Source organism: Pongo pygmaeus, chromosome 4 (assembly GCF_028885625.2).
Source record: "Pongo pygmaeus isolate AG05252 chromosome 4, NHGRI_mPonPyg2-v2.0_pri, whole genome shotgun sequence".
NCBI lineage: Eukaryota > Metazoa > Chordata > Mammalia > Primates > Hominidae > Pongo > Pongo pygmaeus.
Window position 1 is genome coordinate 60,910,744 of NC_072377.2, and position 102,065 is coordinate 61,012,808.

Genomic DNA, 102,065 nt, shown 5'->3' on the forward strand with positions numbered 1-102,065 from the left:
TCAGAAAAAAAAATCACCATGTTGTATCCTGACCCGGACACAGAGGCTGTATTACTTGGAAAACATGAATGTGGATTCTAGTTTAGCTTTTAGTTCATAAGAAAAAAGGGAAGAGTGTCAATTCCAAGGATCCAGATTCCTTACTCTTTTTCTCAGATTTAAGGATTTTTTCTTACAGGGTTTTAACTCTGTACTGTCAGAGGCATGTGAACCAGAGCAACTCCTGTCTTGAATAGCAGCTGGGTAAAATGAGGCTGAGACCTGCCAGACTGCATTCTCAGATGGTTAAGGCATTCTAGGTCACAGGATAAGACAGGAGGTCAGCACAAGATTCAGGTCATAAAGATCTTGCTGATAAAACAGGTTGCAGTAAAGAAGCCGACTAAAACCCACCAAAACCAAGATGGCAATGAGAGTGACCTCTGGTCTTCTCACTGCTACACCCCCACCAGCGCCATGACAAGTTTACAAATGCCGTGGCAATGTCAGGATGTTAGCTTATATGGTCTAAAAGGGGGAGGCATAAATAATCCACCCCTTGATTAGCATATCACCAAGAAATAACCATAAAAATGGGCAGCCAGCAGCCCTCGGGGCTGCTTTGTCTATGGAGTAGCCATTCTTTTATTCCTTTACTTTCCTAATAAACTTGCTTTCACTTTATGGACTTGCCTGGAATTCTTTCTTGTGCAAGATCCAAGAACTTTCTCTCACGGTCTGGATCAGGACTCCTTTCCTGTAACAGTACTGCCAGTTACAGAAGTAAGCAAATGGAGGTCTCTTTCTGAAGGTCATACCTCAAACAAAATCAATCCTTTTTTGTGGTGCAGAAACCAGTTCACCCCCAGAGGACACAAAATATGCTGGGCTGAGGCCTCTTCCTTCCTGGCCCCTTCTCTGTTCGCCTTCTCCCCTATGGGCCTCTCAGGCTCCTCTCTGCCATGCTTTCCCCACTGGGTCTGTCATGACAGCCTACGCTGGGATCTCAGGGATCCAAAAAGCAAAAGCACCCCCTGGGTCTATGGGGACAATCATTCTTGTTCCTGTGCAAAGTCTGGCTTGGGGAACTGTAATTTCGATCTAAGTCACTGGTACTGGATTAGAAATAAAAGAGGAGTTGGCAACAAACTCTCCTACTTTATTTATTTTGTATACATTTCATGATCCTGGGGATTACATTGACATTACTCTTGTCTCTACTTTTTCTTCGAATAGAGATTAAGACTCAGTTAAAAATGTACTTTATTAACACTGATGCCATGAAAACTTCTTTTTAAAAATGAGGTATTTGGCTTACTGTCCCAAACAGTAGAGGTTTGGGCAAACTGCAGAAATGGTCTAATAAGTAAGAAAATGAAAGTGAATACACTGAAACATAAAACAGAAGCAGGATTTGGCAATATGCTGCTCTGACACCTGAGAATCTACTGCAGGCAAAATAAATCCACCACTTTTTATCTCTAAAAGCAAAACCCAGCATGATTTCTTCCTAGGGCATACATTTCTATTCAGAAAAGACCACAGAATAAAGAGGCGAGTTAATATGAGAAAGGTAAAGACACTAAGATCATTCTTTTTGCCCCTTTCCCCACCCCAATAAAAAAATACTTATTAAGGGGCTACTATTTCCCTTGCTTTAAAATTATCTTAGAAAATATTTAGAATTACACAACAGCAGCATTTACAAGTGAATTTATATAGAACTGTTGTCAAGGCTCAAAATATCATGAGAGCTCTTGAAAAAAACAGTTGAGGTATTTCACATAAAAAACTGAACAATCAGGTTAGCCATGCCCAAAATGATGATGAAAACGTGGAAGATTAATTTAGGCCATGTCAGACGCTCTTCCTGGTGGAGGGAAATTATATAGATGAGAGATGGGTATATGAATACAAAGGCCAGGCCACATGCTGCTCCTGAATATCTGCAAAATAAAAGCTTTGGAGGTTAATATTCATCTTGCACTTTGCTTTTTTCTGATTTACAATTAAGGTAAACATAGTACAATTTAAATCCTCCTCAGTCTGATAGCTCAACAAAAATTATTTTTGATTCATTTGTTGTTGACTTAAAACATCTGGGTTTAAAACTTACTTTACTTGCTAAGTTAATATAAAATATGATTTCCTGCTCATCTTTATAGCATCTGCTTAACAAAGACTTTTTATTCATCCCTCAAATCTCTGTAGTTCCTCTGTATTTGGGTGATTGTGGCTACTTCCTCAGAAACATCTGGAGCTAGGCCTCCTATCTTTGATCTTTTATAAACTAATTACTCATTCTCAGTTTTTGAGGGACCGTTAGCATCCCGGTTTAAGTATAAGAACAGATAAATGCTACCATGGCATTCAGCATGATTATGAAAGATAATAACAAAAATACTTAAACATGAGACTGTGACAGAGAAATATGCACTTTATTCTCCTTTTCTCTATACTTGGGTTTTCTTGAGGAACAGTTCAATAGGAACTTGTAAGCCCTTTATATTCAATAAGCATCAGGCTAACAATCTCCCCTTCTTGTTCCTTGTTACTTTCTTAGGTAAGAGTGTTCCAAAAAAAATGACTCATTCCTGCTGTCTATAGTAAGAGAAATCAGATCATTCTAAATCCCAATTTCCCACGAGAATTTGAGGTACAACTTTATTCCTACTCTCTTCATCCTGTCATGTTTTTAGGAAAAGAATATTAAAGAAAGCCATCTAGGGTCTAAACTCTTACTTAAACTCTTACTTTTTGACTACAATTGACATTGAAAAATACTTTTGAGTAGAAATGGATTAAGGAACTTAGAATGGATTAAGGAAGCTCTGACAAATAAAGGACCTCCCAGGTAATCCCAAAAAGTTATACATATATTAAAAATAACTTTTTATTTTGGATATAGAGAGGAAATAAAGTGGAAGATGATGAGACAAAGAAAAAGAAAATGATGCCTGAGGCTAAGGGATAATGGGGCTTCCAGAGTGAGTTCTCCACCAGAACAAACAGAAAGGGAAGATAATGAGCATCTTAACTGATACCAAGGGGCTGCATTTGAATATTACTAGTTTTAAATACTCATAGGAATTTCCTACAATTAAATTAAAACAACAACAACAACAACAACAGGAAAAGCCTAAAAATAAAGACCAATATATGTAAGGGCACCATTCCCTTACAAGGCAGTACCTTATGATCCCTCCTATGTTTGGGTAGAAACAGGCCATGATCACTCCAGCTCCCACAATAATTAGATTAAGAATCAGCACGTGGAAAATGCTAGAAGTTGAGAAGAGAGTTTGGAGGAAAGAAAAAATATAAAAATAGGCAAATTATAACCACTAATATGAGACTACAGTTCATTCTTAACATCGTTAAAATCAAAATGTCTTAAGCTTGATAAAATCGCAGCAAAAATAGAAGGTAACAGTAGTCCTCAATTGTGGTAACGAGAAAGTGAAATTAGCTCTTTTGTGCAATTATACTGGTTAAATTTTGTAGAAGTACACTGGTAGTGTGTATCAGAATTCACATTCTTTGATATATTATTCCATTTGGAATATCTTGAGAAAATAATCCAAACAATGAAAATGCTATGAATATCAAGATATTTGTGAAAAAACAGAAGAATCCTGGACATAGCAAAACAATAATTTACTTGACAGAATATGTTAAAAATTATTTAAAATAACTTATCACTATTACCTTGTCAGGTAAAATACTGCCTAGGCAATTCAGAAAAAAAGCCAGCTAGGTTTTCACTACACAAGAAAACCCCAAAAACATTTGGGAAAAAAAATCAGAAGGATATACACTGAGAAGGCAGTAGTGATTTTGTTACAATTTGGGGTTTTGGATAACATTCCCTCTTTTCTATATTTAACAAACTTTTCATAAAGTGTTCAAATTACTTTTATATTAAACACATTATATTAAGGGAAAGACAAAATGGGCAGGTTTTTATCTTCTAGATTTAACCACTTAAAGAAAGCAGTCATACTTCATACTTAGACCATAAAGAAAGAACTTAAAGCTACTCACTACCATGAAGAGAATATTTACTAAATACTTTAACTAGATATTAACAATTCAAGGTTTGGGAATCAATTTTGGACACAAACAAAAATAATGTAGATGAAAATTTGTTGCTGAAGAAATAACTCCATTTCCCCTGAAAATGATTCTCAAAAGCCAAATGTACACATCAAAGCAACCCTTTGGGCCCAAGTTATCAGAGGTTAATTAATCCCAGATAAAGATTACAGAGAGAATTAAAAACAAAGAAAATTATTTATATAAATAAGTGGTTAGTCATATACCCTGATGAATTAGAAAGATATTAGGCTTACAGATCTTACTGTTTACCCAGAAACTCTAACCTTAAAATTGCTTCAGAGCTTTGAGGTATTGGCTGGGCCTTTGTTATTTCTGCATTATAAAAGGAAACAACTTTGTATACACAGAGGGAGGCAGTTGCACCCATCTGTATTCCTTTTCTAAAATTTTAATTAATTATTATTATTTTTTTAAGAGACAGGGTCTTGCTCTGTCATCCAGGCTGCAGTGCAGTGGGGCAATAATGGATTACTGAAGCCTTGAACTTCTGGGCTCAAACCAACCTCTTGAATAGCTGGGATTACAGGCATGTGTCACCATGCCCGGCTAACATTCATGCTTTCCATACTGTATTCTTTAATGCCAAACACTCTCCAAAGAATAAAAAAGGTCCTTGATAAAGGAGTAGAACATTAATTTTGCTAAATCTCATGTCTGAATATATATCTTTTAAATATTCTATGTGATCAAATAGGAAGGTCATAATAAAGCACATCTGCGCATACTGCAGTACAGTACGCTGGAAGTCTTGAGGAAACGTACTTGTGTAGCTGAGCTGAGGGGGACCTAGCTGTTTTGCCTATCAAATGCTACTTTTACTTGAATTGCAGTCAAACTATGGTCATTCAAACTCAGGTGTCTGACAGATATTTTCCAGAAAAATGAATTATATAAGCTTGTCACTTCAAGGAAAACAACTGGTAGTATTTGTTGCCAAAGATAAAATTAAAGTTTTCAAATAAAAACTAGAATTTTAGAAAACTTGTATTTGCCACCCTGAGCTTGACAGTTTCCCAATGTTTAAAGGCTCTTATGATGAAATTAGTGATAGTATTAATGAAAGTGGGTTTTGATATTGTAAAATGAAGTGTGTCAACATTTGGAAGATCCACAGAACTCAGTGAACCAATATTTTCCAAATGATCAAACAGATGTTACAAAATCATGCATGCATAAAAGATCCAAAGTGCATGATAGACCAATTGGTTTTAATGTAAACAAGTTTCAGATTCCACATTGCAACTCCTAAGAAGCTACCACTTGTCAGGTTTTGGCACAGTATCAAAGAAGAATATCCACAATTATATGAAAAGGCTATTAAAAGTACTCTTTCTTTTTCCAACTATCTATGTGAGGCTGGATTTTCTTCACAAATCTAAACGAAAACAGGATATTATAACATGGAATGCAGAAGTAGAGAGGAGAATCCAATTGTCTACTAGTAAAACAAACATCAGAGTTTTGCAAATGTAAATTAAAGGGTTTTTTTTGTTGGTTTTTTTGTTTTTTTTTGAGATGGAGTCTCGCTCTGTCGCCCAGGCTGGAGTGCAGTGGTGCCATCTTGGCTCATTGCAACCTCTGCCTCCCGGGTTCAAGCAATTCTCCTACCTCAGCCTCCCGAGTACCTGGGATTACAGGTGCCTGCCACTACGCCAGGCTAATTTCTGTATTTTTAGTAGAGACGGGGTTTCACCATGGTGGCCAGGATGGTCTCAATCTCCTGACCTCATGATCCACCCGCCTCGGCCTCCCACAGTGCTGGGATTACAGGTGTGAGCCACCACGCATGGCCAAATTAAAAATTTTTTGAAAGCAGTTTTTTTTTTTAAATTTTAATTTTGGTGGGTACATAGTAGGTGTATATATTTATGGGGCACATAAGATGTTTTCATACAGGCATGTAATACATAATAATCACATCGTGGAGACTGGGGTATCCATCCCCTGAAAGTGTTTTTTTACAAAAGTGTTACTTATGTTAACAAGTAATGGTTTTATTATTGATTTAAAGAAATTAAAAATACTTTGCTGGGCACGGTGGCTCATGCCTGTAATACCAGCACTTTGGGAGGCTGAGGCGGGCAGATCACCTGAGGTCAAGAGTTCAAGATAAGCCTGCCCAACATGGCGAAACACCATCTTTACTAAAAACACAAAAAATTAGCCAGACATGGTGGTGGGTGCCTGTAATCCCAGCTACTCGGGAGGCTGAGGTAGGAGAATTGCTTGAACCCAGGAGGCAGGGGTTGCAGTGAGCCAAGATCATGCCACTGCACTCCAGCCTGGGTGACAAGAGTGAAACTCCGTCTCAAAAAAACAAAAAACAAAAAACCTGAATTCTGTTTTTTAATATTTAAATACTGATAGCTATACCTGCATAAACTAAAGCTCCTGGAGTCTTCAATACATTTTTAAGAGCATAAAGGGTCCTGAGACCAAATATTATGCTCCAAAGTATGCACACTCTATAGAGTGCTTATAACCGTCAGATAAATGAAAATGACAATGTGTTCTTGGTGGTAGAGGAAGAACTGTAATGTGAAAACAAAAGGGAAATCTCTGACTTTTTCCAAGAAGAAAAAACATTCTTGTAAAGATAGCCACAATTCTGCAAAATAATGGTAGAAAACAGGAATAATGTATTTGCTTAGCATTTTTTCATCTATGACTTCACTGTATTTATTTTCTTTGATGAATATAAATATAGCAGAGTAGAAACACAATCAGAGGCTTACACTTATTGAGCTCCAATCTTCTGGATAATAACACTAGAACCATAGCTGCTGCTATACTTATCAGTGCTTGAGACCTGGTAACTCCTGACTTTTGCTTTGTTTTGAAATCAACATATTTATGGCAAAAATTATTTATTGAAGAAGCAGACTACATCAGTTCATTTTAAACAAGAACTGATTAAGACCACTTGTTTAGTTGGTTACTGTAAATGCAATTTTTTTCAAATTTTATTTAAAAGTTATCTTTCTTTAAAAGAACTTATTCCTAATAAAAGTGGACTAGGTTCATTTCACTAGGATGAACCTATAAAAAGACTTAATGTAAGAGGAGGAGTTAACCGAGGGTCCACAAGAAGGCTGCTGGGAAACTCTGAAATGACATATAAAAATTTCTCTTGGGAAAAAAAAAAAAAAAGAAAGAAAAAAAAAAGAAATTTCTCTTGGATGAGGGTAACCAGCTTTGAAAAGATTTTCAAAAGAACTTACAACTCCTTCATCCCCAATAAGAGGTTAACAATTATAGCAGTAATTTAAACTTGTTATATATCAAATAAAAATTAATTATATATCTGACCTTCAATTCTAAACAATTGATCATTTATGTAAAACTGCATAAATGTAGGCTGGGTGCAGTGGCTCACGCCGGTAATCCCAGCACTTTGGAAGGCCGAGGCAGGTGGATTACAAGGTCAGAGACTGAGACCATCCTGGCTAACAAAGTGAAACCCCAACCACTACTAAAAATACAAAAAATTAGCCGGGCGTGGTGGTGGGTGCCTGCAGTCCCAGCTACTCAGAAGGCTGAGGCAGGAGAATGGCGTGAACCTGGGAGGTGGAGCTTGCAGTGAGCAGAGATCGCGCCACTGCACTCCAGCCTGGGCGGCAGAGTGAGACTCAGTCTCAAAAAACAAAAACAAAAACAAAAAACAAACAAAAAAAACCTGCATAAATGTTAATGAATATAAAAGTAAGGACTGTTGGACTCAGAAAACCATACCCCAAAATGAAAGCCTCAGAAACAAAAGTTTTTCTCTGACCTTCTGAATCTCAGTCCCATTCTCCCGAAGCTAGCTTAGAAACTAGAATCCCTCTTCCCCAAAGTGGAACATGGAAACCTTTTCCCTCCAGCTGGCCATAAAACCTAAAAATACCACTCCAATTTCCCTCTATTTCTGTGTAAAAACTGGCCATAAAGAAATGATCTGACCTGTCCTGTTTGACTGCAGGTCATAAGACTCCCATTCCAGAGAGGGTCCTGCCCCAGACGCAGATGAAAAAAACACATGCTCAGAGAGGCTAAGAATCTAGACAGAGGGGCCTTGCTGGATTTCCCCACTCAGTCTATTAGCATTAGACATGGCTGTTCACATAAACGTAACCATAAAAATGGACAATTTCCCCTGTATCTTTGGGTCTTCTTTCTAAAGGCTCCCATGTAACATAAAACCACATTCAAATACATTTATATGCCTTTTCTCCTTTTTTTTTTTTTTCTTTTGGAGTCAGGGTCTCACTGTATCACCCAGAGCAGCGGTGTGATCTCAGCTCACTGCAGCCTCGATCTCCTGGGCTCAAACGATCCTCCTCCTCCCACCTCAGCCTCCTGAGTAACTGGGACTACAAGCATGCCCACCATGCTCAGCTAATTTTTTAAAATTTTGTAGAGATGGAGTTTCACTATGTTGCCCAGGCTGGTCTTGAACTCCTGGGCTCAAGCGATGCACACACCTTGGCCTCCAAAAGCGCTAGGATTACAGGCAAGAGCCACTGAGCCGGGCCCTTTTTGCCTATTAATCTGCCTTTTGTCAGTCATTTTCAACAAACCTTCAGAGGGCAAAGGGGAAGTTTTCCCTTGGCCCTGATAGTTTCAATGACCAATAATTAAAATAAAAGTGTTGCTTCTCATTAGCTACACATTGCCAACATAGGTACTATACACTATAAACTTCTTGACAATGTGTAAATCAACAGCAATTAAATAGTAAGATAAATATAAATGGTATCGGAGCTAATTAACTATACTGGAAGGAATGAACTTTAAATCATTCTAGACAAGGGAGTGGCTTCTATTTTTAAAGCTCTTCAGGGAAGAGGACACCAATGATCTATCTTTAGTCACCACTTGCATTAGGCATTTTTATAGCAAAAGGATCAGTCACACTTTAAACTGACCTGCTTGCACAGTCATTTGTTGCTTGGCACATCTTGCTGGTCAAGAGAAGAGCCCTTACCTAGGATAAATGTCACCGAAGATATGGCCCAAAAGCTGGACACGAGCCAGGTAGCCTAAGAGTGGGTATACAGTCATCATCTGGAACAGCAGGAATATCCTTGCAATGAAGGACAGGGTGTCACTGCTAGGGAAGTTGTCTAAAAAATTCTAATCCAAGAAAGATAATGAGGTCATGTTAAAAATCAAATTCAGTACACACATTCATAAAATGGAATGTCTTCTGCTTATTTTGAACACAGGTGCTACTCCAATTGTGGTTTGTGGACTAGTGCCCATCCACAGCTACTTGTTACGTATTTTTTCAATGAGGTAAGTATAGAAATCGAAAGTGTTCAGAAACTTTTACAGAAATCTGACATTGCCACAATTTTATTCTGTTTTACAAAAGTATCAGCCTGCAATTTATTTAACATTAAAGCAACAGCAAAGACAATTTTGCCCTTCACCACAGATAGATCGAGAAAGCATTGCTTTATGTGGTTCAAGGAAAATACCAGTCCGCTTTAAAGATTTAAAGAGCTAATTTAATTCAGTGTTATTTTACCCTCTCTGGCTCTCTTGCTTTCCTCCTCTGAAGCACTGTAAGCACTTTTGAAGTAAAGATGACAGAATAAGGTGAGAGTATGTCTATCACCTACTACATCATTGTTTAGTCTACCACTAAATTGAAAAGAATTTATCTCTACTTCCTTTCATGACCCTTTTCTCCATTTTGGTTTGGTATCTTAAAAAAAAGTTAATTACTCAGAATTTTTATCTTTTCTTTCAAATACAAATACCACAAATATTCCTATTCCCAAGGGAGTAGGCTTTGTATGAGTTTGTTCCTATCAGGGAGATTTCCAGCAAACATTTGGCTGCCAAAGAACTTCTGGAGTCAAGGAAATCAAGAAAATAAGAACATTTCCAAGCTGCTATAATAGCAGTAATTCAAACTTATTTCTCTTATAAAGATGAGAACACTATTAACATTATTTTGCTGAAATAACCGTTATAATTCAGCTGTAATAAATCACATTGTATATTCCATTGCACTCTATAAGAGGAATTTCTTCTGACCAGAAAGTCACTTGTGAAATGTTGTTTTTTGTGAGAAACTCTTCAGTCACTTATAAGTAAAGACTATACTATTGCTAAGTTTTTGATGAGTTAAATCAAAGAAAATATTAGTTATGGCAATCTTTTATTAAAATATTTTTTTCTTTTACTCTGTCTCTCCTTTTTTTTTTTTTTTTTTTAACCCTCTGGTGACTCATAGGACATCTCTCTCTCTTTTTTTAACAGTCAAATACTCTTTTTTTGTTTTGCTGCCTGTCACTCAATATAAGAATGAGAGTCTGATTAATCATTAGGGTCTGATAAACTAAGACCCTAGTTTATCCAGGGCATTCCTGATATAGGCTTTTAAAAATAGGGAGTTCCTTCAATGTATTCTCTGTGAGGTTTTATAACCACATAAGAACTACTTGTACCAGTTCCCCACAAAAAGAGAAATATATGTACATAATAGTAGACATTTATTTGAGTACCACAAGGTGCCTGGCATGTAGTACATTATCTCAGAGTCCATCTAAAAATCAAATGGGGGTACTTATTATACTATTTAATGGAAAAGAAAAATAAAGCTCAGAAAGAAAAGGGAAGGTGCCTAAATTCCCATACTTGGAGTAGATAGCAGAGATGGTATTAAAACCCAGGCCTATCTGATGTTATATCTTGCCACTGTATCACCCTACCTACTATAAATACATGAAAGTGTACACAATCACACAGAGAGGGTATACAGTGCCTTACCTGCTCAATACAATCTTTGGATAATGGTGGTGAAGGAAATGAAGCAAAAACCAGGACTCCAATATAGAGATAAGTTAATGTCACCAGCATATAAGCAATGCACAAGTCCCTCACCTGTAAATACAGAACACAAGTCCCATAATACTGAAGAACCTTGCAGTAAGTCTACCTGAATAGGCTAAGAAGACTAACAAATAAATATAAAATTTGTCTTTTTACCTTGTACGTGTGTATATACTTCTAGATATTCAATTTGTTCACAGAAAGTAGTTAAAACAAAATCCACGCACTTTACAATTAGTCTGCCAATTTTTTTTAAAAAAGTACTCTGAAGTATGTAGACTAAGCTACCTGTTGGCAGACTTAGAAGTTAACACAATGGTTTAACATGACTGAAATTCTGACTTAATTTCAAAAGATAATTTAGTTGCCAAATTACAAAATATTTAACTACAATAATAAAGCTAAGGGACAACAAGAAAGTAAGCATAGCCACTTCAGTATGGTCTGCAACATTTTAAAAATTCGTCCTTTGGTAAATTAACTTATATTATTAAAACATGCCTAGACCACAGCAGAGCAGAACATACTAAAATATATTTAATAACGAAAGAAAGCTAGTTAAAGAACAGACAACAAGCAGTATTAAAGACAAGCTTAATAAATCTAAACAGTAAACAAAAGGAAACCAAAAGGCAGCTGTTCAAACAGCTGCACAATGTTACTGGAATCAGCAAACAAATGCAGAACATTAAATAAAGCGGACTGCTTTCTTCTACTGCGGTTCCCACCCTCCCAATCTCCCATCTCCATGCAAAGTAAAAAGCTCCAAGATATTTAATGTAGCCAGCTGTCAGATCCAAACAGAACAGATTCCCCAGCTCAAAAATCTGGTCTTCATCACCACTAAAGTTATGGCCAAACAATTCAGCACAATTAAATTATGGCAACAAGCCTATTCATTTTTCATTTTAAACAAAAATTACTTTGAAAGCTAAGGAAACAAATTAGAAAAAAAAAACTTAAAAACATTTGATAGCACAATAAAAAAACTGGACATTTGGTATTAGGGAACATTTCTGACTTTTTGGATTACTTTCTTCCTTAAATGGGCTAGCTAACGTAGTAGAGTTTTATAAACTTGAATGTTGACAAATTCAGTTAAAAAGCAAGTAACAAGTTACGAGAAATCTTAAGGTCAGGTCTAAATTGACAATCAGCTTGAAAGTAATCAAGGGTTTTAAACCCTAAATTAGATGGTGGATAAGCTCATGGAGCTAAAGGCTTATGCAGATTGGTTCCAGCCCTCTCAAAATGCTTCTAATTGCTTAGGAATGAGGAAGAGGATGACCGGGCGCAGTTTCAAAATCATTCCTCTTTAGTTCATGAAGCTCTAGGTCCGACGGGAGGCCAGAGTTCAGTCACCCCTAGGGTTGCCTCATGATCTTGTGTGGGATGAACAGCAATGAACCAGGCCAAATCTACTTTTTTGTCATAGAGTAGTAGTTTCCCATTATGATGGTTGAAAGTCATTCTACACTCAACCTACTCAATGCCACTCAAGAACAGAGGTAGCCTTGTAAAAAAATCTTGGGAGGCAAAGCAGCTGGGCCTGAGACAGCTCTCTGTAAAGTGGGACAGTCACCATTCCATAGACAGTTTTCAGCTTATCTACTAACTGATCACCACGTTATTTTGGTCTGACTTCTTGCAAAGAAGTGTACCATAGCATACTTAGGGGGAAATCTGATTAAGATGCAAAGGCTATGGTGCACAGCCTCCAATAAGACTTTTCCCCACCGCTTCTCTGTTCTCACGGCACTATATACATATCTCAAATACAGCAACTATTCCACTGTATTGTGACAGTCATTAATTTTTATTATAAAAGTAAACCATGTGCATGATATAAAGAATTTCAAGTGGAGATAAAATGTCCCTTGATATCCCTAAAATAGCAAGGTTAATAGTTCTTGCATCATGCTGGTATTTTAATTTTTCTCTAAATGTGTCTGTACCACAAGACTCTGGGATTCTGAGGAGAGAGACCACGTCTTTTTCTTCTTTGTATCCCCAATACCCAGGACCACACCTGGTACATAGGAGGAACTTGGTAAATGTAGATAAAGAATAATAGCCACACTGGCTTTATTAAGTGCTTGTAGGTGCCAGGCTCTATTGCTAAGCACGTTACAAGTGTCATCTCATTTAATCCTCATTGCAACCTTTTAATGTAGATACTGTCATTTTCTTCATTTTACAGATGTAAACTAAGTGCAGCAAGGTTACAAAACTCGTTTGTGGCTGCAAAGTGAGTATCTGGTGAAACCAATATTCAAATCAAGATCTTTTGAGTTCCAAATTGCAGGTCCTTAGCTACTATGATGGAGAGCTGACCAGTCTCCAATGCAATTGTGTCATAGTTAATAAACAATAATAATAAAAAAAAAGAGAGGTAACAAGTTATGAGTAACAACTATACAACAGAACACATACAGGGATGCTTCCATTTTGAGATACTAAAATCAGAAAAGTTTTATTTCACAGTACTCCAACATACCTTAAGTAAAAGTGGCTCAGGAGCTGCATATGTGTTTTCATCTGAATACTCCAATGAAGAGAAATTATGCTTTTATTATAAAAGCAGCTGAGGTTTAGCATGACGCTGGGAAACATGTCACTTATGAACAGTATACACATATGTGGGCTTTGCTATTCTCTGGCTCAAACACAAGCCATTACTGTATTAGGCCTAAAGATATAGCCTATTTAATGCAACAGCCCAGAAAGCCCATTTAATGGAACAGGATAGAAAAAAGCTATTATTTAGAAAATGAGGCTCAAAGTAAAAAATATATTTAAAAAGAGACACAAGTGACAATATAAACTGGTAATTATGTCAAGAAGCCTATACATTAATAAGGTAACTGATTCTGTCTTGTGAATAAGAAATGGCTGGCAGGGTTGACGGTAGAAAACTAAAGACAGGTAGAATGCCAAGTCAGAATTAAAACTGGATCTACAACAGGCCCAGAAGTGGGTTTGGGAACACATTCTGTTTGTCAGACATGGTTTATTATTTGTTCCACGTACCGTTCAAAGTGAAAATACTATCCAGTGGAGCATTTACTAACAAAAATGACAGAAACTGACCACACAGACTGACCCCAAACATTTACATAACTTCTCCTGGTATATAGCCAAGTAAACCACAGATTCATATGAAGAAGGAAAAAGTAAATAACAAATCACGATACGAGGCATTTCAAATCGTTTTAAAGAACAAAGCAGGGTAATACAACTAAATACAGACAAAACAAAACTAAACAAAAGAAGCACTTAGAGGTTCTGATTCAAATACAATGAGGAAATATCAAGAGGTCAATCCACACAACCAGGAGGGTTATAGGGACTACATATTCTGGTGATAAACTAGTTGGATGGTCTTCAGCTCCCTAATCCCCCTTTTTTGGTAAGATACAACAAAAGAATAGAAATGATGGCCGGGTGTGGTGGTTCATGCCTGTTATCCCAACACTTTGGGAGGCCGAGGCGGGCGGATCACCTGAGGTTGGGAATTCAAGACTAGGCTGACCAACATGGAAAAACCCCATTTCTACTAAAAATAGAAAAGTAGCCGGACGTGGTGGCACATGCCTGTTATCCCAGCTACTTGGGAGGCTGAGGCAGGAGAACTGCTTGAACCGGGAAGGCGGAGGTTGCAGTGAGCCAAGATGGTGCCACTGCACTCCAGCCTGAGCAACAAGAACGAAACTCTGTCTAAAAAAAAAAAAAAAAAAAAAAAAGGAATAGAAATGATATCCCATTTACACATATAACAAATTATATTTCATGGAAAAAAAACTGTATGAAATGAAGTTGAACTTGGAAAACCTGGAAAATTTGATCACTACACCTATTTAGGAGTTTGTTTCTTTCTTTGCAAATGTCTTTAGTTCCAAGTCCAGCTATAGTTTATACAGAAGAGGAGGCCTTTTCTATTCTTTTGTCTTTTCTATTTTCGAACTTTTGTTTACTGAGCTTGGAATGATCCAGTATCCACATTATGAATTCACAGTCCCTGGCAAGCTTTACATTTTCTGACTTTAACCTCAAGAAAATATTATGCCACGATATTAACAGGACTTCTTTCAAAGTACTTACTGAAACTTGCTGAAAGGTATAATCATTAAATAAATGAAATGACAAAAAGTTTTTCTCAAAATATAGTACCCATTTAGGTTGATTTTTGCTATTTCAGTATAATCAAAAAGAGAGTATATATATTTACATATAGTCAAAGTGTTTAGAATGTTGCTGGCACATAGTGCTTCATAAATGTTAGCTTTATCGTTAGTAATTATTAATATTTTAAGAAGTTAACATGAAGTACAACTAGTTTTTTGAAAGGTAGACCATCACTTTATAACCCAATTTCAATTAAGACAGTAAAAAAAAAAAAATCAAAAAAAAAAAAAACATCCATTTAAACCTTTGCTTTTTTTTTTTTTTTTTGAGATGGAGTCTCGCTCTGTCGCCCAAGCTGGAGGGCAGTGGTGTGATCTCAGCTCACTGCAACCTCTGCCTCCTGGGTTCAAGTGATTCTCCTGTCTCAGCCTCCCAAGTAGCTGGGATTGCAGAGGCCCACCACCACGCTCAGCTAATTTTTATATTTTTAGTAGAGACGGGGTTTTGCCATGTGGGCCAGGCTGGTCTCAAACTCCTGACTTCAGGTGATCCAACCACCTCAGCCTCCCAAAGTGCTGGAATTACAGGTGTGAGCTACCATGCCCAGCCATTTAAACCTTTGCTTTTCAGCCTTTGTTTTAAAAATAGTTTCCACAAGTGACAAAAGGTGAATCAAATTGTATTAGCTGAACCTAACATAATAGTTCTACAAAGCCCTAGTCCTAATACTAAGTGGAAAGAACTCATTTTATGGTACTTACATATGAAATACGGATTTCAAGGCCCACTGAGTGTCCTACTAAGAAAGGCAAAGACATGTCCTCAGTCTTTGGGAGACCATGAACTAAGAATGCCCATCTCAATCCAGTCCTGAGCTTCTCACAATGGGGCCTATACACCTCCAGATAAACTGGTGTGACTTTCCAGAAAAGCAATTCAACTTGAGAATTTTGGCGAGTGAAAAGTTAAGCACAGACAGTCCTCACTTTGTAGGGTAGTATGAGATTATAAAAATTACTATGTGACCTGAAACTGTGCAAAGTGATCACAATAATCAATGGGAAAAATTATAATTGTTCTAAGATCTTTAACAATTGTCAAAATATTAAATACTCTGTCAATTATAAATGTATAGGGAAATGAAGAAGAAGTAAAATATGTATATATATTTTTGAGACAGAGTTTCACTCTTGTTGCCCAGGCTGGAGTGCAACAGCGCGATCTCGGCTCACCGCAACCTCTGCCTCCCAGTTTCAAGCGATTCTCCTGCCTCAGCCTCCCTAGTAGCTGGGATTACAGGCATGTGCCACCATGCCCAGCTAATTTTTTTTGTATTTTTAGTAGAGATGGGGTTTCTCCATGTTGGTCAGGCTGGTCTCGAACTCCCAACCTCAGGTGATACACCCACCTCGGCCTCCCAAAGTGCTGGGATTACAGGCATGAGCCACCGCACCCAGCCAACATTTTTTAAAGTACATTTCAATGTCAAAAATATTGAGCTTAAAATATTTTATTTTTTGGTAAAAACGTACCAAGAGTAGTCTGAACTATGTTTGCCTCCTTCTTCTCATTGTATAACTTAACAATATGGAGTAGGCATCTTTTCCATGCCTTGGTGAACTGCCATACTCCTTTATCCTTACTGTGCACCAGCTTCTAACATTTCATCTTTTGTGCTTTCAATGTTGTGAGACATCTCTGAGAATTCGATTAATGTGAAGTTTTCTGACAATGTCAATTCCTCTGGGATATCTTCATTCTTGTAATCATAACCACTTTCCAAATGCATGTTGATAAGCCCACCTTCCTTAAGTTTCTCTACCTGCATATCTGGAGTCTCTTGTATGGCAGCAGTGTCATTTCCACAGTTGGCTATTTCTTTTATAACTCTCTATATAGAGTTCAATTCAAATTTCACTTCTTGCATTATTGTTTTGTTTCATTGTAGCACTTTCACTTTGTTTGACAATTCCCCATTCAAGTATCCATTTTTTGTAAAATATCATGTCAGTTTATCACTGGGAGACAAGGAGTTAACACAACTATCTGCTTTGCAGACTGTACAGCGAAAAACATACACAGTGACCAGTCATTGACAGACTTTGAAAGAAGTTATGTGATTGGTTACTAATTATCACGTGCACTTGTTATTTATGTAGTGCTTTGTGAAGTGAGGGCTAGCAGCTACTACTTTACAAGTACTATTAGTTCAAATTCTTTGGTAACTGAGATTTGAACAAATGTTGGGAGGAACTGATGTAATTTAACTAAACCAGATTAATGAAACTAGTGCATGTAAGAACCATGCAACATGAGAACTGCCTGTAATTTAACTTATTTTGAGCCCCTCCCCTTCCCCTTTCCCTTCCTCGTTTCTTTTTTGAGACGGAGTCTCACTCTGTCACCCAGGCTGGAGTACAGTGGTGCGATCTCAGTTCACCACAACCTCCACCTCCCAGGTTCAAGTGATTCTCCTGCCTCAGCCTCCCGAGTAGTAGGGACTACAGGCACGTGCCACCACACCCGGCTAATTTTTTGTATTTTTAGTAGAGACAGGGTTTCACTGTGTTAGCCAGGAAGGTCTCGATCTCCTGACCTTGTGATCCGCCCGCCTCGGCTTCCCAAAGTGTTGGGATTATAGGCGTGAGCCACCATGCCCAGCCTGAGACTGTTTTCTAGTAATACAAACAAATAATGAGCATGATAAAAATATGTGTAAATGTTTAAGATAAAACATGACACTTCAATAAGATTGTGTTTGTCTTCCCTAGATTCCTAGGTACATGAGGTTGTTCTGTTATTAGGGAGACTTTGGTGGTAAAGTTTGAGAAGCACAGCCTTATGGATAGGATCATCCAATACATGAGAATTCTACTTAACAAAATGAGTTTCTAGGGCACTTGGGCTAACTTGGCTTACAAGAACAGACTGTAAATATCAGGAAAGAAAGGGTAAGAGGGGTAAAAATACTAAAAATTTCCAGCCTCTATTGTATGTTAGATCATGTTAACATCACAACCCTGATAGGTAGCTATAATTTTTACATATGACAAAAATGGAATTTGAGATAAGTTCACCAAGACAGGAAGTATGAAAAATCCAGATTGACTCAAGTCCAACTCCATTTACAGGTAACATGCTACATGTATTGTCAGTAAAGATGAAGATGGAAAAGCTTAATTTCTATTTTTGCTCTAGAGGGCTTACTTCCTCTACTTAGAAAGGTTTTTGCCTCCTTAATGACTGCCAAACATTACCCCTTACTCAAAGCCTTCTCAGAATCTCCAGGCAAAGCAAATCCTTCCTTCTTTAGCATTTCAGTAACAACTGTATAGACCTCTATTAGAACTTCATTATGACTTTTGTTTACAAGGTCAGAAACTGTTAAATTGAGCACAAAATCTGCAGACAAGCCAACAAGTAACTGGTTAACTTCTGTTTGCCTTGGTTTTACTTTGCTTTACTTTTTCTATCGTCTAAGGTAGAAAGTTAGGTTTTTGAGATCTTCATTTTTAGTGTAGGTGTTTACAGCTATACATTTCCCTGTAAGCAGTGCTTTAAGTAAACTCAAAGTAGTTCTAATTTTTCTTGTGATTTTTTCTTTGACCCATTGGTTATTTAAGAGTATGCTGTTCAATTTCCACAATTTTTGAATTGCCCAAATTTCTTTCTGTTATTGGTTTGTATCTTCACTCCATTATGGTTAGAGAACATACTCTGTATGACTTAAATCCTTTCAAATTTATTGAGAATTGTTTTATGACCCAGCATATGGTCTATCTGGGAAAATGTTCTTATGTATTTAAGAAGAATGTACATTCCGCAGTTGAGAGAAAACTTTATAAATATATATTAGATTAAGTAGGTTGACAGTGTTTTTCATGCTTCCTCTATCCTTACTGATTTTCATCTATTTGTTCTATCAATTACTTGAAGGAGGGTGATAAAATGTCCAATTATAATTGTGGATTTGTCTACTTCTCTTTTCAGTTTTGCAATTGTTAATACATTTATTTTGAAGCTCTGTCACTGGGTGCATATACATTTAGGATTATTATGTCTTCTTGATGAACTGATCCCTATAGATCATTATGTAAAGTTCCTCTTTATCTCTGGCAATACTCCCAGCTCTAAAGTCTATTTCATCTGATATTAATTTGGCCACTCCAGCTTTCTTATGTTTAATATTTGCATGGTATATCTTTATGTTTAATATAAATTCCTTGTAGACAACATATAGTTAGGCTTTGTTTTTTAACAAGTCTGAAAATCTCTTTTATTTATTTATTTATTTATTTATTTATTTATTTGAGATGGAGTGTTGCTCTGTTGCCCAGGCTGGAGTGCAGTGACACGATCTCTGCTCACTGCAACCTCCACCCCTTGGGTTCAAGTAATTCTCCCACCTCGGCCTCCTGAGTAGCTGGGATGACAGGTGTGCACCACCATGCCTGGCTAATTTTTGTATTTTTAGTAGAGACAGGGTTTCACCATGTTGGCCAGGCTGGTCTCAAACACCTGGCCTCAAGTTATCCACCTGCCTCAGCCTCTCAAAGTGGTGGGATTATAGGTGTGAGCCACCGCACCCGGCCTCTTTTAATCTTTTAACTGCAGTGTCTTTTAATGTAATTATCAATACAATGGGTTTAAATCTACTATGTTGCTATTTGTTTTCTATTTGTCACATCTATTCTTTGGTCCCTTTTCCATGGCTTTTGGATCAGTTGCGTTTTTTGTTTGTTTGTTTTTGTGAGATGGAGTCTGGATCTGTTGCCCAGGCTGAAGTGCAGTGGTGATCTTGGCTCACTGCAACCTCCGCCTCCCGGTTCAAGCAATTCTCTGCCTCAGCTTCCTGAGTTGCTGGGATTACAGGCGCCCAACACCATGCCCGACTAATTTTTGTATTTTTAGTAGAGAGGGGGTTTCACCATCTTGGCCAGGCTGGTCTTGAACTCTTGACCTCGTGATCCACCCGCCTTGGCCTCCTGAAGTGCTGGGATTACAGGCGTGAGCCACCGTGCCCAGCTGCATTTATTTTTTAAGATGGGGTTTTGCTCTGTTGACCAGGCTAGAGTGCAGTGGCATGAACACAGTTCACCACAGCCTTGGCTTCCTGGGCTTAAGCAATCCTGCTGCCTCAGCCTCCCAAGTAGCTGGGACTATAGGCATGTGCTACCAAACCAGGCTAATTTTTTTTGTAGAGACAGGGTCTAACCATGTTGCCCAGGCTGGTCTCGAATTCCTGGGCTCAAGTGATCTTCCTGCCTCGGACTCCCAAAGTGCTGGTATTACAGGCCTGAGCCACCACGCCCAGGTATCTTTAAAAGATTTTACCACCATTAATGGCTTATTAGCCACACCTCTATTTTTTCAGTGGTTGGTTGCTCTATGGCAGGCACCGGCAAACTATGACTCATGGGCCAAATCTTGTCTGATGTCTGTTTTTGTAAACAGTTTCATTGAAACAATGCCATCACCCATTTGTTTATGTATTATCTATGGCTGCTTTCATAACATAACAGCAGAGTTGGGTAGCTGCAACAAAAACCATAAGGCCTACAAGGCCTGAAATATTTATCATCTGAACTTTTACAGAAAAATTTGCTGACGACTGCTCTATGGTTTAAGTTTAAAAATTAAGATCTGGTAACAAAATTGCCTAATTGTACTCCAAATATAAAGTGCCTCAAATACTGACTTAAAAAATTTATCCTCAGGAGATACAAAAGTCAATTCCAAAGATAATTACTCACATTGTTTTCTTGTTTCTTATTGTTCTTCAAGAGTGTGATGATACAATTATGAATAAAAAAAGCAAGGGTAAGCACTCCAGTCAGCTGTGGAAACTGAAATCTTATCTCTAGGAGAAAAATAAAAACAAGAACATTAAAACTGACAATTAGAAAATGAGTATTGGTAGCCAAAAGTTGACTACTAAAAATCAGTTGTCACTGTTTTATCCAGGGAATAACAATATTAAAATGTCTTTACAAAGTTCCTCAAGGCCAGCATTATACTTGGACAAAGCACTCAAAAGGGGGAAAAAAAGTATGCTCTGCTGAGTGTGGTGGCTCACACCTGTAATCCTAACATTTTGGGAGGCCAAGGTGGGTGGATCACCTGAGGTAAGGAGTTTGAGACCAGCCTGGCCAACATGGCGAAACCTTGTCTCTACTAAAAATACAAAAATTAGCGTGGTGGCGGAAGCCTGTAATCCCAGCTACTTGGGAGGCTGAGGTAGGGGAATCGCTTGAACCTAGAAGGCAGAGGTTGTAGTAAGCCGAGATCGCGCCATTGCACTGCAGCCTGGGTGAAAGAGCGAGATTCCATCTCAAAAAAAAAAGTATATTCTGTGCAGGCGCTTTATATCAATTATTCCTATTTGAGGTCGTACAGTTGGTATGGAGAAGGGCAGGATTCAAATTTAGGGTCTGTCTGACTTTAAAGTCCTTCGTTTTTTTAATACCTGAATTTGCCAGAAAAGTACCTCTAGAAAAGGAATTATGAAAGGGCGAACTGGTCATTTAATATTCTTCACTGACAAATCTAAAAAACATTATTTAAAAATATTAGAAATAAATGTCCACCTACAGGGGATTCATTAAATTGAGATATAGTTGTTCAGTGGTATATGGTATCACAAATTATGTTGTAGAGGCAGTTTCTTTTTTTCCCTATGATTGAAATAGCATACATACTGTGATTTTACTTTTTATTGTTTTATTTTTTTTGAGATAGGGTCTCACTCTGTCACCCAGGCTGGAATGCAGTGGCACAAACACAGCTGACTACAGCCCCAACTTTCTGGGCTCAAGTGATATTCCTATCTCAGCTTCCCTGGTAGCTAGGATTATAGGTGCATGCCACCACACCCAGCTAAGTTTAAAAGAATTATTTTTTTGTAGAAACAGGGCCTCACCATGTTGTCCAGGCTGGTCTTGAACTCCTGGGCTCAAGTAATCCTCCCACCACAGCCTCCCAAAGTGCTGGGATTACAGGCATGAGCCATTGTGCCCGGCCTACTTTTATTTTTAAAATATATGTGTGTATATAGATGTGTGTATGCAAAGAAAAAAGACTGGTGAGGGGGTATCCACAAAAATATAAATAGTGGTTATGTCAGGTTATGCAATTTATTTTAAATTAACCACTTACCTATAATCTCTAAATGTTCTGCAATAAACACAAAGCTACTTTAAAGTGAGAATAAAATAACATTGCAAAAGCACTGCCAATTTCTGTTTTGACTGCTAATAGAAGGAAAAAAAAATGATTTTATGTAGAATAAAACCATGATTTACTTGAAAATACTGCTGGTCTAGCCAAACCCATCTCAGGGGATTCCTTAGTGTAAAAAGTAGAAATGTATAAAAAGTCCACTGACTCTGCTATATTATTTTAGGAAAAGAAAACAATTAAGAATCAAGCACTAGCTCTAAAATAAAATAAATAAATCTAAATAAAATAAGATCTATTAGTTTTCAACACGTTCTTTTCAATTTAGCCGAATTTCCTGTCTCTCAGAGTAATCAATTCTATTACTTAGTTAAGATACCCTGTAAAGCAATTTGTTAGCTAATCCTTTTCTATCTTTTCTAATTAAGGCAAGTAACATCACTGTTAGGTTTCTAACTTGTCATATTACAGTGGGTAAATAGTCAGCTTTTTCCCATTAACTAACAAAAGCTATCTTTTTGAGAAAATTTCTTGAAAACCTGAGATTCTTTTTAACAGCACTATTGAAATAAAATTCATGTTTCACCTACTTAAAGTGTACAACTAGTTTTTAATTGAATAGTATATTCACAGAGTTGTACAACCATAACCACAGCACTTCATTCCTTTTCTATTGCCAAATAACATCCCATTGTACAGATATACCACATTTTGGCCGGGTGTGGTGGCTCACGCCTATAATCCCAGCACTTTGGGAGGCTGAGGCAGGCGGATCACCTGAGGTCAGGAGTTTAAGACCAGCCCGGCCAACATGGTGAAACCCTGTCTCTACTAAAAATACAAAATTAGCCAGGCATGGTGGTGCGTGCCTGTAATCCCAGCTACTCAGGAGGCTGAGGCAGGAGAATCACTTGAACCTGGGAGGGGGAAGTTGCAGGGAGTTGAGACTGCACCACTGCACTCGAGCCTGGGTGACAGAGTGAGACTCTGTCTCAAAAGAAAAAAGAAAGATATACCACATTTTATTTATCCATTTGTTAGTGATAGACATTGGGCTGTTTCTATTTTTGGCTATTATGAATAATGCTGCTATAAACATGCATGTACAAGTTTTTGTGTGGAAAATACACTTTTTTAAAGAACATAGACATTTACACCATGATTATTACATAATACATTAAATAATAGACTCCTTCACAAAATGGTTTTAAAGAAGCTCCAAACTTCTCATCATTTTCAAACTGCTTACTTTATTCCTTTGAAAAGGCATATCAAGAAAGGATGTAAGCAGGAAGAAGATAATTGCATTATATGTATCTGAGAAAGGATTCATATTTGGAATGTGTAAAGAACTCCTATAAATCAGTATGAAAAAAACAGACAGTTAAATAGAAAAACAGAAGAAGCACTTCAGAAAAGATGAAATCCAAATGGCCAACAAACATATGAAAAGTTGCTAACTCCGCTGATCATTACAGAAATGCAAATTAAAACCACATTGTATCTTCCCAACAAAAAGATAAATGTTTGAGGTGATGGATATCCCAATTACCCTGATTTGAACACTACACATTGCATAGAGGTATTAAAATATCATATGTTCCCCTCAAATATGTACAACTATTATATGTCAATAAAAATTTTTAATTAAAAACCACAAAACCACAATGTAATAGCACATTATATACCCATCAGAAAGGCTAGATGAAAAACACAGAAAATGCAAGTATTAGTGCACTATAACTTAAATGAAGGGCCCTGGTTACCACTAACTGCAGGAAACCCAAAATAATCTCAATTGTAGTCCTGTTTTTAACTTAATAGCATTTATAAAAATGCTCAGCATAAAAAAAATCATTACTTGTTTTAGAATAGCATATGACAATGGTTAACTTAAGATCACATTATTATAATTTATTATTTTGCCAAAACAGCTCACCTGGTACAAAAAATTCTGTTGGTATAAACCAATGAAATTCCAAATGAAATCCCAAGCGAACAGCCTTAAAGGTGACAAGGAAAATCAAATAAAGGACAGATACTGTGCCTGTGAGGAAAAAATTCAGAAACCATTTATTATCTTTGTGTGTTTTACAGATTATTTTAAAATCAAGCATTGTTTCCATAGTCTCAGCAAAGTGTGGGAAACTGTTACCTGCATTGATTATCTCCACTAACACCCAGCTGGGATCTAAAGACTAGAAACAAGCAGAGGGAGTTACCAGAAAAAAAAACAAAAACACTCTATGTAGTAGGCCTAAGAAGAACCAGATGAGCTGGGCGTGGTGGCTCACACCTGTAATCCCAGCACTTTGGGAGGCTGAGGTGGGCAGACCACCTGAGGTCAGGAGTTCAAGACCAAACTGGCCAACATGGTGAAACTTCATCTCTACTAAAAATACAAAAGTTAGCCAGGTGTGGTGGCACACGCCTATAATCACAGCTACTTGGGAGGCTGAGACAGCAGAATCACTTGAATTCAGGAAGCAGAGTTTGCAGTGAGCCAAGATTGCACCACTGCACTCCAGCCTGGGCAACAGAGCGAGACTCCATCTCAAAGGAAAAAAAAAAAGAATAAGAAAAGAAGAATCAGATGAAGGTAGCTCATACATTGCTGAATGCAAACTGCTTCATTTACTTATGAGTTGAGTTTAAGCAGAAGATACAAGCAGAGAGTCCATTATAAAATTGTAGGATTACATAGGATTGAAAAAACAACATGAAACTTACTTTTATTCTTTGAATTGGAAGTGTTAGAGTCAGTCTGTCACAGTATTTAATGTGAGATGGTAAGAAGGTAAAGAAAGAAAAGCAGTGAATGTGGATCAAAAACATATTTGAGAAAGGTGAGAAGCCAAATACATGAACAATCCTGATCTAGTATCTAGATGAGATTTTGACTGGGTAGCACTACTTGCTAGACAGAGATTCCAGACTCTATTCTCAGGTATTATATACAGGGTAAAATGGGCATTCGGAATTTTTTAGTAGTGTAGAAAGTAGAAGATTATTCCTTTTAAGAAATTAAGTCTAGTCATTATGGAGTAGAGTCAGAAAATTCAGGAAGGCCTTAGATGCTAATTCCTCTAATGAATCTATGGTTTTAAGAGAAAGGGAAAGTACCAAGGAAAAGAACAAAAGCAGAATATCCTTAAGGAACTGAAGAATGAACAATCAACCTGGTTGGAAGTCTGGTGATTGTTGTGCCCAATTGAGCAAATCCTTCTATAAGTTTATATTCTTTTAAAAGATCTGTTTCACAGAAAAGTTGGCAAGCAAATCAGGAAACCATGAATGAGCGATATAAGCAGTACTGTGGGTTTGGAGATTAGCTGATTCAGAAAGGATGAAAACAGGACGCCAGAGCTTATATAACCACAACTCTTCATCTTCTGTGTGTCTAGGACAGCTTACAGTGAATCCTGTTCCTGAGGCAGACAGGCAAAGAGAAATAATTTCAACTTTTCCTTTGGTCTTCTGGAAACCTAGAAGCCACTGCCTTGTTCCTTGATATGATGGGTTATTTATTTATTTATTTGTTGAGACAGAGTTTTCGCTCTTGTTGCCCATGCTGGAGTGCAATGGCATGATCTCGGCTCACTGCAACCTCCGCCTCCTGGGTTTAAGCAATTCTCCTGCCTCAGCCTCCCGAGTAGCTGGGATTACAGGCATGCGCCACCATGCCTGGCTAATTTTGTATTTTTAGTAGAGACAGGGTTTCTCCATGTTGGTCAGTTTGGTCTCGAACTCCTGACCTCAGGTGATCCGCCTGCCTCAGCTTCCCAAAGTGCTGGGATTACAGGTGTGAGCCACTGCACCCGGCCTATCTATTTTATGCTCTAGACTGCCTGCCAGAAATCACATCCACAGGGAGGAAGTGAAATCGTATGGTTTATGCGGAGTTATCAATTCCTTAGGAATGATATCCTTGTCTTTGGTTAGCCAGATCTGAACTTTCACTGGGGGGTTCCTTTTGCCATCTTTTTTTTTTTTTTTTTTAAGACAGAGTCTCGTTCTGTCACCCAGGCTGGAGTGCAGTGGCATAATCTCGGCTCACTGCAACCTCCACCTCCCAGGTTCAAGCAATTCTCTGCCTCAGCCTCCCAAGTAGCTGGGATTACATGCACCAGCCACCACGCCCAGCTAATTTTTGTATTTTTAGTAGAGACAGGGTTTCACCATCTTGGCCAAGCTGGTCTTGAACTCCTGACCTCGTGATCCACCTGCCTCAGCCTCCCAAAGTGCTGGGAATACAGGCGTCAGCCACCACACCTGGCCCCTTTTGACATCTTAAGTGGAGTAAACATTCGTTTAGTGGTTTCTGAATAGCAGGGCTCACAGAAAGAGGTCTGTTCCTTGAAGAAGGCAATAGCGTTCTAAGAAAAAAAAGCACTGAGGAAGAGAGCAAAAGCAGAATAAACCTAAGAAGCCTGAGACAGAGAATGATTTCCCAGCTTCAAAGTCAGGTGACAATTCTGCATAATACTCTTAGAGACTGTAGGAAAAAACATTCTATAACTTTCCTTAGTAAGTTCTGTTTCCAACCGTTAGAATTGAGAATTCCTATAATATCCAATTTGGATCTCTCCTCCTGAAATTTTTGTCTATTTCGTCTAGTTGTAACCTCAGAGAAAATGAGGAAGAATTGTTCAGTAAGTTTAGAATGAGAAACCAAATAATTCATGTCTCAAAAAAAAAAAAAAACACAACAAAACCAAAAATGGTCATCTACACTTTTCTCCGTGCCAAACTCCATAAAAAAAATAGAAAAAATCAGGTTATCATAAGAATGAACAAATTGCTGGGCGTGCTGGCTCACAACTGTAATCCCAGCACTTTGGGAGGCCAAGGCAGGTCGATCACCTAAGGTCAGGGGTTTGAGACCAGCCTGGACAACATGGTGAAACCCCACCTCTACTAAAAATACAAAATTAGCCAGGTGTGGTGGTGCATACCTGTAATCCCAGCTACTTGGGAGACTGAGGCCAAGAATTGCTTGAATCCCGGAGGCAGAGGTTGCAGTGAGCCGAGATTGGGCCATTGCACTCCACCCGGGGCAACAAGAGTGAAACTCCGACTCAAAAAAAAAAACAAAACAAAAACGAATGAACAAATTGAACACAGATGAACAGGCTTGGAAGGTAACTCCCCACTCAGACCATATTTCCCTAGACTCCACCACGTATTCTATTACACAAAGTCGCCATAATTCAGTGCTACTACTTACCTAGGATATTAAATTTTGAAAAAAATGAAGGAGACTTGAAATTGAGCAGTGGAAGGAGGAGCCCTACAAGATAAAAGGGCACTGTCCTGGACTTATCCCACCACTTTTCAAACTGTTGGGCTCCTGTGTCATTGGCATAGAAAATCATAGAGCTGTTGTCAGGATGGCCTCCACTCCCGGCACTTGGACAAATCACTGCAATAGGAAAGCACCAGATTAGAGAAGATGACAAAAAACAAAACAAAACAAAACAAAACAAAACAAAACCAGAAAATGACTGCCTCTAGAGACAGACACTTGCTCTACCAACCTTAACTCTTCCTAGGAGCCTAAATTTCTCTTTTCCGGAAAAAATAGAGGGTTAATTTTAGGAATATTAGGACTCCTTCACCAAAAAATAAATAAGGGTGAGGGAATCTTTAAAATTTCTGAGATATTATCATTATTTTTATTTATTTATTTTTTGAGACAGAGTCTCGCTCTGTCGCCCACGCTGGAGTACAGTGGCGTGATCTCAGCTCACTGCAACCTCCGCCTCCTGGATTCAAGTGATTCTCTTGTCTCAGCCTCCCAAGTAGCTGGAACTACAGGCGCACATCACCATGCCCAGCTAATTTTTGTATTTTTAGTAGAGAGGGCATTTTGCCACGTTGGTCAGGCTGGTCTCAAACTCCTGACCTGAGGTGATCTACCCACCTTGGCTTCTCAAAGTGCTGGCATTACAGGCATGAGCTACTGCGCCCAGCCCTGAGATATTATCTTTAAACTCTACTGGAAACTATAAAAATATCCCACCAAATATCCCTTGGTTCCACTGCCAGAGAGAAAATACTGGGCTGGATGGTATTTGGTCTTATTTACACAATAATATAAAAAATATCATATAGAGTGACTGTTTATTACACTAATAATCCATAAAAAGGCCAAAGAGCAGATTTCTTTTAACAACAAACAAAATCTATGGGTTTGGAATAAAAAGCAAACAGTTGAAACAGTTGCCATGATATCATAATCACTGATAAAAATGCAAGAATCTTGAATCCCAATAATCCAAAATAATTCTGGAAGTTGATCACATTTGATAGAAGCCTAAGAGTCCAGATGGTATCCAGATGACTGGGAAATCAGTAAAATGTATGTTTCTTTTTTTTTTTTTTTTTTTGAGATGGAGTCTCGCTCTGTCGCCCAGGCTGGAGTGCAGTGGTACGATCTCGGCTCACTGCAACCTCTGCCTCCCGGGGTCAAGTGATTCTCCTACCTCAGCTTCCTGAGTAGCTAGGATTACAGGCACACACCACCACGCCCGGCTAATTTTTGTATTTTTAGTAGAGACAGGGTTTCACCATGCTGGCCAAGCTGGTCTCGAACTCTTGACCTCGTGATCTGCCCGCCTCGGCCTCCCAAAGTGCTGGGATTATAAGCCTGAGCCATCGCACTGGCCCTAAACGTATGTTTCTTAAATGCTGATCTACAAGTGGCAATTTCTTCTGTTATCAGACAGAGTACCAGCCATTCTCATTGTGTTTCTAATGTCACAATAGAGCTTTTGCTAATAATCAGCTTTTCATAAAGAACTCTTAATGCAGGTAGAAAATACTCATATTAAGTAACCCTTATGCTCATCATTTGTCAAAGAGAAAGAATATTCATTGTTAGTTCTATTTTTAATTTTATTCTCTATCCATTATTTGGCATGCCACAAAGCCAAACATTTAATTTTCTTTCTCCTTCTTAGTCAACATTTTAGTGTGCTTTTTTTCTTCTACACTCTGGACAGAAATTTTCTTGTGCTAATTATAGTGGTTAAAAGCACAGGCTATGACAGCTGGGCACAGTGGCTCATTCCTTTAATCCCAGCACTTTGGGAGGCTGAGGCAGGAGGATCACTTGAGGCCAGGAGTTTGAGACTACCCTAGAAAACATGGCAACCCTGTCTCTACAAGAATAACAAAATTTTGCTGGATGGGATGTAGTTGCAGCTACTCGGGAGGTGGAGGTGGGAGGATTGCTGAAACCCAGGAGTACCAGGTTGCAGTGAGCTATGATCATGCCACTATAGGCCAGCCTAGGCAACAGAGAGAGAGACCTTGTCTCAAAAAAAAAAAAAGAGCACAGGCTGCGGATGGAAGTTAACTGACTGAATAATGAATCCCAACTCTGCCACTTAATATTTAGGTGTCCTTGGATGAAATTAACTTCTATGTTCCCTGGTCTCTTCACCTGGAAAATGGAGTTGACAGTATCTACCATTTAAGATTGCTATAAAACATTTAATGCAATGCCTGCACACAGGCATTCAATAAATGTTAACATTCAATAAATGTTAGCTGTAATTTTTTTTTTGAGACAGGGTCTCACTCACTCAGGCTGGAGGGCAGTGGCGTCACTATGGCTCACCGTAGCCTCAACCCCTCAGGCTCAAGTGATCCTCTTGCCTCAGCCTCCCAAGTAGCTCGGACTACAGGTGCATGCCACTATGGCCAGCTAATTAAAATTTTTTTTTGTAGAGACAGGGTCTTGCTATGTTGCCCAGGCTGATCTCAAACTCCTGGGCTCAAGCAATCCTCCTGCCTCGGCCTCCCAAAGTGTTAGAATTAAAAGCATGAGCCACCATGCTCAGCAGCTAAAATTTTTTACATTAACTGAAATGTATTGTTTCATACTCTCATTGTTTACTACACTGTTCAAAATAAACATTAGCAGAGAAATCAAGAAGTGCTGGATATAAGACATCACTATATAAAGTAAACTGACTTTGCTGATGGGGCTCTCTAAATCATCAATGTGACTGTGATATTAATATTTATTACCTCAATGATGAACTGACTCCCTACTGGAGAAGTACTATTAACTTTAGATGTTAGTAAACTAGTTTCATCAATTAATATGAGAATAGGTATAGTAAAATAATTTTCTCTTTAAATACAAGGATGTTATTTGGTCCTTTGAAAATTCTGAAGTAAGGGATAGGGCACAAGAGATTTTAGTATAATAATTCAAAAGTATATGTGTATGTGTCCACAGGAATAAAAGCTAGTACTTTACTCACTCATTTTCTAGCATTAACAAAAGACAGGTTTAATTAGGGGGAAAAGTAAGACACTGAGTAGCAAACACTGGAATGTAAATTTCATGAGAGGAGGGACTTTTGTCTGTTCATTATTATATCCCCAGAGCCTAGAACAGTTCCTGACACATAGTAGGCGTAATAAATGTGTTTAATGAATCATCCTCCTAGTGATCAATGTGCATCTCCATCAACATGACATCAATTTAGTATCCCTGAAATCTAAATACATAAAGCTTTAGGTGATGTTCAAGTTTAACAGCATAACTGTTACCAAAGTTATATTAATGTTTATATTCACTTTCCCTGTAACGGCCATACTGGATTAAACCCATTGGCCACAAGGGTTTATTTTTTAAAAATAAAGAAAAATTTCTAAGAAATTAATTTCTTTTGGAGCCAAAGCTTCAATTTATTTTTCCATATTTAGTTACTAACCTCTGTTTATTACTAGAAAATGAATTCTTTTACAGGTTACAAACTTGTATAGCCTATATATTAATAACTAAAACAATAGATCTCTAAAACTTAAGTTAAACTGAGAACTATGCTTCTAGACATTTGATATAATTAATAGTGATATAGGTTCTTGAAAATACTGATTATTCACAGGCAAATATGGATACTGTAGATAAAATTGTGAATTGTATAATATGAACTAAATGTTGCTTAGCTCACATTAATACAACCTATTGCTTGGTTACATTAACACAGCCTTTTTGGAGGTTCTTTTTTTTTTAAACACACTACCAACAATTTACTAGCAGCTCAGTAAACATAATAATTTTCTACTAATCATTTACCTAAAATAAGGTCACATGTTCTACCTTAAATCCTTTTCGGAGCAAGGTGGAGAGTAAAGAAACAAACAACATCCCAAACTACTTACCAGGGTTGCTATTATTGGTACTCAGTATAGTGTCTGTGTCATTAATGTGATGAATAAAATCTAAAAATAAAGGAAAAAATATAGTTTAACACTGAATGAAAGATACTAAATCTATTACCCTTTAAGGTCTTTTATTTATAAAAATCTTTTTTTCTTTCTTTCTTTGAGACGGAGTCTCACTCTGTTGCCCAGGCTAGAGTGCAGTGGCACGATCTCGGCTCACTGCAAGCTCCACCTCCCAGATTCACGCCATTCTCCTGCCTCAGCCTCACGAGTAGCTGGGACTACGGGCGCCCACCACCACTCCTAGCTAATTTTTTGTATTTTTTTAGTAGAAACAGGTTTCACCGTGTTAGCCAGGATGGTCTCGATCTCCTGACTTCGTGATCCACCCACCTCGGCCTCCCAAAGTGCTGGGATTACAGGCGTGAGCCACCGCGCCCGGCCTATAAAAATCTTTTAATATCTGTGTAGTAATCTAGTACACTGAACCAAGACTACTTCACTGTTAACATAGCTTCACCTTCTACAGTTTTCTTCACATATAGGCATGATAATGTTAATGGCTTCACAGTTCCACTGTGGAAAATCTTTACATGTAAATTGAAGATTTCAAAAAAATCTATCCACAACACTGAATTAATGATAGTTTAAAGCCCCGGAATAAAGATATGTATGTAAGTTTTCTCTTATCCTCACACTAAAGTTATATCTGACACAGAGTACAGTTCTAAAGTGTGCAAAAAGGGGAAACCAACACTCATACACAGCTGATCTTACCTGGAAAATCAAAGTTTTTGGTTTTACAAAGTACAATACATACTTTTATAGATCTAAGGCCATATACGAATTGTTATGTACATAAGAACCACGGAGTTAGACTAAAGGAAGTAACAAAGAACAAAGCACATGCAGATGGCTGAGCATTCATCATTCTACAGTGAAAGAGAGAACAGGCAGAGAATGTGTTTACTTGCCTCAGGGGGTTTCCTTTATTCTGTTTGATATTAACCTTCTATAACCTGAGTAAGCATTAATAAAAGTATTTGTTGTGAAACTTGAATAAGATAGTAAAAGGTGCTGGGTTAGGTTTTAACGTCATAAAAGTAAGTTAAATAGTTAAATTATTCATCTTCACTGTATGTGTCTCAAGATAGAATGAAAGAAACAGTGTAGTACTCTGGGTTTTTATAATATCTCCAAGGGTTGTTTACGATTTAAGATTGGAATTTATGAATCTTTGTGTAATTTCTTGATGCCAAAGACTTACAATAAGGCTAGTAAAATCTTGACACAAAGTGTACTGGGTTAAACAGCATTCCCCTTAGCCCAAATTTATGTCCACTAGAAACCTCAGAATGTGACCTTATTTAAAAATAGAGTCTTTGTAGATACAATCAAGTTAAGATGAGGTCATAATAGATTAGGGTGGGCCCTAAAGCCAATGACTGATGTTTTTTATTTTATTTTATTTTTATTTTTTTGAGACAGAATCTTGCTATCACCCAGGCTGGGGTGCAGTCGCATGACTGCAACCTCCACCTCCCAGGTTCAAGAAATTCTCCAGCCTCAGTCTCCCGAGTAGCTGGGATTACAGGCACCTGCCACCATGCCCAGATAATTTTTGTATTTTTAGTAGAGACAGGGTTTCACCATGTTGGCCAGGCTGGTCTCAAACTCCTGACCTCAGGTAATCTGCCTGCCTTGGCCTCCCACAGTGCTGGGATTACAGGCATGAGCCACTGCGCCCAGCCCAATTTATAGGAAGAGGGAAACTGGGACACGGACACACAGAGGGAAGAGGGCCATGTGAAGATGGAGGAGAAACTGGAGTGATGTACCTACTTGCCAACGAATGCCAAGGACCACCAGCAACCAACAAAGGTTAGGAAGAGACAAGGGAGGATTCTTCCTTAGAGCCTTAGGAGGGACCAGGGCCCTGTTCACCCTTTGATTTCACATCTCTAGTCTCCATAGTTATGAAAGAAGAAATCTGTGTTGTTGTAAGCATATTTATGGTAATTTGTTACTGCACCCTTGAGAAACTAATACACCACGGTTCATGGACAGCATGAAAAAGAAAAACCATAGGCCAATATTTGTTAGGAAAAGACACAAAAGATCTAAACAAATGTTAGCTCCTACCCCTCCAAAAAAGCAAACTCAAACCAGTAAGGCATTTGAAAAATATGTCATGACTAATGAACTTAAGTTTACCCCACAATACAATGATGGTTTAAATTTTACAAAAAGTATTCATTTAATTCATCATATTGATAAAGGAGGAAATTTAAGATAATCTCTTCATTGTCCCTTCATATCTTTTGATTATCTCGAGATGCAGAATAAATACTGATAAAATTCAACCACTTTAATAAAAATGCTTAAGAAGACAATAGGCAGGAATGTCTTTAAATTATTAAAGGGTACAACTGATATCCCACAACAAATATAATATTTGTGAAACATCAGAAAGATTTCCTTAAGAACAATGTATCTACAAGTACTGCTTCAATGCAACTTCACACTGAAAAAAAAACTATCAATATATACATATAGATACACACACATTTATACGTATGTGTCTGTGTATGTATATATAATTACATATGTATATAAATATAAATGTATGTATACATATATGAACTATTAAAAAAAACTGGAAAGGTTTTTTTTTTTTTAATTTTATTTTGATTTGAGATGGAGTCTCGCTCTTGTTGCCCAGGCTTGAGTGCAGTGGCACGATCTTGGCTCACTGCAACCTCCACCCCCTGGGTTCAAGCAATTCTCCTGCCTCAGCCTCCTGAGTAGCAGGGATTACAGGTGCCTACCACCACGCCTGGCTAATTTTTGTACTTTTAGTAGAGACGGGGTTTCACTATGTTGGCCAGGCTGATCTCAAACTCCTGACCTCAGGTGATCCACCTGCCTTGGCCTCCCAAAGTGCTGAGATTACAGGCGTGAGCCACTAAGCCCAAACAGAAAGCTTTTTAAATTCACAGATGATATGATTATTTAAATAGGAAACACAAAGTGCATCTACAAAATTTTTATTTTTTATTTATTTATTTTTTTTGAGACAGAGTCTCGCTCTGTTGCCCAGGCTGGAGTGCAGTGGCGCAATGTCCGCTCACTGCAAGCTCTGCCCCCCAGGTGCATGCCATTCTCCTGCCTCAGCCTCCCGAGTAGCTGGGACTACAGGCACCCGCCACCACGCCCAGCTAATTTTTGTGTACTTTTAGTAGAGACAGGGTTTCACCGTGTTCGCCAAGATGGTCTCGATCTCCTGACCTTGTGATCTGCCCGCCTTAGCCTCCCAAAGTGCTGGGATTACAGGCATGAGCCACCACGCCCAGCTACAAAATTTTTAGAATCAGTAAGAGTTCAGCAAGTTTGCTAGATTCAAGATACACATTCAAGGGGCAGGGCATGGTGGCTCATGCCTGTAATCCCAGCACTTTGGGAGGCCAAGGCGGGCAGATTGCTTGAACTCAGGAGTTCAAGACCAGCCTGGGCAACATGACGAAACCTGTCTCTACAAAAAATACAAAAATTAGCCAGGCATGATGGTGGTATTTCCTGTAGTCTCAGCTACTCAGGAGGCTGAGGTGAGAGGATCACCTGAGCCTGGAGAGGTCAAGGCTGCAGTGAGTTGTGATCACACCACTGTACCCCAAAGCCTGGGTGAAAGAGTGAAACTCTGTCTCAAAAAAACATTCAAAATGTAATTAGGTTCTTTTATAATAGCAACAAATAATTTGAATGTATAATCAAAAATGTATCATTACTTTCTGGGAAGATGGAAATGTTCTATTTCTTGAAGGAGGTGTGGGTTGTATAGATGTATGTATGTATAATTAGGACTTGTTTATTTCAATGAATAAATTCTATCTAAAAGAAGAACTATACATATACTAATAGTTGAACTAGGTGGGGAGTGGGAATAGCATGGATTATGTCTTCTTAATGGATGTTACTCTCAAGAGGGACAAAATTCATTCTCAGGGTATGAAAGAAACTCTTCCTACAGATAAAGCATATATATGTATATAGTTCATAAAGAGATTTACAGTATATCTGTGGTATCAAAATTTCATGGGAGGGGTGATCAGAAAAATATATCTAAAAGGCTCCTTGAAGGGACAATAATGAAAAAATGGTTGAAAAACACTACTATAGATGATTTAAAAATGACAGAACATTGATAACTGTTAAAACTAGGTAAGGAGAAATTATACTATTCTGTTTTTTTGTACGTGTTTGAGATTTTTTTATAATAAAACTGCATATTTGTATATTAGAACTATAGTTACAGAAAAAATGTTAAGATCCCGAGGAAAAAGTCCAAAAAAAAGATACACAAGATCTTTATCAAGAAAAACTTACAAAACATTTTTTTAAAGACCTAAATAAACAAAGAACTATGCCATGCCAAAGTCATGAATAGGAAGACTCAGTATCTAGGCCGGGCACAGTGGCTCACGCCTGTAATCCCAGCACTTTAGGAGGCCAAGGTGGGCGGATCACGAGGTCAGGAGATCGAGACCATCCTGGCTAACACAGTGAAACTCCGTCTCTACTAAAAATACAAAAAAATTAGCCAGGCATGGTGGCGGGCGCCTGTAGTCCTAGCTGCTGGGGAGGCTGAGGCAGGAGAATGGCGTGAACCCGGTAGGCAGAGCTTGCAGTGAGCCGAGATAGAGCCACGGCACTCCAGCCTGGGTGACAGAGCAAGACTCCATCTCAAAAAAAAAAGGAAGATTCAGTATCTAAATGATATCAATTCTCTCCACATCAATAAATCCAATGCAATGTCAATCAAATTCTAACTCAATACGCTATGATATCAATTACTGAACGGTGTACCAACTGATAAAATCAATGCAATTCCAATCAAATTCTGATTGGAATTTTGTGGAACTTGATTAGTTGATTCTAAAATGTATATGGAAGAGTTGTGAATCATAATGGAGAAAAACACTAATTTTAAAATAAAAAACTTTTGAATAACACAGAGCTACCATATAAAAAGAGAAGACAAGCCATTAATTAGAAGATATTTGCAACACAATAATGGATAAATGGTTAGTATCCGAACTTTACAGAGTTCCTATAGGTAAGAAAAGGACCAACAACCCGATAGAAAAATGGGCAAAGGATATGAATAAGCTATTTAATGGTCAATATAATTAAGAAAAGATGATTAATGCCACTTCTTAGGAGGAGAAATGCAAATTAAAACCACATCCTGATGGCAAAATTTAAGTCTGATAATACTGAGTGTGAGTGAGGATGTGGAACAAGGGGAACTTTCATAAACTGTTGGCAGGAGTGTAAGTAGTACAAGCATGATAAAGAACAATTCTGCAGTTTCAAGTAAGGTTGAAAATGTGAATATCTTAAATTCCAGAAATGTGTCTATAAGGTCCACAGCTTGGAGAAATTCTCCCCCATGTATACGAGGAGACAGAAATAAGGGTGTTTAATAAAGCCTTGCTTGTAATAGCACAATAAGTGAAAACAAATTAAATGTTTATCAACAAGAACAGATAAAAAAGTTGTATATTCATATTACTAAATACTATAAGCAATCAGAATGAACTTTGTGTATTAATAGAGATGATGAAAGACAGAAAGCAAGTTGCAAAAGCGTTTGTGTACATTAAAAACAAGCGGCCAGGCGCCATGGCTCACACCTGTAATCCCAGCACTTTGGGAGGCTGAGGTGGGCGGATCATGACATCAGGAGATCGAGACCATCCTGGCCAACATGGTGAAAATTTGTCTCTACTAAAAATACAAAAATTAGCTGGGTGTGGTGGTGCCCGCCTATGATCTCCACTACTCAGGAGGCTGAGGCAGGAGAATCACTTGAACCTGGGAGGCAGAGATTGCAGTGAGCCGAGATCTCACCACTGCACTCCAGCCTGGTGACACAGCAAGACTCCGTCTCAAAACAAAACAAAACAAAACGAAAACCAAAAAAAATGCAAAACAAATAGTATATGTTGCTCAAATATTCATGTAGTAAAAGTCCAAAAAATGCATGGGATTGATAAACACCAAATTCAGAGAACGAAAATGAGATTGAGAAGGAGTGCACGTGGGGCTTCCACTCTATCCATAATATTTTAGTTTTATAGGAATACAGAACTACCTAAGCATAGTGGCTTTTGTCTATAATTCTTTTTTTTTTTTTTTTTGAGATAGAGTCTTGCTCTGTTGCCCAGGCTGGAGTGCAGTGGTGCAATCTCAGTCACTGCAACCTCTGCCTCCCAGGTTCAAGAGATTCTTGTGCCTCAGGCTCCCGAGTAGCTGGGATTATAGGCATGTGCCACCACACCCAGCTAATTTTTGTATTTTTAGTAGACACAGGGTTTCACCATGTTGGCTGGGCTGGTCTTGAACTCCTGAGTTCAGGTGATCCACCCGCCTCGTCCTCCCAAAGTGCTGAGATTACAGGCATGAGCCACTGTGCCTGGCCTGTGCCTATAATTCAAGCCTCTTAGCAAGCTGATGTGGGAGAATCGCTTGAGGCCAGGAGGTAGAAACTAGTCTGGGCAACATATTGATACTCTGTCTCTACCAAAAAAAAAAAAAAAAAAAAAAAAAGGAGATCTAATAAAAATATGACAAAATGAGACACGAAAACTCATTAGTCAGTATACTGGTATTTATATTAGCTTTTGCATTTTTTTGTAATTTGAAATATTTCATAGTTTTTTAAACAATAAAGATGCTTGGGGCCAGGCGTGGTGGCTCATGCCTGTAATCCCAGCACTTTGGGAGGCCGAGGTGGGAGGATCACTTGAGGTCAGGAGATCGAGACCAGCCTGGCCAACATGGTGAAACCCCATCTCTAAAAATACAAAAATTAGCTGAGTGTTATCGCGGGTGCCTGTAATCCCAGCTACTCAGAAGGCCGAAGCAGGACAATCACTTGAACCTGGGAGGTGGATGTTGCAGTGATCCGAGATCGCGCCACACCACTCCAGCCTGGGTGACAGAGCAAGACTCCGTCTCAAAAAAACCCCCCCAAAAAAATAAAAATGCTTGGCAATAAAAATTATAAAGCTAATTTTATTCTTTAATGTTTAAAATGAAATAGATTTATCTCCCTCATTCAAAGGTTCTTAGGGAAATTAGCTGTTGTGATTATGTTAGGACTTATTTTAAAATTTGGTTTTCACGTAAATCCAGATTTTAAATATATTGTTTTATTTAAAGCTGCTAAACATATATTAAACTTTAGGTTTAGTGAAAACTTTAGTAAAACCTTTATACAGAAAATGGTTTGGTATCTTATACAATAAACTTCCAGCTCGGTACAGTGGCATGAGCCTGTAACCAGGAGGCTGAGGTGGGAGGATCACTTGAGCCCAGGAGTTTGAGACCAGCCAGGGCAACACAGCAAGGCCCTGTCTCAAAAAAAGAAAAAAAAAAATTCATTAATTAAAAAAATGAACTTCCTCTATCTAACCTAAAAAAATTATAAGAAGTATTTGGACTGATTTCTAAGACTCTCTTCAGAATTTAAGTTGCTGATTTGGGTAAATTATAATTCTGTGATATGTAAATATTAATAATATATTTATCACATAAATTCCATTATTCTTTGACTTCCTAATCTTATATCCTAATATGTTGAAAATAAGTGGCTGAAATTTGTTTTCCCTAGAGTCTACATATCAAATTCTTTAGTGAAACAAACTTAAAAGATCTGTTGGATTATAGACATATTTTATTTTAACTAAACATTTTGGAGGAATATTATTCCTTCAAAGATTAATGTTTGGAAATAAGCATACACTATATTTGAGATCACAACCATAGAAAGCAAACTGAATAAAATATATTTTCCAAAATTATATATGTTACTTCTTATTTTATTTATCCCAAGTGCTAGAATTTAAGGCTAGAACTAACATTACAGTGGTAATAGTATTTGAAAGTACTGTGTTAAAACCATATGATATAGATACTTACTAAAAATAAACTTTCCAGTATTAAAAAGAAAATTTGACATAAGCACCCAATAAACTATCATTGCTCCAGTGAGAGACACCAAGGAGAAAAGGAGACTCGACCACTGCCCAAAGGAGCCGAAATAATGTCTGCAGACATCTGGATATTCCCAGGTAGTGGTATCCAACGAAGCTAGATAAAATAAAAGAATAAAACTAAATGTTGAACATATATTCCATATTCATAATTTGTGTTCCCCAAATAAACTCAAAATATTTGGTGAAAGATTATGGGTATTCTATCGCTAGACATTAGAATATATTATAAGATAATAAAATTAAAACATTATAGAAAAATAAAAGAAATGTAGATAAAATAGTACAGATAACCTGAGAAACAGATTATAGTATCATAACATTTTATAATTCATAAAAGCAAGTGATAAACTAAGGTTAGACAAATCCATCAGTAAGGGCCAGAAAATATTACTTAATATTTGGCATATTCGGATAACAACATTGCGGAAAGTTTCTTGAGTCACACTTTCTACCACATGCCGATATAAATTTCAGAAAATTGAGTCAAACAGGCCGGGCACGATGGCTCATGCCTGTAATCCCAGCACGTTGGGAGGCCGAGGCAGGTAGATCACTTGAGGTCAGGAGTTTGAGATCAGCCTGGTCAACATGGTGAAACCCCATATCTACCAAAAAATACAAAAAAATTAGCTGGGCATAGTGGCGCGCCTGTAGTCTCAGCTACTCTAGAGGCTGAGGCATGAGAATTGTTTGAACCTGGGAGGCAGAGGTTGCAATGAGCTGAGATCATGCTACTGCACTTCACCCTAGATGACAAAGTGAGACTCCATCTCAAAAAAAAGAAAAAAATGAAAGAAAAGAAAGAAATTAAATAACAAAAAAGTTAGAAAACATAATGTAGAAATAGAACATGAAAGGTTATCTTCTAGCAACTGAAGAAACAAATTACAATGAAAAAGACAAACAGGGCTGGGCATGGTGGCTCAGGTCTGTAATCTCAGCACTTTGGGAGGCTGAGGTGGGCAGACTGCTTAAGCCTAAGAGTTGGAGACCAGCCTGAGCAACATGGCAAAACCCCATATTTACAAAAATACAAAAATTAGCCAGGCGTGACAGCGTGCACCTGTAGTCCCAGCTACTCAGGAGGCTGAGGTGGGAGGATCCCTTGAGACCAGGAGGTTGAGGCCGCAGTGAACCATGATCCCACCACTGCACCAAAAAGAAAGTAATTTAAAAGAATACAGAAAGTATATATAAAATATTTTTAGAAGAGTATTCTTTAGAATAGCAAAAACAAGCAATGACTTTAACATAAGACATAGGGCAATGATTAAGCAAATACAATAGAGCCTCCATGTGCAACTGTATACAATCATTAAGAGACACAAATGGTAATTGTAGAAACATAACATGTACTAAAAAATAGGTGATAAAGTAGAAGACAACTAAAATATAATATGATTAACTTTAAAAAGCATGTATTTAGAGATTCCTATTATTTAGGATAGAAATTTACATAAGAAAACAAAAAACTAAAACCATTTGCTTTTCCATGATAGGATTATTGTATTAGTAATATAAACTTTTTGTTTTACATTTCAATGTTCAAGAAAGAATATAGGTAAGTATAACCTATGAAAGAGTATTTTAATTGTCATCAAAGGATAATTTTACAGTCTTTTTTCCTCTATGATCCCATGCTTTGAACTACTTTGAAATAATTGTTATGTTTTATGAATACAGAAAAACTGAAGTTCTGCCACCTTTGAAGCAAAATATGGCAGCTAGTACATGGCAGAAAGGAGTCATAAGCCTGAAAAGTTGGGGACATTAGAATATGAGAATTCACATCAGAACATGAGGACAACATCACTATCAAGAATAACTGTTTTGGCTGGGCGCGGTGGCTCATGCCTGTAATCCCAGCACTTTGGGAGGCTGAGGCAGGTGGATCAACTTGAGGTCAGAAGTTCGAGACCAGCCTGGCCAACATGGCAAAACACCATCTCTACAAAAAATACAAAAATTGCTGGGCGCGGTGGCTCACGCCTGTAATCCCAGCACTTTGGGAGGCCGAGGCGGACGGATCACGAGGTCAGGAGATCAAGACCACAGTGAAATCCCGTCTCTACTAAAAATACAAAAAATTAGCCGGGCGTGGTGGCGGGTGCCTGTAGTCCCAGCTACTCAGGAGGCTGAGGCATGAGAATTGCGTGAACCTGGGAGGCCGAGTTTGCAGTGAGCTGAGATAGCGCCACTGCACTCCAGCCTGGGTGACAGAGTGAGATTCCATCTAAAAAAAAATAAAAGTAAAAAAAATACAAAAATTAACCAGGCGTGGTGGTGTGCGCCTGTAGTCCTAGCTACTCGGGAGGCTGAGGCATGAGAATTGCTTGAACCTGGGAGGAGGAGGTTGCAGTGAGCTGAGTGACTCTTAGCATTTCTAATAAAATTATCTTTTGACTGATAATATAATTCTAAGTCTCTTCTAGTTTTTATATTATTTAGGGTTTTTTTGCTGCATTTGACAATATCTCCAAAAAAAAACTGATTATGAATATTTCTATGTTTTCTTGACTTTGATGAAAACTGCTTTAGCATTTCATAATTTTAGAATGGTGCTAGTACTTGTCTGGGAATAAACAGACTTTGCTATTTTTAAGTAGTGCTTTTCACTTAGAGTTTTAATCAGAAACAGGTGCTGAATTCTATTAAGTGCCTTTTTGATATCTATTGATGTAATTATGAATTTTTCTTTAATTTGTTAATGTAGTGAATTATGTTGGATTTCTTAATAATGAAACATCCTTGCATTACTGGAATAAACCTTATCTTAGACACAGGATATTATTCTGATATACTGTTGGATTCTATATGATAATGTTTTACAAATAAATTTTATGTCTCTATATTATTTTCTTTCTTTTTGGTAGTGTCAGGCTTTGTGTAGGGGTGTGTGGACTTTGTAAAATGAATTGGTGAAAGTTCTTCTTTTTATTCTTTTTATTTTATTTTATTTTATTTTATTTTAAAGACAGAGTTTCACTCCATCACCCAGGCTGAAGTGCAGTGGCACAATCTTGGCTCACTGCAACCACCACTTCCTGGGTTCAAGCAATTCTCGTGCCTCAGCCTCTCTTCTTTTTAAATGGTGTGGAGTAGTTTAATAACAAGGAAGTTAACAGTTATAGAGCCAATAATCCCAGCATTTTGGGAGGCTGAGGTGAGCAGATCACTTGAGCCCAGTAGTTCGAGACCAACCTGAGCAACATGGTGAAACCCTGTCTCTATGAAAAATACAAAAAATTAACCAGGCATGGTGGTATGCACCTGTAGTCCCAGCTACCCAGGAGGCTGAGGTGGGAGAATCACCTGTGCCAGGGAGGTCTGGGCAGCAGTGAGCTGTGATAGCGCTGTTGCATTCCAGCCTGGGTGACAGAGTGAGATCCTGTCTCCAAAAAAAAAAAAAAAGAAAATAAAAGAAAAAACAGTTATAGAGAGAACTCTGTGGGGGCTCTGTTCCAATTTTAAATGAGATGCTGAATTAGATAAGACATGAACTTACTGTATACATTTAAAGAAGTCTTCCAAGTTCAGCCACAATTTGCCTTAGAAACCAGAGGCTAAAATTATCTCCTCTTACCATTTAGAAACCAGAATGAATCTTCTCTCAAGACTTTTTTATTTTTTATGTTTTTATTTTTAAGATGAAGTATTGCTACAGTGCCAAGGCTGGCCCCAAACTCCTGGGCTAAAGTGATCTTCCCACCTATGCCTCCTGAGTTGCTAGGGCTATGGACACACACCACCAGGTTTGGCTTCTCAAGACTTTTAAACAAATACTTGCCCAGTGACTAATACTAGATCTGGTTAACATAAAGAAGGAAGCTGCTTAGTAGGCACAGAAAAAAACTGGAGGCAAAGTCTGGCCTGTTGATTCATACTTGCTAAGATTTAATGAAATAATGCATGTTTGTTTAGGTCCTAGACTACTTTAAAACAACCTAAAAAAGATATTTCCCTGATCCAGAATTTGTAGATATGAGTAGAGGTAAGGTGTTCACACAACTTCAAATATTCATTACTAGAGAGTTGCTTACATTTTCATATTTTTCTAGTTATAATTTCTACTTTTAGCAGATTCTAACATTTAGATCTTTTGGTATGAAAAGGTCAAAACAAGTCACCATTAACTGACAGGAAGCACAGAATTCTCAATTTAGTTTTGGCAAAGACATTATTTTATAAATATGAGTTTTTAAATGATTCTTATGAAGAAACTAGTACCAAAGTGAATGCACTCTGCAAATAACTCCCAGCTTCTCTGAATTTCAAAAGCAGCCACTAATATATTATTAACAAATCAATTTAGCTGAAAGCGATGAATTACAGAAGTAAATCTTCAGGTACAAAGTAGACAGTTGACACACATGTGGCATATACACACTAGTGATCTGCCTCAAAGGGAAATGCTTATTAATACCCATAATCTATTGTCACTGTGTCAAATTCTTACACATCATAGTCCGTGATTTCACTACTCTGTAGCAGCAATAAAGTGTTAAAAGGCCCATCAGTATGATGACACACATTCCAGTAGTAAATCCAGCCTGTTTAAAAATAAAAGTATAAAACAGCATATATCATCATGTAAGCATAAATTCATATGCAATTATTTTACCCTAAACAATCATGATAAAAACTTGACAACTCATGAAAAACTAAATATAACCATCTATTTTCTTTAATGAATTTTACGTAGATTTATTAAAACCTCTGTTATAAAACTTACAATATAAAGAGAAAAACATTTAGGCAAAAAGTGTGCTGAAAAATTAGTATTACCTGTTTTATGCCCCAAGGAATGCTTAGTATAGATGTTCCCATCATGGTATTCCAAATCATAAAACTGAAAACACAGAGTAATAGCAGTAAAAAAATGGAGTTTGACTCTTCAAACATTTAAATTGAGACAAAAATTAAAATAACCAGTAATTTTCATTCATATACAGTTTAAGTCATGCTCCAAAAAGCAGTTTCACTCACATGGTTACTAAACTGGTGTTTTTACCATATCCTTCAGTGTAACTTTGAAGTTTATAAGCAGAGCCCAATGGACTATACACATAGCACTCTTCTGGAGCTGGAACTACATGGTCTGGGGCAATCTGGTAAAAAGGAAATATAGAGAAATGTCAGAACCAGGAAATGCAAAATAGGATATTTTTTACACATCAGAACACCTGACTCTAGACACCTTTTTTTTTCTTTTGAATGGAGTCTCGCCCTGTCGCCCAGGCTGGGGTGCAGTGACGCGATCTCGGCTCACTACAAGCGCCGCCTCCCGGGTTCACGCCATTCTCCTGCCTCAGCCTCCCGAGTAGCTGGGACTACAGGTGCCCACCACCATGCCCAGCTAATTTTTTGTAGAGACGGGGTTTCACCATGTTAGCCAGGATGGTCTCGATCTCCTGACCTCATGATCCACCCGCCTCGGCCTCCCAAAGTGCTGGGATTACAGGCGTAAGCCACCACGCCTGGCCCTCTAGACACATTTTAACTATCATAAACAACTACTATGCATCCCTGATTAGTGAATTAAAAAATGACTTTTCAAATATAGAAAATCTAACTAAAAAAGCAAGAGTTAAAAAACCCAGAATAATTTTGGAATTTTCAGAAAACGAGCGTGGATGCAAGTACTATGCATTTAAAATTTAATGAATTTAAAAATTATTTTTCAAACATAGAAAATCTAACTAAAAAAGCAAGAGTTTAAAAGTCCAAAATAATTTTGGGATTTTCAGAAAACGAGTGTGGATGTATACACACATTCATTAAGAATGGTTATGTCATTGTTAATTTTACATCACTGTTTATATACTTTGACTTGCTAGACTCATCTCAGTGTCAGTTAACAAATGGCATCCAACTTTGGTGCACACGCTGACTCTATTTCCAGGCAAACAATATACATGCAGGTATAAACTTGCTCAGCTGGGATCTTGGAGGTTTGTTTCCAAGAGCAGAGCCTCTAGAAGGTCTCAACTAGACCCAGAGATACAGGATTACCTCTACTCCTCCAAGGGCTTAAGTAATTCCATTATGGAACTAAGACTTTGCCACAACTACTGATGTCAAGGCCTAAGGGGAAAAAGCCAAAAAAAAATTGGGAAAAAAATTACCCTACCCAGAACATTTTGGAAATCCCTATTTTGGCCATACAAGAGGAAATCTTAATATTTATTTCACATAGCTATTGTTTAGGCTTAAATGAGATAGCTACATCCCAGTGATGCCCAATCACTGGTCCTTATTAAATGTTAATGAATGTTGGTTCTCTTCTTTTTATTAATAATACTAATTTCAAAATCCGATTTTCTCCCAGAATGTTCTTATTTTCAGTTAAACTTGCAAGTTTCTGACTATCTCATATGTGGTAGTTTTTATAAACTACCAAATTACTTACATACTTTTTATCCTAAAATAGTAATAGAGATTTTTAGAAGATCAAGGGTCAACAAACTCTGGCCCATAGGCCAAATCTGGTTTCAACCTGATTATTATACAGCCTCTTTCCTGAGAATGGTTTTTATAATTTTATAAATTTTATAATTTATAATTTTGATGATCATAAACAAAATGAAGAATATCATGTGACAGTATGTGACCTCAAAATCTAAGACATTTAGTATCTGGCCCTTTGACTCCTGGTTTTGATCAATAAAAGAATAATGCTAAATAAGAAACTACTATATTTACGTGTACATATTTCAGTTTCCCATTCTTTTTTTTTTTTTTTTTTTAAGAGATGGGGTCACATGGCCGGGCACAGTGGCTCACGCCTGTAATCCCAGCACTTTGGGAGGGTGAGGTGGGTGGGTCACGAGGTCAGGAGTTCAAGACCAGCCTGGCCAACATGGTGAAACCCTGTCTCTACTCAAAATACAAAAATGAGCCAGGCGTGGTGGCGCACACCTGTAACCCTGTTACTCAGGAGGCTGAGGCAGGAGAATGGCTTGAACCCAGGAGGCAGAGGTTGTGGTGAGCCGAGATTGCGCCACTGCACTCCAGCCTGGGTGATAGAGCGACACTCCATCTCAAAAAAAAAGAGATGGGTCACACTGTTTTGCTCAGGCTGGATGGGATGCAGTGGCACAATCACAGCTCACTGCATCCTCAAGGGATCCATCCTGGGCTCAAGGAATCCTCCTGTCTCAGCCTCCCAAGTAGCTGGAACTATAGGTGTGACTCATCATGTTTGGCTAATTAAAAACAAATTTTTTTTTGTAGAGACAGGGTTTCACCACCTTCTCCAGGCTGGTCTTGAACCCCTGGGCTCAAGTGATCCTCTTGCCTTGGCCTCCCAAAATGCTGAGATTACAGGCGTGAGTCACTGTGCTCGGCCAGTTTCCCATTCTTACAGAAAATTTCTAAAAAAAAATTTCCTTTATAGCTTCAAAGTTAAAATTGTCCACACTAAGCAGAACATGTTATTATTTGCATTAGTCAATGGCCTAACCTGCCATTTCAAAAGTAATTTATCCTCCTCAGAGATTTGGGGAATGGGGATCAGGAGAATTTAATCCAAAAAAATCTCCAGGTTGTTGTCAACATAGAAAGATTGTTTCAAATTTAGATAAGAATGAACTGGCCTGAGATGTAGGATGTATGTTAATTACTATCTTTGACTTTGCATGATGCTGTCCTTGAAATACAGTCAGAAAGAAGTTCAATCACTGGGAAGTGCCCTGGCTTATATTGTTCACTGTTCATTTCAACTGAATTTTAGACTGTTAGTAATGTTTTGTCTCTTACCAGTGCCTTGTCTGCAGGAGTGGTGAGCCGGCTGTAGTAATGAATTCTCTTGTTCATGGCGGAGGCATGGTCACTAACCCTCTGAATGACATGATTCACATTCACGATGTTTGTGGGCTCTATATAGAAAGGCCTACAAAGGGAATATACACTTGACAAAAAGTGTTCAGCCAAAAATTCTGGAAGTCAGCCTTTGAAGAAAATAACTTCTTGTCCTCCATTAGTAATGGGATGCACAAAGGCAAGGCATTGACTTCTCACTTTTGGTGCAAACAGAAAATGTCACAAAAGAAGTATTATCCTGTCCACAGAATAAAGCTTTTGTCTCATAACACTTTTACTTTAAGCACACTTTTTTGTAATCTTCAGGAATTTAGCCACAGAGAAGACAAAACAGAAAGAACTTAAAACAGTTATTTAAAAGAAATATAGCAGCTATCAATTTCCAACAATGAAACTTAAGACAGCTTTGAATAGTCTCTCAAAAAAGCTTTTGGCACTAAATCAGAGAAATTATGGACTAAAATGTCCCTCTCCTGAAGAGTCTCTACTCCTTCCTTATGGGCCAAAGTTATTTCCTATGATAAACAGAATTCTTATTCCTTGGTTCATGTATTAAGGATTAGTGACCTCAACTATCAGATCCCTTATGAGACTTATCCAACTCAGTATAAAATGGAACATCAGGACAATGGAGATATTTTGCCTCATTCTACTTTTTGCAGATTTTAGTAACACACCCTTTTATTTATATATATGCTTCCTTTCCATGACTGCATCCTAATCAACTGCAGATTATGGTGTTCAATCATCCTTTTCAGTCATCAACCTCTTCAGTTCCTTTCTGAAACTCCCTCATTTTCTTCTGAAGTTTCCAGTAATATACTATCCAAAATGAAAAGACCAGGCAGAGTTTTATGAAAAGACTGTATCCCTCTGCTGATTCTTAGACTCCTTGAAGTCATAAGTGACACTGTGCCCCAAATTGCACATAATTTGCCATTTTAGGCACAGATCCAAAGAAAGAAGAAAAAAAATCCAGATTTATCATTGGTTCCACATAACTCCTCTATACTTATGGTTCTGAAAGAAACTTAAAATGTAGTAACATATGGTAATCATTTCTGGAGATACTGTTAATCTAATCTTTTTTTCTTTTTTTTTTTTTTTGAGACAGAGTCTCACTCTGTCGCCCAGGCTGGAGTGCAGTGGCGCAATCTCGGCTCACTGCAACCTCCACCTCCTGGGTTCAAGCAATTTTCTGGCCTCAGCCTCCAGAGTAGCTGGGACTACAGGTGTGCACCACCGTGCCTGACTAATTTTTGTATTTTTAGTAGAGACAGGATTTCACCATGTTGGCCAGGCTGGTCTCCAACTCCTGACCTCAGGTGATCCGCCTGCCTTGGCCTCCCAAAGTGTTGGGATTACAGGCATGAGCCACCGCACCCAGCCGTTAATCTAATCTTGTGGGAAGTACTTGAAAAACCAAGTAACTGAGCATTTAATTTCTGCTATTTTTCTTATTAATTTTGTGATATTTGAGAAATGGTAGCAGAGGTGTTAAACTTAGTTTTATCTCTCTAGCTAGCATACAGAATCTTTGAATCTTTTATTATTTGTTCTCTACCGCAAAACCTAAATATGCTGGGTACTATATAGGTCAACTCAATGAATATGTAAATAGAGCACTTAGAGCAAATATGTGGATATAGGGATCAATATGACATATTATATATACTAGTGCTGTGGTTTGAATATGTCCCCCAAAGTTTATGTGTTGGAAGAAAATCTCCAACGCAACAGTCCCAACAGTGGAACCTTTAAGAGGTGATTAGGTCATGAGGGCTCTGAGTTCACAAACAGATTAATGACATTATCTTGGGAGCAGGTTAATATCATAGGAGTGGGTTCCTGGTAAAAGAATGAGTTCAGTTCCCTTCCTTCCCCCTACTCTCTCTCACGTACTCTTTGGCCCTTCCACGATGTGGTGATAAGCAACAAGTCCCTCCCTACATGTGGGCCCTTTGACCTTGGACTTCCCAGTATCCAGAACTATAAGAAATAAATCTCTGTTCTTTTAAAATTACCCAGTCTCAGGTATTCTGTCACAGCAGAATAAAAGGAACTAAAACACTAAGCATATTATTGTTAAGTGAATTAAGTGGTGCCAATATATTTCAAAGGGATATAACAAAAATGAATGGATCAGAAGCTGAAAAAGCAATCCCTACTTGTAAATTTGGTAGTCTGCTGTAAATACCAATTATCCCAAAGCATTATGATGTCCAATATAATTTGCATCTCCACTATCACACTCAGTGATACTAAAAAGCAACATAAAAATATTTATATCTGGCAGACGGTTTAATTATACCTGGGGTCACACTCTATAGTGCATTCTCTTTTTGCTTTGCAAAAATGATGCCCTTGTGGAAGTCAGTGTGGCGATTCCTCAGGGATCTAGAACTAGAAATTCCATTCGACCCAGCCATCCCATTACTGGGTATATACCCAAAGGACTATAAATCATGCTGCTATAAAGACACATGCACACGTATGTTTATTGCCGCATTATTCACAATAGCAAAGACTTGGAACCAACCCAAATGTCCAACAATGATAGATTGGATTAAGAAAATGTGGCACATATACACCATGGAATACTATGCAGCCATAAAAAATGATGAGTTCACGTCCTTTGTAGGGACATGGATGAAATTGGAAATCATCATTCTCAGTAAACTATCGCAAGAACAAAAAACCAAACACCGAATATTCTCACTCATAGGTGGGAATTGAACAATGAGAACACATGGACACAGGAAGGGGAACATCACACTCGGGACTGTTGTGGGGTGGGGGGAGGGGGGAGGGATAGCATTGGGAGATATACCTAATGCTAGATGACGAGTTGGTGGGTGCAGCGCACCAGCATGGCACATGTATACATATGTAACTTACCTGCACATTGCGCACATGTACCATAAAACCTAAAGTATAATAATAATAATAATAATAATAATAATAATAATAATAAAAGAAAAAAAATAAAAATAAAAATAAAATAAAATAAAAAAAAAAAAAAAAGAAAAATTATGCCCTACAAAATTCAAGAAAGAATGATAGCTTTAATACCAACATAAGGCAAAGATTGAAGCTAGTCATGGATTACCAAAAGAGGCTGATAAATATCATACTGATAGAAAGAGATGTAGATGTTCTACTGCTAGCCTTTTACTTTAAAAATTCAGTGGTATTGGTTCCAACCACTAAGTTGGTTTGAGGCCTGCTTGCTGAAAAGCAATCAGGAAGTGCTAAATTTCTTGGCTCCTGGTTTCTTACAGAAGTGTTAACTGTACCAGTTTAGTTGGCTTGACTACTCTAAGGGGAGAATGACTCTGAAAGTTTTTCTTTTCCAACAGTTTTCATCGAGATGCTGAGTGCCTGTTCAAACAAATATTTTGGAATCTTTTCAAAACAGATTCTCTTCAAAAAATATACAACTCAGCATATTTAACTGAATTATTAGAAACATATGCTTAAAGCTTCATTTGAGAAGAAAAAATATAAACTATATTTTTAAATTGAACTTTAGTTGGATCTGAAAACACTTTTAAAATTAAACAATACTATACAGAGAACAATATTCAGAATAAGACTTTTGAAACTTGGGCTTTCTTTTTTTGAACATAGTTTCACATTACTGCTCCCTATCAATGTTACTTCTCATTTGAAATGTAGTTCAGCTGTGCCACACTGAAAATAAAGAAGTCATATTTGTCTTACCTTATAAATATTTATAATCATGCCACAGAAAAAAATGCTTTTAATATTAAGCAAAATTTACAAAATATTTTAAAATGTGAGTCAAACCTCATATTTTCATTTAATACATGTATAAACAGAGAAATCTTATTTCTACCTAACACCTTTTCTAGGTTCCACTCCTTAAATTCCTTAAAAATTTTTGGCTTATACATCTGTCTCCACCCTCCTACTGACCAGTTATGCTTCTCTGAAATTTAATAACAATGCCATCACTCTTAAGAAGGTCTGTACCTCAAATGAGGTACAAAACCAGGTACAACTGAATTCAGTATTTAGGGATATACAGACAATAAAACTATTATAAAGCATAGGGAAATTATTATACAAAGTCAAGATAGTGATCATCCCTAGGGAGGATGGAGGATGTGTTTGGTGAAGGACACATGGAGAACTTTTAGGTTACTGCTGTGTTTTGACCTTATGTTGCTTGGATGGGTGTTGGCTTTATTATTCTTTCTTTCTTTTTTTTTGAGACAGGATTTTACTCTATTGCCTAGGCCAGAGTGCAGTGGCATGAACATGGCTTACTGCAGCCTCAACCATCTGGGCTCAAGCAACTTTCCTGCCTCAGCCTCAGCCTCCCAAGTATCTGGGACCACAGGCGCACACCACCATGCCCGGCTAATTTAAAAAAATTTTTTTATAGAGACAGGGTCTCACCATATTGCCCAGGCTGGTCTCAAACTTCTGGCACAAGCAATTCTCCTGTCTTGGCCTGCCAAAGTGTTGGGATTACAGGCAAGAGTCACCGTACTGGCCTATAAATATTTCTTAAATTGTACATATACAATGCACTTCTTTGTACATGTGATATATCAAAGATAAGCCTTTAAAAATAGATTTTAAGTGGACACATCCTTTCAAAATTTAGTAGAGAGATTGAGAGAGACTCAAAAATCTTTTGTATCATACAGAAATTTATTGGTTATGTTGTGGCAAACTTAAACAAGCTACCTATTTTTCTTCTACAAGAATCAACTGCTCCGAATTTGATGACTTTTTCTACGATGACACATAGCTGTCAATAGCATGCTACATAGGTACACAGCATATATTAAAAACAACCCCCTCCCACATACTTAATTTATCTCCCTTCAAGATAAAGATGGTATTTTAATTGTCTGAGAAAGTAGTTGCTGTAAAAAAAAACATGTTACACGAAGAACATTCTGATAATAAACGTTTAGAAATGTTTCCATTGTTAGATGGTTTTATTGCTGAACATGTCTGTCACCAATAAAAACTCCTATCTGCAATTTCATACACATGGATTCAAAATTTTCCAAGATTTAAAAACTTCCAAATGAAGAATTTAAATGGTCTTTGAACCTGTCATTAAACATGACAGAAAAATCAAAGTAATAATTATAATTCTAAAGCAAATTGCACTACCAGTATCTTGGTATTTACTCCATGTAATGCAAGTATTAATACTAATATTTTAATTGAAAAGTGTGCAGAAGTATAACAATGTTTAGAAATCAGTGAAATTAAATACTCAACATATTTCAAATGTAGAAATTTACAAACATTATAAAGTATCAAATAAAACATTAATAAATAAAAACATAAACATTAAAAAATAAAAACATAAACATTAAACAGTTATGATTCTAACATAAAGTATTCAACATGACTGTATGCAATGCTTCTTTACCCTTTGTAAACTTCCACCCAGGGTGTCTTTCAAAACGACACCTCTCAAGTAATCAGTCTAGAAGACTTCAGGACCTTCCTAAAGTGTTTAGTACTCCTCCAGTGGAACTTTCAGACCAGCTAGGCAGCTCCTCCACTCTGTCCAGAAGCTACTGAATTGTAGGTATTTTTTTGTATGTTTGTTTTGAAACAGGGTCCCATTGTTTCGCCCAGGCTGGAGTACAGTGGTGCGCTGATAGCTCGTAGCAGCAACAAGAGGCTCAAGTGATCCTCTTGCCTCAGCCTCCCAAGAAGCTGGGACTCCAGGTGTGCACCACCGTGCCCAGCTAATTAAAAAAAAATTTTTTTTTTTTGGTAGAGATGGGGCTCTTCATATGTTGCCCAGGCTGATCTCAACTGATCCTCCTGCCTCTGCCTCCCAAAATGCTGGAATTACGGGTGTGAGCCAACATGCCTGGCCAAGAATTGTTCTATCAATTCTTCTCCTCCCCCCAACAGAGAGACTTGCCACCTTCTGAGGGGTCCCTCTAAATCAATACTTTTTTTTCCCTTTATTGTGTGTGTGTGTGTGTGTGTGTGTGTGTGTGTAGTGTGTAGTGTGTTGGGACAGAGAGTAGTGGCTGGAACAACTGGGTGGGAAAGTAGAGCTAGGAGGGTGTCAGAAATGAAGGGGAAGACAGAAGAGTAGAAGAGAGGAGAGCTTAGGGGACAAGCTAGAGAGAAAAACTCAGACTAGACAGAAAACCACAAAAGGTGAACAAGGTTACTGGTTTTTTTTTTTTTTTTGAGACAGTCTTGCTCTGTCTTGCCCAGGATGGAGAGCAGTGGCACAATCTCAGCTCACTGCAGCCTCCACCTCCCGAGTTCAAGCAATTCTCCTGTCTCAGCCTCCCGAGTAGCTGGGACTATAGGCATGTGCCACCACACCCAGCTAATTTTGTATTTTTAGTAGAGACAAGGTTTCACTATGTTGGCCAGGCTGATCTCGAGCTCCTGACCTCAGGTGTGCCACCCGCCTTGGTCTCCCAAAGTGCTGGGATTACAGGCATGAGCCACTGTGCCCAGCCAATTACTGGTTGTTTCTAAATTAACAGTATTAAATAAATGAAAACACTATTATTTTGAGCTTAAAAAATAGCATGGAATACTAAATATACAAACTAGTACTGCAATCACTAAATGTAAGAATTGAATGATATTATGGAGGATGAAAATTCATCATGCAAATTTCAACAAAAAACATCACATGTAATTGTTGGATGAGACTGAAATGAACTTTGTTTTTTTTTTTTTGAGACAGGGTCTTGCTCTGTCACCCAGGTTGGAGTGCAGTGGCGGTATGATCATTGGCTCACTATTACCTTGAACTCCTGGGCTCAAGTAATCCTCCTGCCTCAGCCTCCCAAGTAGCTGGGACTCCAAGTAGCTGGGACTACAGGCATGTGCCACCATGCCTGATTAATTTTTTTTATTTTTTGTAGAGATGAGGTCTTGCTATATTGCCCAGGTTGGTCTTAACTCCTGGCCTCAAGTAATTATCCTACCTTGGCCTCCCAAAATGTTGAGATTACAGGCATGAGCCACTGTGCCTGGCCTGGAATAAACTTCGAATCAGTGTAAATTACTGTGTGAGAAACTATTAAACAATAAAGACTATTACAATGTTAAAGTGAAAACAAAAATTGACTATACTGCCAATAAATCAAATTTAAAGTTAATTTTATCAAGATTGATTATGTCTTTCTAATAATTAAAAATTTCTATTATGTTTCATAGAGTATATAATATGTAAGTATAGAAGTATATGTACATAATTTGCAAATGAATATGTACATGCACACACACATAAGCAATCTCATTTTTTTAAGAATTTTTTTTTTTTAACCACGTGGCATGGTGAAAAAGCTTTTGAAGAAAGTAAATGCTAATAAACACTTGGTTGAAGATTATGAGTTCTCTGTTTTAGAATTCCAAACTGTTACTTAGTTGAAAAAAAACAACTTCATCAACAACATATAGACAAAGAACTTGACCTGAAAATTAATTCTCAGGCCCATATATTTTATTACAGATTCTGCTGAGAATAAATTTCAAAATTATTTTCAATGCAATTTATGTTCTTAAATTTTGGTTTTAAAAAAATCCATTAATTTTTAAAAATTCTACTATGCTGAAAATCTCTTATTTTTATGTCTACAAAATGATCAGTAAAAGAAATGCAAGTTTTGAGTTTTTTTTTTTTTTTTTTTTTTTTTAATAGCAGCAGCACTGGAATGAGGCTTAAAGAATTATATAAACAACAGAAACATTTTAACCAAGTTAAGATGCTACCATTTTTCTCTAGGTTGATGTAAACAGTAACACCACCACCACCACTGCAACCACTCCATTCTATCTACTATGTAGAAAGAGCAGTTCCAAATGGGAAATGGTGAGTGACATTCCACAAAGGAAAATTAGGAATGTGGAAAAAATTCCCAAGTGGGAAAGTTTTCCAAGCAGCTTCTCCTTTTATCCACTTTATTAGAATGTCAAAATAAATCACAAATTGTCTCAATCTACTTAAGTGCAATAAGTTAAGAGTATTATTAACTTAATATTTTGAAATAAAGAGCATGTCTTAATTATAAATAAAGAGTAACTGCAATGCCATGCCAGTTATTACTCTCCTCCTTACACAAACCCACCAGAACAATTTCAGGAAAATTAATAAAATTTCCAGTTTCATAACCCAATTCTCCATGGGGGAAATAAAAGTGGGGAATAAGAAAAATGCCAGGCTAGCATTTTAAGTAAAATTTCCTATCCTTAAAAACTAGAAAGACAATGAAAGACGGTAAAGGTTTCAGTGTATATATATATAGAGAGAGATACATCTTATTTTTAATACCGTACATAGATGTGAGGCAAACAAAACACATCTACTCCTTAAACAGATCACCAAAGAAAAATAGACTCTTTCTTGTTCCTTTCCCATATCTTAATGCTATAGTTTGAGTGTGTTCTTTCCAAAATTCAGGCATTGTCAATGTGATGATATTAAGAGGTGGGGCCTTTAGGAGGTGATTAGGCCGGGAGGGTTCCCCCCTCATTCAGGCCCTTACAAAAGAGGCTTAGCATAGCATTTGGCTAGCTTGTTCTTCAGCTCTTCTGCCATGGATGACACAGCAACAAGGCCCGTGTCAGATCAAATGCCAGTGCCTTGATCTCAGACTTCTCAGCTTCCAGAATTGTGAGAAATAAATTTCTGTTCTTTATAAATTACCCAGTCTCAAGTATTCCTACAGCACCAAATGGACTAAGGCACTTAAGGAAAGGATTCTATACATCAAGCCTTAGAAATCCTCATCATAGCTCTCAAGAAAGGCAGACAGACAAAGAGAAATTCTGCTTTACCACTGGAAAGACACTATCAACAAATGGTTTACACAAACTGGTCATTCAAAAGATGGTGGCTATATTTTCAATCCAGATGGCAAATATTGTAGTAGCCTGATCAGAATCTATTGCTAGTTGCATTCTGCAGATCAATCCCAGAATAACAGAACAGATAAAGGCAACAGCTCAAAGTGAAACCTGCCCTGCGAACTGGCTCCTATCAACTAATTTTTATCTATAGGAAAGTTTTACAAACTAAATATGAGATATTTTAGGAAAAAAAGAAAAAAGTAGTGCTAGAAAGTATATGCTGAAATAAGAACTTTCACACATTGCTAGTAGAAGTGTAAGTTGGCACAATCTTTCTAGAAAGCAATTTGCAATATGTATTACGAACCTTAATTCTGTTCATACCCTTCATTATAATAGTTACACCTTTGAGACTCTATTAGAAAGAAATCAAAATATGATATAAAAATTATGTAGAAAACTGCTAATCATAGCATTTAAAATAATTAAAAATGTAAACATCTTAATATTAAAATACTCTTAAATTATGTATATTTAAATTTAAGATGATATTTAGAAAGAATTCCTAATATGGAAGAGTACTTGTAAAACAAATTTTTTCTTTTGGCATTTCAGTGAGTCTTAAGGACAATTTTTATCATACAATTTTTTACTACTGTTTGAAAGCCAGTACTTTCCCCTTATCTATCATTCTTAGCTTCAATCTCTACCCCTATGGTTTATGGCAGTTAAAATCTTTGGATGACCTTGCCAAAGGACTGCAGGTTTGCTTCAGGGTTTAGGAGAGGCTGGAGACTGTTTTGCTGTTTTGTTGTCCAAAGAGCCATTTTGATCAGAACATTTTTTATTAGAATTGTGGGGGTAGACTGAAATTAAGGTGAATGAGCCTGACCTTTTTATTAACTTCCTCAGGAACAAGGCAAGAGGTATCCTTATGGGTGTCACAGCAGTACGAAGTACAAGTCCCTATGGTTGCTGACATTAGAGTCCTTCTATGCAGACCAGGGGTCAGTACACTATGGCCTGATAAAACAAATCCAAGCCCATGCCCTGTTTTCATAAATGTCCTGTTTTTGTAAATAAAATTTTTACTGGAACACAGCCAGGCCCATGCACTTATGTTTTGTCTATGGCTGCTTCCACTCCACAATGGCAAAGTTGAGTCCATATGCCCACAAAGCCTAAAGTATTTACTAATGTGTCCTTTATAGAAAAAAATTTGCCAACTCCTGTCCTAGACCATCTTAAGGCCCCCTTAAGGACTCAGATCTGGAAAAGAGTCTTCCACTCTCCTCCTTGACGGGCAAAGGAGATGAATGAGGGAGGAGCCTACATGCCCTTAACAGATCCATGCCAGGGAGCATCTGAATACGTTTTTCCTTTAGTAATATTTATAACCAGATGTCCCTAGGTCTCATTCAGCTTAATCCCTTGCAAAATCTACCTCTCACATTTAAAAACAAAAGCCAAACAAAAAAATCCTCGACCTCAGCCAAAACAACTACAATAAATGTTCTTGCACAGAGCAGCACCTGCACAGAAACCTTCCCAAGGCACCTGGTCATCAATATTACATATGGCCTCATTCCACTCCTAGTACAACAAGAACCTATAGCATAGTCACTCACAGGAGTATGATCCACAGGATTCTTGGTAATGCTAGTACAGGATGAGTTCAATTTGTATTTTTCCTAATGAAAAATGAGATCTAAATGTATACATATATAGGCTGGGTGTGGTGGCTCATGCTTGTGATCCCAACATGAGGACTGATTGAGGCCGGGAGTTCAAGACCAGCTTGGGGAACACAGCAAGGCCCTTTCTCTACAAAAAATAGAAAAAGCAGCCAGGCATCCTGACATAAACTTGTAGTCTCAGCCTCCAGGGAGACTGAGGCAAGAGGACTGCTTGAGCCCAGGAGTTCAAAATTACAAGGTGCTATGATCATGCCACTGCACTAAAGCATGGCATGAGATTATGCCTCAAAAACAGACAAATGAGTGTGTGTTTATACACATAAAATCAAGTATTTATCACCCCTTATTTTTTGCTAGGTATCCATCTCCCCCACTGGAGGGTGGAGCTGTGTTTGAGTAAAGTGTCTGGCAAACAGAAGGAACATAATGAATGTTTGCTGACAAAAGAATAGAAGAAGGAAGGAAGGAAGGCAGAGAAGGAAAAGAGGGAGGGAGGGAAGAAAGATGGCAGGGAGGTGGGGAAGAAGAGAAGAAGAGAGGGAAGGAGGCAGGCGGACAGACAACTAGGGAATAACTTGCAGAAGTAACGATGGCATGTAATATAAATTTAAAATGAAAAAGCAGCACAATAAATTATATATACTATGTGATCTCATCTAAAAACATCATAGAAAAGAAGGCTAGGAGTAAATACAGTAAATATACCAAAAGGTTTTTTGGTTTGTTTTACAGATGAGGTCTCATGATGTTGCCCAGGTTGGAGTGCAGTGGCTATTCACAGGCATGATAGTGCACTGTGGCCTCAAACTCCTCAGCTCAAGGAATCCTCTTGCCTTAGCCTCCTGAGTAGCTGAGACTACCAAGGTAATTTAAACAAAGTTTTAAGAAAATGAGTTTTTCATTTTGTATATATCATTTTTATCCTAAGTTATAGGAATGCCATATTTTCGGAGTAACTTTGTTCTCTTTAGAAATGTAGCACATTGTCTACATTTAAGATAATCAAGAAGTTATTGAAGAAAATGAAATCACCTATCAGAAATAACCACTGTTAACATTTTAGTGCATTTCCTAGACACATATATGTGCACACATGTATGAAATTAGTTTCATTTGCTTTCGAACTTCTCATAAAGTAGAATAATATGATATATATTTTTCTGTCTGGCTTCTTTTGCCAACATTATCTTTGTGACATTCACCCATATTCTGTATGTAGCTATAGTCTGTTCATGTTCATAGCTGTATAACATTCCATTATATAAAAACACAACAATTTACTTATCCATTCCTGTGATGGGTATCTGGGTTTCTTTGGAGCTCTTATAAATCAATTCTAATTTATATTCTCTTACATGTCCCTTTGTGCAATGTGCATACATTTTTACTGATTATAAACGCGGTGTATACTCAATGGTAGCAGACAATTACAAACTCATTTCCAAAATGACTGTACTTATACTTATTCTAGTACTATATGAGCATTCCCACTGTTCCACATTCTAGTCAACATTCATTATTGTCACTGATTTCTTAATTTGGGTACTGTAATTACAGAATTTCTATTTGATTCTTTTTAAAAAAAACATTTTCCACAAATTTATTTTTTTCGTATTTATTTCTAGTCACTGCCAAATTCTCAGTCTTATTTTAATTTCCTTGAACACGTTAAAGACAGTTCTTTAAAAGTCTGTTCCTGATAACTCCATTATCTGGATCACCTGTGAGTCTCTTTCTATTGTGTATTGAGTTTCTTAATTTCCATCATCTTGTCCTGGCTTCTCTTACGCTTGGCTAGTTTTTAGCAAGTTCCTGACACGGTATATAAAAAAACTGAAGGAATAACTTTTTTTTTAAATTTTTTAAATTTATTATTATTATACTTTAGGTTTTAGGGTACATGTGCGCAATGTGCAGGTTAGTTACATATGTATACATGTGCCATGCTGGTGCGCTGCACCCACTAACTAGTCATCTAGCATTAGGTATATCTCCCAATGCTATCCCTCCCCACTCCCTCCTGAAGGAATAACTTGAAACCTAAAATATTTTCTTTAGAAAGAGTTTATATTGGCTTTGGGAAATCAATTTGAGACAGGAGCAATCCTAGATCACCTTAATCCAGTTTGGGGGATTGAGATGAGTTAAAGTTGGGCTTCGGTTTCTGAAAGAAGGCCATTCTATTTCAAATTCATTCACATTTCTAGGCTGTAGCCCTTTGGGCTTCCAATCTAAAGTTTACGTGAAGTCTCTCTTAGTGGGCCCTGGATTCCAAATTTTCTTCCTCTAGCTCTACAGGCTGGCAAAGGCTCTGGTTTTTGTTGTTGTTGTTGTTGTTGTTTGTTTGCTTTTCTGAGATGGAGTCTCGCTCTGTCGCCCAGGCTGGAGTGCAGTGGTGCGATCTCAGCTCACTGCAGTCTCTACCTCCCAGGTTCAAGCGATTCTCCTGCCTCAGCCTCCTGAGTAGCTGGGATTACAGGCGCCTGCCACCATGCCTGGTTAATTTTTTTTTTTTTTTTTTTGTATTTTTAGTAGAGACGGGGTTTCACCATGTTGGGCAGGCTGGTCTCGAACTCCTGACCTCAGATGATTCACCTGCCTCGGCCTCCCAAGGTGCTGGGATTACAGATGTGAGCCACCACGCCTGGCCAAAAGCTCTGTTTTAAGCCTCTCAGCTAATAAACTGGAATTGGCAGATATTCTTGAGGAAATGCTGGGCTCTCCTTTCTGGCTTTGTCTTCTTCCTGATTTAGACCTCGCTATTCTACATTGTCTTATTAGTTGTCCTATGTCTTCAAGCATATTTTCAAAAACATTTTGTCAGCTTTTCTAGTTATTCTCAACAACTTGGTCAGCCCAAATTCCTTAATCTGTCATTCACAGATTGATGACTGTACAGCCATCACCATAATCCATTTTAGAACATTTTTACCATCCCAAAAGAAGTCCCAGACCCCATTTTCCCCTTTCCCCAGCCCCTGGAAACCATTAATCTACTTTCTGTTTCTATGGCTTAGCTGAATCTAGAAAGTTTATATAAATGGAATCATACAATATGTAGTCTTTTTTGTGTGGCTTCTTTCACACAGCATAATGTCTTCAAGGTTGATACATATTGTTGTTCATCAGTTGATGGACATTCGAGTTGTTTCCACTTTGACCATTATGAATGTTAGGAACATTTGTTTACAAGTATTTGTGTAGACATATGTTTTTAATTCTCTGGATAGATACCTAGAAATAGAATTGCTAGGTCATATGATAGCTCTGTATTTAACATTTTGGGGAGCTATCAAACTGTTTTCAAAAATGGCTGTACCTTTTTTTTAAACTTTTAAGTTCAGGGGTACACGTGCAGGATGTGCCTATGTACGTAGGCAAACGTGTGATGGGGGTTTGTTGTACAGATTATTTCATCACCCAGGCATTAAGCCTAGTATCCATCAGTTATTTTTCCTGATCCTCTCCCTCCTTCCACCCTCCACCTTCTGATAAGCCCCAGCGTGTGCTGTTCCCCTCTATGTGTCCATGGTGTTCTTAATATTTAGCTCCCACTTATAAGTGAGTACGTGTGGTATTTGGTTTTCTGTTCCTCTGTCAGTTTGCTAAGGATAACAGCCTCTAGCTTCATCCACGTCCCTGCAAAAGACACGATCTCATTCTTTTTTATGGCTGCATAGCATTGAATGGTGTATGCATTTTCTTTATCCAGTCTATCATTGATGGGCCTTTTGGTTGATTCCAATGTCTTTGCTATTGTAAATAGTGTTGCAGTGAATGTATGTGTACATGTATCTTCATAATATAACTATTTATATTCCTTTGGGTATATACCCAGTAATGGGATTGCTGGGTCGAATGGTATTTCTGTCTTTAAGTCTTTGAGGAATCACCACACTATCTTCCATAATGGCTCAACTAATTTACACTCCCACCAACAGTGTATAAGCCTTCCTTTTTCTCCAGAACCTCACCAGCATCTGTTACTTTTTAACTTTTTAATAATAACCATTCTGACTGGTGTGAGATGGTATTTCATTGTGGTTTTGATTTGCATTTCTCTAATGATCAGTGATGTTGAGCTTTTTTTATATGCTTGTTGGCTGCATATATGTCTTCTTTTCAGAAGTGTCTGCCTATTCATTTCTTTGCCCACTTTTTAATGGGGTTGTTTTTTCTTGTGAATGTGTTTAAGTTCCTTATAGAGGCTGGATATTAGACCTTTGTCAGATACATAGTTTGCAAAAATTTTCTTTGCAAAAATTTTCTTCCACTCTGTAGGTTGTCTGTTTACTCTATTGACAGTTTCTTTTGCTGTGCAGAAGCTCTTTAGTTTAATTAGATCCCACTTGTCAATTTTTACTTTTTTGCAATTTTTTTGGCATCTTCTTAATGAAATCTTCGCCTATGCCTGTGTCCTGAAAGGTACTGCTTAGATTGTCTTCCAGGGTTTTTATAGTTTTAGGTTTTATATTTAAGTCTTTAATCCATCTTGAGTTAATTTTTGTATATGGTAAAGGAAAGGGTCCAGTTTCAATTTTCTGTAAATGGCTACTCAGTTATCCCAGCACCATTTATTCAATAGGGAATATTTCCCCATTGCTTGTTTTTGTCAGGTTTGTTGAAGATCAGATAGTTGTAGGTGTTTGGTCTTATTTCTGGGTTCTTTATCCTGTTCCATTGGTCTGTGTGTCTGTTCTTGTACCAGTACCATGCTGTTTTGGTTACTGTACTCCTGTAATATAATTTGAAGTTGGATAGCATGATGCTTCCAGCTTTTTTTTTTTTTTTTTTTTTGCTTAAGATTGCCTTGGCTATTCAGGCTCTTTTTTGGCTCCATATGTATTTTTAAAAGTTTCTTCTAGTTCTGTGAAGAATGTCAATGGTAGTTTAATGGAAATAGCATTGAATCTATAAATTGCTTAGGGCAGTATGGCCATTTTAATGATATTGATTCTTCCTATCTATGAGCATATGAATGCTTTTCCATTTGTTTGTGTCATCTCTGATTTCTTTGAGCAGTGGTTTGTAGTTCTCCTTGTAGAGATCTTTCACTTCCCTAATTAGCTGTATTCCTAGTATTTTTTAAATTATTATTTATTTATTTATTTATTTTGAGACAGAGTCTCACTGTCACCCAGGCTGGAGTGCAGTGGCGTGATCTCAGCTCACTGCAACCTCCGCCTCTTGGGTTCAAGCGATTCTCCTGCCTCAGCCTCCCGAGTAGCTGGGACTACAGGCACGTGCCACCATGTCCGGCTAATTTTTTGTATTTTTAGTAGAGACGGTGTTTCACTGTGTTAGCCAGGATGGACTCAATCTCCTGACCTCATGATCCACCTGCCTTGGCCTCCCAAAGTGTTGGGATTACAGGTGTGAGCCACTGCACCCGGCTGGTATTTTACTTTTTTGTAGCAATTGTGAATGGGAGTTCATTCGAGATTTGGCTCTTGGCTTGACTGTTATTGATGTATAGGAATGCTAGCATTTTTGCACATTGATTTTGTATCCTGAGACTTCACTGAAGTTGCTTATCAGCTTAAGAAGCTTTCGGGCTGAGATGATACGGTTTTTTAGATATAGGATCACGTCATCTGCAAACAGGGATAGTTTGACTTCTTCTCTTCCTATTTGAATGACCTTTATTTCTTTCTCTTGCCTGATTGCTCTGGCCAGAACTTCCAATACTATGTTGAATAGGAGTAGTGAGGGAGGGCATCCTTGTCTTTGTACCATGTTTCAATCCCACCAGCAATATATGAATTAGGGCATGATCTCTTTTTTTTTTTTTTGAGACGGAGTCTCGCTCTGTTGCCCAGGCTGGAGTGCAGTGGCCCAATGCCGGCTCACTGCAAGCTCTGCCTCCCGGGTTCACACCATTCTCCTGCCTCAGCCTCCCGAATAGCTGGGACTACAGGTGTCCGCCACCATGCCTGGCTCATTTTTTTGTATTTTTAGTAGAGACGGGGTTTCATTGTGTTAGCCAAGATGGTCTCGATCTCCTGACCTCGTGATCTGCCAGCCTCGGCCTCCCAAAGTGCTGGGATTACAGGCGTGAGCCACCACGCCTGGCCCTAGGGCATGACCTCTTTAAGCAATTATTTTTAATACCCCATTTACTAGCCTTAATACAATAGAAAATATATAACTACCTAGAGACATAATTTTTTAAAAATAAAAATAACTCTCACTATAATAGAAAAGAGAAACAAATGAAAATAACATAATGAAATTGTATTTTAACATGTAAATTCCCAGGCATAGCTACACTCAAAGACATAATAAAGAAGGCCAATGCTTGCCTCTATTTGAAATTAATAAGACAATTTAAGAGAAGTAAAACTAGAAGCCATTCTGTATGTGAGGTATAGGTAAATAAAAAAGCAGAAGTTTTGATAGACATAAGTAAAAACTAGTGTTATTTTAAAAAGCTAGTGTTAGAATAAGTATCAGGTCAGATCTGTATACACTAAACAAAGATAAAAATAACCTTAGTTGAAGTAGTGATAATATACCAAGATAAACTATAAACTACTGAAGTAGAAAAAATAAGGAAGCATGATGTTCTAGCAAATGAACCAGGGCTTTTTATAAGTATAGCACCAAAACAATTCCCAGTATTATTTTACAGAAAACATATCTCCTAACTTAAAATAAGGCATAGAAAAGTTATGTAATAGACTTCGGGGACAATTTCAGAATGAGACTAAAAAAAATATCAGGCAAGCCAAAGATGCATAATCTCAATGTGTAATTTTTACACCAATTCCTTATCATTGGCCTATAGTCAGCCACTGAGCTATAACAAGACACTGGCATTTCATGTGCCTCCATCAATTCAATAATATTTGGTTTTAAGTCTGCTTGTTAAAAGAAGTTTCAAATCTCTTGTTATATACTTGCAATTGGTTTTACTGCTTTTATAGCATACTTATACTATTGCACTAAAACCCTTTTGACTAAATATATACTTGGATGTGTTACAACATTGAGCAGACAGAGAACAATGCTAGCCCAACCCTTCATATTATTTCCTCCAGAAAACCCACACTTTTGATTTGGTCCTAAAGAGTACCAGTCAAACCCAATGAGGCTCCTCTTTCTTCAGGCTTCTCTAAGAGTCCCCAACTTACAGCAGTTCAACTTATGATTTTTCGACTTTATGATGGTTTTATCTGGGTATTAAATGCATTTTCAACTTAGGATATTTTTGGCTTATGATGGATTTATCAGGAACACCCCAAAATAAGTGGGAAAGCATCATAATAATAATGAGAGAGGGAGAAAAGATGATAAAGCAAAACTAGCTTCCAGGCAAGTAAACAAATAGTAAAATCAATTAGAACAGATTGATCTAGGAAAGAAAGAAGCCACTCAGGCAAGCAGTTATGGATACAAAAGGGCAATTAAGCAAACAAAACTATCTGAAAAGAGAGGAAGAAAGAAAAATATATAAGGACAATGAATTTGAAAGAATAAAAGGATTCTAATGGGACTAGAAATAAGATCTCAGTCTAACAAAGTTTGTATTTGGATTTTTTTTGTTTTTGTAGAAATTTACTAAGTTTTGCATATATCTCGCTATGTTGCCCAGGCTGGTCTCAAACACCTGGCCTCAAGCAATCCACCTCCCTCAGCCTCCCAAAGTGCTGGGATTACAGGTGTAAGCCACTGTGCCTTTCCTGTATTTAGATTTAAGGCATCTCTGACTCTAAGGCCAGGATTTGCTAAACACTCTTCAAGTGTTTAGCAAAAAGACAGTTCCTTTGAGGAAAAGTAACAGTGGAAAGTTGGAGAGAAGAGAGGGAGGCCCAAGTGTGAGAGAATGGAAGGGAAAGAGGATGGAGAAGGGTATAAACATAATACAACTAGCAAGTTGGCCATCAGCACTAGCCACTGATGAATGACCAAGGTCCTAGTCCATCTGTTTAACACTGATGTCAAGTTCCTCAAAATATAATTTATGCAACTCTGGAAACCACCCCTCCTGGGAAAACTACTTTTCTGTCTTTTGTTGAACATCTGTATAATCCCAGCTATGAAACCACCAAGCCTCAGTTACTTCCAATCACTGTCGCTGGGCCAGGATCTATCTACCGTTACCTATTAATAGATAAACTCTTCACTTTGCCTTAGTAAATATCCTTTTACTAGATGTACTAGATTCCCCAAAGGAACTTTTTGTTAAGTGCTAAGAGGACAATCTGAGATGTGGAGTTAGAGATGTCTTAAATCTAAATATAAACTTGTTAGACTGGGATCTTATTTCCAATCCCATCAGAATCCTTTTATTCTCTCAAATTCTTTGTCCTTATATATTTTTCCTTCTTCGTCTCTCCTAAGACCTCAAGTACCAAAAAGAGTTAATTTAGGCTGCTCTACAGTGACAGTATTAGTGACAGGTGAAACAGAAAGACCAATTTACAGATGTGCACACTAGAGGACATTATAAAAAAGAGTGCCACAGCATACCTAGGTTGTTTGAAGGGCAGTAGGAATGCTGCCTGTACCCCACTTGGCTTATCAGAGCACCTGAAATGTTCTCAGAAAAATCTTGAAACTTTCGGTTAGGACTTCATATTTACTGGATTCTCCATGTTAAAATGCAAATAGCCATGGAAATGTAATAGACTAGGTCTCTGACATATCCAATTGTTTTCCATTATAATACCAAGCTGACAACAGAGCCCTGGAGGGAATAGGACAGATAAGTACTGGTGAATAAGGGGCAGAAGAAAAATATGGTTTACAAAGAATTGCCTAAGGGGTTAAGTCTGAGTGAATTCCTGCCCTGGGTAATACTGGGCATACAGAGAAGGATATGAAATCCCTAGGCCCTGGGGAAAATGGAAGAAGAGGAAACAGAGATAGAGAAAGACTGAAAAACAAGAGAAGCTCAAAAACAAATTAATTACTTCACAATCTGTTTGTAGGCTAGCTGGATGGTCAACTTCCCCAGGGCACAGTCCGAGAATAGCAGCAATCCTGAATATGCAGCAACATCAAGCAATACTGAAAATCAGGTTCTCTCTTTGGCTACCAGAAAGTCTGGGAAAAACAGGAAAATAACCTCTTAGACTGGTACTTGCTAATGGAATGTAGCACATATATCAAGATAGGAGACTTCTAAACCTTTCTGTCCCTCCACTCACACTCCTTATTCCACCCCAAATCAGGGGGAAAATTGGTGGGGGAGGGGAGGTATGCAGAATAAAAAGTAGGCCTGCATAGTTTGAAAAAGCCCCCCAAATGATTTGACATATATTATTCTCCTATAACAACAAGCTCCTTTCTCCACATAAGTTTAGTTAGACCCCAGTTCCACTAAAAGGATAAGCAAACCATCATACTTTCAGTCCAAAGCAGTTATTAAAATTATGTGATTTTTATTGCCACCTAGTGGAAGAGATAGAAAACCACAAGCTAAACTGAGGATAAGTAATCTAAATAAACTTGACATAATCTAAAGTAAACTAATCTAAAGTAATCTAAACATAATCTAAAGTAATCTAAAGTAAACTTGACATAATCTGACAGCCAAAGACAGTTTCTCAAAGTATGGTAATATGTAAGATGATTGTAAGTAGCACAAGAATAAATGCTATTTAAACGAGTTGGTATTTAATGCAATGCATATTAGAAAAAAAGCAGAAACAACACTTCAAATCCATCGTTTTACAAATCTGGGTTGAGGCTAAATTAACCCTAATTTTAAAAAGTAAACAGATTTTTGAAGAAACATTCACTTATATTATACAGGTACTACTGAAGATATTGCCAAAGTCATAAAGTAACTCTAAAATGACTACAGTTTTGGAAATAGTTGTCCTAATCTGGTTCTTCAAATGGAAGATAATTTTCCCTCAGTGTAGATGAGTTTTATTTATATATGTAATGTGAAGTAATCCATATTTTAACAGAAATAACAATGTTTGAAGGTACTCACATTTCTTTCTCATTAAACAGTTTGTTTTCCTAAACAAATTATTCCACAAGCAAATTAGCATTTAGTACTGCTAAGTCTCTATATTTGCCTTTCTTAAAACATGCTTACCTAGGTAGTTATGCCATGATTGTAAATAGCTGATTCCCTCTCATTTCAACAAGTTTCATTATAGAAAATATATTGCCATTTAATCTACCCAGTTAAACAAATTTACAGAGAACTGTTTGAACTCCTGCCAACTTACTGTAATGGAATGCACTTTAATGACTTATGTTCTGTTGTCACAGTGGTCAATTATTTATCACAGAATTTAGAAGTTTCAAGAAAATCCTGAGCATTCAAGTCAGCATTCATTAGTGCTTATATTTACTGACATTGGAATATATAAGTAAGAATCAAAAGTCTTATTTCATTATCTTTTCTGATGGCCACTATAAATGACAATGATAAATTTCTCATGTGATAAATTTCACATTTCCACCTCTAGTTTTAAGAAAGACTAAAAACTTAAGTATGTGTGAATGAAACTAGGATTATCAAGATTAGCTTAAACCAACCATCTTTCATCTCTTGGATGAAGACCCACTGTGACTCAAAAAAATAAGGATTCTGTTGACATTAAGGAATAGGTAGGGTTGCTGATTAATTGTTGGGTGGGTGTCTACCTAACAGTACCTGCCACACCATCCCACCTAAAGCACTCAGTTTCCCTCTGAGGGGGCAACCATCTTACAGTTTCCTATTTACTACCCAAAACTTCATTTATACATATTATATTATATTTATTTATTTTTACCCAAATGGTGGCATATTATACACACTGCTCTGTACTTCAATTTTTCACTTAACAAAATAAGTTGAAGACTTGTTCCATTTGGATATGTAATAAAGCCACCTCCTTTTTAACAGAGGAAAAAATATTCCATTGTATAAATGTGCCACAACTTATTTATCCAATCCTGTAAGAAAAGAAATTTTGATTGCTTTTAATCTTTACTATTATAAAAAATACTGCATTACACAACCTTGCACACATACAATTTTTGACAATGTGAATTAATGCTTAGAAGTGAAATTACTGATCCATATAAACTTTGGAATAGGCTGCTGGCATTTTAGGGGGGAATCACTTAAATTTATGGATTAAAATTTGAAGACTGACATCTTCAGAGTCTTCCCAATGAGAGCAGAATATGCCTCATTTAATTCTTTTTATTACATCATATTTTACTGATTCTAATATACATATTTAAACACTTCTAAGTAAGGATTAATCTCATAATCTAGAACACCTTTTCATCACTGCCAGAGCCAGGCGTGGTGACTCACACCTGTAATCCTAACACTTTGGGAGGCCAAGGTGGGAGGATTGCTTGAGCCCAGGAGTTCAAGACCAGCTCGGCCAATAAAGTGAGATGCCATCTCTGCAAAAAATAAATTTGAAAAATTAGCCAGGTGCAGTGGTGTGCACCTGTAGTCCCAGCTACTTGAGAGGCTAAGATGGACAAATTGCTTGAGCCCAGGAGTTCAAGACCAGCCCCAGTAACACAGCAAGACCCCTTCTCTACAAAATAAAATTTAAAAAAATTAGCTGGTCACAGTGGCATGCACCTGTAGTCCCAGCTACTCAGGAAGCTGAAGTGGGAGGACTGCTTGAGCCCAGGAGATCAAGGTTGCAGCAAGCCATGATTGTACCATCACACTCCAGTGCGGGCTAGAGTGAGACCCTGTCTCAAAAAAAAAAAAAAAAAAAAAAATCACTGTCAGCAAGTGACAATAAGATAGTAGTTATTCCTGATGGCAAGACAGGTAACTGCCATCCGTGGTCATGTCAGACAAACCATTTAAGGACCATTTGAGGAAGACAGATGGGTCATGTTCTTGTTAGAAAACCTTTTGTGACATCTTCTGGTAAGATCAGGAAAGTGCAAGCATCAAAACTTAAGTGTCGGTGACCCGGAAAAAATCTTTTCAGGAAATGTTACAGCACCAGGGTTCTTAATGGCACTAAGGACAATTCTGTGTGTGTGGGGGGGAAAACACCTATTTTGATGACTCTACATCAAAAAAAATTCAAAAGAATCATATTCTAAATGTGAGGTGTCAGTAATACCTTAATCAATATACTTTGTTTCTATTTTCATTTTTATAATTGCACAAGAAATATAGGATAAAATATCACGTAAGTCCAAGAGCTCTCCCTTTTCCCTTCCCTTCCCTTTTCCCTTCCCTTCCCTTCCCTTTTCCCTTCCCTTCCCTTTTCCCTTCCCTTCCCTTCCCTTTTCCCTTCCCTTCCCTTCCCTTTTCCCTTCCCTTTTCCCTTCCCTTCCCTTTTCTCTTCCCTTCCCTTCCCTTTTCCCTTCCCTTTCCTTCCCTTTTCCCTTTCCTTCCCTTTTCCCTTCCCTTCCTTTCCTTTCCTTTCTTGACAGAGTCTTGCTCTGTCACCAGGCTGGAATGCAGTGGTACGATCTTGGCTTACTGCAACCTCTGCCTCCCAGGTTCAAGTGATTATCATGCCTCAGTCTCCCAAATAGCTTGGATTACAGGTGTGCGCCACCACGCCCAGCTAATTTTTGTACTTTTAGTAGAGATGGGGTTTTGCCATGTTGGCCAGGCTAGTCTGGAACTCTTGGCCTCAAGTGATCCACCCACCTCAGCCTCCCAAAGTGTTGGGATTACAGGCATGAGCCACCGTGCGTGGCCCAAGAGTTCTTTCAGTAAATACAAAACAAAAACTCTAAGTCCTAAGAGGTTATTGCATCAGAGGTATGGGCAGCAGTTTTTCTTAGTGTTAAATTTTTTTTAAATATGCAATTTATAATCAGTAGCATCTCAGATTTTATGAAATACTCTAAATCTTATTTTATGTCAGAAGCATTTTAGTTTCTCTCATATATATTTTACACATTCATGTTAAGACCATTCCTATGTATTTTATTTTTTCTTACATTTTCTCATTGGAAGTCTATTTATTTTTGCCTGTTTTGTAAGCAGCTACTTTATTGAATTCTCTTACTGTTTATAATTTTCGTGGATTCTTTTGAGTTTTATAGGTATACAATGAAATAAAATTTAAACTCAAATTATTTTAAACCATCTGCTGAAATTTTACTTTAATGAAGATAAAGACTTTCTATTACTTTTACTCTTCTGCCTCAAGTACTTAGCATATCACCTTGTGCAAAGCAGGTAATCAATACATATTTGTTAAATGAATCATATTAATGTACCTTACTTTGTAAAGTTACCCCAACCACTCCCCCAACAGAGGCGTTGAGTTTAATGGAAAAAAAAAAAAAAAAATCAAATATAAACCAGTAAATAGTATTCCTATTTACTTCTCTCCACATGTATACACACAAATCCTGTAACAAAGTGGATATTTTATAATCAAATCTATACATGTTTTGTTATAATTAGATGTATTTTAATCATTAAAGACCCTAATTATGAAATAAGTGTTTTATTTTAAATGCTTACCTTTTGGATCTTAGATCTGATGGCTCAAACTGGATATTCATAGGTCCAGGATCTCTTTCATGATCTACCTGAGAGGTGCCAAGATGCCTAGAATCACTATTCATATTTGCCATTTTTCTCACACTCTAAGCACTGAAGAAGTTAGTCCTACACAAAGAAGATAAATAATTTAGTTTAATTTTAAAATATTTTATTATCCATCACTAATAAATATTCATGAATAACAAATTGGAAAAACACTGGAATTTGCTGAAGATATCTTAATGAGGTACATGCCTGAAATATTTATCAGAAACTTGTTAACCTTAAATGGAGTTATTTCTTGTTTTTCAACTTACTAAAAAATAAGTCGGGCAATTCATTTTCAGTAATAAAACAGATTAGGCTATTCAGACTCATTTTTCCTGCGGAAAAAAACTAAAAATACTGAATAAAATATTTTTAAAATCTTTGAAAAGCATCAAAAATAGTAAGGAAAATCAGGCCATTTGTAGGTGAAATTAAAGAACCAAGAGAGGAAAATGACTGAAGGAAACTGCTGCTGCCTGGAGGGTATTTGCTGTACCAGAAGAATTCCAGCTGAGGTTTTCAAAGCCTTGTGTATTATTCGGGAAACAGAAGTCAAAGCTCAGTGTTCATCCAAAGTAAGGAATTATTATAATAAGAAATCATCCCGTTTCCCTACTTCCCCACCACAATACAGCTGGAACTATAAAGAGCTTTGCCATCAGAGTAAGGTTTAACAAGAAGTAAAATGGCTTATTCCCTCACAAGGCAACTATAAAGAAGTCTTCTTAAAATGGACCAGAGGCTACAGTGTCTCACACCTGTAATCACAGCATTTTGAAAGGCTGAGGCAGATCGCTTGAGGCTGGGAGTTTGAGATTAGCCTGGGCAAAATGGCACAACCTCATCGCCACCAAAAAACAAACAAAACTAGCTGGGCATGGTGGCACATGCCTGTAGTCTCAGCTACTTCGGAGGCTGAGGCTGAAGCAGGAGGATTGCTTAAACCCAGGATTTGGAGGCTACAGTGAGTTATGATTGCACCACTGCACTCCAGCCACCTGGATGATGGAGTGAGACCCTGTCTCAAAACAAACAAACAAAAAACAACAAAAAAACAAACTGGCCAGGCGTGGTGGCTCACGCCTGTAATCCCAACACTTTGGGAAGCCGAGGTGGGTGGATCACTTGAGGTCAGGAGTTTAAAACCAGCCTGGCCAACATGGTGAAACCCCATCTCTACTAAAAATATAGAAAAATAGCCAGGCATGGTGGCACGCTCCTGTAATCCCAGTTACTTGGCAGGCTGAGGCAGGAGAATAGCTTGAACCCAGGAGGTGGAGGTTGCAGTGAGCCAAGATCGCGCCATTGCACTCCAGCCTGGGTGACAGAGCTAGACTCCATCTCAAAAAAATAAATAAATAAAACACCCAAAACTACTGACCACATCATGTTTGTGTATGAGCTTTTTTGTTACCATAAACTGATAATTTATTACCATAAACTGCACCTGATGAGAATTTGCAAGAACACTTACAGCTATGAATGTAATTTAAGATTAACCTGCTTGGTAGCACTTCTAGGTAACCAACAGAAGCAAATGTAAATCCTTCCTGTGAAGATACACCTTCATCGTAGGCCTCAAAGAAGTCCTGCTAATAATCATTTAAAGACAACCAACAGTGAGTCAAAAATAACCTAGCATATGAGGAAATAAAGTACTATGAGTGAGAACAAGAAACAAAAGCAGAAACTGACCCACAAGAACTTCAACTATAAAAATCAACAAAATAAAAATAGAAAATAATGTTTCCTATGTTTAGATAAATAACAGAAAAAGTAGACATTTTCAAAAAGTGACTTAGTATGTTTAAATAAGGACCGGAGTGAATTTTTAGGGAAAAAAACATTCAAGAGCCCAAATGAATGAGTTAAAAGTTGAAGAGAAAATTAATGACATAGAAGATAAGTCAGAAGAAACTACCTAGAATGTGGCAGAGAGAGAAAAATAAAGGCAGAAAATGTGGAAGGTGTTTAAGAAACATGGAGGGTAGAATGAGAAGGTCTGAAAAGCATGTAATTGGAGAATCAGAAAGAAAGAAGACAGAAGTAATATCTGTAGAGATAATGGCTAACCATTAAAGATACCTATCTACAGATTTATGAAATTTAATGAATGTAAGAGAATAAACATTATAGGGTTTGAAAAAAATAATTAAGGCTGGGCACAGTGGCTCACATCTGTAATCCCAACACTTTGGGGGGTCGAGGTGGGCAGATCACTTGAGGTCACGAATTCAAGACCTGCCTGGCTAACATGGTGAAACCCCGTCTCTACTAAAAATATAAAAATTAGCCAGGCATGGTTGTGGGCGCCTGTAATTCCAGCTTCTTGGGAGGCTGTGGTGGGAAGATCACTTGAACCAGGGAGGCAGAGGTTGCAGTGAGCCAAGACTGCACCACTGCACTCCAGCCTGGTCTTCACAGAGTGAGACCTCATCTCAAAAAAACAAAACAAAACAAAACAAAACAAAACAAAAAAAAAAAAAAAGAAAAGAAAAAAAGAATTAAAATCCCAGACCAAAGGGGAAAAAAAAGTCAGATGGTCTTGGAATTAAAATGTCCAAAGGTCCTTATGTTGTCCAGATCAACATCACACATTGATGTTGTTATTTTAAGGTAACTATTAATAGAAAGCAATGTATAACTTTAAATTTAGTAGAGGGGAAAGAAGAAGGATAAAAAATAACTGAACTAAAGGAAAGCAAAAGAGGAGGAAAAAAATATAAAATAGGTGGGAAAAAATAGAAAGCACAAGATAAATAAGATCCTCTCATTCTTTCTTCAGCCTATGCTAATCATGATATCTTTTCTATCACTATACAGAAGCTGTTCTTATTGGATCACTAAAGATCTCCACATTGGTAACCCCAAGGGTTATTTCTCAGTCCTTAACTTACTTGACCTATTGGAAATATTTGCCAAAAGAATCACTTTCCTCCTTGATAAGCTGGATTCACTAGGCCTCCAGGTTTTTTCCCTACCTCACTGGTCCCTCCTCCTTCTCTGTCTCCTTTGCTGCTTTCTCATTTCTCAGATCCCTTTACAGTTGCAGAGTTCCAAGGTTCAGTCTTGACCTACCCTTGATCTCTTGGTAATCTTATGCAGTCTTATGGTTTTAGTATCATAGCTTATGCTGTCCAATACAGTAGCCACTAGTTAGATGTGGCTACAATTAACTAAAATTTAAAAATTCAGTACCTCAGTCACACTAGCTACATTTGAAGTGCTCAAAATCCACAAGTGGCTAGTGGCTACCATATTAGACAGTATAGATATAAACATTTTTCCATCATTGTAGAAAGTTCTATTGATTTAGGCAACGACAATTTCCACGCTAATATCTCTAGCCTAAACTTTTTTTTTGAATTTCAGACTTGCTTATTCAACTGCCTACTCAACATCTTTAGCTAGATGTAACAGACAACTCAAACCTAACATGTCCAAAATGGAATTTCTGATTTTCTTCCCCCAAAACTACCCCACCTAGTGTTTTCCTATTTCAGTTGATAAAATCTCTTTCTACTTGCTCAGGCCAAAATTCTTGGAATCACTCATGACTTCTTTTTCTCACAGTCTACATTCAACCCATTAGGAAATCTTATTGGCTTTTCCTTCAAATATTCCAGAATCTAATCACTACCATTTCTTACCAAGATTACCACAACAGCATTCTAATGGAGCTCCCTGCTTCTATCCTTATCCCCCTACACTGTACTCTACACAGCATGTCAAGAATTGTAGAAAAGGGTAATAAGGAATTTGGCCTTACCCAGTTGGTTGTTAGAATTAAAGGGAGTGCTACTGACACCCAGTGGGTAGAGGTCGGGGATGCTGATGAAATAAATAGGTTTTAACATGTAAAAGCAAGGGATGTAGCTTTATTACTTACCCTGTAAATTACTATTATTATCCTCATTTTATAGATAAGGATACACAGCAGAGAAGTAACTGATCACAAAGTTAGTAAGTGGCAGAGTTGAAATTAAAAACGAGGCAGTCTAAATCCAGAGCCTGTTCTCTTTACCACTATGCTGTGCTGTCTTTCCTGTTCTTTGTCATTTCTTTCTCAGTCCCTTGTATCTTTCACTATCTTCTGTTTCTTGTTACTGCCCAGACTACATAACAAGTACAGTTTTATTGTTGCCATATTTGTTTAATGGACTTATATGTCCACTTTTCTTAATTTTCTAAATGTAACATTTATGGAACAGTAGGAAGAAAATAAAGTTTTTGAATTAGAAATCCTGTATCTAACACTCACTACCTGTGTAACTTAGCACTAACCATTTAATCTCCATAAGACTATCTGCATCTTCAAAATTTAAAAAAATTAATGTTTGAGGATTAAATGAGATTATACATATTACATTTTAGCATTAATTTTTTTTTTTTTTTTTGAGACAGGTTCTCACTGGGTCACCCAGGCTGGAGTGCAGTGGCATGATCATGGCTCACTGCAGCTGCGACCTCTTGGGCTCCAGTGATCCTCCCACCTCAGCCTCCCAAGTAGCTAGGACACTACAAGTGTGCACCACCATGCCTGGCTTTTTTTTTTTTTTTTGGTAGAGACAGAGTTTCACTATGTTGCCCAGGCTGGTCTTGAACTCCTGACCTCAAGTAATCTTTCTGCCTCAGCTTCCCAAAGTGCTAGGATTAAAGGCATGAGCCACCATGTCTGACCTCATTTAGTACTTTGTAATGGGAAAATAAAAGTTCAAATGTATTATCATTTCCATCAAAAACCAAATGAAAATACTTGCTCTTTTTTTTTTTTTAAAGATAGGCAGCCTCTTGAGGTTTTCCCTTTTTTAAGTGAAAAATTTTTCTTCAGTAATGAACATCTAGGCAAATGATGTCAACCTGCCACTGATTATTATGTGACACAGATGTTGGTAACACAGTCTGTTTCCCAAATATGTGCATTTTCTTTTCTCTGTTGTTTTGATTTCCACTTCCCTTTTCTCTTCTGCTTTCCTGCCCAACATTTAAGCAAGTCAAAGCTCTCATTAACTTAGTCCTACTAAAGACAAACGAATAAAGTTAAATAAAAATATTAAAGTAGTACCTTACAACAGTAACTTAAAAAAAAGTAAAACCAAAATACCACCATTTCCAAACAAGAAGGGCTTTATTTCTATATCTTATGAAGGGAGTGTGATGGTAAAAATGATTATCTATTTTAAGATGTGACAACTAAAATACTGAGTAATGGTAAACTCTGAACAATATATTCATTCAACAAGTTCTCAACAAGTCCCTACAATATACTGAGGTATTGAAAAACATAGAAAAAAAATTTAAGTCATGATCCCTACCCTCAATAAAGTTAAAAAAAAATCATTTATGAAGCCTAGAGAAGTCAAGTAACTTGTCCTAAATCACTTGAATAATAAAACATATTAGGATGCTAATAACCAATTCCAATTTTCAGTTCATCATTTCACTTGTAGCTCAAATCTATACCAATTGCTAGCTCTAGCTGTCAAATTAGCTTAGTAATAGATCAGTGCAAAATTTATTCTTTTAAGGTAAAAAGAATAAATAAGCTGACTCTTTGAGACACAGATTCATATAATGTATTACACATATTCGAAAATCTATAGCATAAAAATGTTCTTGACTATAAAGTACATAATTCAGTGATAATTGTTATGAAAATCCCAGTAAGATGGGACCAACCGAGATAAAGTTACTCATTACTGTTAATTTCATTAAAATAGTTGAGAAGCAAAAAACAAAAGCCTGCTCTTTCTCTTCCTTCCTTTACATAATAAAACTGATTAACAGTTCGGTTGACTTGTTTGGTCTTAAGTTTTAAAACTAAAAGGCAGAATTTTTCAAAATTAACCTACTAATTTATGACATTAAGATGGAATGAAGTTAGGATTGATAGAATCTGTTAAATCTTCTTAGTTTAAAACTGTCAAATTGACTAATTAACTTGAAAAGATGATTCCCCAGATGTAATAAATGAAAACATTCTATATAAATGGGCCTGGCATAGTGGCTTATTCCTGTAATCCCAGCACTTCGGGAGGCTAAGGCAGGAGGACCCTTTGAGGCCAGGAGATCCAGAGTTGAGACCAACCCTGGCAACATGGCAAGACCGTGTCCCTACAAAATTTGATTGATATATATATATATGCATGCCAGGCATGGTGGTGCTCGCCTATAGTCCCAGCTACTCAGGAGGCTGAGGTGGGAAGACAGTTGGAGCAAGAGGGTTTGAGGTCTCAGTGAGCTATGATCACACCACTGCAGTCCAGCCTGGGCAGAAGAGTGAGACCTTGTCTCAAAAAATAAAATAAAATACAATACCAACAAAAAATACATTTTAAATTAACCTGGGTGTAGCACCAGAATTAAAAGCTTAGGAAAGAAATAAACATATTGTAGAGAAGTTCTATTTAGAATTGTATTATAGCTTTATAGATTTTTAAGGCATTATCTCAATTTAAAAAATTAAACATTTTAGAAATTGAAAAGATGACTGTAGGGAAGCCAGTATCCTGTCATCAAAAAGAATAACACAGAACTTGGGAAAAACTTATTCAGGAAACTCTGAAACACATGAAAATTTTAAAAACCTATAAGTTAGTAAGTACAAGCATTTAGAACTATGTCAAACTTTTACCAAACTGTGTATAAGAGTTTGCTAGTATTATTTTTGAACTTAATGAAGGTTAATAAAATTTTTATATTGTAGGGAAGAACAGCAATCTATAGAATTGTTAAGAAATGCTACAGAAAAATTTTAATATTGACAAGTAGCCAGAACTGTATCACTCCTAAATCTCCAACAATGCATAAAAGCACTTTCAGAAAGAACTGCAAGGCATTAATTTGTTTGAATTACACACATTGGGTAATTTGAGATTTGGGCTATTCTGGTGCTATCAAGTAGGGTGTGGTGGTTGATAGCTCACAAGTAAGATTGCCTGGATGTGAATCTTGGTTCTGCCATTTATTAACTGTGCAACTTTGGGCAACTTACTTAAATTCCCTAAGATTCACTGGTTTTGGAGATAATAAAAATACTAGTCTTACAGGGTTTCGGATTAAAATGAGATAATACATATAATGTGGCTGGTACACAGTGAATATTTAATAAACATAGCTATCACTTTTATTATGAATTTGGCTGTTTAAAACTAGAAAAATTACTCGTTGGAAGGACATACAAGAAGAAACTTTTTTTAAAAGAAAAAGAAAAAATATGTATTGCCTTAACTTAGTGGCCTGAACAAAATCAGCTGACGTATCTACATGCCTTTAGTATAAAGTGAGCAAACTCAGCAAGGTAAGAAAAATAAAAAGGTTGACCTTTATATAATAGAATTATTGAACCGCCACAAACAAGATAGCACTAAAGGACATCAAAAAGACAAAACTTGGTGTCATTTTTGAAGGAAAATTGAGAGAAAAAGACAAGTTAATAGAAGATAGTGGGAGATGGAAATTAATACTTAAATATTGAAAGTGAAGAAACCAGGAAAGAGGAGAAATCTAGAAAGATCCTTGGATTTCAGTGAACCTTACCAAAAAGTGAAATCAAGGTTGGGGAAAAATGTAAGGGCCACTAAGGAATTAAAATTTCCAGTTTAGTCACCTATGTGTATTTGTTCTGAGCAAATCCAAAGTTCTGCAGCATAGTAGAATTAGCTATTTATTCTAAATAAGTAGAAAACTGATGATTTCAAATAACAAATCATAAATGAGGAGTTCAAAGTCCCTGGTGCCTTTCAAAGATTTATAATATTCAAGTAAATATGAAGAACTGTAAGAAAATTGGTAATTTGCAGTTGTCTCAATTAGTCAATTAGCATGATGTCAAATTTTCAACAGAAATTTAATGCCCCCTCCTTTTTTCCCCACACAGAGCCAAGGTGGAATTTTTTTATTTCAATTTTTTAATTTTAATTTTTTTTTTGTAGATGGTGCAAGTTTTGTCACAACAGAAACAACTGTACTTGTTGCTCCTGAGAATTTCAGGTGACAACAGATATGCTTTCTTTTTTTCTTTCTTTCTTTTTTTTTTTGAGACAGGGTCTCACTCTGTCACCCAGGCTGGAGTGCAGTGGTGCGATCTGGGCTTGCTGCAACCTCCTCCCGCCAGGCTCAAGCTATCCTCCCACCTCAGCCTCTAAAGTAGCTGGGATCCCAGTTGTGCGCCACTATGTTGCCCAGCCTGGCCTCAAGTAATCTTCTTGCCTCAGCCTCCCAAAGTACCAAAGTGCTGGGATTATAGGCATGAGCCACCATGCCTAGTCTTAAAGCTTTTTTGAATGTCTTGATGAGAAGTATAAAATATTCCAAAGTTTGACGAATTAGGTTGAGAGGTGAATTAGAGTTCCACAGCAAATATTACATAGGTGATAATGCAGAATAGTTTATCAATGATTAACAAAAATGCTAAATACTTCTATAGTATTAATTTGTCAGACATTACATTGATATAATTTGGTAGGGGCTAAATATACAAGATGACATAAACAGACATATTCCAGCCTGGCCAACATGGTGAAACCCTGTCTCTACTAAAAGTACAAAAATTAGCCAGGAGTGGTGCACACACCTGTAGTCCCAGCTACCCGGGAGGCTGAGGCAGAAAGAATTGCTTGAACCTGGGAGGCAGAGGTTGCAGAGCAAACAAAACCCAGACGTAATCACTTTTAACATCTCAATCTCTGAGTTTTAAAACAAGTCCCAGATGCAAGACCACTAAGTCAAATCTAAGTCACTAAATGAGTCTCTAATTGTTTAAGATTGGTTTTAATATGGAGTCTGGCTATGATTTGAATGTTTATGTCCCCTCCAAAATTCATATGTTGAAACTTAATTGCCAATGTTATGGTATTAAGAGGTAGACCCTTTTGGAGGTAATTATGTCAGGAAGGCAGAACCCTTATGAATGGAGTTAGTAACCTTATGAAAAGTTTGAAGGGAACTAGCTAGACCCCTTTTGTCTTTCCATCCCTTCCCCCATGTGAGGACACAGCATCAAGGCACCATCTTGGAAGCAGAGACCAGGTCCTCACCAAACATCAAATCTGCAGGTGGCTTGATCTTGGACTTCCCAGCCTCCACAACTGCTAGAAATTAATTTCTATTGTTTATAAATTACCTAGCCTCAAGTATTTCATTAGAGCAGCACCAAGAGACTGAGATAGGTCCCAGTAGGGAATGAACAGCTTAGTTGACTTGCTTGGTACTTTCAACTTTTATTTAAAATGTTGGTGACTGAGCCAGGCATGGTGGCTCATGCCTGTAATCTCAGCTACTCAGGAGGCTGAGGTGAGAGAACTGCTTGAGCCCAGGAGTTTGAGATTGCAGCGAGCTACAATGGCACCACTGCATTCCAGCCCAGGTGACAGAGTGAGACTCTGTCTCTGAAAGAACAAAAAATGTTAGTGCCTGTACTGAAGCAGTTCTCTCCATAAAAAGGACATAGAGAGCAATCAAAGAAAACTGGTATGACATTATTTTAAAAAGGTATTGACTGTGATTATTGGCGTATCTCAAAGAATAACAGCCCTTTCCATACTAGGCTCAGAAATGTCTTTTCACAATTCTTTGCAAAAATAAATCTATAGTATCTATGCCAAGATGCTAGCATCAATCTGCAATAGAATACACTAGCTTGTGCCCAAATAAATGTGACCACGGACCCACATACAACTATTATATATGTTCTTTCTCAGAGACTAAAAATGAATATTACTGAATACTTCTGTGTATGTTATAGAGTTTCAGTTACTACATTTATACTCAGTGTACTAGGTTAGAGGTTGGCATATTTTTTTCTGTAAAGGGTCAGATAATAAATATTTCAGCTTTTTGAGCCACATAGTTTCTGCAGCTACTGAATTCTACCGGTTAGCATGAAAGGCAATTGAGTGTGCATGGCTGTGTTCCAATAGAACTTTATGAAAAAAATATATCTGTCAGCAGGCCAAATTTGGTCATAGTTTACTCACCTCTGTAGTATGCCAACATAAAAGCAAATGGAACCACACCACAAAAAAGTCACCCTGGTGGAAGCAGTTATGTTATGTATATATGTTTTCTTCTGTATTCGTCTGTAACAGCTATAAACTCCAATAACAAACTTTTCTAAATTGCTTCCTGATGAATCATTTACTGGTCAGCCAATAGGATCTATAATGCTCCTATTCTGATGTGACAGTTGGAACATGCTTCCAACCTGATCAATAAATGCTTCAAAAGGCATTAAATTTGACAGTGCTGGAGGATAGTGTGGTCTCACAAATAAATTACCAAAGCAATGCTATGGTACCAAAGAATCTCTCCTTCTACACTGGGAACACTAAATGCTCTCAAGTTATATTTAAGTGGTAAGAAAGAAAGAACCCTAGCAAAGGACAGAAATTTAAGTATGTTTTAAAATTCAGGCCTGGTAGACATTTTTAACCTCTAAGTGATTTTTGTTGTTTTTTTTTTTAACTTTTAAGCCCATATATACTTTTTAAAAAATACCATATAGGTCCAGTGTGGTGGCTCATGCCTGTAATCCCAATGCTTCAGGAGGCTGAAGCAGGAGGACTGCTTGAACCTAGGAGTTCAAGGTAACAGTTAGCTATGATAGTGCCACTGCACTAAAGCTTGAGTTTCAGAGCAAAACTCTGCCCCTAACCCCAAAAAGAAAAAAAAAATACTAAACAGTACTATTTTAATTTGTAGTTCAGGTTGGTATTCCATCCTCCTATGCTGAGTCTACCCTTATTGTAAGTATTTAGAGTATTATAAAATCACAATTAAAAGCATATTATTTTATGTATGTAACTGAAATATATAGTATTTAAGATTGTGATTAGAAATCTAAGGCTAACTGGCTGGGCGTGTGGCTCACGACTGTAATCCCAGCACTTTGGGTGGCCAAGTCAGGCAGATCAAGAGGTCACGAGATCAAGACCATCCTGGCCAACATGGTGAAACCCCATCTCTACCAAAACACACACAAAAAATTAGCTGGGTGTGGTGGCGTGTGCCTGTAGTCCCAGCTACTCAGGAGGCTGAGGCAGGGGAATCGCTTGAACCCGGGAGGCAGGGGTTGCAGTGAGCTGAGATCGCGCCACTGCACTCCAGCCTGGCAACAGAGCGGGACTCCATCTCAAAAAAAAGAAAAAGAAAAAGAAAAGAAAAGGAATCTAAGTCTAACTGTTCTCAGAGGTCTAGAGGAAGGAAAGGTAAATTTTATTTTATTAGAAACAAAGAAACTGTAGGTGACAACTTTTTTTTTTTTTTTTTTTTAAGACAGGGTCTTGCTATGTGGCTCAGGCTGGAGTGCAGTGGTGCAATCTTGGCTCACTGCAACCTCTGCCTGTCGGGCTGAAGCGATTCTCCTGCCTCAGCCTCCCAAGTAGCCGGGATTACAGATGAGAGGCACACCACCACGCCTAGCTGATTTTTGTATTTTTAGTAGAGACAGGGTTTCACCATGTTCGCCAGGCTGGTCTTGAACTCCTAACCTCAAATGATCCGCCCACCTCAGCCTCCTAAAAGTGTTGGGATTACAGGCGTTAGCCACCGCAATTGGCCGAACCTTCTATCTTAGCACGAAGTTTGTAGTTGTTTATGAGGCAGAGAGATTTTTCTTAAGTTAGGACATGGGTAATTTTGACCTATGGAAACTTTTTTTTTTTGAGACGGAGTCTCACTCTGTCACCAGGCTGGAGTGCAGTGGCACGATCTCGGCTCACTGCAACCTCCGCCTCCTGGGTTCAAGCGATTCTCCTGCCTCAGCCTCCTGAGTAGCTGGGACTACAGGCATGTGCCACCACACCTGGCTAATTTTGGTATTTTTTTTTTTTTAGTAGAGATGGGGTTTCACCATATTGGCCAGGATAGTCTTGATCTCTTGACCTCATGATCTGCCCGCCTCAGCCTCCCAAAGTGCTGGGATTACAGGTGTGAGCCACGGCACCTGGCCGAAACGTTTTTAAAAAACCTTTCTCCTCAGCAGTTGCCTGCTATCCTACATATGTCAGATCTTTGCCATGTCTGAAGGTATTAAAAAGAAAAAAGAGGCTGGGCGCAGTGGCCCACGCCTGTAATCCCAGCACTTTGGGAGGCCAAGGCAGGCGGATCACTTGAGATCAGGAGTTCAAGACCAGCCTGGCCAACATGGTGAAACCCCGTTTCTACTAAAAATACAAAAATTCGCGGGGCGTGGTGGCGGGCAGCTTTAATCCTAGCTACTCAGGAGGCTGAGGCACAAGAATCGCTTGAACCAGGAAGGCAGAGGTTGCAGTGAGCCGAGATCACTCCACTGCACTTAGCCTGGGCAACAGAGCGAGACTCTGTCTGAAAAAAAAAAAAGAAAAAAGAAAAGAAAAGAAAAAAGAAAACAAGGTGGAGGTACAACTTACAACTTATAGTGTGCTCATCTACGGAGCTCGGCAATGGATAAGACACTGCCTGGGAGTCATGACAATTAGGTGTTGGTCGAGTTTGCCATTAAATGGTTACCTGGTGTTGACTGGGTTTCTCCCAACTCGGTGGACCTCAGTTTCCTTCTCTGTAAAATGAGGAGAATGCGCTTGACTAGCTGCTCTCAAACCCCTCTTCCAGCTGAGATGTCAAGCTACCCACTATCAACACACTCACTCTCACAACTGAGTCGTGTGAAAAGCGTGGCGAGGGCTTACCAGTCATGGCCCTCACCCCACGTGTGGTCCTACCTCAAGGCCCAAAGGGGGTTCCTCCCTCATGTTCCCCCTCTAGATGTCCCCAACTCGGGAAGGAGAAAGGTGCTCCCAGCCGTGATCGCGCCACCTCACTCAAGCCCAAGCGACGGAGCGAGACCCTACCTCAAGAGAGAGAAAAAAGGGTGCTCCCATTCCTGCAAGTCCCGCAATTCTCCTACTCCCTCCTTCTCTCACCCGAGGGTCAGGGTGTTCATTTACCCTAAACCTATCTTTTCTCTAAGGCTCCAGCTGACACCGACTCCCATAGACACTCGGATTCCCTCAGACCCCGAGCGACTCCTGACTTCCTTTCACTGAGCCCTTGAGGAGCGCGCGCCGTGCCTCCGGAGCAGTCTCCGCGGCTCCAGGCTTTGGCCTCCCTGAGTGCCAAAAGAAGAGACGGTTCCGATGCGCTGCAAAGAAGAACTATCCCAGGTGACAGCCGGCTTCGCCCCAACCTCAACCCTTCCCGCCGCCTTCCCTCGGATACCTTCCCACCTCCCCGAGGGGCGAGTTTGCTAGACGTGGGAACGTGATCTACCTGAGCAGGCCGAGCCTTCAACCTCGGAGAACTAGACGAGAAGATAAAGACTCCCTTCCCAAATTCTCGCAATTTGCGACCGCGGGGCTCCTAGTCCAAACAGGAAGCGGCAACAGCCTGGGTCGCAGGGGCCGGCGGGGGTTGGAGTTCTGAATGAGCCAAGCCGGCGGTCGCTGTCAAACCTCTCGCCGCTAAGGACTACAACTCCCAGAGGGCTCTGCGACGGCCAGCACGCCCATCACCGCAGGGCCCAGCCCCAAGGCTTCAGGAGGCGGGGCAGCCGGCGCGCCCAGGTGGGCGAGTCTAGTCGGAACTGCAGCCCCGAGTTTGCTCTTGTTCCTTGTCCCGGCTGGAGACTGGGAGGGATAGTAGAAGGCATGCGATCTCTTGCCATTCATAGAGCCCCGGAGGCCACGTGAGAAAACGCTGATGCGGCATCTCCATCGAGGGATCACCCCTCTTTTGGGCTTTCCTGGCGCGTGTTGTATGATCTGGTTACGTCCTTGGACCCTACAGACACAAAGGGAAGCTGGTTTGAAAAAACTGTTGAGTTGGCATGCTCCCTCCGTCGTCTAGATATTTGGGTTTGTTTTTTAAAAATGTGTTTGCAAATTAGTCTCTAGGCTAAAAGGGGCTTTAGAAGGATTTTAGAGGCCCACCCCACATACCCAGCAATTTCCCCCAAAACTTCCCCAAGTAAACATACAGTCTAAGTAAAATTAATGTGCTTCTTATGAAAATCAGTTCAAGGTCAGTCCCTGAAAAGCATATGGCCACCCTAAGCTCTTCTTACAAAGGAAGCCAGTGGCTCTTTTTGTTTCTTTTTCTTTTTTTCTGTTTAAACCGGAAGAAACAGTGTCTGTAATGCTAGAAAAAAACTAAAAATTTAGGCCGGCTCCGTGGCTTATGCCTATAATCTCAGCATTTTGGGAGGCTGAGGTGGGAGAATCACTTGAGGCCAGGAGTTGGAGACCAGTCTGGGCAACATAGGGAGACCCCATCTCTACAAAACAATTTAAAAAATTAACTGGGCAGGGTGGCACCTGCCTGTAGTCAAGCTTACTTGGGAGGCTGAGGCAGGAGGATCGTTTGAGGCCAGGAGTTAAGGCTGCAGTGAGCTATGATGGTGCCACTGCACTGCAGCCTGGGTGACAGAGCAAGACCCTGTCTCAAAAACAAAACGAAACAAAATAAAAAACCTAAACTTGAAAATTCAAATTTAGGCTGGGTGTGGTGGCTCACACCTGTAATCCCAGCACTTTGGGAGGCTGAGGAGGGCAGATCACAAGGTCAGGAGTTTGAGACCAGCCTGACCAACATGGTGAAACCTGTCTCTACTAAAAATACAAAAATTAGCCAAGATTGGTGGCTTGCATCTGTAATCCCAGCTACTCTGGAGGCTGAGGCAGGAGAATCGCTTGAATCCAGGAGGCGGAGGTTGCAATGAGCTAAGATTGTGCCACTGCACTCCAGCATGGGCGACAGAGCGAGACTCCATCTCTAAAATAAAATAAAATAAAAATTCAAATTTAACAAGTAGCTAACATTGAATGCCAAGAATTTTACGTGTATATCTTTTTAAGTCTTTACCACAGTTCTGGAAATGACAATATCTCTTTAAGTCTTTATCACAGCTCTAGAAATGTCTATTTTCCTGTCTTACAGATAAGGAAATAGTCCCAGAGAATTTAAGTGCCTTGTACAAGGCCAAACAACTACTAAGTGGCAGAAGATCTGGAATTCATACTAAGATCTTATCCCAAAGCCTGTGTGCTCTCAAACACTGCATCTATTATGGAGGGCTTGACAAATGCAAGGCAAACGATTTAATGAATGTTGTCTTTAAGGGAGATAAAAGTTGTTTTGCTGATGGTATTCTTGTTCAAAAACTTTTTGAACTGCTCATTGGCCCTGCCTTCAAGTCAGGGCCAGTCAAGTAACACAAGTCAGTAATACATTCTTTTGATAGTTTCAGTGATAGCAACCTTTCTTTTTTTTTCTGCATTCCAGGCTGAGAAAATAATTTCAAGCAAGGCTGGGAAACACAAAAGTAAATAATATGAAATGATGTCAGCAAAAAATGGGAAAAAAGTAGGGAACTCAAAAATGAATAAGCTGGCAAAACTGTCAGGAGCACCTTTTTTGGAAACTCTGAAACTGATAAAAAACTCACAAAAGCCAGGGGAACATGTAATGAAGAAAAAACTGCTGAATTTTGGTAAGAGGGTTCTGTGGTCATCTTCTGCTCTCCAAGTTGGCAGTGGCCTTGAAAATGGCAGCCACATTCCTGATGTGGGTTGCTGGCACCAGAGGGAGCACTATGGACCTTACCCTCCAGGAATTGTAGGTGTGTTTTGACCTCTCTGATGGTTTCCTGAAGGTTCAGCTCAACGGCTTGCCTTTGTTTCACCTGCCTCAGAGCTTCCTCAGGGCTCAGGCAGCTTCCCAGGCAGTATTTGTCAAAAACATTAAAGGCAAACAGCCAGTGTCACAGAAAGCAAGGTATGAAAGCCAGGACAAGCAATAAACAGACCAAAAATCCTGGGAAGGAAGAGGCTGGAGAAGGAGATAGTTGGGGCAATAAAGGCTTTGGAAAGCTTCATTTTATTCTGGGGAATCTAGAAGGCCATCGGCATGCCCTGGTCTGGATGCATACTCAGAGAAAAACCTAAGAACACCGTAAACTCTCACCTCTGACTGACCGTCAGCTTTCATACAAGCAGGAAGTGAAGGCTAAGGTGGCGTTGTAAACTACCTTGTTAAGCATTGAAGGGGTGCCACAACACATAGCTAACTGGCAAAGACTGGGAGTGTATTCTCGCATTTTGGGCTTTTATCTTTTTATTTTTTGGTTCCAGACATTTAATAAAAGAAATAAACAACAACAACAAACTCTGGTGGGGAGTGGGAGAAGCAGATATCCAGAATTACCAATATTATATACAAAATGTCCAGTTTTCAACAAGAAAAAATTATGAGGCATGCAAAGAAACAAGAAAGTATGGCTTATTTATAAGGAAAAAATTTTTAAAGAACATTCCTTTGGGAAGCCCAGACATTGTCAACTGTCCTCAATATGCTCAAAGAGCAAAGAAAATAATAGACAATAACTAAAGGAAACCAGAAAAAGTGAATTGTTCAATAAATATAGGATACTATAAAAGAGGTAGAAATTATAAAAAGAAACCAAATAGAGTTGCTGGAGTTGAAAAGCACAATAATTGAAATATAATGTTCACTGGAGGGGTTCAATAGCGGGTTTGAGCAAGCAGAAGAAAGATTGGGGAATTTGAAGATGTTTCAAGGTATACAGTTTGAGGAACAGAAAGAAAAAATAAGAAAAATGAACAAGACCTGTAAGGATTGTGGGACACCATCAAGCAAACATTTGCACAGTGGGAATTCCAAAAGGAGAGGAGAAAAGAAAGGAGTATAAAGAATATTTGAAGAAATAATAGCTGAAAAATTACCAAATTTAATGAAAGACAGGCGTCTACACATCTAAGAAGCTCAATGAACTTCAGGGCAGATAAACTGAAAGGGATCTACACCAAGACAAATTGTGATTAAATTGTTAAAAGACAAAAACAAAGAGAATTTTGACAACAGCAAGAGAGAAATGACTGGTCATGTATAAGGAATCTTCATTAAGATTAACAGTAGGCTTATCATCAGAAACCATGGACCTCAGAAAGCAGTGGAATGACATAAGTGCTGCGAAGAAAAGCCAAAAAAGAATCCTGAATCTGGCAAAAGTATCCTTAAAAAATGAAGGAGAAATAAATATGTTCCTAGAACAACAAAAACAGAAGGAGTTCATAACTACAAGGAATACTAAAGGAAGTCCTTCAGCCTGAAAAGAGGCTAGGAGAGAGTAACTCAAAGCCATATGAAGAACTAAAGAATATCAGTAAAGGTAACTACATAGGTGAAATTAAAAGTAAGTAGTTTTCTATTTTTGGATTTGTAACTCCTCTTTTTTAAGGAAAAAGGATTTAAAAAATAAATGCATAAAAGAATAATTATAAATCTATATTAATGAGCACATAATATATAAAGATGTAATTTTAGACAGTGCTACCCTAATAGTTGGAGAATTCAACACCTTGCATTCCATAAAGGCCCAGATAGAAGATCAACAAAAAAGTTTAAGACTTGAACAACACATAAACCAACTAGATCTAACAGACATTTATAGGACATCACTCCCTCCCAAGAACAGCAAAGTGTATGATATGGTTTGGCTGTGTGTCCCCACCCATATCTCATCTTGAATTGTACTCCTTATAGTTCCCACGTGTTTTGGGAGGGACCTGGTGGGAGATAATTGAATCATGGGGGCAGTTTTCCCCATACTGTTCTTGTGGTAGTAAGTCTCATGAGATCTGATGGTTTTATAAGGGGTTTCTGCTTTTGCTTCTCTCTCATTCTCTCTTTGCCTGCCACCATCCATGTGAGATGTGACTTGCTCCTCCTTGCCTTCTGCCATGATTATGAGGCCTCCCCAGCCATGTGGAACTGTAAGTCCAATTAAACCTCTTTGTTTTGTAAATTTCCCAGTCACAGATATGTCTTTATCAGCAGTGTGAAAATGGACTAATACAGTAAATTGGCACCAGTAGAGTGGGACGCTGCTGAAAAGATACCTGAAAATGTGGAAGCGACTTTGGAACTGGGTAACAGGCAGAGGTTGGAATAGTTTGGAGGGCTCAGAAGAAGACAGGAAAATGTGGGAAAGTTTGGAACTTCCTAGAGACTTGTTGAATGGCTTTGACCAAACGCCTGATAGCGACGTGGACATAAGGTCCAGGCTGAGGTGGTCTCAGATGGAGATGAGGAACTTATTGGAAACTGGAGTAAAGGTGACTCTTGTTATGTTTTAACAAAGAGACTGGTGGCATTTTGACCCTGCCCTAGAGATTTGTGGAGCTTTGAACTTGAGAGAGATGATTTAGGGTATCTGGCAGGAGAAATTTCTAAGCAGCAAAGCATTCAAGAGGTGACTTGGGTGCTGTTAAAAGCATTCAGTTTTATAAGGGAAGCAGAGCATAAAAGTTTGGAAAATTTGTAGCCTGACAATGCAATGGAAAATAAAATCCCGTTTTCTGAGGAGAAATTCAAACTGGCTGCAGAAATTTGCATAAGTAACAAGGAGCAGAATGTTAATCCCCAAGACAATGGGGAAAATGTATCCAGGGCATGTCAGAGGCCTTCATGGCAGCCCTTCCTATCACAGGCCCAAGGCCTTGGAGAAAATGGTTTTGTGGGCTGGGCCCAGGGTCCCCGTGCTGTGTGCAGTATAGGGACTTGGTGCCCTGCATCCCAGCCACTCCTTCCAGAGCCATGACTAAAAGGGGACAAGGTACAGCTCAGGCTGTGGCTTCAGAGGGTGGAAGCCCCAAGCCTTGGCAGCTTCCACATGGTATTGAGCCTGCAGGTACACAGATGTCAAGCATTGAGGTTTGGGAACCTCTGCCTAGATTTCAGAGGATGTATGGAAACACTTGGATGCCCAGGCAAAAGTTTTCTGCAGGGGTGGGGGTGCTCACGGAGAACCTCTGCCAAGGCAGTGTGGAAGGGAAATGTGGGGTGGGAGCCCCCACACAGACTCCCTACTGGGGCACTGCCTAGTGGAGCTGTGAGAAGAGAGCTACCGTCTTCCAGACCCCAGAATGGTAGATCCACCGACAGCTTGCACCATGTGCCTGAAAAAGCCACAGACACTCAATGCCAGCCCATGAAAGCAGCCGGGAGGAAGGCTGTACCCTGAAAAGCCACAGGGGTGGAGCTGCCCAAGACTATGGGAACCTACCTCTTGCATCAGCATGACCTAGATGTGAGACATGGAGTCAAAGGAGATAATTTTGGACCTTTAAAATTTGACTTCCCCGCTGGATTTTGGACTTGCATGGGGCCTGTGGCCCCTTAGTTTGGGCCAATTTCTTCCATTTGGAACGGCTGTATTTACCCAATGCTTGTACTCCCATTGTATGTAGGAAGTAACTAACTAACTTGCTTTTGATTTTGCAGGCTCATAGGTGGAAGGGACTTGCTCGTCTCAGATGAGACTTTCATTTTTTTAAAGACAGCGTCTCACTCTGTCACCCAGGCTGGAGTGCAGTGGCATGATCTCAGCTCACTGCTGCAACCTCCACCTCCTGGTCTCAAGTGATTCTCCTGCCTCAGCTTCCTGAGTAGCTGGGAATATAGGCACCCACCACCACACCTGGCTAATTTTTGTATTTTTAGTAGAGATGGGGTTTCACCATGTTGTTCAGGCTGGTCTTGAATTCCGGACCTCAGGTGATGCCCCTACCTTGGCCTTCCAAAGTTCTGGGATTACAGGTGTGAGCCACTGCACCCAGCCTCAGATGAGACTTTGGACTATGGACTTTTGAGTTAATGCTAAAATGAGTTAAGACTTTGGGAGACTGTTGGGAAGGCATTAGTGGTTTTGAAATATGAGGACATGAGATTTGGCAGGGGCCAGGGACATAATGATATGGCTTGGCTATGTCCCTACCTAAATCTCATCTTGAGTTGTACTCCCATAATTCTCACACGTTGTGAGAGGGACCCAGTGTGAGATAATTGAATCATGGGGGTGGTTTTCCCCATACTGTTCTTGTGGCAGTGAGTAAGTCTCATGAGATCTGATGGTTTTTTTGTTTTGATTTTTTTTTTTTTTTTTGAGACGGAGTTTCGCTCTTGTTGCCCAGGCTGGAGTGCAATGGTACAATCTCGGCTCACTGCAACCTCTGCCTCCCAGGTTCAAGTGATTCTCTTGCCTCAGCCTCCTGAGTAGCTGGGATTACAGGCATGCGCCACCATGCCCGGCTAATTTTGTATTTTTAGTAGAGACAGGGTTTCTCCATGTTGGTCAGGCTGGTCTCGAACTCCTGACCTCAGGTGATCCTCCCACCTCAGCCTCCCAAAGTGCTGGGATTATAGGCATGAGCCATTGTGCCTGACCCCAAGATCTGATGGTTTTATAAGGGGTTTCCACTTTCGCTTCTGTCTCATTCTCTCTTTGCCTGCCGCCATCCATGTAAGATGTGACTTGTTCCTCCTTGCCTTCTGCTGGGATTGTAAGGCCTCTGCAGCCATGTGGAACTGTAAGTCCAATTAAACCTCTTTCTTTTGTATATTGCCCAGTCATGGGTATATCTTTATCAGCAGCATGAAAAAGGACTAATACAGTGTATGTTTTTCTCAAGTGCATATGGAACATTTACCAGGATAGACTATATGTTAGGCTACAAAACAAGTCTCAATAAGTTGTTTTTCGTTTCTTCGTTTTTTTTCTTGTTTTTCTTGAGACAGGGTCTCACTGTGTCACTCAGGCTGGAGTGCAGTAGCATGCTTATGGCTTACTGCAGCCTCAAACTCTCAGGCTCAAGTGATGTGCCCCCCCACTTCAGCTTCCCCAGTAACTGGGACCACAGGTGTACACCACCATGCCCACCTAGTTTTTGTATTTTTTTAGAGATGAAAAATCCAAAAATATTTTGTATGATTTTAGTATTTTAAAACTTATTGAACAGGGCGCAGTGGCTCATGCCTGTAATCCCAACACTTTAGGAGGCTGAGGTGGGAGGACTGTTTGAGCCCAGGAGTTCGAGATCAGCCTGGGTAATGTGGTGAAACCCTGTCTCTACTAAAAATACAAAAATTAGCTGGGCATGGTGGCGCCTGCCTGTAATCCTTGCTACTTAGGAGGCTGAGGCAGGAGGATCTCTTGAGCCTGGGAGGCAGAGGTTGCAGTGAGCCAAGATGGCACCACTGCACTCCAGCCTGGATGACAGAGTGAGACTCTGTCTCAAAAAAAAGAAAAGATCTCAAATCAATAATCAAACTTTCCACCTTAAGGAACTTGAAAAATAAGGGCAAAGTAAACCCAAAGCTAGCAGGAGAAGGGAAATAATTAGGATTTTAGACGAGATAATTGATTTTTTTTTTTTTTAATAAGCCTGTCCAACATGGTGAGATCCTGTCTCTACAAAAAAATAGAGAAACAGCTGGGTGTGGTGGCATGCACCTGAAGTCCGTCCCTTGGGCGGCTGAGATGGGAGGATTGCTTGAATGTAGGAGTTCAAGGATGCAGTGAGCTGTGTGATTGTGTCACTGCACTCTAACCTGGGTGACAGAGCAAGACCTTGTCTCTCTTAAAAAAAAGAAAAAGGAATAGAGAATAGAAAACAATAGAGAGAATCTACAAAACCAATAGTTGGTCTTCCAAAAGATCAACAACATCAACAAACCTTTAGCTAGACTGGTAAGAAGAAAAGAAGAAAATTACTAAAAGAGAAGTGAAAATGTGGTTATTACTACCAAACTTACAGAAATAAAAAGGATTATGAGAGAATACTATGAACAATTATATGTTAACAAATTCAATGAGCTAGAAGAAATGGACAGATTCTTAGAAAAGTGACTGGTATGTGATGAAAAAATGAGAGTTGATTGGGAAGAGTCCGGATAAACTACCAAAAGCATGTAATTGAATCAAAAATAGATTGGCAAAGACTTAGAGTGTCGGAAACAACTAGGATTGATCCAAATTCTTCTAAATTCTCTAATCTGGAATCTATAGCTCTTGCACACTACAACCCTCAATTCTCATTCAATTGTTCTACAAAAATTTAAACCTCATACCAAATGTTTGAGTGGAGTTTTTTCTTGTAAGAGCTGCATAAGCTCCAAACACACAAACCTTCTCTTGTAACTAAATTCTTGACCTCTGCACAAAATACAATAAATGTCACCTGTGGCACTAAAGAGTAAGCAAAAGCAGAAGGGTAGATAACATTTGAAACAAGGGAACAGCACTGGGTGAGTTTCCCCTGTTTTTGCAGATTCCAGCATGAGAGTAGGCTCCAGTCTGCATCATGAGAAGTGGCTGGAAATCTGGTAGATCACAGCTTTTCTGGTCTAAAAAACTAGAGGACAGAATTTGAGACAATCAGCTGCTGGAAAATAAGGGGGAATACCATAAGTAAAAAAGAGGATAGAACCCCGGATTTTATGCATAAACTCTCCCCAATCTTTCACTGACCACTAAATCATGCATGTAGAATAAATTCTAAGTAGTCCAGTTAAAAATTAAAGACCCAAACAGCTTTTTGAGTTGCCACCCATGAGACAGAGTTTGCAGTTTGAGTCCAAATAAGTGAAGTGACTCCTAAAACAAAGAAAATCAATGTTTTTTTGAGGTAACATAAAATAATCCACAGTTTCTACAAAATACCATACTTAAAAAATGACATTAAAGGATCAGTCATATTCTAAGCTCTTAATAAAAGAGGAAATGCTGGGATTGTATTATGTTTTACTTTATGCATGGCTAGAGACAGTTGACTATGTAGTACACATGGATCATATGCATCATGTGGCAGTTAATCATATTTAATATGAATGTTAATTCATTTGAATCCTCTGCTTTCATTTTTCTGTGTCATTTTTAGTAGCAATAAAAATTTACTTAAAGATTTTTTTTAAATCATAATGTCTAGGATACAATACAAAGTGACTCAACATATGAGAAAAAAACAGGAAAACACACCCCATTTTCTTTTCTTTTTTTTTTGTTTGAGACACATTTTCACTCTTTGTTGCCCAGGCTAGAGTGCAGTGGCGCCATCTCACTCACTGCAACCTTCACTTCCCACGTTCAAGCGATTCTGCTGTCTCAGCCTCCCTAGGAGCTGGGATTACAGTCGCCTGCTACCATGCCCAGCTAATTTTTGTATTTTTAGTAGAGACAGGGTTTCACCCTGTTGGCCAGGCTGGTCTCGAACTCCTGACCTTAGGTGATCCGCCCGCCTCCGCCTCCCGAAGTGCTGGGATTACAGGCGTGAGCCACCGCACCCAGCCAAACACACCCCATTTTCAAGAGAAAAGACAACTAACAGAGAGACCAGTTCTAAGATGCCCAGATGTTTGAATTAGTAGACAGAGATTTTAAAGTAGCTATTAAACTAAGTCAAGGATGTGAAGGGAAATAAGACCACAATGATGAAAAAGTAGGAAATATTAGCAGAGAACTAAAAAGCAGACATATATACAGATATAAAACATCCCTGAAAATTTTAATATCTGAAATTAAAAATTCACCTTTTTAGTGAATAGGCTTAACAGCAGAATGGAAGTGACAGAAAAGAGTCAGTAAACTTGCAGATAAATCAACAGAAATTGTATAATCTGAACAACAGAGAAGTAAATGGTTGAAAAAAATAGCCTCAGGGACCCTTTTGATATGGGACAATATCAAAAGTTCTAACATAAATGAAACTATTTTCCTAGAAAATGAGAAGAGAGAGAATATTTGAAGAAATAAAAGGTGGGAAATTCCCCTAATGTTGTGAAAAATAAAACATCAGATTCAAGAAGGTTAATGAAACACAATAAGATTAATTTGGGGGACAGCTGGGGCCTGTGGCTCATGCATGTAATCCCAGCACTTTGGGAGGCTGAGGTGGGTGGATCAGCTGAGGTCAGGAGTTCGAAACCAGCCTGGCCAACATGGTGAAACCCTATACAACCTAATACAAAAAATTAGCTGGACATGATGGCGCATGTCTGTAATCCCAGCTACTCAGGAGGCTGAGACAGGAGAATCACCTGAACCCAGGAGGCGGAGGTTGCAGTGAGCCAAGATTGTACCACTGCACTACATCCTGGGTGACAGAGTGAGACTCTGTCTCAAAAAAATAAATAAATAAAAATAAAATCTGGAAAATTCCCCTAATGTTGTGAAAAATAAAACTTCAGATTCAAGGTTAATGAAACACAGTAAGTTTAACTGGGGGGACGGCGGGGCCCTATGGTTCACACCTGTAATCCCAGCACTTCGGGAGGCCGAGGTGGGTGGATTACTTGAGGCCAGCAGCTCGAGACCAGCCTGGCCAACATGGTGAAACCCCATCTCTACTAAAAATACAAAAATTAACCAGGCCTGGTGGTGCACACCTGTAGTCCCAGCTACTTGGGAGGCTGAGGCAGGAGAATTGCTTGAACCCAGGAGGCAGAGGTTGCAGTGAGCCAAGATTGCACCACTGCATTCCAGCCTCAGCGACAGAGCAAGACTCTTCCTCAAAAAATAAAATAAAATAAAAAAGATTAACAAAGGGAAAAATTTGAGTGCCACACTTTTTCTCCATTCATTTCCTTCCTCTAACAAAATCTACCTGTTTAATGGTAGTTTTTGTCTAACTAAGCAGGCATAGAGTTTTTTTTAACAATATTTATTTATTTAGCAATATACGTTGTAAAAATATAAAGGTATAAAATATAAGTTGTAAAAAACTTTATGCCTGCTTGTTAAGAGAAAAATTCATATTTATTTAGCAGTAAATATAAGTTATAAAAAACTCTGTGTGTTGTAAAAAACTCCGTGCCTGCTTAGTTGGACAAAACTCAGTCCCCAAGTCTGCCCCCCACCTCACCACACCAGTCTGAGTTGATTTAGACACCCTAATCTACTAGAAGTGAATAGGAATGACATGGTCTTTTCCAAGAAGGAACTTATATTCAAGTCAAGGAGAAAAACAATAATAATAACAATTAAAAGTAAACATTTTATTTAATAAATAGATGTTATGGTAAGTTCTGTTACATAAATAAACTGGGTGCCATTGTACAGTATAATGCTTTGAGGGTACTACTTTAAATCAAAAAGTCAGAAAAGGATACTGGAGTAGTTTAGATGAGAGATGATAACCACCAAATTACATTAGTGACAGTGGAGAACAGATAAATGAGCATTCAATGTATAAGATATGAGCATATTCAAGATATTCGAGGTAGAATTGACAGATTTTACTACCTGAATGTGGAGAGTGGTGGATATTGAGGAGTAAAGAATAGGATTCCCAGGTTTGGGACTTGCACAAGTCTGTGAATGGTAGTGTCCTTCATTGAGATTGAGAATAAAGAGGGAAAACAGATTGGGAGGAGAGGTTGAGAGGATGAATTCAGCATTGGAAACACAGAGTGAAGAGTAGCTGTAAAACATCTGACTGTAGGTATCTAGTGGGCTGCTGGGTGGCAAGATGTGGAATTCTACATTTGAGAGTTATCAACATGCAAGGGGTCATTGTAGCTTTCTTAGGGAACGGAGATAGCTACTCTTATTTGCCCAGTAAAAATTTCCCTTTCTTCTGATAGTAGACCCTGCTCCCTTGGTCTTACCCAGGGCTTGTCATTCTACGTCATCCTCCCATATGGGGAACATGACTCAAAAGGCAAATCAGAGTCTTTCCCTAGAGTTGGTCTGTAGACAGGAAGAGAAAAACTGTCTGCCTGGAGTTGCTTATTTGTTCACCAGATGGCTAAACTAGATGAATGTGATTCTGGGGCTGACGGTAGTCAACATTTTCCCTGCAGCATAAAGAGAACCTGTCTTTAGAACAAAGACATCTCTGCTTGATGCATGGAGTTAGAGTACCTAGACTAGTGGCACTAAGTCTAGGACTGAGGTCTGGGTTCCTACAACTCTGATCTTCATTCTTTATTCTTCCCAGATAAATCTCCTTCACTGTTTTGTTTGTTTGTTTTGTTTTGTTATTTTTAAAGTGAGTTGAATAAGGTTTGTTACTGTTTGGGAGAAACTCTCAAAGCATGTTTTTCCTCTGCTCTCATACTACCATGACAACAGTCATCAACACAGAAAAAGTCTTCTGTGACCAACCGTGTTTCTTGAGTTTCTCCCCACCACCAAGCAAGCAATGAATTCTGCAGCGGACACCAACTGGGAGTCCTCCAATCAATTCTGATACTGGAGATAGCAACAGATTCCACAGGTTGAGGACTCAGTGCCCAAGATTGCCGCCAACCTCACAACACCAGTTGCAAGTCCAGGCCTCTGGAACTTCTGGTGGACTAGCTTCAGTTGGGGTTCTCATGACCCCCTCTGTGGGTTCAGTTAATTTGCCGGAATGGCTCACAGAACTCAAAGAAACACTTAATTGTATGTACTGTTTTATCATGAAGGATATTACAAAGGATACGAATGAAGACATGTATAGGGCGAGGTATGCGGGAAGGGGCATGAAGCTTCAATGCACCTCCTGGGTGCACCACCCTCCAGGAACCTCCACATGTGCAGGTATCCAGGAGCTCTCTGATCCCTGTCATTTTGGGTTTTTATGGAGGCTTCATTGCATAGGCATGATTGACAACTGTGTAGAAGTGTGATTGGACAAAAACAATTTGATTTAATCCCAGCAAGGCTTGTCTTTTCAGATTTTTCTTAGGCTCTCTGCGTTGTATTCCTTCCTCTAAGGTGTGGGGCAGGGTGCTTTCTGGAATAAGGGTGTTTTGACCGACAATCAGATTACAGTCTTGGCTTGGGCAGGTAAAAGGAGGACAGGAGAAAGAAGGAGAGAGATTCTATTTCCTAAGGCCTTAAGTGCCCCAACATTGCAACAAGGACTATGGGAGATAGGGGTCAGGAACCACGGACAAAAAACCAGTATATAGCATAACATCATAGCCACTGAAACTTTGTTTTTGTTTGTTTGAGACAGGGTCTTACTCTATCACCCAGGCTGGAGTGCAGTGGCACAATCACAGCTCACTGCAGCCTCTACCTCCCAGGCTCAAGAGATCCTCCCTACTCAGCTTCCTAAGTAGCTGGGACTACAGGCGTGCACCATCACACCTGCCCGATTTTTAAATTTTTTGTGGAGACGAGGTCTCCCTATGTTGCTTAGGCTGGTCTCCAACTCCTAGTCTCAAGTGACTCTCTCATCTCAGCCTACAAAAGTGCTGGGATTACTGACATGTGCCATTGTAGCCAGAGGCCCTAAAACATTTTTGATTAATACACTCGTGCACTGTGAGAGAAAATAAAATCACTCAAGACAAAGAAAGGATGGGGCCAGGAATTGAGAACAAATTCCAAGAAACCCCCACATTTAAGGACTAGGTAGAGACTCCCTGTATCTATCACTTATAGATGTTGCCTTATCTGTGTTGTCACAGATATCACTCATCTGTGTTGCCCAGGCTTGCCTCAAACTCCTGAGCTCGAGGATCCTCCTGCCTCAGCCTCCTAAGTAGCTGAGACTAGAGGTGTGTACCACTGTGCCTGGCAACTCAGTATGTATTTCTAAAAGATAAAGACTCTTTTAAGGCCGGGTGCAGTGGCTCATGCCTATAATCCCAGCACTTTGGGAGGCTGAGGCAGATAGATCCCTTGAGTCCAGGAGTTCAAGAAGAGTCAGAGCAACATGGGGAAACCCTGTTTCTACAAAAAAATACAAAAACTAGCTGGGCATGATGGTGTACACCTGTAGTCCCAGCTACTTGAGAGGCTGAGATGGGAGGATCACCTGAGCCCAGGGAGTTTAAGGCTGTAGTGAGATTGCACTACTGCACTCCAGCCTGGGTGACAGAGTGAGACCCTGTCTCAAAACAACATCAAAAGACTCATCTAAAAAGTTATAACCAAAATATAATTATCATATCTAAAACATTAATATTTACTTAGTCTCATGAGTTTACAAATTCTTGAATTGTATTATAATTTAATTCAGTTGGTTTGAGTCAGGATCCAAACAAGATCCACACATTGCAATTAGTTATGTTTCTTACATCCCCTTTAGTCTCTAAGTTAACCACCTCTTTTTTCCTTTAAATTTTTTTTTAAAGAAACTGAAGTATTTTTTTCCAGTAAAATTTCTTGTAGTCTAGATTTTTCTGATTATATCCCTGCCATGTTATTTAACATTCTCTATTACCTCTAATTGCTGTAGGCTGCTAGTTAAGTCTGGAGAGTTGAACAATTGATCATATTCACACTTGATTTTTTAAAATCAAGCCTTTATAGATAGTGTTTTGTACTTCTATTGTAACACTTTGGGAAGCACATGATTTCTGGAGGTCTTTCTTTTGTGAGATTAAGGCTGTTCAGTGGGCTCAAATATTATCTACAACAAAGTTCCTCATCTGCTTTTCACCTAATCGTTTCAGCAGCCATTGATGATCATCCACTTGATCAGAAGTTCATGACACCTTTAGTGTCTGAATAATTTTTTCTCAGTTCCCATAGGTCAATAGAAGTACCTAACATTTCTGTTTATTAAGTAGTTAGGGTCAAACAAATTAATATTAGGTTGGTACAAAAGTAATTATGGTTTTTGCTACTACTTTTAACATATGTATTTATGTCCTAATAACTTAGTAGAGACTTTAAAATATACACATAATTTGAAAGAATAATACTTTAATTTCATTCTTAAATAACCACATTCGCTTATTAATGGGATGTCTATACCTCTTGGGCACCTCATAATTTCTGAAACCTTGAAATCAGGTGGGACACCACTACCCTCATTTCCTGTTCTTAACTGGATTCTGCACAACACTTTCTTGAGACCATAGCAACCACTGAAAACCTGACTGCAAAGATAGGTTAGTCAAAAGAATGTAATTTGCTCTAATGTTGAAACTTTGAATTACCTCAAGCTGGTAGTTCACATGGCTTCTGACAGATGTCATCATTGTTTCCCCAAGTTTTAAATACCTACTGTGATGTCCCTGTGAGTTTTGTTATAGTGCCCTCACTGTTTGGGCACTGGAGGTCATTGGCCATTATTCTCCCGGACTAGAGCAAGGATTGGCAAACTTTTTCTGTAAACAGCCTAGTAGTAAATATTTAGGCCTAGTAGCCATGCGGTCTCTGTCATAACTATTCAATTCTGCCTTTATGGTGTGAATGCAACCAGTATAGACAATATGTAAACAAATGGAGTAACTGTTGCCGTGGTTTGAATGTGTGTTACCTCCAAAATTCATGGTGAAACTTAATCACCATCATTGCAATAAGTGGGGACTTTTTAGGAAGTGATGCTTATGAGAGCCATGCCCTCGTGAATGTAGGGCATTTATAAAAGGGCTTGAGAGAGTACGTTTGCTCTCTTTACTCTTCTTCCATGTGAGGACACAGTGTTCTTCCCCTCCAGAGAATGCAACAAGGTGCCATCTTGGAACTGGAAACTGAGCCTCACCAGACACTGATCCTGCTGGTGCCTTGATCTTGGACTCCAAGCCTCTAGAACTGTGAGAAATAAGTTTATGTTCTTTATAAATTACCCAGTCGCAGGTATTTTTGTTATAACAAGCACAAACGGGACAACACAACTGTATTCCAGTTTACTTACAGACACAGGTGTTGGGCTAGGTTTGTCCTGAGGACCTTGGTTTCCTGACCCCTGGCCTACAAAATAGAGAGGAATTTTTCATTTATTAGCTGGAATTCTTCTAAGGAGAAGAATTTGCCCTCAACAGTTTGGTTACCCCTAGATAAAGTGTGCTTAAGAAATGTAGTATAAACATTTGCTTCTTTCTTTTTTTTTTTTTTTTTGGATGGAGTCTCACTCTGTTGCCCAGGCTGGAGTGCAGTGGCACGATCTTAGCTCACTGCAACCACCACCTCCTGGGTTCAAGCGATTCTTCTGCCTCAGCCTCCTGAGTAGCTGGGACTACAGGCGCATGCCACCACACCCAGCTAATTTTTGTATTTTTAGTAGAGACGGGGTTTCACCGTATTGGCCAGGCTGGTCTCGAACTCCTGACCTCGTGATCCACCCGCCTAGGCCTCCCAAAGTGCTGGGATTACAGGCGTGAGCGACTGCACCTGGTCGCTTCTTTCTTTTTACTAGTTTTCAAAATTGGTTGATTCCCTAGCATCCAGCAAAGGGGACCAATAAGGTTTTTGGGTTTTCACTTTTTTTTCATCGTTAATGACGAAGTCATAAAATTTAAAAATATATTTGACATGTTTCAGTCATTTGAAGATATTTTCTTTAATTTGAAAAAATTTCAAACTTGTAAAAATGTTGCAAAGATAGCACAAAGAATTCCCATATACTTTCACCCAGAGTTACCAATTGTTAACATTTTGCCATATTTGTTTTATTATTCTCTCCCTTCTTCCCCGCTCCTGGCTTTCTCTCTCTCTCTCTCTCTCATATAGTTTTTCCTAAACCACTTGAGATTAAGTTGCAGACAATATGCCTCTGCCCTTAAATTCTTCAGTGTATATTTCCTAAAAACAAGGATGTTCACAGTACAGTTATTACAATTAGATCATTTTTTATTGACACAGTGCTCTTATTTAATCTATAAACCTTACTCAAATTTCACCAATTGTTCCAATAGTGTCCTTTATAGCATTCTTTTTTTCTCATCCAGCATCCAACCCAGGATTAATCATGCATTTAGTCTTCGTGTCTCTTTAGGTTCCTTTAATCTGAATTAATTCCTTAGCCTTTCTTTGTCTTTCATGACATTGACATTTTTGAAGAGTATAGGCTATTTAGTAGAATGTCCCTTAATTCGAATCTATCTCAAGTTTCCTCATGATGAGGTTCAAGTTAAACATTTCTGGCAGAAATAGCACATGAGTATTGTAGTGTCTTTCTTACTGCATTACATCTGGAGGCACAGGATGCATATTGATCATCACCGATAGCTAGTCTCCAAGTTCTTCAGTGAACTATG

At 38.5% G+C, this 102,065-nt stretch overlaps 1 protein-coding gene across 10 annotated transcripts; it reads right to left on the reverse strand.

Annotated features, from left to right (window-relative positions):
• Nucleotides 1-1,117: 1,117 nt before the first annotated feature.
• SLC38A9 (solute carrier family 38 member 9) lies at nt 1,118-85,070 on the reverse strand. 10 transcript variants are annotated; one of them, XM_054487958.2, is made up of 16 exons: nt 84,561-85,070; nt 83,802-83,850; nt 71,244-71,390; nt 47,229-47,361; nt 44,457-44,578; nt 44,256-44,319; nt 43,927-44,020; nt 39,394-39,564; nt 31,408-31,467; nt 27,452-27,646; nt 24,164-24,271; nt 20,802-20,908; nt 10,861-10,974; nt 9,065-9,213; nt 3,172-3,261; nt 1,118-1,925 (listed from the first exon to the last, which is right to left on the reverse strand). In XM_054487958.2, the coding sequence occupies exons 3-16, from the start codon at nt 71,354-71,356 to the stop codon at nt 1,760-1,762; spliced, it is 1,686 nt and encodes a 561-aa protein (XP_054343933.1). In that variant the 5' UTR covers nt 71,357-71,390; nt 83,802-83,850; nt 84,561-85,070; the 3' UTR covers nt 1,118-1,759. The 10 variants fall into 10 exon arrangements, 9 of the variants coding, with proteins under 9 accessions (XP_054343933.1, XP_054343932.1, XP_063520895.1 ...); XM_054487957.2 differs by having other exon boundaries at nt 83,702-83,850; nt 84,561-84,679; XM_063664825.1 differs by lacking the exons at nt 83,802-83,850; nt 84,561-85,070 and adding exons at nt 66,733-66,865; nt 67,872-69,187 and having other exon boundaries at nt 71,244-71,302.
• Between the last annotated feature and the right edge of the window lie 16,995 nt (nt 85,071-102,065).

Excerpts from the sequence above, each read along its gene's own strand:
- SLC38A9 (XM_054487958.2), bottom strand. The coding sequence starts at position 71,356 with ATGGCAAATATGAATAGTGATTCTAGGCATCTTGGCACCTCTCAGGTA. Across the intron at positions 44,579-47,228 it reads CTCCTGCAGACAAGGCACTG|ATTGCCCCAGACCATGTAGT; the intron begins GTAAGAGACAAA and ends CCTTTTTACCAG. Across the intron at positions 31,468-39,393 it reads TACTGGAAAGTTTATTTTTA|ATTTTATTCATCACATTAAT; the intron begins GTAAGTATCTAT and ends CTTTATTTTTAG.